Source organism: Eptatretus burgeri, chromosome 9 (genome assembly GCF_056783735.1).
Source record: "Eptatretus burgeri isolate ZD-2024b chromosome 9, Ebu_testis_v1, whole genome shotgun sequence".
Lineage (NCBI taxonomy): Eukaryota > Metazoa > Chordata > Myxini > Myxiniformes > Myxinidae > Eptatretus > Eptatretus burgeri.
The window spans coordinates 104,701,978-104,834,388 of record NC_140969.1 but is presented as its reverse complement, the minus strand read 5'-3'; the positions used below and the strand labels follow the sequence as shown (position 1 = coordinate 104,834,388).

The 132,411-nt window shown below is 41.2% G+C and overlaps 2 protein-coding genes, 1 long non-coding RNA gene and 1 pseudogene across 9 annotated transcripts in view; 3 read left to right on the top strand and 1 right to left on the bottom strand.

The window, feature by feature from the left end:
* The first annotated feature begins 11,031 nt into the window (after positions 1-11,031).
* LOC147020826 (ubiquitin carboxyl-terminal hydrolase 17-like protein 5) lies at positions 11,032-80,516 on the top strand. 7 transcript variants are annotated; one of them, XM_085896465.1, is made up of 11 exons: positions 11,032-11,521; positions 14,249-14,338; positions 29,450-29,492; positions 38,426-38,629; positions 38,737-38,847; positions 42,806-42,887; positions 43,100-43,209; positions 43,446-43,583; positions 46,630-46,842; positions 63,705-63,951; positions 76,755-80,516. In XM_085896465.1, exons 4-9 carry the CDS (start codon positions 38,624-38,626, stop codon positions 46,786-46,788), a joined length of 606 nt encoding a protein of 201 aa, XP_085752591.1. In that variant the 5' UTR covers positions 11,032-11,521; positions 14,249-14,338; positions 29,450-29,492; positions 38,426-38,623; the 3' UTR covers positions 46,789-46,842; positions 63,705-63,951; positions 76,755-80,516. The 7 variants fall into 7 exon arrangements, with proteins under 7 accessions (XP_085752591.1, XP_085752590.1, XP_085752595.1 ...); XM_085896468.1 differs by lacking the exon at positions 11,032-11,521 and adding an exon at positions 11,566-11,692; XM_085896464.1 differs by lacking the exon at positions 29,450-29,492.
* A 15,876-nt stretch (positions 80,517-96,392) lies between these two features.
* LOC147020823 (legumain-like) overlaps positions 96,393-132,411 on the bottom strand; it is a 36,812-nt gene continuing 793 nt past the window's right edge. Inside the window, exons 2-14 of the mRNA XM_085896462.1 lie at positions 127,700-127,860; positions 126,945-127,042; positions 123,901-123,982; positions 121,733-121,818; positions 121,354-121,429; positions 116,403-116,465; positions 116,232-116,298; positions 114,406-114,524; positions 113,110-113,202; positions 105,913-106,119; positions 104,304-104,474; positions 103,334-103,401; positions 96,393-96,702 (exon numbers count right to left, since the gene is read on the bottom strand). Coding sequence (XP_085752588.1) covers positions 96,660-96,702; positions 103,334-103,401; positions 104,304-104,474; positions 105,913-106,119; positions 113,110-113,202; positions 114,406-114,524; positions 116,232-116,298; positions 116,403-116,465; positions 121,354-121,429; positions 121,733-121,818; positions 123,901-123,982; positions 126,945-127,042; positions 127,700-127,834 — 1,308 coding nt within the window. The 5' untranslated portion in view covers positions 127,835-127,860 and the 3' untranslated portion in view covers positions 96,393-96,659. The remainder of the gene's footprint in view (positions 96,703-103,333; positions 103,402-104,303; positions 104,475-105,912; positions 106,120-113,109; positions 113,203-114,405; positions 114,525-116,231; positions 116,299-116,402; positions 116,466-121,353; positions 121,430-121,732; positions 121,819-123,900; positions 123,983-126,944; positions 127,043-127,699; positions 127,861-132,411) is intronic.
* LOC147020825 (uncharacterized) lies at positions 97,518-98,831 on the top strand (annotated as a pseudogene).
* Positions 107,073-108,221, top strand: LOC147020824 (uncharacterized). Its single transcript, XR_015062121.1, has 2 exons — positions 107,073-107,505; positions 107,591-108,221. It is a non-coding gene; the product is annotated as an uncharacterized LOC147020824 (long non-coding RNA).

Genomic DNA, 132,411 nt, shown 5'->3' with positions numbered 1-132,411 from the left:
AACGCGCAAGGCTCCATGATCACCGCAGCATGGAAAGATGGCACAAGCATGACCAGAAACTCGTCTCAGTTTCACGCCATGCTGATCACACCCACATCCAAGGTGGTCGACAGTGACATCCCCCTTGATCCTCCACCCGATGAACTGGTCCCAGCGACGATCCAACCAAATCCCGTCGTAACAACGCCCGTTCCAGTTCCTCATCCACTCGTGGCGCCCTCAACGACAACACCCGAATCTGCAACACGCCCTAAAAGAACCGTTAGAAGGACGCGCCGACTCATTGAAGAACTCCAAGTCGGTTCGGACCCTCCATGGTGTTTTATACCTGTTTATTCCGTGACCGAAGCACGCAGCATTTTCTTGCACAGTTCGAGAGGAAATGTACAATCTATGAAAATGATTTATATGTTTGCATGTTCTGATAATTAGTTCCATTTTATTACCTTACCGTCTTACCGAATAGTTTGCATGGTATTTTGTTCTTATGCAAGTTGGAGAGGGATGCAATATCCAAATAATAACCGGTCCCCGGAACCGGAAGTACCCTCAGATGAGGACGGAATAAAGCTAGTGTTGAAACCAGCATGGCATCCGGCTGACTCATTACTACAAGTATCGACACAACTCTAGTGTTATTAGAATCATGGGCCACTCTGTGATGTCATAGGACAATATGTGATTCTTCTTCTTTACTTTCCCCTTATTTCACAGGCACTGCGCTGTGGAGTGGAAATAAACGAACTCGGGTTTACTTCTGTGTCGAGCTTTGAGTTACAAACATAACAACCTGGTGGAAGAGTGTTCCATCCACCGGTTGGTCGGAGGTTCGAACGCTCCTGCACAGCCTGATCAGCAGGCCTGAGAATGGTTGAGATCTTCTGGGTTCACATCTTGAATGATTGACGATCTGACCACACGGAAGAAGAACAAGAAGAAGAAGAGGTCGTGCCAGGTGGAGTGCACATTGTGAGTGAAGAAGAACCTGTCAATATCACGATGCCGTTGTGACGTTTTCAGGGATTTATTCACATAATTAATTAACACGGACCTTTATCACAATAATCTCTCAAACGCGTCGTCGTCGTCGTCCCATTATTTTATCGATCAAGTTAAAACAAGAAGGGCACTCAGTGAAGCGCATCCCACCGCCACGTAATCCCTGATGCACGAGAACATATCACGCCCAGTCCATGTTTGAAATATCATGTTATACATGTAAATATCACATTATACATGTAATTATAACGTTATACATTTTACATGTAAATATCACGTTATACATGATACATGTAAATATCATTATACATTATACAGGTAAACATCATACATGTAAATATCACGTTATACATGTAAACATCATTGATACATTATACATGTAAATATCACGTTATACATTATACATGTAAACATCATGTTATTCATTATACATGTAAATATCACATTATACATTATACATGTAAACATCATGTTATACATTATACATGTAAATATCACATTATACATGTAAACATCATTTATACATTATACATGTAAATATCACGTTATACATGTAAATATCACATTATACATGTAAATATCACATTATACATGTAAACATCATGTTATACATTATACATGTAAATATCACGTTATACATGTAAATATCACATTATACATGTAAATATCACATTATACATGTAAACATCATGTTATACATTATACATATAAATATCATTTATACATTATGCATGTAAATATCACATACATTATACATGGAAATATCATGTTATACATGGAAATATCATGTTATACATGTAAATATCATATACATTACACATGGAAATATCATGTTATACATTATACATGGAAATATCATGTTGTACATGGAAATATCATGTTATACCTTATACATGTAAATATCATATACATTATACGTGTAAATATCATGTTATACATTATACATGTAAATATGTTATACATGTAAACATGTTATACGTTATACATGTAAATATGATATACATTATACATGTAAATATGTTGTACATTATACATGTAAATATCACGTTATACATGATACATGTAAATATCATTATACATTATACAGGTAAACATCATACATGTAAATATCACGTTATACATGTAAACATCATTGATACATTATACATGTAAATATCACGTTATACATTATACATGTAAACATCATGTTATTCATTATACATGTAAATATCACATTATACATTATACATGTAAACATCATGTTATACATTATACATGTAAATATCACATTATACATGTAAACATCATTTATACATTATACATGTAAATATCACGTTATACATGTAAATATCACATTATACATGTAAATATCACATTATACATGTAAACATCATGTTATACATTATACATGTAAATATCACGTTATACATGTAAATATCACATTATACATGTAAATATCACATTATACATGTAAACATCATGTTATACATTATACATGTAAATATCATTTATACATTATGCATGTAAATATCACATACATTATACATGGAAATATCATGTTATACATGTAAATATCATATACATTACACATGGAAATATCATGTTATACATTATACATGGAAATATCATGTTGTACATGGAAATATCATGTTATACCTTATACATGTAAATATCATATACATTATACGTGTAAATATCATGTTATACATTATACATGTAAATATGTTATACATGTAAACATGTTATACGTTATACATGTAAATATGATATACATTATACATGTAAATATGTTGTACATTATACATGTAAATATCATGTAAAAAATATTTACATGTATAATGTATAACATGTAATTATCATGTTATGTAATTGTCATGTTATGCATGTAAATATCACGTTATACATTATACATGTAAATATCAAGTTATACATTATCTATCTATAATTCCAGCAATATCTGTGTGTCTCTGTCTGTCTGTCTGCGACCGCCGTTTCTCGACAACCACCGGTCCGATCTGATTGAAACTTGCCAGGAATATTGCCGGGGACCCACGGATGTGCCTTTTCAAGGTTTGATATTAATCGGACGAGCGGTTCCCAAGTTACGGCCATTTTATTGCTTTTTTTCAGTGTTGGAAAGGTGTATATATTGCAGCTGAAGTGTCGTTCCACCCTATCATGCCATTTTTTCCCAAATTAAGAATAATAGTAATAATAATAGCACAATAATTGGCAGTAATAAAAAGAATAACGTGATACAATGACCAATGTCTGTCAACCGATAACGACCTATATATTGTCTGTCAACCAATAATGACCAATAACGTCTGTCAACCAATGACAGGACACGGTACTATGACGTCACGAATGACGTCACAATTAATGTTTATTGATTTATTTATTTTTTGTTTCCCAAAGTTTGAATTAATTGTTCAAATTATTAATTCATCCCAAGGAATGAATTTTCCCAAGGGAAACAGTTGTTTCCCAAAGGTTTGAAAGCTGTTTTTTCCCAAGGTTTGAATTAATTGTTGTGCTTGGTAGACATTTGTGAATACATTTACAGAGAGAGGGGCGAGAGAGGAGGGGGGAGAGGGGGGCGAGAGAGGAGAGGGGAGGGAGAGAGGGGGTGAGAGAGAGGGGCGTCACAATTCAAGAGAGGGGGAGAGAGGAGGTGGCGAGAGAGGGGACGGGAGAGGGGGTGAGAGTGGGGGAGAGAGAGAGAGGGGCGAGAGAGAGGAGGGGTGAGACTAGGGGTGAGAGAGGGGGGGGAGAGGAGGCGTCACAATTCTTCTTCTTCTTCGTTTGATATGATGTCACAATTGACGCTGGGGACCTGAGTACGTTTCCCAGGTGTTTCCCAAGTTATGGCCATTTATGATACGGTTGGTCCAATCTAATTGAAATAATGCCCCAATCCAGTCGTCGTTTACGAGAGCGAAGGAACGAAGCTGCACATACTGGCACGCACCTACGGGCCCACACTAGTACATGTAAATATCATGTTATACATGTAAATATCATGTTATACATGTAAATATCATGTTATACATTATACATGTAAATATGTTACACATGTAAATATCATGTTATATAATATACATGTAAATATCATGCACTCGATCGTTTTTGGTCCAAACTCCCAGTGATGAAAAATCACTTCATAAACCATGTTATACATGTAAATATCATGTTATACAATATACATGTAAATATCATGTTATACATTATCTATCTATAATTCCAGCAATCTCTGTGTGTGTGTGTCTGTCTGTCTGCAACCGCCGTTTCTCGACGACCGCCGGTCCGATCTAATTGAAACTTGGCAGGAATATTGCCGGGGACCCGCAGATGTGCCTTTTCAATGTTTGATATTAATCGGACGAGCGGTTCCCAAGTTACGGCCATTTTATTGCTTTTTTCAGTGTTGGAAAGGTGTATATATCTCAGCTGAAGTCTGGTTCCACCTTATGCCATTTTTTTCCCAAATTAATAATAATAATAATAGCACAATAATTGGCAGTAATAAAAAGAATAACGTGATACAATGACCAATGTCTGTCAACCAATAACGATCTATATATTGTCTGTCAACCAATAATGACCAATAACGTCTGTCAACCAATGACAGGACATGGTGCTATGACGTCACAATTAATGTTGTTGTTTTTTTGCACGATTGATGTCACAATTCTTCTTCTTTTAGTTTAGTATGATGTCACAATCGACGCTAGGGACCTGAGTATGTGCCTTTTCAAGGTTTGATATCGTTCTTCATCCGTTTCAGCTGTTTCCCAAGTGTTTCCCAAGGTTTCAAAGCTGTTTTTTTTCCCAAGGTTTGAATTAATTGTTGTGCTTGGTAGACATTTGTGAATACATTTACAGAGAGGGGGGCGAGAGAGGGGGGTGAGAGAGGGGGCGTCATCCTCCGCCACATCCGCCGCCTCCGCCTGTTTACTCCACCCCTGACTTGTATCACTTATTTGCCTGTTACACAAAAACTATTGCATATTTTTTATTTCTGTTTTTTTCCACATTAAACTAGACAAAATTACCTTTTTTCTCACACTAAGATATCTAGATATCTGTGGTTTTTCTGGTCTGTAGTTAAAAAGGAAAGTGGATGTTTTGAAAAACATGTAACAACTCCGCCTTTTTAGAGTGACCAGTTCATGAGCTACGACCACTTCGCTCTATCCTCAACATCTTCCATTAACACTCCAACCACACGCATGTCTGCCCTCACCGCATCCATGAACCTCTTCTTTGGCCTTCCTCTTCTCCTCCTGCCTGGCGGCTCCATCTTCAACATCCTTCTCCCGATATACTCCGTTTCCCTCCTGTGCACATGTCCAAACCATCTCAATCTCGCCTCTCTCACTTTGTCTCCAAACCGACCCACCTGTGCTGTCCCTCTAATATACTCATTCCTTATCCTGTCAATCCTTGTCACTCCCAACGAGAATCGCAGCATCTTTAACTCTGCCACCTCCAGCTCTGCTTCCTGTCTTTTTGTCAGCGCCACCGCCTCCAAACCATACAACATAGCTGGTCTCACTACCATCTTATATACTTTCCCCTTCACTCTTGCAGCCACCCTTCTGTCACAAATCACTCCTGCAACTCTTCTCCACCCACTCCATCCTGCCTGCACTCTCTTTTTCACTTCTCTACCACACTCTCCATTACTTTGGACAGTTGATCCCAAGTATTTAAACCCATCCACCTTCCCCACCTCAACTCCTTGCAACCGCACCACACCACCACCCTCCCTCTCATTTACGCACATGTACTCCGTCTTACTCCTACTGACTATCATTCCCCTTCTCTCCAGTGCGTACCTCCACCTCTCGAGGCTCGCCTCAGCCTGCTCCCTGCTCTCCCTACAGATCATGATGTCATCCGCGAACATCATAGTCCATGAGGACTCCAGTCTGGTTTCGTCCGTCAACCTGTCCATCACCATTGCAAACAGGAAAGGGCTCAGAGTCGATCCTTGGTGCAATCCCACTTTTACCTTAAACAGGTCCATCATTCCTACCGCACACCTCACCGCTGTAACACTGTCCTCATACATATCAGGCACCATCCTCACATACTTCTCTACCACTCCTGACTTCCTCATACAATACCACAACTCCTCTCTTGACACCCTGTCATAACCTTTCTCTAAATCCACAAACACAATGTAACTCCTTCTGGCCTTCCCTATACTTCTCCATCAACATTCTCAAAGCAAACATCGCATCAGTGGTGCTCTTTCCTGGCATAAACCCATATTACTGCTCACAAATCATCACCTCTCCTCTCAACCTAGCTTCCACTACTCTTTCCCACAACTTCATGGTGTGGCTGAACAGCTTTATCCCTCTGTAATTACCACAGCTCTGCACATCACCCTTGTTCTTGAAAATCGGAACCAGTACACTTAATCTCCACTCCTCCGGCATCCTCTCACTTTCCAAGATTTTATTAAACAGTCTGGTTAAAAACCTCACTGCCATCTCTCCTAAACACTTCCATGCCTCCACTGGTATATCATCTGGGCCAACCGTCTTTCCACTCTTCATCCTCTTCATAGCAGTCCTCACTTCATCCTTACTGATCCACCCCACTTCCTGATTCACTATCTCCACCTCCTCCAACCTTCTCTCTCTCTCATTTTCTTCATTCATCAGCTCCTCAAAGTACTCCATCCACCTTCTCAACACACTCTCCTCGCTCGTCAGCACATTCCCATTTACGTCCTTTATCACCCTAACCTGCAGCACATCCTTCCCAGCTCGGTCCCTCTGTCTTGCCAATCGGTATAAATCCTTTTTCCCTTCTTTTGTATCCAACTTCTCATGCAGCTCGCCATATGCCTTTTCCTTGGCCTTTGCCACCTCTCTCTTTGCCTTGCGCCGCCACTCCTTGTACTCCTGCCGACTTTCTTCATCTCTCTGGCTATCCCACTTCTTTTTCGCCAACCCCTTCTTCCTTATACTTTCCTGTACTTCCTCGTTCCACCACCAAGTCTCCTTATCTTCCTTCCTCTGTCCAGATGTCACACCAAGTACCTTCCTAGCTATCTCCCTCACCACTTCTGCTGTCGTTGCCCAATCATCCCACCTTCTTTACCACCATCCAACACCTGTCTCCCCTCCTCCCTAAATTCCACGCAACAGTCTTCCTCCTTCAGCTTCCACCATATGGTCCTTGGTTCAGCCCTCACTCTCTTCCTCAACCTCACCTCCAAAATGATCCTACAGACCACCAATCGATACTGTCGAGCTACACTCTCCCCTGCCACCACCTTACAGTCTCTAATCTCTTTTAGGTTGCATCTCCTGCTTAAGATGTAATCCACCTGTGTGCACTTTCCTCCACTCTTGTACGTCACCCTGTGTTCCTCCTTCTTGAAATACATATTTACCACTGCAATTTCCATTCTTTTTGCAAAATCTACCACCATTTGCCCTTCCACATTCCTCTCGTTGAGACCGTACCTACCCATCACCTCCTCATCCTCTATTCCCTTCCCCAACATTCCCATTGAAATCCGCTCCAATCACCACTCTTTCATCCTTGGATACATTCTCCACCACTTCATCTAACTCACTCCAGAAATCTTCTTTATACTCCATCTCACACCCCATATGCGGGGCATATGCACTGATGACATTCATCATCACCCCTTCAATTTCCAACTTCACACTCATCACTCGGTCAGACACTCTCCTCACCTCCAATACCCTCTTGACATAATCCTCCTTCAGGATTACCCTGACACCATTTCTCCTCCCATCCACACCATGGTAGAACAGTTTGAAACCACCTCCAATGCTCCTGGCCTTACTCCCCATCACTTGGTCTCTTGTACACACAGTATGTCCACCTTTCTTCTCTCCATCATATCAGCCAACTCTCACCCTTTTCCAGTCATAGTCCCAACATTCAGAGTTCCAACTCTCACCTCCACACTTCTACCCTGTAATGTCGTGGTAGAGGTGCAAGCAGGCAGACACGAGCCGGAGGGTAACACAACTCCGCTTTATTGCCTAGAGCGAGAGGGTGGGCGTACGATGCCCGTAACTCCCGCTTTATGTACGTACTCGATGCACTCCACAGGCACACGACCTACAGGACACTGCTAATGACAGCACATGCTGCTCCTGACGCGACTGGTGCTACAAGTCCCTAGTGGGCGAGTCGTGACATATAAAGCCACAACTACGTGACCACCATCAACCGTGACTCGGGCTCCGCCCATACTGTAACGCTCCGCCCATACACGAAATACCCTTCCCCCTCTCCCACTGCCTCTAGAGCCGCCTTCCCCGTCTCCTTCTCCTCTTTTGCCCAGCAGTAGCACAATTTCCACCGGTATCCTGCTGACCAACGGTACCGGTGGCGGTCGTTGGTAACCCGGGCCTCGACCGATCCGGTATGGAAATCCGTTTTATTGTCCGCATCATGATTTGGCATCGGTTTTTACTCCGCATGCCCTTCCTGACGCAACCCTGGTCGCCTCATACGACACACAGGGATATGGTACACCTATTCTAACCGGGGCATACACCGGGCCCAGCATACTGGTACTCATTTCGCCGACCTCGGAAGGATGGCAGGCTGAGTCAACCCCCTGGTGTATATTAATTCAGTGGCCCAACGGGGCTTGAACTCAGGACCTTTTGGGTCCCAAGCCGCTGCCCTAACCACTGCGCCAACACCAGGTCTAATCTCCTGTCTAACTATACTTGAATAATGTGTCAGACCAATGAAAGAAAAGCCAACCGAGAGAGATTGGAAATCACAGCCAACAGATATTTATTTATTTATTAATTTATTTATACACACACACACACACACACACACACACACACACACACACACACACACACACACACACACACACACACACACACACACACACACACACACACACACACACACACACACACACACACACACACACACACACACACACGAAAGCCAGAAAATAGATTTAACTGAAACACATCGTCTTTCTTGTGCAATGTTATTTACATAAAAGACATGGACATCATTCACTCAGGGGAGAAGAAGGAAACAAGAAGAACTTGAGAAGAAAAGCAAAGTACGGAGTGTGGGTCGACCCCTTTCTTCACCTCATACAGCCCAAATCTACTGGGAATTAGAGGGGGGTGGAGGAGGGTGGGGTGGAGCAGGATGGGGAAGATGGGCAGTGGAGTGGCAATATAGTGCCCTGGATGAGCAGCTCCATTTCTGAAGCATCTAGACCCTGTAGGCAAGTCCTCTCCAATGTCCCAGCTCCGTTTCTGCCATGCAAAATTCACAGGAACGACTGCCAAGGCTGTGAGATAAGAGATGAGCAGGAGTGACTGCTGGCGCAGTCTTGGCTTTCTTCTGGGCCCGGCCGAACCGACAACGGCAAGCACCTTATTTCAGCACGTGAACAAATTCGCACCAGCACCACAACGAGAATCGGGCAGCTCTCTTGTTGTGCCCAGAAGAGACTGGAGGGCCGACTGTTCTCTTTCAACCATCCTTCCTCTGGAACCTTCTCCCCATGATGTCACCCCGACCAATCATCATCCTCGGGGGCGTGGCCTGCTGGTTACGTTTCCTGGGAGGAGGGTTTAGTCTGCTGGTTGTTGTTGTTGTTGTTGTTGTTGTTGTTGTTGTTGTTGTTGTAGTTGTATATGATTCTTCATGGCCGGCCTTGTAAATGTAAAAAAAATCGTCGGAAAGGGTCACTGGGAGCAATCACATGCCTGGTGTTGGCTTAATGGTTGGGTGGTGGGCTTGGAATCCCAGGATCCTGAGTTCAAATCCCACTCTGCTGTTGAATTAATACCAGGTGGGGTTGACTCTGCCTGTCAACCTTGTGAGGTCGGCGAAATGATGCCAGCACGCTGGTATCCTGTGTCGAAGTGGCGACCTGCCAAGGAGACTGCTTCGGCACCACCAATGCTCTACACAGAGTATGGTCCCAATGGATGGATGGATGGATGGGGCAATCACATCCTGGGAGAAACTAGCCTAAGACCCTACCTAGTTAGCACAACACCACCCCCCATGTGGTGACATGTAACAATCTTAAGTTCAGTTTTCCCTCCTTAAATTACATCAAGATGTCTACGACCCGTCCACACACCATGCTATACTATACTATAAATCCCATCTTCAAAATGGGATTCCTCCATCTACCTCCACAAACGTAACAATACTCTCTGCACACCTCTCTGTCCCTCACCAGAAAAGCTTTTTGGACCAGGACAAGGACAAGGACAAGCTCTGAGGCGATTTGTCCCACACAAGCTTGTCCTCTTTCCCCCCCCACGATATGGCTCTCTCTGACGAGGATGAGGACCGGCTCCAGCACCTTCCTCCTCACAGGATCTCTTTTCCCATTTCGTCTCGTGCGAGCCTCCTCCTCATTGGTGCGCATCCGATGTGGGCGTGTCCACGACGCAAACTTCCACGTCATTCCGTGGTCACGACCACGAGCGTCCCCAGCCCCTCCCCATCACGTGCAAACTTTCTCTGTGCAGTGCTCCATTGTGTCACGTGAGAGGCGCCGTCGCATGGGCCACGAATATCAATTGTCGTGCTTTGTGCCATGAACACGTGACGTAAGAGAATGCACGGATAGAGTGGCAATGGAGAGGGATGCAGACGGATCGAAGGACGAATGAGGGATTGTTGACTTGAGGTTTGCCGAAGGGGGCTATTGTGGATTGTTGAAATGAGCAGGGGGGGGAGTATGACATCACACCGGGGAAATCCCCTCATGTTTCCGGTCAGTTCCCCACCTCCCCTCCACATCGGGTCTGACACGTGACCTCCATGAAGTACATCACTTGGGGCGGTGTATGGCGATGTTATTGTAAATATTCTAAAGGTGAATTTATTTTAATGTTTAAGTTTCTTCGTTTCTGATGTGATTATGAAACGTGATTTCCAAAAAGCGAGATATTTTCGGAGAATATTTGTCCCTTCCTGTTTGGTTGTGTGGAAAACGGATGTAACAGATCGACCAGGAGAACCATTGATGGGTTGACACGGAAAGTCAAACACCGATTTTGATGAAACAAGAGTCGCCCTTGTCCGGACACTTTCTCCTCAACTCCATCAAGTTGGACCCACTTCATGGCAAATTCACAAACCCTGTCCAACGGCTTTTCATTAAACGAAATCACATTCCCAAGATGATCAAAACGTGCATAACGCACCTAATTTGGATGTGTCGACTCGTCAGTGTGGACCTGGCGGGAAAATCTTCACAATGCCTTCATTTAGCTCGAAACGAAGAAGAAGAAGAAGAAGATGAGGAGGAAGAAGAAGAACCCCATAACCAAGGAGACCGTGATGTTCCGGTTTGAACGGTTCTTAAGGTGCACGTGCTGTATGTACATCGTGCTCTGGTTCTGAACACGAGGTTTTCCTTCGAGGTCAAATCGAGCCCTGAGGTGGAAGACGAGTCACGAAGCCCGCAGGCCTGCGATGGCGGGAAAAGCCACTGAAGGTGTTTCTCGCATTACAAAGTACACCGGTGAAGGTGAGTGTGATTTGTTGTCCTTTCTTGGGTTTGACCGGAGTGCCGTGTGCGCATGCGCGACGCGCCGGACCAGTAATGGCGCCAAGTGTCGTCAACAAAACCTTCGTGAAGCTGAATGCGTCGTGATCGTTCTTATTGTTTGTACATCACGACATCCCAAGTGGTGACGAGGTAAAAAAAAAAACTGTCCTTGTCTCGATCGCGACTCTGCATTCTCCATGAATACTCCGATGGGGAGGATTGGGCGGATTTCGTCGAGAAGCTTGATCAGGATTTCGTGAGAAACAACATGGCGGCTGTTGGTGATGCCGTCCGTCGTCGTCGTCGTCGTGCTGTGTTGTTGACTGTGTGTGGGCAGAAGGTGCACGGACTCGTCAAAAACCTGCCGTCACCATGGTGACCGACCGACGAGTCATCTATCTATAATTCCAGCAATCTCTGTATGTGTGTGTGTGTCTGTCTGTCTGTCTGCGACCACCGTTTCTCGACGATCGCCGGTCCGATCTGATTGAAACTTTCCAGGAATATTGCTGGGGACCCGCGGATGTGCCTTTTCGAGGTTTTATATCAATCGGACGAGCAGTTCCCAAGTTACGGCCATTTATCTGTCGACCAATGATAAGACACGTTGATATGACGTCACGAATAACGTCACAATTAATGGGGTTTTTTTTTTTGCACGATTGCCATCACAATTCTTCTTTGTTTGGTATGACGTCACAATCGACGCTGGGGACCTGAGTATGTGCCTTTTCAAGGTTTGATATTAAGCGGTTCCCAAGTTACGGCCATTTATCTGTCAACCAATGACAAGACACGGTGCTATGACGTCACAATTAATATTTATTTATTTATTTTTTCACGATTGACGTCACAATTCTTCTTCGTTTGATATGACGTCACAATTGATGCTGGGGACAATTTACGCTGAGAAAAATGTGCATTTTGAAGGTTTGATATCGTTCTTCATCTGTTTCAGCTGTTTCCCAGGGTTTGAAAGCTGTTCTTTTCCAAGGTTTGAATTAATTGTTCAAATTATTAATTAATCCCAAGGTTTGGGGGGGCGAGAGAGAAGGGACAAGAGAGGGGGCGTCACAATGCGAGAGAAGGGGGCAGGAGAGGAGGTGTAAGAGTAGGAGCGAGAGAGAGAGGGGCGAGAGCGGAGGGAGGAGAGAGGAGGGGCGAGACTAGGGGGAGTTTATTTGACGTCACAATTAAGGTTTATTTATTTATTTATTTTTTGTGAATACATTTACAGAGAGGGGGGTGAGGGAGAGGGGACGTCACAATTCAAGAGAGGAGGTGGCGGGTGAGAGGGGTGAGAGAGGAGGGGCGAGACTAGGGGGGGCGAGAGAGAGGCGGCGTCACAATTCTTCTTCGTTTGATATGACGTCACAATTGATGCTGGAGACCTGAGTATGTTTCCCAAGTTATGGCCATTTATGATACGGTTGGTCCGATCTAATTGAAAAAATGCCCCAATCCAGTCTTCGTTTACAAGAGCGAAGGAACGAAGCTGCACATACTGGCACGCCTCACCCACGAGAGAGGGTACTGGCACGAGAGAGGGGGGAGGGGGTGTGAAAAAATGCCCCAATCCAGTCGTCGTTTACGCACCTACGGGCCCGCACTAGTATGAAGAACTCTGTGGGCTCGTCAAGCTCCACTTCAAGCCGAAAGGTGGTCCAATCATATCAAGGGATAAGTTTTATTCACATACTCACCAGGAAAATCAGGACATTTCCCGTTTTATCGCTGATCTGCGCCGTTTAGCAGAACCGTGTCTGTTTGGTGCTGTGCTTGATGAGATGCTCCGAGACTTTTTGTGATTGGGGTAAATCATGACGTCATCCTACGAAAACTCCTTGCTCAAGAAGACGACCATGATCTAGGAAAAACTGAAGATTGCACAGGTGTGGATGACGCCTGCAGAAAACCTGAAGGAGATGTCGTTCTAAGAGCCAGAACTCTTCAAGTGCAGATACTGTAAATAAGTTTGCTCAATCTTCGTATTCTTGAGGTTGGACATACGTTACAGTCACGTGACTTCGCTTGGTAATGCGACCGCCATATTGGCAAAGGGGAAAACAAATGCAGCACCGATCACAGACGCCCGTATATCGTGGTTTACTTGCGCGCAAAGCCGAGTGATTTGTTTTCTTCTGTCGATGTATTTCAGATAAATTGTTGATACATTGTGTTCACTCAAGTGTTTGCAATGTCATATCAATATATAGAACATTTGTCAGGCGAGGCTAAACAAAAAAGGAGTTTGTTTCCAGTTTCCTACCGACCCATTGCTTTTATATGCGACCCTACGATTTTTGTTGACAATTAGGACTCAGGCGCCGCCATTTTGAATCCCGCGTGTTACGTCAGTGAGAGTTTCAAAATGGCGGCGCCCGAGTCAAACGCGCGTGAGGACTGCTTTGTGGATCAGTCTTTTCACTGTTAGTTTCACCTATTGTGGTGGTGGTGGTAGCGGTGTGATGGTGATGGTGGTGCAATATCTTTTTTAGTTATATGAAGGAAAATAAACATTTTTAATCGAGTTACATGAATGTATTCATGGCAAAAAAAATTGTTAAAAAAAAATTCCCTACCAACCTACCCAATTTTTTTTTTGGCCATGCAAGAGGAAACAAATGTTTTTTTTTTTGGCCTGATGCATTGGCCAGATATCGAGCCAAAATACAGTTAATTGGGCTTGATTCTTGCCCCTAACAGTACCCCGGTGATTCGTGGATCGACAACCCGAAGGAATGGCCGAACGTGCCATACCCAGACGTATGTCCACATATCTAGTCAAGACACCAGGTATTTGATTCAATTTTAAACCAAGTTTTAACTGTGTATTATCAAATATTACTGTACTGGAGTGTTAATATATTATTTCAATTATTTATGAACTCCTGATCTGACGTGGCTAGTTAGTAATAGTTTTAATTGACCTGCCTTGTCTGTACTGTGACGTTGAGTCATCTGTGCTAATTGTGGGTCACTCGCTGACCCAGCAAGAATGTCAATGAATGATTAAAATATTGCTCACATTCATGTTGTATAAATTCTGTCTTATCCCTGATTTTAATTATGTGTATGGCTATGCCTATGAGCGTTGCCGTATGTGAGTGAGCATGTGTGCCTGTGTGTTTCTACGTTTTGTAATGATGTTGCAGTGCGTGGCTATATTTTGTGGCTGCTGAGTTGAAGCACCTGTGCTGAGGACAAGACTGCGGTGAACTTAAAGGAAAGGCCGACACATTGTCATTGCATTTAGTTTGCAAATTCTAATCCTATTAATGGCAATCAAGGGCCAAGGCATTAATGTTTTTGCGTGATGTACCATTGCTTAATTGCCCTGGTACTATTTTAATAACTAACCACTAAATATATTTTTCTTTTTAATCTCAGGAGTGTTTACACATGAGGCAATGAAAAACTACTGATCACTGGAAGTCCACAAATTTTTTGTCTCATGGCTCTAAGCCACAGGATTCACCTCTCTGGTTCAGTCGCCCGACTTGGTATGAGATAAAAGGAGAGTTCTGAATTTTTAACTTCCTCCATCGAAGATCGGAGGTTACTGTTTTCACCCCTTTCTGTTTGTTTGTTTGTTTGTTTGTTTGCTTGTGAACAGTATTACGGAAAAAGTCCTCGACGAAACTTGGTGGGGGGATTAGGTATGGTCCAAGGATCATGCCATTAGATTTTCGACTTGGTCCAAAATCCAATATGGCCGCTAACCCTTCCGGTTCCGGTTTTGAGCAGCGAGAGGTCTCCTTTGGGGATCCCTGCTGACTTCTCAAAGCTAAGTTTCCGGTTGTTATTTGTCCCGTTTTAACTGTTTAATTTTCTCACCTACATGTTACTGTGTGTTGCTAGTTCGGTTTTGTTTCAAAAATCGTGCTATTTTGTGAGTATTTTTGTCGACGTTCTTACCTGTGCTTGAGGCCTAGGCGTAGGCTTGAGGCCTACCGGTTCCACTCGGTGTTCGATCGTTTTTTTTTGTTGTTTGTTTTTTCTCCCCATTACCTTCATTTTCTATCCTCCCCATTACCTTCAATTTTGATCCTCCCCACTTTCCAAACATCCCCCATTCTCTCAACTAATCTCTTTCTTATCTCAAAAAAAAAAAAAAAAAAAAAAAAAAAAAACCTGCAACAACAACACGCTCACCTTCTCCCGATTCTGCTTCTTCTTCTTCCTCTTAACTTCCTCCTCGTCTTCTTCCTCCGTTTTTTTTTTTTTTTTTTTTTTTTTTATACACTTCCATGACCTAATCTGTTGAACTCTCTCATATATTAATATTAACAACAAAAAAAATATATATATATATATATACACCCAACAACAACAACAACACGGTCACCTTCTCCCCTTCTCCCGATTCTGCTTCTTCTTCTTCTTCCTCTTAACTTCCTCCTCGTCTTCTTCCTCGTTTTTTTTTTTTTTTTTTTTTTTTTTTTTTTTTTTTTTATACACTTCCATGACCTAATCTGTTGAACTCTCTCATACATTATTTTTTAACAACAAAAACGATCTTATAATGCTTCATCTTCCTCTCTCACACATGTGGTACTCTACTGTTTCACAATGCACTACTCTTCTGCTATTTTAACAGACTGCTCTCATTTCGAGCTCTCCTTCATTCCTTGCCTAAAAAATCCAACTATTACAGCGCTTCTTCTCTCCATGCTCTGAATTCGCCTTCATTGCACCCTTCAAGAATTGTGTTAAATCGCATCTCTGACCTAAAACTTTTAAAAACCACAGTTTGCCATGGATGCTCGCTTTCCATCAACCATTCTTTTTTTCCAAATTCAGTGCCAACTCACCCCCCTCACCCCTCACTCTCACTCTCAAAGCAACCATCCCACTCTTCTTCCTCCAAGCCTCCCTCTCACCTCTCTCAAAAATCCCCCCCTCACCTTTCTCCCACCTTTCATCCCCCTCACTCTTCCTTCTCAAAGTTGCCCCCCCTCTCATCCACCAACCTGCCTCCCTCCACTGCCCTCTCACCTCCATCTCTTCACTCCACCTCCTCAAATCCTCAACTGCCTTCTTCCTTGTCTCTTGTCCCCCTCTCCCCCAGCACCACAGAGCCTTTTCTCCTCATTCGGCCCCCTCCCCTCGCTGTTCTGCAATACCCCACACTCCTTCAGCAACCCTCCTTACCTGCCCCCCTCGTCCCTTGTCTTACCCTCCCCCTCCCCCTCCACCTCCTGCACCCAAAGCCTCCTCCCCTTCCTCTTCATTAAAAGTGTGGACCTCAAATATCCGGGGCCTTCGCTCAAACCTTTCAGATCTTTCCATACAGGTTGCCACTGACAAACCAGACATTATCTGCCTAACAGAAACTTTCCTCTCCCAAGACGTGTCTGATTCCCAAGTATCTCTCCCTGGCTACTCCCTCTTACGGTATGACAGACCTGAGCCTCGTCCTGGTGGAGGTGTTGCTCTCTTCATCAAAGACTCTATTCCTCACTCTCCATGCACTGCTCTCACTCCCCACACCCCCAGGAATACCTCTGGCTTCGGCTTCCCCTCCACTCCCACCTCATGTTTATATGTGTACTGTACCGTCCACCGAACAGTGATGACTCCATCTACACCTCACTATCCGAAAACATGGACCATCTTCTATCTTCTCATCCAAACTCTCTTCCTCTTATGTGGTGACTTCAATTGTCATCACGCCAGTTGGCTAGGTGTGGGTACCTCTCTCACCTGCCATGGCACCTCAGCAAAAGCTTTCTGCGACTCATTGGGACTGACTCAATCGGTCAACTTCCCGACCCGGATCTCAACCAATGGTACTCCATCTCTTCTGGATCTGATTTTGACAAATTTCCCTGACAATATCTGCTGCTCTTCCTTCGCTCCAATTGGTTCTTCTGACCACGTCCTTGTTAAAGTGGACATCTCTCTGGCTGTTATCAGAGAACCACCTCACCGCCGTCGAGTCTGGCATTTCACTCAAGCCGACTGGCAGGGTCTCCGAGCAGCCATCAAACTTACAGACTGGTCTCCTATCACTACTTTCTCAAACATCAACTCATCCTGGGAATTCTTTCAAAGAAACTTGCTCTCCCTCATGCACAGATTTATCCCCTCTCGTGTTCAGTTGTCTTACCCTTCCTCCCGCCCTTGGTTTACTGAAGCTTGTGGCGAGGCAGTTGTCCTGAAACAACTTGCCTTTGCCTCACGGAAAGCAAACCCAACTGAGGGCAATCTCAGTTCTTTCCACAAAGCTCGGAACAAGTGTGTATCTACCCTCAGGAGAGCCAGAAAACAACATCTTTCTCATCTCAAGTCTGAACTCTCATACCTCTCTCCCTCCTCAAAATCCTGGTGGCGTTTAATCAAATCTGTTTCTGGTGTATGTTCCCCCTCCATCCCCTCCCTTACCTCAAATGGCCGCACTGCTGATTCCACACGTGATAAAGCTGAATGTCTAAACTCGGTGTTTGCAGCTAAATCTTGTGTCCTAAACCCATCACTATCTCTACTCACTTTACCCAGTCGCACCCAACTGTCCCTGGACTCTGTATCCTTTTCTCCTGACAAGGTGGAGAGCTTGCTTTCAAACCTCGAGTCAGATTCTGCAACCGGTCCAGACGGCATCAGCCCACGTGTCCTCAAAGCCTGCTCTTCTGCTCTTGCTCACCCTCTCTCTGTACTATTCACCCTCTCATTTGCCCAGGGTCATCTGCCATCTGCCATCTGCTTGGAAATCTGCTAACATCACTGCCCTGCATAAAAAAGGTGCAAAAACAGATCCCTATAACTACAGACCAATCAGCCTTCTCCCAATCATCAGCAAGGTGATGGAATCCATCATCGCCTCAGATATGAAATCCTTCCTCTTCTCCAATGGCTTGATTTCCAATCATCAATTTGGTTTCAGACCAGGTCACTCAACCCTGGATATGCTGCTTCTGCTCTCCCATCAATGGATGGAGGTCCTCAATGCCAGACAGGAAATCCGAGCCGTATCCCTGGACATATCACGTGCTTTTGACACAGTCTGGCACCCTGCACTACTCACCAAACTCTCTTCCCATGGTATTCAAGGCCATCTCCACTCATGGCTCGCAGACTTCCTCTCCTGTCGCAGTCAACGTGTGGCCCTAAATGGAGTTCTTTCATCCCCTCTTCCTGTGCAGGCTGGAGTTCCTCAAGGTAGCGTTCTGGGCCCTGTTCTTTTTCTGGTTTTCATCAATGATCTCTCGGACTCTCTGGAAAATCCTCTATTTCTCTTTGCCGACGACTCCACCCTCTGCCGTACCATCTGTCATCCCTCAGACCGGCAAGCAGCAGCTTCTTCACTCACTGCAGATCTGGATAAAATCACAAACTGGTCCAACACGTGGAACATGTCTTTCAATCCAGACAAATCTCACACTCACCATGTCTCTTCGAAAGGACCGTTTACAAACCCCCCCCATCCACTTTCTCAACAATCCTCTGGAAGAAGTCTTTTCTTTCAAGCTTCTAGGTCTCACTATCTGCCATGACCTTTCCTGGGAAAGTCACATTTCCAACCTCGCCTCAAAAGCCAGTCGCCGACTGGGAATCCTCCGTCGTGCTCAGTCCTTCCTCGGCCCTCTTGAGCTCCTGACCACTTACAAAGCTTTTGTCCGTAGCCTGATGGAGTACTGCTCTCCCCTCTGGGCTGGTGCTCCTGCCTCCACCTTTCTCGGCTTCACGCTGTCGAAACCAGGGCATTTAAGATCATCGGCATCTCCCGCAATGAAGCTGAGTCTTTGGGCCTCTCACTCAATCACCGCAGGTTGGTCGGTGGTCTTTCTGTCTTCTACCGACTCCTCTCCAGCCTTGCCCCCCTGCTCTCTCTGCGATTTGTCCCCACCACATTTCCGCAGGGCGCTCAAGGTCCGCCAACAACCCCTTCTGGTAAAACTACCAAAATCACGAATCACTGCTCATCTTCACTCTTTCATTCCTCTTTTTCCCGCCTTTGGAATAAACTTCCTCACTCTATTCTTTCCCATTCTTCCCTCCAGGCTTTCAAAACAGCTGTTCACCACCACCTCTTATCTTCCCCCATCCAAATCCTCGATCTTTTCTACCCCCGATAATCCACCCAAGCCCACTTCCTTCATTTCTCCTACTTTCCTTCCTGAAAGTCCCTGAAATGTCCATCTTCTCTTCGCCATGTTCCCTGTCCCATCCCCATCCCTCTCCCTTCCACAGTTCACCTAATGTGTCTGTTCCCCACTGTTTTGTCCCTTCCACTCCCGCCCCTCTTGTCTCATGCCTCCTTGCTGTGAGTTGTGTGTTAGCTCTCATACGAGCCTCGACCAAGGTATACAAAAAAAAAAAACCCTAACATGGTATGGCAGCCACATTGGATTAAAGGAAACAAAATTGGACATCATTTTCTCTGAAACCGCTTGATGGAAAAAAACAAAAACAAAACTAGAGGCGGAGCACTTGTCTTCTTGTGCAGTCTATAAAAAATTATAATTGCAGCTGATTTTGGAACTTCAGGTGGATATACCAACGTAAAATCAATTTCTGTCTCAAGGAATCTAGTTATGACTAATGAATTGAGTATGTAAAAGGGAAAGTTGCAAACTATAACTCTGTGAGCACTGTTGACGTCAAATTGAATGAATAGGATATCAGGTTCACTTGAGTGACCTAGCAGTATTGGCGGTGGAGGTTTTGCACTCTACCGAGTGCTCCCCCTCTAGTTTGCCTTGTTATTTGTACAACTAAAAATACAGCAACTTTTCGGCATTGTTGCAAATAATAATATCAGGTTCACTTGAGTGACCTAGCAGTATTGGCGGCGGAGGTTTTGCACTCTACCGAGTGCTCCCCCTCAAGTTTGCCTTGTTATTTGTACAACTAAAAATACAGCAACTTTTCGGCATTGTTGCAAATAATAATGTGTAATAAAGGCTACGAAAGAAACAAACTTGTAACAGGTACGAGTCGAGTGCCATGCGATAGCGCTAGCGGCTCATACACCGCTGCAACGCATAGCAGGGCGATCCGAGCGAACGAGGTACTTTGTTTTCCCCTTCGCCAGCGTTGCTATGCGGACATTGCATTATGGGTCGGCAAAGTTCCCGGATGTCTGACCCCGAGAATGAGGCTCCACCGAAACCAGTTGTGTGTTTGAATCCTGCTTCATCGGTAACGAGAGCCCCCAAAAACTTGTGTTGGCGGTGTGGTGCAAATCATATGGCTCACCAATGCTGTTTGAGGCGGTACACACGTAACGGATGTGGCAAGATCGGGCATCTTCAAAAGAGGTGTTCCCAATCCAGCAGTGGTGATAGTATTGGCACCACCCATCATGTGGATGATGGGGCATTCCATGTCAAGTGTACACACCCTCCCAACACTAATACCTCATTTTCTCCCCATATATTGGTCATTTATTCACTTGGGTGAAAAAACTCAAAATACCAACTTTTAGACCTGTGGGCCCATCGGGGTCCATTTTAGGGCCCCCCCAAATTTTGGTGCCCCGGCTGCTCCACAATCTTCCAGAGGCCATATCACAGGTTGTAGTGGTCCGATTTGACTGATCTTGGTATCAAAATGCTCATAAAAGCGAGATCTTTCGAATCGCGTAAAGTAAAATTACTCCGAAGCAGTAATTCAAAAAGTTATAGTTTGGGGCGCCCTTTGACCTTGGGCCCCGCTCCCCAGCCAAACCGATGGTCCCGATTTTTTTTCGTGTGAGAATACCCCTTCATATACTCCAACACCTCAGCATAAATGAAAATGGGATCTCAATGGGTTCAAGTGTGATGATGGTTTTATTGTTCGAGGTCTCGGGTGCTGGACACACAATACGCCACAATACATAGCACACTATTTGAACACAAGATTTCCAATACACTATATCAGTATATTGTACTTAAATTTTCCACATGCACATGCAAGAACTGGAAGCGATACCAGTACAAGTAAGAGTTTTTCCGAGCATATTATAGTCAAGATTTTTTTGCCAACCAATGTTTTATTTGACAGCTGTGTTTCTTTTTTTACTGATTATGTAGATTCTACCTGTAGCAGTTTTTGGTTCTACGGAAAGAAGTATATCAGAAATGTCTAAAATGCAGTGATCTTCAATGTCAGGAAAAAAGAAACTATTTGCGGGCCCGTTTGGATGAAGAAAATTCACTTTCACTTCATGAGTGTCCTGAAAGGCTTCCATGATTCAAGCAAGCCACCATTTTCCCTCATAGTGCACTGTGACATAACCTGAGAGTTTCCCGTTAAAAGTTGGTGTAGATTTTGAAATAGCTGACGCGATACGGTGTTCCTCGCTAAGGTTGAATTTGCATACTTGAAGAGCAGTTTCAGAAATAGGGATGAAAGCATGAAGTTTTTGAGTTCCAGCTATGGTTTTGGCCGTTTTTAATCATTCTTCCAGATTTCGTTCTTCCTCGTCATACGCCTCTTGGATCCCGTAACCCAACTTCATTTCATTCAAACCATTTTCAGCAAAGGCGAAAGGATCTTTTGGAGAAATAATTTGACTGTCGTAAGGTCTACGCAGGCTCTCACGTGTTGCTTCTCGTTTGACTGTACCTCCCACGCCAACTGAAGGGCCCTTGCCATGACTTGTGGCAAAAAAAATGCCATTCTGCGTCAATACCATACTCTGATTTGTGATGACATAGGTTTATGAAGGCTTTGCAATTCTTATATTGGCAATTCTATAACCGTCTGAGAAATAGTAAAGTTTCTTTACATTTCTAAAGCTAGATTTCAAGTGTTGAATGAGCATTCTTTGGCAGAGGTGGACTGAGACAACGTCGTGAGTATTGCATCCTGATATGATCGTGAACGAATCGTGGTTTAATTTGCCATCGTCCGATTTGAAATAGTAAACCCAGGGGTGAATTGTCGCTTGAGAGCAGTTCCAATGGAATCCTTGGGCCGCATCCTGTACGACAAACGAATAGTTCTCTGAGAAGTCTCCAATAATGACAAATTCTCCTTCAGCGATTTCGTCTTTCTTATTTTTCAGATACTGAGATTTGGGCCTTGGCAATGAAGTCATGTCTCACTAATTTCACCGCACGTTCACAGAATTGATTAATGAATTCTTCCAAAGGCAGGACCATGGAGCTCAGTTCAGATCTGTCGGTGGATGTCCACCGTTTAAACTGAATTTCATCAATATCCTCGAGTTCATAAGCACTCAGTAGCTCGGTTTTGAAGTCTTCAATTGATGGGCAATTTTCACAAGTTCTGAAATAACATGCCGGTTGTGCTGGGTTACAGACTATGCGTGCTATCACATGATGATAGCAAGGAAGTTTGGCTGTCTGTGGAATTTTGGAACCAAACATCATGAGTTTCACATTTTGATGTATCGTACATACACATACACTGTGTGTACCGCCTGAACCGGCCAGGACACACTCCGAGGGACAGAGCATGGCGAACTTCGAGAATCCAACTTTCAAGCCAGGGTTCTTTTCTTTGAATTTCTGAAACAGTTCCTTGAGATTGTTTAGTACCAGGTGCTTTTGGATTTTGTCTTTTCCATGTTCATTCCTGACCACCACACAGTACTTTTTTTTCCCGGCATTATTCGGCTGACTTCATCACTTTGGTAAAATTCGGTTACGGTGGATTTCACTTCGTCGGGCAATATTTTACCCTGTTTGGGATTTGGAGACGATAGCATACCATTTTCTTTCTCAATTTTTGGCTTTCACAGCCATTCTTTGGGAGCAACTGAATTCACTCATCATCCCACTGATGCTCATATTCCGAGCAAATATTGTCAGTATACGTATTTGCTCAAAACAACGTATTTTTCTTTCAGGCTTTTGATCACCTCTGGCATGCAGTTTTCATCACATTTTGACGCTGTATTTTGTGTTTTCTCCGCAGTGCTTGGTCCAGCAACTAGTTCTAATTTCATTCGCACAGAATCTTCCACTTTACTTCGCTTTTCAGGAACGTACCCTGAGTTCCTTTCCGCCTTTCGTTTGTCGAATGAGCTTTTGCCTATCATCGATAACGACTGGTTTAATAGGTCAACTTCTGCTTCTCGCTCAAAAACCTCCTCATCCTCATCTGTCGAAATAGATTCTTCAATGCCTTCGATAGTACCTTCTGATGATAATTTCGAACTGGTCGAAGATGATTCTTCAATACGCTCTGGTGACAACTGAGTTTTTTTTCTGCACGAAGTACAAAGTCTGTCATCTTAATTCACGTTTGAAGAAAATTTCATCAACATATCATTTGACACATTGCGAAGATCTTTTAGTTATTTCGTTTTATGGCAGCTGAACGGATCGCAACAGTATTTTCGGAACTCCTTTCGATCTTCAGTCGCCATGCTTACTGCAAAATATGCAAAAACTGAGATTAGCCCATTTATAACTTAATTTGATGATGGTTATACAAAAAATGTACACTTAAAAATCGATAGGCAGAATAATTTTTCGCAAATGATGCAATATATATATTGTTGTAGTTTTCCGCCCGTTCGGCGTGCGGGACGACCGCCTCAGCCCAATCGCCGCACGCGCCCACCGAACGAGCAAACTTATTTGCAGCTTTCGGAACAACGCCGAAATCCAGCTCCGGGTGTGTTTTTAAGCACAGCATAGCCTTGTCAGTACTCTACCAGCACGCTACAGGGTCCGATCGCCGAATTGTCAATTTACCTAATTATTCGTGCAGGAAGTCTACCGCGAGGTTGTACCTCAACGGGAGCTGCTTGGAAACGAGCCACGTACGCGGCTCGCTCCGTTCTGCGGATACCGAGCGGTGTATTTATCGCGCAGCCCCGTTGGACCCGATCACTTTATCGGCTATTAAAAAGCCCACTAATATTCCGTACACAGCGATAGTAACTTAAATGAGGAAAGGGGCGCAACAACCAGGTCAACATTTAGACAGGCACATTTATTAACACATGAAGCAATGCGATGTACAAGCAATGGGGGAAAGGGGAGAAGGAGAGCAAGAGGAAACAAAAAACCTGCAGCCGTTCTCTATAATTACTATTTATGCGCACTTATGCAGTTTTTACTTATGGATGGCACCACAAACACACACACAAAAGCCCAAAAGAAAAGGAAAAGAAAAATGTGACCGTGTGGTGATCTGCGAGCTCATGCCCTCCACGATCCGGCTCCGCACATTATACAGAGTGACTCCGCCACGACCACCGACCCCCTCAAAGTGCCTTCAATCCCGGGAGCCACCTCGCTCACGATCCTGAGGCGAGCTCCTCACCACCAACTATCCTGCCACCTCGATTCTCCTCAGCACCATACCCAGAGACTTTCATTCTCTTCAGCGCTCGCCTCTTTATATCCAAGCCCCGCCCCTTTTCAACTCCTGCCCCTCCTTCCAGCTCGCGCGGGAAACTTCCAGAAGGAAGCGTTTTCCTGCCAAATCAGGGACGCTCGCCGCCGCTGTATTTCATTGCTTTGGGTTTCCTCCTTGTCCCTCGCAAGGTGAAATCCACCGCGTTCGTCAGCGGAGATGCCATTCGTTGGTGGGGAGGGGGGACGGGGATCGCCTGCTTTCCCTCGACGAAGGCCAGGCATCTGGCAACCGTGTGCCTTGGTGGAAACGCAGTGGTGGTTGTGGTTATGGTGGTGTGGTTGAGGTGGCGTAGCTGGCGTTTTGTGGTGGTAGTAATGGTGGTGTGGAGATGCGGTTTTGTAGGAGGTGATTGTGGGGAACGTAGTTGTTGTAATGGTGGCGTGGTTGTTGTAATGGTGGCGTGGTTGGCGTTGTGGTCAAGGTGGTTGTTCCAAAATAAAGACAGCAAAAGAAACGCACTATCTCAAAGATCACAGCCCTGATCACACGAATATCTCCCGCTAGACGACGGTGGGGTAATCTACCTGAACACATACTTACCGGAATAACTGAACTAAGGACCTATATGGTGTTCTGCGAATTTCCACAACCGTAACAGTATTCTTCTTCTTATTCTTTCGGCTGCTCCCGTTGGGGGTCATCACAGCGGATCATCCGTTATGATCCGCATACTGATTTGGCATAGGTTTTACGACGGATGCCCTTCCTGACGCAACCCTGGTCGCCTCTTACGACACAGGGATAAGGATTGGGTTTCGCCATGATTCCGGGCTGCCCTACACTCTCTCATGGCGTGGCCCAGCGCAGAGCTCCCGTCCTCAAGCGATCCTCCATCCCAAGCCTCCGAGTAGCCGGATTACAGGCGCACCCCACTGTGCCCGGTTTCGTAACTATATATATATATATATATAATAGATTGTCAATTTCAGACGTAAAGTCGCCTGCCGGCAGGTGACCTCATTGGAACGATGACTGCAAATGTCGAATCAAGAATTAGTGATATGTGGACCCCAAACATTAAAACCATCATCACACTTGAACCCATTGAGATCCCATTTTCATTTATGCTGAGGTGTTGGAGTATATGAAGGGGTATTCTCACACGAAAAAAATTGGGATCATCGGTTTGGCTGCGGGGCGGGGCCCAAGGTCAAAGGGCACCCCAAACTATAACTTTTTGAATCACTGTATCGGAGTGATTTTACTTTACACGATTCGAAAGTTGTCGCTTTTACGAGCATTTTGAAACCAAGATCATCCAAATCGGACCACTACAACCTGTGATATGGCCACTGGAAGATTGTGGGTCAACCGGGGGCGCCCAAATGTGGAGGGTGGGTATAAAATGGGCCCCGATGCCCCCCCCCCAGGTCTGAAAATTGACACAATGTTTTCCCATGGATACAAACACTTGCACAAAAAAGTGAAATCTGAGACGATGTGTCAAAATTTCGCTGAAAAATGTGTGCACTTGACATAGAACACTTCTGAGGTCGAGTGTTGCTGGAGCTGACGAGTCGTCACTGCATGGTGAGGAGTGTGAGATGTATACAATCCATGGCAGCACTGCACCGATAACTGTTGATGTTCAACTGATTGGCAAGCAGGTGTCAATGGAAGTGGACACAGGGGCGAGTCAGTCAATTATGAGCAAGTAGACATTTGACAAACTGTGTGACTGTGAGGCTGTGGAGCCCAAATTGATTCCAATGAAGGCCAAGCTTTGTACCTATACCAAGGAAATTGTTCTGGTGATTGGCAGCACAGATGTCTGTGTCTTATGATGGTGTGACTTATGAACTACCTATGTGGGTTGTACCAGGCAATGGCCCAACATTACTCGGTTGGAACTGGCTTGAGAGCATAAAGCTGAACTGGCATGAGATCAAAAAGCTGTCTCCAGTGGAGGCTTCCATTTGTGATCAAGTGCTGGATAAGTTTCCATCTCTGTTTGAGCCAGGAATGAAAGTTATGGGAAAGCCAGGAATCTCTTCACGGGGATGAAAGTTAAAATTCATCTGGACTCAAAAGCAAAGCCCATCTACTGTAAACCTAGATCTGTTCCCTAGTTGATGAGGGAAAAGATTGAGTGTGAACTTGAGAGACTCCAGAGTGAGGGGGTCATCTCTCCTGTTGAGTTCAATGAATGGGCTAATCCAATTGTTCCTGTCCTGAAAGGTGATTGAGCAGTGAGAATCTGCGGGGACGACAAGGTGACTATCAATAACCACTCCATGCAGGATCAGTATCCACTGTCCAAAGCGGATGACCTGTTTTTAACATTAGCTGGTGGTGGAAAGTCATCCATCTATAATTCCAGGTGTGTGTGTGTGTGTGTGTGTGTGTGTGTGTGTGTGTGTGTGTGTGTGTGTGTGTGTGTGTGTGTGTGTGTGTGTGTGTGTGTGTGTGTGTGTGTGTGTGTGTGTCCGCGACCGCTGTTTCTCGACAACCGCTGGTCCGAGCTAATTGAAACTTGCCAGATATATTGCTGAGGACCTGAGGATGTGCCTTTTCAAGGTTTGATATTAATCGGACAAGTGCTTCCCAAGTTATGGCCATTTATTTACCAACCAATGATAAGACACGTTGCTGCGTGGGCGTGGCCGATGGGGGAAGGGAACCTCAGCCGCGTTCCCCATTACGGGTTACAACGTGCGGATTTCCGGAGAGTGATGACCGTGTGTTCTAATAATTTCTCGATTTCTTATGCGCATTTATAGATAAACACAATGCCCCAAGTTATGATCGTTTTCATATTAGACGGTGCATAAATTTCGGTAACATCAGAGTGAGCTGGTGTGCTCCGAACCAGGAAGTAAATTTGAAACACGTGATAACTTACGATCGAAAATAAGCAAGTAGGAGACAAAATTTAAACAGGTGGATTTTTTTTGGTACCTTTTAGATGTTTTCGTGTATTCTAATAATTTCTCTATTTTTTTTTATGCGCATTTATAGATAAACACAATGCCCCAAGTTATGATCGTTTTCATATTTGACGGTGCATAAATCTCGGTAACATCAGAGTGAACTGGTATGCTCTGAAGCAGGAAGTAAATTTTTTTTTCCTCTCTTCTCTTTTCTTTGTGTTTTTCCTTGCGACGACATTGCGAAAAGGCAAAATACATTGGCGCTAATTGAATAATTGGCCATTAAAACTAAATTGCAAATAATCGTAACTGCGATATGCGAACTTCCGGGCCACGCACGTATGGGTACGCGAGAACGAAGGAACGGCCTGTGTGGTTGTTTCTGGCACACCGTTTGAAAGTTGTTTTTTTTTGCCCCCACGTACGGGCACGCACATACGGGCCCGCACTAGTCTATATAATTCCAGCAATCTCTATGTGTCTGTGTGTCTGTCTGCGCCCGCTGTTTCTCGACAACCACTGGTCCGATCTCATTGAAACTTGCCATGTATATTGCTGGGGCCCTGTGGAGGTGCCTGTTCAAGGTTTGATATTAATCGGAACAAGTGGTTCCCAAGTTAATGCCATTTATTTACCAAACCAATGACAGGACACGGTGCTATGACGCTACGATCGACATCACAATTCTTCTCCTTTTTTTTTCTTCTTCTTTTTTTTGTATGTACGGCCACGCACGTACAGGCACGTGAGAGCGAAGGAATGGCCTGTGTGGTTGTTTCTGGTAAGCGGTTTGAAAGGTATTTTTTTTTTTTTTTTGCATGTACAAGCACGCACTTACGGGCCTGCACTAGTTCACCAAATTGGATCTGACGTCTGCCGACATGACACAAGATCTGGATGAGGAGTCAAGGAAGCTCACGTGCATCAACACTAACAAGGGGCTGTTCATCTACAATCGTCCTTTTGGAATACGTTCAGCAGCTGCCATCTTTCAGAGAAACATGGAGAGTCTATTGAAATCTGTGCCAAAAACTGTCATTCCATAATGACATCCTGATCATGGGCTGCAACACTGCAGAGCACCTGAGTAACCTGTAGGAAGTCCTGCATTGTTTGGACAAAGTAGGACTGAGATTGAAACTTGAAAAATGTGTGTTTATGGCGCCCGAAGTGCTATTCCTCGGCAGAAGAGTCTTTGCCGCTGGCATCATGCTGTGTGATTCCAAAGTGGAATCGATCAAGAACGCACCCAAACCAGAAAATGTGTCACAATTGCGTTCCTTCCTGGGTTTGCTCAACCATTCTGGCAGCTTCTTGCCATGGGTGAGCACAGTGCGAGAACCCCCACATCAGTTACTTCGAAAAGGGAAAACTTGGGTTTGGGGCAAGGCCCAGGATGATGCCTTCAAGGAAGCGAAAGGTCTATTGTGTTCGAACAAGTTGCTTGTTCATTATGATCCATGTAAGCCAGTATTGTGGTATGATGCCAGTGCCTATGGGGTAGGCTGTGTGTTACAACAAGCCAATGAGTCCGGCAAGTTACAACCTGTTGCATATGCTTCCAGACGCTTGACAAAAGCTGAAAGAGCCTATGGTGTGGTTGATAAAGAAGCATCAGGCTGTGTGTTTGGGGTAACCAAGATGTATCGGTGTTTGTTTGGTCATAAATTTGAGCTTGAAACTGATCACAAACCTTTCACCTTGCTTTCAGAGAACAAGGGAATCGGCACCAATGCGTCATCACGTGTTCAGCGGTAGGCCTTGACGCTGTCCGGTTACAATTATACTGTTACGAATTTGGGAATTTGATTGCACACAACATTTAGGTTCCTTTAGTCAGCTATGTCGATAAGTGCTTGTTCCCTAGATAGCTCACCTTCCATTGTTTAAATGTTCAGAAATCGATTAGATGCGCTGCGGATCGATTTAATAGTTAGGGAACGAAACAATGGAGAAGTCCCTCCCCCCCCACTCTTTTGCGAAGAGGAAGAAGAACCCTGCCGTCCCGTGACTCATGATGTCAACAACTCCCTCCCACCCGTGGTTGAGCGGGGGATGGAGCATGAGTCATGAGTCACGCCGGGAGCGAGGGAAGGGTGGGAGAAGGATAAGAGGAGATCTTTTCTTTGTTCGTGTTTATAAGTTGGATGAGAGCTTTTTGCTTCGGCAGAGAGTGGTCGTTCAGCAGACCTTCGGGTCCTGTTTGGCTTGGGTTAGGGTTGAGGCCTTTGGAAGCTTTTTGCTTCGGCTGGCTCAGTGAGCTTCGGCTGCGGCCTGGCTCGGGAGGATGCTTTCTGGAGACTTTTTGCTTTGGTGGGTCAGTGAGCTTCGGCTTCTGCTTGGCTCGGGAGAGCTTTTTGCTTCGAGCTGCTTTATTTTGGAAGAAGGTCGAGCCGGTTGTTCGGCTCGAGCTGCGAATGGTGGCTTCTTCTTCTTGGTTCGTGGAGCTCTTTGTTCTCCATTTTGGTTCCCGGCTTGGTGTGACTCATCGACCTCTTCTTGGAGGTGGTTCCTTGGGGGAAGCGGCGCATCGACGGGAAGGATCGGTTCCTCGTCTCACCAGCACGTGTTGAGAAGCGCGGGAGGATTTGCGGGAGCTCTGGAAGGACCGCGGCTCACGGCGATTAGATCCAGCTCGCTCTTGCTGGAGCCCGGGTCCTAACAACTTGAAGACCACACGAGGTGGAGAGGTTCGAGATAGGTTCTGGGTTTCAGCTCACCTGTCCTCCGAGCTGGAACCCGTTATTAAAGGCCTCTGCCACCATTTCTTGGGTGTGTGTGTGCGTACGTGTGTCCGTGGGCCCGGCTCATAAGTAGGAAATTGTTAAGTGCTTTGTGTGCTGTAAATGTTTGCATTGCATTTCGTATAGACGGTCGCAGTTCTTTTGTCGTGCTTTTGTTGCTGTATAATTGCATACGTGCTTTATTATAATAAATGTCCTTGTGTGAATGTAAACCTGTTCGTTGCGTCCTCTTCCCTTAATTGAGCTGCCATCTTGCACTCGGAATATAGTTGGTTTTTAAATAGCTGGTAAAGTGATCGGGTCCAACGGGACTGCGCGATAATACCCCACTCGGTTATCCCAAAAGGAAGCGAGCTGCTTCGGCCGCTCGTTTCCAAGCGGTCCCGTTGAGGTACAATCTCTCGGTAACCTACCCACGCGAATAATTAGGTAAATCGAAGATTTGGCGATCGGACCCTGTAGCGCGGGTAGAGTGCGGACAAGGTTGTGGTGTGGTTAAAAACACAGCCGTGGCTGGTTTCCGGCGTTGATCCGGAAAGCCGCGACTGGATTGGCCGTTCGGTGGGCGAAGCAACCGCTATTGGTTAGTTACGGTCGTTCGCACACTGGCGGGCGGAAATGTACAACAATACTATTCGTTCCAGGCCTGTCACTGGGAATTGTGCTGATGCAGTGAGTCGACTGCCGGTACCTATCACTGATTAGTAACAATACCCCTCAACCTGCTGACCTTGTATTAGGCCAAAAAAAAAATGTTGCATTGGCGTAACGGGTCACTGAAAAATAGGGTAGGTCGGTCGGGATCTTTATTTTTTTTTTTTTCCTAATAAATCCCTCCCAAAATCTCCCCTGGCTCGAGTACCACCCTTTTTGTCAGCGGGTTCTGTCCGAAACACTTCCGGGTTTTTGCGATCGCGATCGCAATCAACAAGATACTTGAAAACGATAGCAAAACAACAAAAATAGCAATAAAATAGGGTCGGCAAAATTTTTCGATAGCAAAAAAACAAAAAAAAAACGTAGGGTCGGCGGAATTTTTAGGGTCGGGCGGGTTACGCCAATGCAACATTTTTTTTTTTTTTTGGCCTTAGCTATGATTGTGTTTGAGAGTGACAATTTTCCAGTCACTGCTGCTCAAGTGAGATTGTGGTCCAACAGAGATCCTGTGTTGTCTGTAGTTAAGCGTTGTGTTACGACTGGCGAATGGTCCCATATACCAGACTCAGAAGAGTACAAACCATATTTACGCCATAGAGATTAGTTATCTGTCCAGTTAGAATGTTTGCTTTGGCACCGACGTGTCATCATGCCAAAGCAGGGAAGAGAGAAGTTGGTTTCTGAACTACATAGTATCCACTGGTATTGTTACCATGAAAGCTATCGCAAGGTCTCATGTTTGGTGGCCTGGTATTGATTCTGAACTTGAATCTTGTGTTCGTTGTTGTGATACGTGTATGTAGCTCAGCACATCACCACCGGAATCACCGCTGAGTCTTTGGTCTTGGCTTTCCAAACCTTGGTCCAGGATTCATGTTGACTTTGCAGCTTCGTTCTTGGGGAAAATGTTCCTTGTTGTCATTGATGCATTTTCCAAGTGGATTGAGTGCTCTATCATGTCGACGAGCACTTCTGCCGCCACCATTGAGGATTTACGTGTCATGTTCGTTACTCACGGTCTACCTAGTGTGTTGGTAAGCGACAATGGTTCATGTTTTATGTGTCAATTTCAGGAATTCATGAGGTTGAATGTTATTAGCAAGGAAGGAACTCGTGTTTGTTGTGTCGAGCTGGAAGATAGGCGTACAGTAAGAAACGTGGATCAGATCAAGCTGCTTTATATTGAGTTGGAGGATGATGCAAATTCTGTGATTCATCCAGTTATTGTTCCGTTGTCCGAGAATGCAACTGTTGTTTCTGAGCCTGCATCTGAAGTTGTTAGTAATGCATCTCCGCCCAAAGTTTCTGTACCTGTACCCGCTGCCAGTCCGGTGCATTTGTTCCTGTCACCTAAATCTGTACCTGTAACAACTCCTTTGCCTCGGTCCTCCCGTGTATCTAAACATCCAGACCGGTTGGATTTGTAATTAAAGGGGGATAAATTGTGATGTATCGCCCTTTCTCGGGTTTGACATGAGGTCTGTGTGGCCATGCGTGACGCACAGAACCAGTAATGGAGCTGAGTGTTATGAATAAAACCTTTGTTAAGTTGAGTGCATCATGCTTGATCTGATTGTTTGTACTTCATGACGTCACAGTTTTCTTCAGTCATTGAAACCAAATAATAAATCATATTTAACCCAATAGCGTCCTTTAAGAGATATTTAACGTCCTTAGGTGAATGCTAGCAGGTGGGATAGCTGACTTAATGTGGTATCCAAAGGATGAGGTGTGCTCATTGATTCATCACCCTGTGCTGAACATCACCAGGAAGACAGTTTACAGTCAGACTGGCAGTTTAACCCACACCAAATGGATGAGAGTTAAGTCCGCTACCTCTGGGCTGTCATCCTGTGAACCTCAAAGTGCTGATTAACTGAGTTTTAAAAACTTTTGTTCAGTTTTTAATGTAAATTTATCATCAAATCAAACAAAATAGATTGTGGAAAAAACGTTCCGTTGGTCAGAATAAGAGACCTGGATGTCGTTTATTTTTGTGCTGTTGTTAAGCAACAAAATGTGACGTGACTGCAGTTGTGTTTGGTCCGAGTTGATAACTGTCACGCTCTTTGGAGGTTCAACAGTTTGGACTTTTATCGCTTGTGTTGGACCCTGTTCCTCGTTTACTACGACTTATTGTGCAGGTGGTTGGAGTACAGGTGAGGGAGGGCAGGAGGTTGGAGACCGTTGTTTGAATTTGTTTTATTATTTAATTTACAAAGAAAGAGAGAAATTCTCAACAAGGAGATGAGAGTGATGTTGAGAGGAGGAAAAATCTTCAGGGAATTGTTATCTTCATGAAAGAATGTGGATCAAGATCATAATTGTTTCTGGATCAAGATCGTGATCGTTACTGGATCAACATCGTGATCGTTACTGGATCAAGATCATGATCATTACTGGATACAGATCGTAATTGTTACTGGATCAAGATTATGATCGTTATTGAGATATTTATTATTTATTTGTTTGTTTTCTTGTGTATTGTTGTAGATTTCCGCCCGCCGGCGTGCGAACAGCCGCTTTTAGCCGAATCGCGGCCGTACGCCCACCGGACGAGCAATCCAGTCGCGGTTTTCCGGATCAATGCCGAAAACCAGCCACGGGTGTGTTCTTAACCACACCATAAACTTGTCCGCACTCTACCTGCGCTACAGGGTCCGATCGCCAAATCTTCGATTTACCTAATTATTCACGCGGGTAGATTACCGAGAGATTGTACCTCAACGGGACCGCTTGAAAACGAGCCTCTTATGCAGCTCGCTTCCTTTTGGGATAACCGAGCGGTGTATTATCGCGCAGTCCCGTTGGACCCGATCACTTTACTGGCTATTTAAAACCAACTATATCCCGAGTGCAAGATGGCAGCTCAATTAAGGGAAGAGGACACAACAAGCAGGTTCACATTTAAAGAAGCACATTTATTACACACTTATTCATGCAAGAAAATCACGTATTTGAGCATGTACATATGCAATTATACAGCCAACAAAAACAATGCAAAGGAACTACGACCATTTATTTATTATGTACAGTCACTTATCACAGTTCTACTTAACGGACTTGGCGCCACAACTTTCATACAAAGAAATGCAAGGAAAAACCCCAGTAACAGATAAGGGGTAGACGGGACCTCTTGGGGTCTTTATAACTCGGAGCCGTGTAGACCGCAAAGGCTCCGGGAGACTGTGCTGGCTACCTGGTCCCTCGTGGTGATTCGCTGGGGCGATCCTCGATGTCCCCTTTCCAGCGACCCACGGTTAGGCACGGTCTGACAGGCCGCACGCCTTGGCTCCGTGGCGCCCCAATCTCTCCAGCTCCTTCCCAACTGCAGAGACTCCAGCACACAGCGCAGCTCCACTCAAGTGCCCACAACTCCGACACGACACTTCCCTCACCTCCACCACTCCACAACCCAGAGACAACAACTCTCAATGTGCATCAGTGTGCCATTTTTATCTCCCCTGGCGCCTCGCCCTCCCTTCTTCCAGCACGTGTGGGAAACTTCCAGAAGGAGGATGTTTTCCTCGCTGAATCGGGGCCTTTCTCATTCTTTCCCTTCATAGCTGGTGATATTTTCCAATCCTCGCGCATCGGTGCCTTTCTCATTCTCTCCCTTAATAGCTGGCGATATTTTCCAATCCTCGCGCAGGGTCCGTCGTGGGGGGGGTGGAGCTGTCGTCTGCTTTCCCCCGACGAATGCCAGGCTTTTCGCAACCGTGTGCCGAGGTGGAAACGTGGTGGTGTGGTTGGGCGGTTGTGGTTAAGGTGGTTGTGTGAATTTATTTGTGGAGGCGGTGGTTGTTGTGAAGCAGTTGATGAGAGCGATGTTGTTGGTGGAAGTGGTGTTTGTGAAGCGGTTGGTCCAAATTAAAGATAGTAAAAGAAAAACGGTTAACTCAAAGATCACAGCCCTGTTACACGAATGTTCCCTTTAAACATCGGTGGGGAAATCTATCTGAACACAGACTTATCGACATAACCGATCTAAGGACCTATATGGTGCTCTGCGAATTTCCACAGCCGTAATACTATTTATTTCTTTGTTTGCTTATTATCTTGCCAAAACTAAGTTTTTGCAAGATATGTTAGTCAGCTTGTATGTTTTTTTTTTGTTTGTCTGTAATCATGTATCGATCACTCTGCAGAGCACAGTTATCATTGGAAATTTTTGTAACTTCGCATATCAGAGGCCTATAGAGGTCCCTTTCAGCGCATAAAATTTTGAAGGTCAAGGTCAAAGGTCAAGGTCACTTTGTCGCAAATCAGGGGAGTCGACGAAACCCTTATTTTTTGAGTCATTTTGATCGGATCGTCTTCAAACTTCATGGGAATATAGTTCATGGTCTGGCGCTCAGCTGATTAATTTTTGGTGGCGATTGGCCTTGACCTTCATGGTTAGCGCCTGAGGTCAAACATATTTGACCCCAAGGTCAAATTTTCAAGTTTTAGGAACCATATCGTGTAGAACCTCAAATTGAACTCCTCGATGAGTGCTTTCTAGATATGTCAAGTTTGAGACATTATGACGTCATTTGGTGACGTTATGAGGAAAACGCATATTTTTCATGATTACTCTGTAGAACGATTCTCATCGGAATCTCTCGTAGGCAGATATTCCTCAAGGAGTCGCTCCTGGTGGATAGCAGCTCTGTTCACCTCAGTGTGACCTTAAAGAAGTCACACGTGGTCACCTTTTGGCAAGATACGGGTCACCCTGCGGGTGACATTGTTTTTATTTTTTTTTTTTGGGTTTTTGCGGAACGGTCACTTTTAGCCTATACTCCGCCCATGTGTGCAAGTACATCCAATTTGCTCCAAATTTCCCTCAGGCTCGTATTAAACAATGCTAGCGACCATTACGAATGGGGTTATGCATCAAATAAAGGTCACAATTGGGCCGTAAAGGTGTCAGGGCCAATATTTCACATCACACTTCAAAGCCATGGCTGGGAGAAATCACATATGAAGCCCCAATACATGTTATAAACAATCCATATACAGTATAATCTGATGGCAAGGAAAAAACAAATATATATATATTATTATTTTTATATATATATATATATATATATATATATTATTTTTTTATATATATATATATATATATATATATATATATATATATATATATATATATATATATATATACACACATACATATATATTGGGTGGTCGCTAGATGCCAAATCTAGCGATTGATGCCAAATATATATATATATATATGATACTGATGTGGATTTTTCACCCACCCTTCAAGTTTGTTGAAGAATTCTGTAGGTTGTTGTGGAATCTTGTCCTCCTCGAGGGTTCAGCGTCTAGCCGACTCGGTTTTGTTATGTATTGTGTTGAATAAACCACTCGGACTCCAGTAAATCAAATGTCCACAAGTAGTTCTTTCTTTTGTACAATTTATTTCTAATCTATCCATTAGTTCAGCTTCTCATCCATTGATGCCCCGCGATTTCTCTCTCCAAATGAACCTCTCCTTCATATATATACTGTTGCGAATTCTGGCCCGCCCGACGTGCGATCGGCCACGTAACTCGAATCGCGATCATGTCGCCTACCGGGACGGGCAATTCAGTCGTGACCCTCTCGGAACAACGCTGGGAGCTAGTCACGGGTGGGTCTTTCGACCTCACCACAATGTTGCCAATCGGCCACCCGCGCAGGATTGGGTTGTTCGCCAAACTCCACCTACCTAAGTACCTGCGCGGGTAGTTAACCGGGCGATCGTACCTCGCCGCAGGTCAGCCAAGGACACGAACCGCTTAAGCGGTCCGTTCCGTGCTTCAGTGATAACCGAGCGGTGTTATCGCTGACCTCGACGGACGTGATTATTTACTGGGTATTCAAACCCCTCCACTAATTATTCCATGAGGTAAGGTGGCACTTTCAACGAAGGAAAGGACGCAACGACGGGATACAGTTCAACACGCACATTTATTACACACTCGGACAAGGGGCACGTATTTGCAGTCAAAGCAAGGCAGAGAAACATGCATGTATGTACAGCCAAACAAAGGCAAAGAAGAGTTAATTCCGAATAAAGCAATTATTTACAGCACAGTCACTTGCACAGTTCTACTTGTTGGACTGGCGCCACAAACACACATACAAAAGCCCAAAGAAAAGAAGAACCTCCCTTGTTCGGCCGGTGAACCGTCTCTGGCACTCTCCCTGTCCGCTCTCGCAGGTCCACCTCAGGCTGCCTGCAGCGCCCTCCGTCCGCGTCTCGCACCAATAGGCCTCGCCGGGCCACGAGCGCGGGAACAAACGAGGAGGAAGGGAACGCGAGTTGGTTTGCGGATCAACCGTCACGAGGAGAGAGCATACGGGAGGACCAAAGAGATATCCAAAGAGGAAGGAACGCATTCACCAAGGGGTGAAGAAGAGAGAGAAGAAAAGAGGGCGCACCCCGCCCGTGTCTGTCCTTTATGGAGCGGGGCTCCGCCCTTCGCTCCGCCCCGTTTCGGGCTCCACCCCCCTCCTGGGACCCTCCCAAAAAGGGGCGTTCCTCATGCCTGATCGCGTCACACCGCGCATCCACCAATCGGGAGCGAGCTGCCCCACCCCTCCCCTTCACACCAAGCACGGGGAAAAATGGGAAAAACCCCATAGGCTTCACAAGTGGTTTTGTCCTGCCAATCCTTTTCGGACGGTTTCCGTGGTGCGGAAACCATCTTACCGTGGTCCGTGGAGGATGGCGTTCGTAAGCGGGCGTCGTGGTGAAGATGGTGGTGATTGTTGTGGGGGTGGTGTGAGCGTGGTGGGCATTGTGGCGTGGTTGGTGGCGGTTGTTGTTTGCGTGGAGGTTTGTGGCAATGGTGGCTCAAAATAACGATAGATAAAGAAAAACTGCTTACTAAAGTGTCACAGCCCGAGTGAATCACACATATTCCCTCTAAACAACGCGTGTGGGCTAACTACACATGAACTTATTGATATATCTCACCTGAGGACCCTTTATGGTGTATTGCGAATAACCACAGCCATAACAATACCATTTGAGAGTGGAGAGGGCTTTTTTTTGATACCAAAGAACAGAAAGTACAGCTTATCGGGCCGGTCACCTTGTACTTGCATAAGAACTAACAAATGTCCAAAGTGGCAAAGAAAGACAAGATTATAAGTAGGTTTTAGGCCTCAACAATTAAATAATAGAGCAGTATAGAGTCAAAAAAAACAAACACTTTGACCTAGTCAGACTGAACCAAGGGCCATTTGTCTAAAGAGGAACATTTTTCCCCAACACTACCATATTTGGGTTTTGTTTCCTGCAGATGACTATTACAATGGGAGACATGTTCCCACACCTTACCTTCACACACCGGGTGAGCTCTCCTTGCAGTGGCGAGGAAGTCGAGGCATTGGGGCAGGTTTGAAGAACGGTGGCAACACTTGTTTTCTGAACGCCAAGCTCCAATGCCTGACGTACACAGCACCCTTGGTGAACTACCTGCTGTCGGGGAGTCGTGGTGATGATTGTGTGTACCTCGCCCTGTTCATCTATATCTTCACTTAGTTTCTCTACCCTACAACCATAATCATTCAGTGGCATGATCATTAAGTTTTTGTTTTTTATCACGTGCAGGTGAGCACACTTCATCATGCACATTGTGTACGATGCGCCAACACATCATCAAGGCGATGTCAGACACAAGGGCACTGTTCCTTCCATGGCCCTTCATTTCACGGCTCCAAAGTGAGTACAATGTGCCCCGACGAGAGTGCAACACCATCATTAACGGTGTTTGGTGGAGTTATCATCGTATACTGCAGTACTAGCTCGTGTGCACCGGAAAGAAACGTCACAGGGAGATTCATTGATTCATGAATAATGATCCACACATCCTGATCGACAACAGCTCCATCATAGTCCCCTATACTCATATCACCACCAAGACCCCTCCATCCTGGGAGTTGTTTGACCGTTTTTAGATTGCAGGTTTACAAATGCATCATTCTGAGGGTGTGAAAATGAAAAAACTGAAACCGATCCTTTTCCTGCCTTTTCCCACAAATCCTTGTGGGTGTAAAGTTTGAAATATTTTCATTCCATGTTTTTAATTTACTGGTAAATACCCACTCCCCCAGGAGGGAATTCTGTTGTTCGTGAAAGATCTCGCACAATGTCATGTGTACAGCCCCTCCTTAGTTATAAATATATATTTTTAATATAACCCTCCCCCGTAGACCCCCTTTATGAGCACAGGTTTTTATGCAGTGGATAAGCTTTGGTACATCACGGGTGGTGAAGCTTGTGGTCATGTTGTCGAGTGAGTGGAGCAGGAGACGCCATTAAAAACGGTTGAGTTAAAGGAGTTACGTGTTGGCTGACTTTACTACACGACATAATGACGACGAGGATGGCTCACCTTGCTCTTACACCACCTGCTTCCTTCTTAACAAGTCCAGGTGAGCCTTCGATACCTTTTACCTCATGGATACGCATGTTCGAGAACTTCATGCTGGCGGTAAATGACGATGCACTTTCTGATGCGAGGAAGCGCACATTGCTTATACACTGCTTAGGAACTGAAGGGTAGCGTTTATTCCATACACTCCCAGTTGATGGGGACACGTACTCTGCTGCTGTTGATGTGTTAACAACCTTTTTCATGCCGAAGGTGAACGTTGTTTTTGAGCGATATAAGTTTCATCAACGAGCACAGAGGCCGGGTGAATCGACTACTCAGTTCGTTGCTGCTTTACGTGAGATTGTGGTTAATTGTGAGTTTAGTAAAACCTCTCTGATGAAATGATACGAGATCAGCCCGTGGAAAAACCCTTACAGCTCAAACGTGAATGGTTGCTTCTGGAACCGGAGCTTACACTGCACAAAGCCCTCGTAATGGTGGACAAATGGAATCAGCCATGGCGGAAGCAAAAACGATTCCATGCGGCACGTCGACGTCCTTTCAGAATGTAAATACAAAACCAGCACGTACCAGCGTGGGGCAATAGAGACGCGACCCCATCCACAGGGACACATCAAATGAACCTGCAAACTCAAAATTCTCACAAGCTCGACAGGTACACCAAGAGAGTACTTGTTATCATTGTGGATCTGCAGTGCATTTAGCCAATGACCCCAGATATCCTGCAAAATATGTAAATTGCAGGCAGTGTGGCAAAAGTGGACATTTTGCTGAAGTATGTCGCAGTAAAGACCACAAATACCAAAGATCTACCTACCTGGAGCATTTCAAGAATGCACTTCTTACAGTACCAAAATTGCACTTGGTGACTTACCCAAAAAATACCGATCACTGTAGTTGGTTGTCTTCAAGTATAGGTGCGACACAACCATGTTTCTGTCCCTCCTGATTTCTTAATTATGCCTTCTGGAACACCTGTACTCGGTATGGACCTCTTCATTGCTCCCAAACTGAATATTGTTGATTGATGTGTTACTCGCCTGGTGTTGGCTTAATGGTTAGGGTGGTGGGCTTGGGATCTTTGGATCCTGAGTTCAAATCCCACTCGGCTGTTGAATTGATACCAGGTGGGGTTGACTCAGCCTGTCATCCTTCCAAGGTCGGCAAAATGAGTGCCAGCTTGCTGGTATCTTGTGTCGGAGTGGCGACCCATCCAGTATTGTGTCCAATAGCCAAGGAGATTGCTTAGGCAGCACCAATGCTCTGCACAGAGTATGGTCTCAATGGATGGATCATGGATGGATGTGTTACTCCTACCTCTGTGCATCAAACATCGGTTTGGCAGACATCTAATCCTAACATCACGAACTCTGGGCTATGCAAAAGGATTTGTACACAGAGTGAAGAAAAGGCACAATGTGGTGCCAATCCAGCAGAAGCTTTACCGTTGACCTGTTGTCTGTGATGCTGTCTTGCAAGAAGTGAAAACACTTGAAGAAGCGGGTATCGTTGAGAGAATTGACTCTTCCAACTGGGTTTCACCTATTGTCATTACGCATAAGAAAACAGGAGGTACACGATCGCGCATGGCTCTTCGTGAACCCAATAAGGCAATCGTAATAGACAGTCATCCACTTCCACATATTGAGGAGGTACCCTCCTGGCCGCAGAACTTCGGGGAACGAGAATGTTCTCTACTTTTGATCTTCAGAGTGCACACCATCAAGTGCCCTTGCATGAGGAAATCGGAGACCTTACGGCTTTCATCACTCACGAGGGACTTTTCCGTTTTTGCCGTGTTCCTTATGGTCTTGCTTCTACTCCCAGAGCATTCCAGCGAAGATGTCACAGATCTTAGCTGGCCAGGAGGGCGTCCAGTGTTACCCTGATGACATAATTGTGTTGGCTTCGTCTCCTGAGAAACATGAGGAACATCTTCAAGCTGTTTTGAATCGTATTGATCAAGCAGGCTTAAAACTGCAATATGATAAATATCATTTTAGGAAGGCTGAACTTTCTTTTCTGGGTCACGTGATCTCAGAAAAGGGCATGAACCCAAACACCGAACATGTGGCAGTAGCACAAGCACCACCCCCAAAGGATGCATCTGCTTTGCGTTCATTTCAGGGTTTGACTTCTTGGTACTCCAAATTCATTTCAAATTATGCGACAGTCGTGGAGCCACTTCCTGCCTTACTGTGCAAGGATACTGACTTCTTCTTGACCGAGGCTGCACACACTCGATTTGAAAGGGTAAAAAAAATTGAATGCTAACAGCCCTGCACTTGCTTTGACCCTACTCTAACCGCCATTGTGATCACAGACGCGTCTGATTATGGACTCAGAGCAGTGCTCACTCAACTTCATGAGGACTCGACAGAGGAAACTAGCATCTCCTCACGAACGCTCACACAGTGCGAACGCAAGTACTCGCCTGCGTCTGGGCAACGGAGAAATGGCGTACTTCCTCTGGGGTCAGAATCTATCCTGCGAACAGACCACAATCCATTGACCACACTACTGTCTTTGAAAGGTCTTGGTCGAGCTGGAATGAGAATTGCACGTTGGTCTGCACGCTTACTGTTGTTTAACTAAAGAATTGTGTACAAACCTGGTCATCAAAATGTGACTGCAGACTGTTTATCTTGGTTACCACTCCCTATGACAGAGCCTTACCACAAACCGGATGTAGAAATAGTGGCTTTACTGTATGGTGACTGCGTTGCTGTACCTGTGGAACAATTCAAGGAAACTTGCAATGGATCCTTATTCTACAGAAGGTGCGAGGATATGTCTTCAGAGAATGGTCTTGCAATCCGAAGGGCATTGACCCAAATACACTTCCCTACTTTTGCAGAAGGATTACTTGATTCGGGGCACTCACCGTGTGATCGTGCCGACAGAACTTCAACCTAAGTTAATCCAGCTTGCCCATGATATGCATCAAGGTATTGTAAGGACTAAACAAAGGCTGTGTGACCTCTACTGGTGGCCAGGGATGGACTCCCACGTGGAAGTTGCCATCAAGTCGTGTATTACTTGCCAAATGTATGATAAAACAACTGTCTCTCGGGTTACACCTTTGCAACCAGTTCGGCTCCCTAACGCTGCTTGGGAAAAGCTTGCCATTGATATCGTGGGACCACTTGATAACAATCAAATGGACTGTCGCTGTACATATAAATTAAATACATCTGGAGGTGGGGGGAGGGGTGTACTCTAGCTTCACAATTATTGTGTGCTAATTCCATGACCTTTGACCTCTTCATTGTCCTTCCACAGAATGTTTCAGGTATCGAGGAGTCCATTCGTCATTTTACAAGAACAAACTACCTGTTGGGAGACAATGCCTATTTTTGTGAAGGTGGGTGCACCTTTTAGTTGTTCCAGATGTTGATCCAATCCGATTCATTGTGCAGGGAAGAATCTTAAAAACAATGGAAACATTTCTCAAAGTTACCTATCTTTAAAAAACAAAAAAGTTTTCTGGTGACTGATTACCATGTGACCTGAACCCTCAGTGATGTTTATCATTGTCATGATCATGTTTAATGTGATTGTGGTGATGATTTCCAGGTGTAACTCAGAGACCTGCTACAATGGCTACCACAATTTACGACCCACCAAACGTCCTCACCTTCACACTGAAGATATTTTGCTGTGTCACTGGGGGAAAGATCTCAAAGGTACATTTGTCCTTCTCTGGAACACCTGTACACCAGGGCACTTACACAATCAGATGTGACTTTTGATTCTGATTTAAGACCTCATCAAGCACCATTCCACAAGGTGCTCACTACATCACCAATTTCACCTCTAAAATGCTCGATACACCTGGTTAGAATTCGGCAATGACTTTCCGATTTGGACTGAAATGGTGTTTGAACTTTTGACCTCCAATGACGTGATTATTTATCCACAGAACTTCCCATATGTTGAAAAGCTGAATCTTCGCCCCCACATGTCACAACCAGACGGGCCTTCAATATACCACTTGCTCTATGCTGTCCTTGTCCATCAAGGGAAAAGTTTTAAAGGACATCATTTCAGTTTTTTCAAGGTGAGTGATCCATGGGAGACCATTGTTAGGTCAGCTCGCTGACCTAATATAACTGTTCGATGTCCTCAGATCCGTCCGTCTGTCTCTGTCTTTGTCCCTCCGTCCGTGCGTCCGTCAACAATTTTTATTTTTCTATCTCCTAGACGTCTCGGCCAATCGAGTTCTGACTTGACACGATGATAATACTAGTTGCTCTCTATAGATCGTCTGAGCCCTTTTTCGCATTTTCGCCTCGGGATCAAGGTTACAGGGTCATAAACTACAAGATGACCAATTGGTGGAATGGCCTATAAGGAAGCATCGGACGACTATAATGCATCATGGGTTTCATTGGGATTATTAAGAAGATTTAATTCAACCAACGAGTTTCTCGTTACCTCTGTCGTTTGGCTCCGTTTATTGGGCAACACGAGGTCCGCTGACATCAACATGGCTTCGCGCGGTTATTTTAAGTTCAATTGAAATTCTGTTTTCACTATTCATAGTCGCTAAGGTTGATTAACACTCGGTTGCATCAAGTTTTGTGAAAATTGAATGTTTATGTCCTCGATCTGTGTGGAATGCATTGCAGCAAGGGTTAGCTTCCATGGGCTTCCATCCGTTTCCATGCCATATAACGAGGCTGTCTTAAGTTCTAGTTGATTTGTTTTCACTTTTGGGACCTTCTGATGTAGCTACACGTTTAATGAAGATAATTTTTGTGTAAATCTGCTCAGAAACATTTTTCATGAGGAAAATATATTCAATTCAAATAACAGTGAGACTCTGGAAGGGACACCACATGCTTTCCGTTCACTGCTTCACCTCGTAACCTGTCTTCTTGAGGGACTGCTTATTCGTAGCGTCTGTGAGATTAATATTTATATTTTAGATGGTTTGGGGATGTGCTCTACAAGTATCTGAGAATTCCAGTGAAAAACGGACGTTTTAAGATTTTGTTAGGGAATTTCATCCGACAGCAAACTGGCTGGTCACGTGATGCCACTCAGACGTGCAGGCAGCAAGTGATTGAGCTTCTCGGTGGCCTGAGGGTCCTTTTTAGTTGGGGTCCAGCTCTGTCCTGGATACAGCCATTAAATGCACACACTTGGAGTGTTTATTTCACGGCCATAAACGTGGGTTTGAAAATTGTATAATGATGTTGGGAATGATTCCTAGAATATGGAGTTTTTTGCTTCGAGCGGCCTCACGCGTTGATTTTCAATTCAATTTGAATTCTGTTTTCACTTTCCGTAGTCGCTAAAGTTGATTAACACTTGGTTGCATCAAGTTTTGTATCCGAGCTGACCGTCAAACCAACTCGGGTGTATTATTTTCTCCCCGTCTGTGCGTGCTGATGCTTCCATGTATCAATTTCTTTTTACCCCACAGGGTCGAAGCGCCGCTCGCGTTCTATCTTTTCTTGTGTACAGTTCATTTGAACGTCTATTTCTCCATTATTCGTGAACAGAATTCAATGAAAATTGACAGGCATATACTAGACACATATGTGCAGGTAGTAACTGAACCCAAAGTGCGATTGCGGCCTTTCGGGCCAAGAAACGGCCCATTTTGGCCCATTTTCTTAAAATTGTTATTTCTTGGTTATTGGTGGACGGAACCAAACCAACCTTTACAGATATATTCTGGAGACCATTCCCCAGGCATTAACTGAGCCTAAAGTGCTATTCCGGCCCTTTGGGCCGAGAAACGGCCCTTTCGGCCCATTTTCTTAAAATTGTTATTTAAAAAAATGAATTAAATGAGCTGGGCGATGCCCAACGCAAAATTAAGTCTCAAATGATGATATGAAACTAGCCTCGCTCTTGTGAGGTGTTCTGATTTCTTTTTCTGATGCGATGAAAATCTTACCAAATTTCAAAAGTATCTGTCGTCCGTGCTGTCGCTAACCTGAGAGTTGTACGAATGAACTCCCACGGGTATGTTCGCAATTTGAACTTGTTTTTCTGTAAGCCTGCCTTGTACCATGTGTCTTTCAGCAGCAACAAGCAAACAGACACTCCAGGCATAAAGATGAATATCAAGAGAAAGCATTTGCCAACACTTTCAAGTGTGTGCCAACACCTTGCCAACCCCATGCCAAGGGTACAGAAATATCTGAACGGCACCAGCACTACTTGTAAAACCAAAAGGAAAATAAAGGAGACTCATGATGAGCAGATGCCAAAAGGTTGTGTCATGTTGATGACTGGGATGTGGTGCCATTGCTTGCCAAGAGCTGTGAGTCCTCTTTCTAACTCATCACTTTGTACAATATCTTGATATCGGAGGAAGTGCAAGAACTTAGCCTGGTGTTGGCTTAGTGGTTAGGGTGGCGGCTTGGGATCCCAGGGTCCTGAGTTCAAGCCCCGTTGGCCGCTGAATTAATATACACCAGGAGGTTGACTCAGCCTGTCATCCTTCTGTGGTCGGCAAAATGAGCACCAGTGTACTGGTAAGGGGGACACTGCATCAGCGGTATAGCCGCGTCCCAACCAATGATGCCACAGGCTGCACTCGATAGAGAGTGCAAGAACTACCTTGTTGTATTCGTTAATCCTGGACATATTAGCATCCGAGGATGACAACTTGATGAAGGGTTCATTCATTTAGGATGCATTCATTTAACAAGGCCTGCTGGTTTGCATCATTGCTCAAAGCATGGCTGTGTTGGTTAGAGCAGGAACTTATAAATGGTCCAGTGTACCGGCGAGAGCTCACCAACACTTTGCGAAGGACACCATGGGATCTTTAACATCCACAAACTAATGCTAATGAAGGGGTTGATGAATACCTTCATCAGCGGCTGCAAGTGTTCCATCGATCTGGTTTCTGCTTTCTCTCCACCTCTGCCGTTTATGACTCACTTTATTACTACTCGCCAACAGTACACCACCATCTTGAGGAGTGACACGTGTCCCTCGGAGACACCGAACGTTATCACTTTGTGGAGGGAAGTTGGCCGGACGAGGTTTGACTCGCTCGAAACCTTAAGATATGGGGCGAGGGGTCGTGATTTTATCATAAATGGAAATGACCTTTCACATTCTGTTTCCCTCCTGCCAAGAGCCACAGCAGGGGAAATGCAGCAAAAGGAAGAGAGTATGTGAGGATGAGGACGAGGAGGAATTGTGGTAGCATCAGAGGAAGGAAGAATAGTAAACAAAATGGGATCACACACACACACTGGCTGGTGAATGCAGTCGATCTGAAAAACGAGGAATGAATGGAAGGTTGTGCTGAGTTCCCCTTCACCTGTCGGCACAACTCTTAACACCAGGTGTGCTTCTTCATCAAATATTGTTTGTTGAGCCTCCCCCTAGCTTGGGGAAGGCTTAATACTGTTGGGTTTGTTTCAACAATTAGCGTCCCTTATTTTTAATGCTAGCACAAGTTTCTTCAACCCCTTGGAGTAGTAAACCACCATTTAGAATATTATTATTAGGGTTCCCTGTGAGTACAGGGTACCCTATTGTTTTTCTTCTGTGTATTATTATTACGCATTATTGTTATTATTTTTCCGCCGGCATTTTGCACCCTTTTTCTCTGGGACACCAAGTCCGATCGACAGGAAATTTTTTACCATAGTATGTATCTTTTTTTTGATAGCACAATCACGTTATAATTATGACGTCATTGGTCACGTGGTACGGTCGCCATCTTGAAAAAAGCGATAAACTTTGGACATCTGTATCTCGGAAACCGTGCAATGGAAAAAATTTTCGTTTGATACATTTTACTAAGCTCCGTATGGGGAACACGTGTGATTTTTCGTGACGTCATAGGTGAAGCGATATACCGGTGAAAATTCGTCAAGTAGAACGCTGTATAGGAAAAATCTGAAAAATTTTGAGCATCATCTACGCCTAAAATCACCGACGAAAATGTTTTTCTTGACGTCATCGATGACGTATTTCGGCCGCCATCTTGTTTTTTAGTGTTTTTTTTTTTTTTTTTTAATCTTCTTCTCCAGAACGGCTGTGCAGATTGAGGCGAAACTTTACAGGCACATTCCCCCTGAGGTCCTCTTTCAAGTTTGTTAATTTATTGTTGATACGTCACATGGTTTGGTGGCCATCTTGAAAAAACCCTAAAACCTTCAAACATCTTCTCCAGAAGCGCTGGTCCAATGAAGGCGAGATTTCAGAACTATATTTGTGACATGTATGCGATGCAAGTTTGTTAATTTCGAAGAGATAGGTCACATGGTTTGGCTGCCATGTTGGATTTAAGAAAAATATTAAATAATGTTTTCTCTGGAATTTCATAAGCCATCGAAGCGAAAATTTGCAAGTGCCTTCGGCCCTCAAGTCTGCATACATGGTAAAAAAAATTTACCTCAGAAGTCACATGGTTTGGCGGCCATCTTGGATAGAAAAATAGACCTTATCCGATTTACACGAAACTTCACACACTTGTTCGGGTCGACGATGGAAAGCAGAATTTAAATTTATGATATCATAGGTCACAAGGTTCGGCAGCCATCTTGGATTGAAAATGAATAGCTTTTAAAAATCTTCTTCTCCAGAAGGACAAGACAGATTAAGACAAAACTTCACACATATATTCCCCATGAGGTCCTTTCTCAAGTTTGTTAATTTGTTCTTGATCGGTCACATGGTTTGGCGGCCATCTTGAAAAAACCCGAAAACCTTCAAACATCTTCTCCAGAAGCGCTGGTCCGAGGAAGGGGAAATTTCAGAACTATATTCGGGACAGGTAGGCGATATAAGTTTGTTAATTTCGAATTGATAAGTCACACGGTTTGGCCGCCATGTTGGATTTAAGAAAAATATTAAATAATGTTTTCTCTGGAACCGCTTAACCTAACAAATCGAAAGTTTGCAATTATAATCTACCATCGTGTGTGCACGCGTGGTAAAAATTATGACATCACACGTCACATGGTTTGGCGGCCATCTTGGATAGAAAAACGCACCTTTACCGATTTACACGAAACTTCACAAACGTGTTCCAATACCAAGTTGGATGCAGAATTTAAATTTGTGATGTCATAGGTCACATGGTTCGTCAGCCATCTTGGATTGAAAAATAATATCTTTAAACGTCTTTTTCTCTGAAACCACTGAACAGATCCAGGCGAAACTCCACCACTATGACCGCCTCTCCATGACGAATAAAAAGTTCTCACCCCCTTTTGAGGTACGACGCAACGTTTGGCAGCCATAGTGGATTGAAGGAAAAATATTAATTAATGTTTACTCTGGAACTACTGCATCAATAAAGGTGAAACATCACCTTTATGGTGGAACATTCATACGAAATGAGGGTTTGAAATTTCAACGGGATTGGGCCCAGGGTTTGGCAGCCATGTTGGTTTTAAGAAAAATATTAAATAATGTTTTCTCTGGAACTGCTTAACCAGCGAAGCGAAAATTTGCGCTTATCGTCTACGTTCGTGTTTGCACATGTGGTGAAAATTATGACGTCATAAGTCACATGGTTTGGCCGCCATCTTGGATTGAAGGATAAATATTAATTAATGTTTACTCTGGAACCACTGCTTCTATATATACGAAACTTCACATTTGTAATTTAGCCGACATGCGAAACAAACGTTTAAAATTTCAACCTGATCGGTCATGCGGTTTGGCAGCCAGAATTATTTAATTATTTGAATCTGTTCGCCAGTAATAAGGAAATTGAACGCTTTGTGCTGCCCGGTTCGTAACTCGTCTGTTCCGCGCCGTCTCAAAGCAGGCCTGTGTTTGTATCACCATTAAATAATGTTTTCTCTGGCACCGCTTATCCGATAAATGCGAAACTTTGCGACTATGATTTAAGTCTCATGTTGTATCAGTTGTGTCAAAGGCGGACGGACTGGGTACCCGGTCATTACTGCCAGCAGTTATAAAGTGGCAGTTCTAGTTTTGATTATTTTCTTCCTGCACTCCCAACACAATTTCCGAGCTGTATAATGGAGCCTGCTGGTACTTTTGGAATGAAATTTTGCATCAATAATGTGAATGGAAAGTCTGTGGTGTTGACATCATGTAGTTTGACCTTGACGTAATTTTTAAGGTCATGACCTCATGATAGTAATTAACATTTTTCAACATAACTCGATGATAGTTTCGCCGATCGGAATGAAATTGCCATCCGTAGCTAGCTTCGGGCAATATGCATTTATTCTTATTTTACATCTTACTCTTCTGGGTTAAAGGTCAAGGTCTTACACCTTCTAGGAGTACGAAACCACCATTTAGTTTTTTTTTGTCGATGTCCAAGCGTATCTTGGAGCCTGTTGGGACTTTTGGAATGAAATTTTTCATCAATAATGGGAATTTATAGTATGTGGGATTGTTTTTTTTTGTTGTTGTTTTTGACCTTGACCTAATTTTTAATGTCATGACCCAATTGTATACTTTTTCAGCACAATTTGCTCAAAGTTTGTCCAGTTAGAACGAAATTGCCCTTTCTTGATAGCCTCGAGCAAGTCGCATTTACACTTATTTTACATCAAACCCCTGTGAGATAAAGATCAAGGTCAAACGGCGGTCTGAAAAAAAAAAAAAAAAACGCAGTTTTTGTCATTGCTCATTTTTTTCCAATGGGGAATTTCAAATACCGCCTCGCCTTACAAGGTGTTCTTGCAACATCATAGCATACCTGCACTGAAATTGTGAACCTGATGTTGGATTTGTGTCCTTGACCTCCTTTTCGGAATGTGGCTGAATGAACAAATGATGAGAACTTGAACATTTTTCCTCCAATCTTCTTGACATTGAATTTTATGGATAGATGGCAGATGGGGACACATTTTCTTCATGTGCACTCGAAACCCAAAATGTTGAACACAAGGTCATTTGGTGGTCCGAACAAAATATGGTCATCATTGGATTGCGAGCCAAGGGAAAGTCAGGGGCGATCACCAAGGGTAAGCCCCCGGGGAGGCTTAGCCTTGGTGATTGCTTTGTAATTGTAGATATCTAGTTAGCTCACATGGAACGTAGTTCCGGGGAGCCTATGAGATAGCTTGTCGTCCGTCTGTCCATCCATAAGCACTTGCAGCTACTACTCTGAAACTGCTGATGGGATTGTGTCCAACCTTGGCTAAAATGATATTTGCTAAGTTGCAACTCAAGTTTGTTCATGGCATTAAAAAGATTTGGGTCGAAGGGGGTCTACCGGGGGTCAACGTGGGTCCAGGTTTGACCCTCCCCAAAATAGGTATTTGCTTTTTCCTTCTAATTTCAATGAAAGTTGACCACAAACTTCATCACTTGCGATGCAACAAAGTTTGTTCATGACATAAAAAATCAGGCCCATGACATTGGTTCATTGGTACATTTTGCTGACTGTCCCACATTGACTTCCTCGCCAGTATAATTCTTCTCCCAGGTGAGAACCCTGGGGTATTGCCCTTTTCTTTTTTGTGTTGTTTTTGTTTTTCCTTTTGATGCATATTTTTGTTGTTGAACTTCTTGGTAAGACATTGTGAGACATTTTCATCTAAACCTGGTATTGAGCCAAGCAAAGTTGATTTATATTTTATTTTACTGGAAGAAAGTGTTCAGCTGATGTAGCGTAGCCCAGCGTTCTGGTCATGATGGAAACGAATAGGGAAAGAAGTTTGACAATGTTAACTCCACACATGTCTAATGTTGTGGGAATTGGGAATGGTGTGGGTATGAATCAAATCTAATGGTTATTGTGGGATTCCTCAGGTGTTTTGTATTCTATAGTTTATGGACGATGCTTAATAATACTAAACAGGTCGTAAGTATCGTACTGTAAAACTCTCCAATATGACTGATATATATTTTGGCGAGAACGACCGCTAGGTGGGGGAGGTTACTCCGTCTCCCACCTCTCAGGAAATGTAGGCCGTCGCTCCAGATAATTCTGTGAGCTGGCGGGTCGATGAACCGACCGTGGACGCTAATATCTCAATCGCGTAGCGTAGGATCTGTTTGTCTAAAACCAATTTACCTAAGTAGCTACGCGATTTAAACTACAGGGGAAGCCACGCCCTCGGAATGCCTGGTCGAACCGGATTTACTCTACTGGGAGCGGTAGATTCACACTACCGACTACCGCTTTGCCACCGACCCTTCCGGCTCGTTGCAGTTGAGCGGGGCCTGCCCAGTACGTCCCGGCTATGATAGACCGATTACCGGGGATGAAACCCCGCTTATACTCAGACCCGGAACATGCAAGACCAATGTAAGAAGGGACAGAAACGGACTGGGAACATTTCTAATAAATTTATTAACAGTAAAATAAAGACAAAAGCAAGACTTGGCGCGAATATGCAAGCAGGGAAATATTTATAATAAGCAAAAACACTTACTCAGTTCTACTTAAAGACGGGCCCACACGCAGACACACAAAAAGAAAGGAAACCCCAAAGTCTTTATTTGACCCTCGCAGCTGCAAAAAGAGACAAGCTGGGGGGGGGGTCAGAGTTCGGTGGGTACCTGGTCGTCGGAGGGAAAGCGTGCTCTGTAGTGCGGCACCTGCCAATGGTCGTCGGTTTGGTCCCTTTGGTCCCAGTCGCACGTGTGGGACTCGTGGCTCATGGCAGAGCTCGCGTGGTGAATAGTTGGGGTCCACAGAACTCCTCTCCCCGTAACAATCACCGTGAAGAACTAACCAGATTGCTCACAGACACCGTGAACCAAAAACTGCCTGACCCAACCACCGTGAAAACTCCTTACTCAGAGAGTCTCGGAGATATATCTCCTCCCACCTCGGGGAGGGGCTCTTGGCGAAAAATGCCTCGCTGTCCGCCCCTCATTGGACAGGGTCCTACGGCCCACCTTTCCGGGGCGGGGCTTTGTCCCCTGCTGGGAAACCCCAACCGCTCTTTCCACGCGGGGTCAAACTTGATGAGTAACAGTATAATGCTGCAACAGCCCTCCCGGGAAACCCCAGCCAGTCTTCCACGTGGGCCCACACTCGACGAGTAACAGTATAAACGTTGCAAAGGTACTTGGTAGTGCAGCCGGTTGGCGGTGGATCGTGACTGGCCGAGGGGTCATGCATATGGCTTGTTGGTTGTTAGATGTAAAGATTTAATAACCAAACTAAAAGAAGTCGCAACGTACGTATTTGATTCTCCCACTAGACAAAAACGAAAGGGATCTGACTACACATATACTGAACGGGATAACTGACTTTTGGGACCTGTATGTTGAATGCAAATGGTTTCCAGATCCGTAACAATATATTTTTGAATACATTGTCGAGGTTCGTGTGAGAGCTAACATGCACAAGAGGGGTGGGAGAGGGAAGGACAAAACAGTGGGGAACACAGACATTTGGAGATCTGTGGAAGGGAGAGGGATGGGGGTGGGGAACACGTGGTAAACAAGATGGACACCACAGGGACTTTCAGGACCTCACACAACAGGGAATTTGACGGAGGTGCATTTGGGGTGAATTAACGGGGGTAGAGAAGATCGTGGTTTTGGATGGGGGAAGAGCAGAGGTGGTGGTGAATAGCTGCTTTGAAGACCTGGAAGGAAGAGTGGGATTGAAGAGAGTGTGGGAGTTTATTCCAAAGGTGGGAAAAAGAGGAATGAAAGAGTGAAGGTGAACAGTTGCGATTCGTGGTTTTGGTAGTTTTACCAGAAGGGGATTGCCAGCGGACCTTGAGCGCCCTATGGGGGGGGGGGATATCGCAGACAGCGGGGGTGGGGGGGGCGAGACCGGAGAGGAGACTGTAGAAGACAGAAAGACCACTGGTCTGCCTGTGGTGAGAGCCTGAGAGGCCCAAAGACTCACCCTCACCGTGGGATATACCAATGATCCAAAATGCCTTGGTTTCCAGAGCGTGAAGCCGTGAAAGGTGAGAGGCGGCAGCACCAGCCGAGTGGGGAGAGCAGTACTTCATCAGCCTGCATACAAAAGTTGACCCATGATGCTTTTGGCTCTTTGATCCACAAACAGGAAAGGGGAAGAATTATTGATTTTTCTGTTAAATTTGTGGGACATTTGAGGAAGATTAATTGTTTTTGAATCCAAATTCACTGCATGGATTTTCAGACACCCAAAATGTGTAATTTCTGCGAACTCCAAAATCGATGAAAATACACAGTCGTATCGCATTTGCGTTCTCTTTCAGATAACATAATCGTATCTGAACTTCATTGACATTAAAAAATGTTATGTAAACTTTTTCATAATGTTTTTCTTTAACCCATTTAAGTTTTCCATAAGGTAGAGATTGAGACATAGCCCACCCATACAAATTGTTAGCATCATTATACATCAGGTAAGAGTTGTCCTCGTTCTTATTATAATCAGGAAGATATTTGTTATTTGCTTTAGCATATCTTGGAACATACTTGAGATATTCCTCCTCTTTTAGCCTTCTCTATCATTAAAAGCATATCTATATCACTGATTAATTCAAAATTTTGTTTTGTCATTTTTAACATAGCACTCCAAGCCAAACCCAGGGCTGTGTAATAGTGAGCAGGGTCTAATCCATAAAAATATTTATTACTAGTACATGCCCGTAAAAAAAAAAAAATAATAATAAATAAATAAACCACACAGGCCGTTTCTTCACTCTCGCGTGCCCGTACGTGCGTGACCCGGAAGTTCGATATTATTCGCAGTTACCATTATTCGCAATTTATTTTTAATACCCAATTATTCAATTAGCGCCAACGTATTTTACCTTTTCGCAATGTCGTGGCAAGGAAAAACAAAAAGAGAAGAGAAGAGAGAGAAAAAATTTACTTCCTGGTTCGGAACATACCAGCACTCTGATGTTCCCAAAATTTATACACCGTCTAATATGAAAACGATCATAACTTGGGCCATTGTGTTTATCTATAAATGCGCATAAGAAATCGAGAAATTATTAGAATACACGAAGTCATCACTCTCCGGAAGCCCGTACGTTGTAACCTGTAATGGGGAACGTGGCGGAGCTTCCCTTCACCATCGGCCACGCCCACGCAACAACGTGTCTTGCCATTGGTTTGGTAAATAAATGGCCATAACTTGCGAAGCACTTGTCCGATTAATATCAAACCTTGAAAAGGCACATCCTCAGGTCCCCAGCAATATATCTGGCAAGTTTCAATTAGATCGGACCAGAGGTTGTCGAGAAACAGCGGACACACACACACACACACACACACACACACACACACACACACACACACACACACACACACACACACACACACACACACACACACACACACACACACACACACACACACACACACACACACACACACACACACACACACACACACACACACATTGCTGGAATTATAGATAGATGACAGACTGTTCTAAAAGTTTCAAACACATCACTTAATAACAGTACATCAGTTTTAAGATATAAATCATGATATTCCCCAAGATTATTTATATTAAACTTCTCCCAAACCTTTTTAGCTTGTGTGTAATCTTCATCAGAAATATGAGTATTATTCAACTTACCATAGAAACTTTCCCTTGAAGGAAGTTGTGTTTCTTTAAACCTTTCAAATGCATCCATAGAGTCATATGGATGTATTCCCTTTTGTGATAAGAGATCAATCTCTTCTTGATTTGAGAAATATGATTTAAGACTTGGGAAGTTTTTAATATTTGATGCTAATCCAGATAATGAATCTCTCATAAACTTGTATGTGTCAAGAAATCTGATATGGGTTATGGGGGATGTACAAATCATTTTTGTGAATGAGATGTATTTTTGATCTGTGTTAGGAATGGCAGAAATATATCGAGGTGTTTTTGAAAGTTCATTTATAAATAGATGTGTGTCATAGTGAGCATTGTTGTGAAGAAAGACAGGAATAAAATTTGGAGTCTTGTAATTAAGATTACAACAAGAATGAGTGGGACCTCTATATTTAATAGTAAGATGACAATGATCTAACTTTAAACTCCTCAATTTCCTCCCCACAAATATGACAGGTATTGTTCATTGTAAATTCTTTTTTCTCTCTCTTTGTTAATGACATTGGTTTATAGCAGGGGTCTCCAACCTGCGGCTCGTGGGCCACATGAGGCCCCAATAACGGATTTATGCGGCCCACAGTGCCATATTAAGTTTACATTACAATGTGGCCCGCGATACTGCCAATTTGTCAGGGTCAATGATCAAAGCGTTCTGTAATTGTTATAATGATTTTGATTCATATTAGACATGTGTTTTGAACACGATTATTCCTTTATCATATTCGTTGGCAAGAAAAATATATTCAGCACTAATTTTTGTTTTAATTTCCGCATATTAATTATATATATATATATATATATATATATATATATATATATATATATATATATATATATATTTTCGGAATTTAGCATCCTTTTTTTAGGTGCGGCCCTCCGGCCCTCACCACTTTGGTTTTGTGGCCCTCCGCCCAAAAAGGTTGGAGACCCCTGGCTTATAGGTTTTAACCATTATTTCTCTTAGTCTTATACAGTCTTTTTCCAATCGTCTCACAAACTCCTCTGAGGCACCTTCTCCTCTATAAAGTTCTAACTTGTATTCATCACCAACAGATGATTTGATATAATAAAAGAAACCACAAGGAGTATGTTTTTGGTATATATTTGCGTATGATTTATTTGGATTTGGAGAAACAGTGTCTATCTTTTCAAGGATACTTTCAAAATCAGCATATATCATAAACGGATGTTTTATAGATTTGTTAAAATCTTTGAATGATATGTTTGAACCTGCTTTTGGTAAATTGATTACGGTTGATTTATGATTACTACAATATTTCCAATGTTGATTTAATTGTTCTTTTGTGTGAAAGGAGCTGAGACATCTCTTACAAGGATATGTTTTACATTTTCTCTTATATATTTGTGATTTGGTTAATCTTGAGAAATTTTTGATGAAAGCATAATGTGATTTTTACTCTGAAGTAAAGTGGAGAAGGTCAATGTGTGTTTTGTCATTTTTATCGTTTTTAAATTTTTTAATATCTGAACTTTGTTTGTATCCGTTAATCCATATATATTAACAGATAGATTATTCATTTTTCTCAAATTTAGGAATATCTCTCAATGACATTGGAAACTTTAAATCTTTAACATTTAATGTATTCTCGTATTTCTTTTAATGTTTAACCCTTTCAGGATTCCATTGTGGAGGATGTAAGTGAGCAAGAACAGACCATAGAAAACATTTATTATCTTTGTCTTGAATATTAACAACCGCTTTCTTCAGTTTTTATCTCTTTTGGTAAATCAATACAAGAAGAAGCTTGAAGAGGATCTGATTTTAAGATGTGTATACCTAAAAAGATTATTTTTGTGATAGTAAATCCACTACCTACTGCAGTGTTATCAACATCTTGTTCTTGTCTCTGGAGATCATCGTAAACATCACATCTTGCAAAATCTTGAAATGATGAGATAAAGTGAGGGCTTGTTTTCATATAGGGAATAGTTTCATCGTCTTGTCTTACCATTTTCAATTTTACTCCCATATAAAACTTAAAAGTTTTCATTTCACTTAATGTGTTTTTAATTATAGTTTCAATACTTTGTTTAACCATATCAACAGCTTCCATGATTGAAGATGGTCCAGGGTCTTGAAAATGAAACAATCTTATTTTTATATGCCCTTTAAATGCCCCATCAGTGTTTTCAATGGAGAATTTAACTTCCCTTTTTTCATTGTTCTTGTGTTTGCGTGATTGAAGGTGTTTATTGTAAAAAAAAAAAATTAAGAATATCATTATCACCACTATCACAATGTTTTGTTTCTTGGTCTAGTGGAGATATTTGTCTGAAAAGATTGAATGTGTGTTTGTTGGTTTGAAGGTGTTTTTTTATAAGATTTGTATTCATGATTACAAACATCACAGTACGTTGTATTCACCATATTTATGTAGTAAAACTTTGCTGAAAATAAAATGTTCTTGATGAAAATTTAGTGCAATTTATAGGTGAATCTGTGCTTAAAACAAATTTATCCTCCAACTTTTTTCACTTAATAAATACAATGTTTCAAGACACAAAAGACAAGTTTCAATCAATCACTTCATTTGTAAAACATACTGAGAAATATGTCAAGGATGTAAAATTGAACAAAGATAAATATAACAACTATTGGATAAAAACAATTATGGTAAATAATATGAGTTCTTCAATTTCCTTCAGTGGAAGGGCTTTTAGTATACCTGGAAGAACATCAACTAAAGTATCTCTAACAAAAGTTTCTCCTCTCCTTCTGACAATATATTCAAAAGTAGAAAAAGCAATGAAACAAGAAAAAGTATCAAAAAATAAAAACCTAATGGATGAAGCTTTAGAAAGAAAAGATAAGACCATCTGTAATATGCAAGGAGAAATTTGTATTTTTTTCAACAATCCTAAAGATGTAAATCCTGATGAAATAAAGGTTGTTGATATATCAGGTGAAATTACATTTCGTTCAATATTAGTTGAGGATCATTTTAAAATTACCTCTAATATTAAAAATGTGGTAGTTGAATTTGTTAATGAAAAACGTATATAGATATAGATAGTAATGGTTTTTTTTTCTACTAATTAAATACGAGTCATTATTCAACTGAAGATTTTGAAGATTATGGGAGTGATTATGATACCGAGAATTTGTGTTCAAATGACAGTTATGATACCGAGAGTTTGTGTTCAAACGATAGTTATGAAAGTAGTTTTATAGATGATTGTGAAAGTACCAAAGATGAACTTTAGTTTAAGTAAAGTTTTACTTTATAAATATGTTAGATTTTGAGCCTCTTGAATTCCCTGATTCTCCATATGACAAATTTGAGAATTGTCCTGCATATGATAGTGGGATTAAACACAGTCAAAAGCCTATAAACAATGTTTATTCTGTGATTATCTTCTAATTAATGATAATAAAAAATAATTCTTTTAGATTTACACCAAAAATTAATTACTTTACAAGATTGATTAGAGAAATGAATAAAGTATGAGGGTGATAACACACCTTTCCTTACAAGGGAAGAAACTGAACGCATTCGAGAAATGTTCAAAGGATTGTTGTTATATATTATTCACGATTATCATTTTCAGGGAAATATCAACACAAGATATTGTATAAAGAAAATAATGGATTATCTTGAAATTAAACCTGAACTTAGGATAAAATATAGAGTTTCTAAAAAAGCCAATAATAAATTAAATAACCTGTTTTCCAAATACAGTAGACCGGACCAAATACACCATCGGGACCGACAAAAAAGTGACGACTTTGCCATGTGACGACTTGCGCGTATGCGAACATTCATGATGACTGTGGGGTGAAGGATGAAGTCTCGCGTGGCCTGGACACGTACGTGTGAGAGGGCGCAACAATCTCTAAGCCGGCTATTGCACCAAAAGGGAAACACAATCCTTGGGGCATAGGTGGGGGTTCATTGGTGAGTTGGAAAGTGATCAAGCAAAGATGGAATTCATGAATCACTTTATCAAAAGTAAAGATAATGAACAACTGTAAGACAACTCGTATACCATCGGTGATGGAATGAATGGCTGTTAGAATTCATTAATTGGAATGAATGTAGAATGAGTTTTCATATGGCATGAAAACTCGTATATACCATCGACAAATTACATGACACACAGTCATCGTGATGACGACCACTCAATACCTATGTGAAAGTGAGTGTGGTGATGTACAAAACAAGCCAATATAAAACCATGATCGGACTTCAACACTAAGCTCGATCGATCCTTTACTCCTTCGCCAGAGACTGCATTGCGCAGCCTGTCTACCTCTTCAGATGCATGTGGGACGGCACGCTGACTGAGCTGAATGCAGCGCAGTTATAAATAGCCTATCACTGGCGGTGTACACCAATGAGCGCGCATCACGATTCCATGAAATCTGGCTTCTCACAAGGTAGAAGTTCCGTGTGACGAGTAAGGCGTGGTAATTTACCTGAGTTTCCATTACGCGGGAACGGACAACATCTGATGACTTGGAGATGACGACTTACAGACTTTATTCAAAGGGATTTAACATTAGATAAATTCGGGACTTTTTGACGCTGCCGACTTAGGGGAAGTGACGAGTTACATGCTGCCGACTTACACCTTGTCTACTGTATATAAATGAATGATTTCTTACCCATTTGGGAAAAATAAGATAAAATTTAACAACCATAAAAATCTCCCAAATTCATTAAGATGTCTCATAGTTGGTTCACGTGGATGTGGAAAAACCTGCTTACTTTTGAGGATGCTCCTTACTCCCAACTTTTTAGATTATTATAATTTAATAATTTTCACAAAGTCAATTTTTCAACCAGAGTATCAACTACTCTCACAAGTTAATTTCTGTCTGCGTTTCTTCTTTATGTCTTCCTGTTGTTTTACAACATTTGAAACCAACTCTTTAAACCTTAAATCTTCTTGCTCTTTCTTTCGCATCCATTTATTTATTGGAAAATATCATTTAATGAATTGCAAAGATCAACAGTGAAATTTTCCTTTTCTTCATCATCCAAGTAGATGTGTTCAAATAAATCCTTTTCTTTAAATATTTCATCAAATTCTTCATTAACATTAATACGAGTTGTAATTTCTTCTTCACTAATACTTGCATCTCTGCTTTTCATACGTCTGCGTTGAGTTTCTTCATCAACATCAAAACCGAATGATAAAATCCTAACCACACTCAGATGTTTAATAATTTGTCTTGTTCCTTCTGGATTAGTTTCTAATATCCCAAGACCACCAGATTTTAGTTTCTTTAACTCACTCTTACAATGTGAATATTTTGTTGTACCAAGAGAAACCTCCTCATATATTTGACCTTCATTCCTCAATCGCATATGTTCCTCTACCGAAATATAGTGATAATCTTCACCTTTTACTTCTCCAGGTCTTATTGCTCTCGTTGTTGATACAATGCGTATCACGGGGTGTTTTTAAAGTAAGTTTACAATATTCTCATTGGTACTATACAAGAACCTTGATTTATAAAAGTTTTTTCCAGAAGCAGATTTACCCACAAGATTTATAATAATAGTTGTCATTTATATATGTAATTGTTTATAAAACAAAAAATATATCCCTTAATATCTCATCTTGTTTCACAATAATATATTTATATTTTTCAGTCGTGTGCTTCATATAATCCCCAAATTCTTTTTTACTGCATAATGTAGAACAATTATCTCTCCAAAAATTGTTTATATCTATTGAATTTAACTTGAATAAAATAAAAGTATTAGCATTGTTTCTTATGGAACGACGAGGAAGTTGAAAGTACGATTGACTAAGATAAATACAATTACAATAAGTCTCCCTCTTGTGGAGTAGCTGTCCATTACAGTTTGGTTTCTCTCATTAACACAATCATCAAAGATAACGAGGTTCTTTTTTGATTTATCCAAATCTTGGGGAGAAGGTATATCATCCGTATTATCACTAAGAATACAAGTTATCAGTTTTGATTTATTTTTATATCTCTGTGTATCACAAAATAGTTGTATTATATCTTCATTGTTATAATCATTTAGATTGTTTTGAAGTTTAAATAAACCGATTATATCTTCATTTTGAAGACCAGCATTAAAACCTTGTGAGAGTAGTTGATACTCTGGTTGAAAACTTGACTTTGTGAAAATTATTAAATTATCATAATCTAAAAAGTTGGGAGTAAGAAGCATCTTCAAAAGTAAGCAGGTTTTTCCACATCCGCTTGAACCAACTATGAGACATCTTAATGAATTTGGAATATTTTTATGGTTGTTAAATGTTATCTTATTTTCCCAAATGGGTAAAAAATCGATAAATCAAGATTTAAAGTTTCCAATGTCATTGAGAGATATTCCTAAATTTGAGAAAATGAATAATCTATCTGTTAATGTATATGGATTAACGGATACAAACAAAGTTCAGATATTAAAAATTTCAAACAACTATAAAAATGATAAAACACACATTGACCTTCTCCACTTTACAAGAGGAAAAATCACATAATGCTTTCATCAAAAATTTCTCAAGATTAACCAAATCACAAATATATAAGAGAAAATGTAAAACGTATCCTTGTAAGAGATGTCTCAACTCCTTTCACACAAAAGAACGATTAAATCAACATTGAAAATATTGTAGTAATCATAAATCACCATAATCAATTTAAAAGAAGCAGGTTCAAACATATCATTCAAAGATTTTAACAAACATATAAAACATCCGTTTGTGATGTATGCTGATTTTGAAAGTATCCTTGAAAAGATAGACACTGTTTCTCAAATCTCAAATGTTTTCTCAAATTTGGACAAATCCAAATAAATCGTACACAAATATATACCAAAAACGTACTCCTTGTGGTTTCTGTTATTATATCAAATCATCTGTTGGTGATGAATACAACAAGTAAGAACTTTATAGAGGAGAAGATGCCTCAGAGGAGTTTGTGAGACAATTGGAAAAAGACTGTATAAGACTAAGAGAAATAATGGTTAAAACCTATAAACCAATGTCATGAACAAAGAGAGAGAAAAAATAATTTAGAATGAACAATACCTGTCATATTTGTGGGGAGGAAATTGAGGAGTTTAAAGTTAGAGATCATTGTCATCTTACTGGTAAATATAGATGTCCCGCTCATTCTTGTTGTCATCTTAATTACAAGACTCCAAATTTTATTCCTGTCTTTCTTAACAACAACGCTCACTATGACACACATCTATTTATAAATGAACTTTCAAAGACACCTGGATATATTTCTGCCATTCCTAACACAGATCAAAAAAATACATCTCATTCACAAATATGATTTATATATCCCCCATAACCCATGTCAGATTTCTTGACACATACAAGTTTATGGGAGATTCATTATCTGAGTTAGCATCAAATATTAAAAACTTCCCGAGTCTTAAATCATATTTCTCAAATCAAGAAGAGATTGATCTCCGATCACAAAAGTGAATATATCCGTATGAATATGGATTCATTTGAAAGGTTTAAAGAAACACAACTTCCTTCAAGGGAAAGTTTCTATGGCAAGTTGAATAATACTCATATTTCTGATGCAGATTATACACAAGCTAAAAAGGTTTGGGAGAAGTTTAATATAAAGAATCTTGGGGAATATCATGATTTATATCTTAAAACTGATGTACTGTTTTTAAGTGATGTGTTTCAAAGTTTTAGAACAGTCTGTCAAAATAAAAATTCTAATGGATTAGACCCTGCTCACTATTACACAGCCCTGGGTTTGGCTTGGAGTGCTATGTTAAAAATGACAAAACAAAATTTGGAATTGATCAGTGATATAGATATGCTTTTAATGATAGAGAAGGCTAAAAGAGGAGGAATATCTCAAGTATGTTCCAAGAGATATGCTAAAGCAAATAACAAATATCTTCCTGATTATACTAAGAACGAGGACAACTCTTACCTGATGTATTATGATGCTAACAATTTGTATGGGTGGGCTATGTCTCAATCTTTACCTTATGGAAAACTTAAATGGGTTAAAGAAAAACATTATGAAAAAGTTTTACTTGACATTGTAATCTTCTCTCAAAAAGAATTGGATGAAGCTGAATTTGGATATTATTTTGAGGTTGATTTAAAATATCCAGAAGAACTTCATAACAAACATTTAGACCTATCCTATGCATCTGAGAAAAGAATGGTTAAGTGATTACCAATCGTCATTTAATATAAAAGGTAAATCTTCAGAAAAACTACTTACTACATTAAATGATAAAGAAAGTTATGATTTACATCAAAGGAACTTGAGACAATATTTATCTGCTGGGTTGAGAGTGAGGAAAAGTCATAGGATTTTGAAATTTAAACAAAGTCCATGGTTATTGAAGTATATTGATTTTGATACAAAAAAAAGAAAAAAACGCAGAGACAGATTTTGAGAAGAACTTTTATAAATTAATGAATAATGCTGTATTTGGAAAGACTATGGAAAATGTTAGGAATCAAGAAAACATAAGACTTGCTACATCTTTGAAACAGGCTTCAAAGTTAATTAACAAACCAAGTTTTGAACAGGTGGAGGTATTTTCAGAGAACTTTTGTGCTATTCATTTGAAAAAAGAGAGTATTGAAATGAATAAACCTATTTACATATGAACATCAATTCTTGATTTGTCAAAGTTGTTTATTGATGACTATTACTATGTTGTTCTTCTTTTCGGCTGCTCCTGTTAGGGGTCGCCACAGCGGATCATTGGTTATGATCCGCATGCTGATTTGGCACAGGTTTTACGCCGGATGCCCTTCCTGACGCAACCCTGGTCGCCTCTTACGACAAAGGGATAAGGATTGGGTTTTGCCATGATTCCGAGCTGCCCTACACCCTCTCATAGCGCGGCCCAGCGCAGAGCTACCGTCCTCAAGCGATCCTCCAACCCAAGCCTCCGAGTAGCCGCATTACAGGCGCACACCACTATGCCCGGTATGTCTGACTATTACTATAATAATTTAAAATTAAAGTATAAGGATAATGTGTCATTGTTATATATGGATACAGATAGTTTTATATTTTTAATAAAGACTGGAGATGTATATGAGGATATGATTGATTATATATGTATATATTTATATATATATATATATATATATATATATATATATATATATATATATATATATATATGTATATATGTATATATGTATATATGTATATATGTATATATGTATATATGTATATATGTATATATGTATATGTATATGTATATGTATATGTATATGTATATGTATATATATGTATATATATATATATATATATATATATATATATGTATGTATGTATGTATGTATGTATGTATATATATATATATATATATATATATATATATATATATATATATATATATATATATATATATATATATTGTTGCGAATTCACGCCCGCCGGCGTGCGAGCGGCCACGTAACTCGAATCACGGCACGTCGCCCACCGGACGGACAATTCCGTCGTGACCCTCTCGGACTAACGCCGGGAACTAGTCACGGGTGGGCCTTTCGACCTCACCACGATCGTGCCAATCGGCCCCCCGCGTGGGATAGGGTTGTTCGCCAAATTCGACCTACCTAAGTACCCACACGGAGGGTAGACCGGGCGATCGCACCTCGCCGCAGGTCGACTTCAGACACGGGCCACTTTAAGCGACCCATTCTGTACTATCGGGATAACCGAGCGGTGTTATCGTCAACCTCGACGGTTCCGATTAGTTATTGGGCGTATTTAGCCCACGACCAACCCTTTACGTGAAGTAAGATGGAGATTCAATTAAAGAAAAGACGAAGCGAAACGGGAAAAACAGTTCAACATAAGGCACATTTATTCCGCGGCAAACGGAAAGCACACATATACAATTACAACAATTATGCACCAAAAGCAAATGTAAAAGTAAAACAACAATTATGCAACAAAAGAGACACAATGCAGATCTACCACCGACTACGCGAGCACACGGCAACACTTACACAGTTTTACTTCACAGACGGCGCCGACAACACATATACTCCAAAGCAAAAGAAAAAGGGGCCACCCTCAACTACAAGGGGGCAGACGGGCCTGGGGCCGAGACCGCGTCGAGCCTACCCGTCTGGTGATGAGCCGCAAAATGGCGGCGGCGCCCCGACTCCACTGCGACCTCGACCGCGTTCCCGGCCTCCCCTCTCCGCAGCTCCCCGACAGACTCCGAACCCCGTCTTGGCTGCTGCGCTGCTGCTGCCACGCTTCGCCGCCGCCACAACGCGCCCGAGCCCGATACAGAAACTCTTCTCTCAGTCGCTGCCACACCTCTCCAACTCTGTCTTGGCTGCTGCGCTGCTGCTGCCACACTTCGCCGCCGCCACAACGCGCCCGAGCCCGAAACAGAAACTCTTCTCTCTGTCGCTGCCACACCTCTCCAACTCCGTCTTGGCTGCTGCGCTGCTGCTGCCACGCTTCGCCGCCGCCACAACGCGCCCGAGCCCGAAACAGAAACTCTTCTCTCTGTCGCTGCCACACCTCTCCAACTCGCCCGATTCGCTCCGCGCTCGGCGCTTTATAGTGCGACAGGAGAAACCATATATAGATTCCTGGATCAGGATCGGCTCGGGGGCGGAGCCACGCTCCCCCATTGGACGGAGGAAAAGTGGGCGTGAATCATTCCCGATCCGCCTTCCCCGGAAAGGCCGCTCCTTGCACCCGCCGCTCAGTGCGCGCCCCGCACGAGTCCAGGATCGGTGCCCACAAGCGGCGCGGGAATGGCGGCAGAAGGAGGAGAGGTGAAGGCGGTGGAGGGTCCATTGTGGCGGTCCCTGGCCACGGCGACGCCCAGCATGGCGGTGATGCGATGATTGCGAGAGCGAGTTGTGACGGTAAAGGTCGTGGCTGTTGGCGTTGTTGTTGTTGTGAAGCGGCGTTGCGGTTGGTGGTTGTTGTGTGATGGCGGTTGGGACGTGGTTGGTTCAAAATAAAGATAGAACAGAAAAACGGCTATCTTAAAGGGTCGCAGCCCGAATGAATGACATTTATTCCCTCTAAACAACGGGTTTGGGCTAACTACACATATACTTAGAGATATCTCACCTATGGGACCTGAATGGTGGTTTGCGAATTTCCTCAACCACAACAATACATATATATATATATATATATATATATATATATATATATATATATATATATATATATATATATATATATATATATATATATATATATAATGCAAGTAATTATAAACCTCGTGATGTGTTGTTTTCATCAAAGAACGAAATGGTTATTGGTAAGTTTAAAGACGAATTGGGTGGGAAGGTTATGAGTGATTGAGATCAAAGGCTTATGCTTTTACATATATTGACAATAATATTGAAAGGTGTAAAAATAAGTTAAAGCGAATAAAGAAAAAAATAAGAAATGAAACAATAAACTTTAAACATTATTACAACTGTTTAATCTTAAAGAAGGAAGAGTATCGAAAAATGAATAAAATAAGAAGTTATAAACATCAATTATATACAGAAGAAATAAATAAGAAAGCATTAGGAGCTTTTGATGATAAAAGATATATTTTAGAGAATGGAATTAATAGTCTCCCTTATGGTTATAAGTATAAGTGCTGAGGGACTACTACCGGCTTTTACTGATTTATAAATGATAGAACCAAGCAATAACCAAAACAAAGAGTGGAGATGTAATCAACCTTGGTACTTAAATGGAAAACATAAAGAATGTGAGAAATATAAAATAAGTCTTATTGAAGAAATAACCGGGGTAAAAGTAGATAAAACAAATAAGCGGATAAATTTAATTACAAATAAGTTAGAGGATGTAAAGAAAAAAATAAATATCCTTGAATGGACTGAAAACTTTGATTGTTTTCAATTAAACAATGGAAAAACAATTTACTATAATCTCACAATGATATGTGGCTCAGGAGGTGGTCAAACATGAGCATTAAGAGAAGTTTATCATTTTTTCTCTGTTCAACAAAGATATTTAGAACAAGAACCAAGTTCTAAAATAATATTTGTGAATATACTCAATGGTGATGAATGTAATCGGAAAATTAATTTATTACCTCGAATAGAAAATGGACAAATATTTATTGGATCACTCTTTGAATGGAGTAAGTAATGGGGCAGAGATCAATCTCCTCTTTTGACCTGATGAGCCTTGAGACAGAGTCAGAGGGGGGAGAGAAAATCATTCTCCTGTTTTAACTGAATGAGCCTTGAGATAGAGAGTTCTTCCTATTAATTTGTATGGGAGGAATTAGACTCCAGTTGAGGAGTTTTTTTAAGGGGTTTTCAAAAAGGTTAGCCTATACATTTGTATGAGGTTTTTTGGGCCCTGAGACAGTCTCAAATCAACATGAGCTTGTATGGGAGAAAATCATTCTTCTATTTAAGGGGTTTTCAAAAAGGCTCACCTATACATTTGTATGGGAGGAATTAGACTCCAGTTGAGGGGTTTTTGGGAATCAATTCAAAGAGTTTTCCCCATTTTCCCATTCATTTGCATGGGTGCCTCACAAACCCCATATATCCCCTACTCATTCCACTCAGTCAATTCCCTCGGAGAAGATAGGTTTTTAATCCGACTACCCCCTAAAAATGGCTATTTTTTTGGATGGAGCACGCTCTCATCCAGGACAACACAACTAGACATTGATATCGAACACATAACCAAGTTTCATCACGATTGGATCAAAGTCCATGGAGTTATGCTCTGGACAGACAGACACAGACATAACGAATATAGTGGTCACTGGCTGGCGCTCGTGAACCAAAAATAACCACTTCCTGTCTTAAAAAAATCACTTTGGGAAATATATAAATAAAGAAATAAACGAATAATCATTTCCGGTCATGAAGAAAAATTTTTTTTCTGGAAAAAGTTTTAAAATCACTTTCAGAGATATTTTAAAAATCACTGGGAAATAAATAAATAAATAATCGTTTCCGGCCATTAATAGAAGAAAACCAACTTCTAGCAAAAGTTTTGAAATCACTTCCGGGTATGTAAAAAAAACAAAATAACCACTTCCTGTCACGAAAAAAAAAACACTTTGGGAAATAAAAATATAAATAAACAGATAATCACTTCCTGTCATGAATAAAACAAAAAAAACTTCTGGGAAATTTTTAAATGACTTCCAGAAATGTAAAAAACAAAATAACCACTTCCCCTCATGAAAAAAATCACTTTTCTTCATGAATAAAAGAAAAAAAAAAACTTCCAGCCAAAGTTTTGAAATCACTTCCGGTAATGTAAAAAACAAAACCACTTCCTGTCATGAAAAAAATCACTTTGGGAAGTCTGAAAAAACATCACTTTGGGAAATAAATAAATCAATTAATAATCACTTTCGGTCATGCATATAAGAAAAAAATCACTTCCGGAAAAAGTTTTAAAAATTACTTCTGGGAAAGTAAAAAACAAAATAACCACTTCCCATCATAACAAAAATCATTTTGGGAAATAAATAAATAAATAAATATAATCACTTCCGGTCATGAATAAATAAAAACTTCTGGAAAAAGTTTTAAAATCACTTCCGGAAATGTAAAAAAAACAAAATTACTGCTTCCTGTCATGAAAAAAAAATCACTTTCGGAAATATAAAAAAAATCACTTTGGGAAATAAATCGTAACCACTTTTGGTCGTGAATAAAAGAAAAAAAAATCACTTCCGGAAATGTAAGGAACAAAATAACCACTTCCTGTCATAAAAAAGCACTTTCGGCAGAGTAAGAAAAAATCACTTTGGGAAATAATCAACTCCAGTCATGAAAAAAAGAAAACAAAACTTCCGGAAAAAGTTTTAAAATCACTTCCAGTAATTTGAAAAAAAAACCTTTCAGAAGTATAAGGAAAATCACTTTTGGGAATAAATAAATAATTACTTCCAGTCATGAATAAAATAAAACAAAAACTTCCAGAAAAAGTTTTAAAATCTGTTCCCGTGATGTAAAAAACAAAAGAACCACTTCCTGTCATGAAAAAAATCACTTTGGGAAATAAATCATCACTTCCGGTTATGAAAAAAATCGCTTTCGGAAGTATAAGGAAAATCACTTTGGGGAATAAATAAATAAATAATCACTTCCGGTCATTAATAAAAGAAAAAAAAATCCTGAAAAAGTTTTTAAATCAGTTCCCGTGATGTAAAAAAACAAAATAACCACTTTCTGTCATGCAAAAAATCACTTTGGGAAATAAATAAGTAAATAAATAATAATCACTTCTGGTCATGAATAAAAGAAAACAAAAACTTCTGGAAAAAGTTTTAAAATCACTTCCGGTAATGTAAAAAACAAAATAACCACTTCCTGTCCTGAAAAAAATCACTTTCGGAAGTATAAAAAAACCACTTTGGGAAATAAATAAATAAATCATAACCACTTTTGGTCGTGAATATAAAAAAAAAAATCACTTCCGGAAATGTAAAGAACAAAATATCCACTTCCTGTCATAAAAAAGCACTTTCGGCAGAGTAAGAAAAAATCACTTTGGGAAATAATCAACTCCAGTCATGAAAAAAAGAAAACAAAACTTCCGGAAAAAGTTTTAAAATCACTTCCAGTAATTTGAAAAAAAAAAGAACCACTTCCTGTCATGAAAAAAATCACTGGGAAATAAATCATCACTTCCGGTTATGAAAAAAAATCGCTTTCGGAAGTATAAGGAAAATCACTTTGGGGAATAAATAAATAAATAATCACTTCCGGTCATTAATAAAAGAAAAAAAAATCCTGAAAAAGTTTTTAAATCAGTTCCCGTGATGTAAAAAAACAAAATAACCACTTCCTGTCATGCAAAAAATCACTTTCGGAAGTATAAAAAAACCACTTTGGGAAATAAATAAATAAATCATAACCACTTTTGGTCGTGAATATAAAAAAAAATCACTTCCGGAAATGTAAAAAACAAAATATCCACTTCCTGTCATGAAAAAAACACTTTGGGAAGTAAATAAATAAGTCATCACTTCCAGCCATGAGTAAAAGAAAAAAAAACTTCTGGAAAAAGATTTAAAATCACTCCCGGAAATGTAAAGAACAATATAACCAAAATAAAAAACAAGTTTTAAAATCACTTCCGGTAATTTGAAGGAGAAAAACTTTCGGAAGTATTAGGAAAATCACTTGCGGTCATGAATAAACGAAAAATAAAAACTTCCTGAAAAAGTTTTAAAATCACTCCCGGTAATGTAAAAAAAAAAAAAAACACTTCCTGTCATGAAAAAAATCACTTTGGGAAATAAATAAGTAAGTCAATAAATAATCACTTCCTGTCATGAAAAAAATAACTTTCGTAAGTACAGTCAACCCCCGCTTCATCGCGGTTCACCTATCGCGCCCCCGGTTCATCGCAGGTTTTCCCTTGGAACGGAACTAATTTTTTTCTGCGGATTCCCCCGGTACATTGTGGTAATAATATATAAAATATAAATTATTTAAGCAATAAATTATAACGCGTGGTGCTCGACAAGTCACACAACGCACGAGACAAAGTTTCGCTTGTGAACTTCGAATATTTTCTACGTTTTTTTCTCCAAGCCCCACGATGCCGCCCAAATGCCCTGCACTTTCGAAGGCTTCTGGCAAGGAACCGAAGCGCCAGAGGAAGGTCCTAAGACGCTCCAGGAGAAGGTTAAGGTAAAGGTGCTCGATATATGCTTCGGGAAGGAAAAAGGTTTGCCGCCGTTGGACGAGCACTGCTCAAACCCAGCACCTCAAAACCGACCAGACCAGACGAGTCGATCTCCGGCACCTCAAACCCAATCACTGCCAAACCGACCAGACCAGACGAATCAATTTTTTGGGGAGGCGTCCATTCATCGCGGATTTTCACTGAGCGCGGGGAGGCTTGGAACGTAACCCCCGCGAGAAACGGGGGATTACTGTATAAAAAAAACATCACTTTGGGAAATTAATAATCACTTTCGGTCATGAATATAAGAAAAAAATCGCTTCCGGAAAAAGTTTTAAAATCACTTCTCTTCTTCTTCTTCTTCTTCTTCTTCCTTCGGCTGCTCCCGTTAGGGGTCGCCACAGCGGATCATCCGTATGATCCGCATAGTGATTTGGCACATGTTTTACGCCGGATGCCCTTCCTGACACAACCCTGGTCGCCTCTTACGACACAGGGATATGGTACACCTATTTTGACCGGGGTATACACCGGCCCAGTACACTGGTACTCATTTCGCCAACCTCGGAAGGATGACAGGCTGAGTCAACCCCCTGGTGTATTAATTCAGTAGCCCAACGGGGCTTGAACTCAGGACCATTGGATCCCAAGCCGCTGCCCTAACCACTGCGCCAACACACCAGGCTTTTAAAATCACTTCTGTGAAAGGAAAATACAAAATAACCCCTTCCTGTCATGAAAAAAATCACTTTCAGAGTTATAAAAAAAATCACTTTGGGAAATGAATAAATAAATAATCGCTTCTGGCCATAAATAGAAGAAAAAAAACTTCTAGGAAAAGTTTTGAAATCCCTTTCGGAAATGTAAAAAAAAAAAATAACCACTTCCTGTCTTAAAAAAAATCACTTTCGGAAGTATAAGGAAAATCACTCTGGGGAATAAATAAATAAACAATCACTTCCGATCATGAATAAAAGAAAAAACTTCCGGAAAAAGTTTTAAAATCATTTCCAGTCATGTAAAAAACAAAATTACCACTTCCTGTCACAAAAAAATCACTTGGAAGTATATAAAAAAATCACTCGGAAAGAAATAATCACTTCCGGTCATGTAAAAATAAAAACAAAATAACCAGTTCTTCTCTGTGAAAAAATATCACTTTCGGAAGTATAAAAAATCACTTTGGGAAATAAATAAATAATCACCTCCGGTCATGAATAAAAGAAAACAAAACTTCCGGAAAAAGTTTAAAAATCACTTCTGGTAATGTAAAAAACAAAATAACCACTTCCTGTCACAAATAAAATCACCTTCGGAAATATATTAAAATATCACTTTCGGAAATAAATAATCACTTCCGGTCATGTAAAAAACAAAATAACCAGTTCTTGTCGTGAAAAAAATCACTTTCGGAAGTATAAAAAATCACTTTGGGAAATAAATAATCACCTCCGGTCATGAATAAAAGAAAACAAAACTTCCGGAAAAGGTTGAAAAATCACTTCCGGTAATGTAAAAAACAAAATAACCACTTCCTGTCACAAAAAAAAAATCGCTTTCGGAAATGTATAAAAAAATCACTTTCGGAAGTAAATAATCGCTTCCGGTCATGTAAAAAACAAAATAACCAGTTCTTGTGGTGAAAAAAATCACTTTCGGAAGCATAAAAAATCACTTTGGGAAATAAATAAATAATCACCTCCGGTCATGAATAAAAAAATAAAGCTTCCGGAAAAAGTTTAAAAATCACTCCCGGTAATGTAAAAAACAAAATAACCACTTCCTGTCATAAAAAATTACTTTCGGAAATAAATAAATTAATAATCACTTTCGGAAGTATAAAAAACATCACTTTGGGAAATAAATAAATCAATTGATAATCACTTCCGGTCATGAATATAAGAAAAAATTCACTTCCTGAAAAAGTTTTTTTTAATCACTTCTGGGAAAGTAAAAAAACAAAAGAACCACTTCCTGTCATAAAAATCACTTTGAGAAATAAATACATACAAAAATGAATAAACAAATAATCACTTCCAGTCATGAATAAAATTAAAAAAAACTTCTGGAAAAAGTTTAAAAATCACTTCCGGAAATGTAAAAAACAAAATAACCGCTTCCTGTCATGAAAAAAATCACTTATGGAGTAAGAAAAAAAATCACTTTGGGAAATAAATAAATAATCACTTCCGGCCATAAATAGAAGAAAAAAACTTCTCGGAAAAGTTTTGAATCCCTTCCGGAAATGTAAAAAACAAAATAACCACTTCCTGTCATGAAAAAAATCACTTTGGGAAATAAATAAACTAATCACTTCCAGTCATGATTAATAAAAAAAAAAAAACTTCCGAAAAAAGTTTTAAAATGACGTCCTCAAATGTAAAAAAACAAAATTACCACTTCCTGTCGTGAAAAAAATCACTTTCGGAAGTAGAAAAAAAATCACTTTGGGAAATAATCACTTCCGGTCAAGTAAAAAACATAATCACTTCCGGTCATGTAAAAAAAAAAAAAACAACCACTTCCGGAAAAAGTTTTAAAATCACTCCTGGTAATTTGAAGAAAAAACTTTCGGAAGTCAAAGGAAAATCACTTGCGGTCATGAATAAAAGAAAAAAAAAACTTCCAGAAAATTTTTAAATCACTTCCGGAAATGTAAAAAACAAAATAACCACTTCCTGTCATGAAAAAAATCACTTTGGGAAATAAATAAACTAATCACTTCCAGTCATGATTAATTAAAAAAAAAAGCTTCCGAAAAAAGTTTTAAAATGACGTCCTCAAATGTAAAAAACAAAATTACCACTTCCTGTCGTGAAAAAAAATCACTTTCAGAAGTAGAAAAAAATCACTTTGGGAAATAATCACTTCCGGTCAAGTAAAAAAACATAATACTCACTTCCGGTCATGTAAACAAAACAACCACTTCCGGAAAAAGTTTTAAAATCACTCCTGGTAATTTGAAGAAAAAAACTTTCGGAAGTCAAAGGAAAATCACTTGCGGTCATGAATAAAAGAAAAAAAAAACTTCCAGAAAATTTTAAAATCACTTCCGGTAATCTAAAAAACAAAACCATTTCCTGTCATGAAAAAAATCACTTTCGGAAGTATAAAAAAACATCACTTTGGGAAATAAATAATTCAATGAATAATCACTTTCGGGCATGAATATAAAAAAATCACTTCTGGAAAGTAAAACACAAAATAACCACTTCCTCTCATAACAAAAATCACTTTGGGAAATAAATACATAAATAAATAAATAAACAAATAATTACTTCTGGTCATGAATAAAACAAAAAATTCTGGAAAAAGTTTTGAAATCACTTCCGGGAATGTAAAAAACAAAATAACCACTTCCTGTAATGAAAAAAAATAACTTTCGGAAAACTTTCCAGAAGTTTTATTTTCATTTTTTCATGGCTGGAAGTGATGATTTATTTATTTACTTCCCAAAGTGCTTTTTTTCATGACAGGAAGTGGTTATTTTGTTTTTTTACATTTCCGGAACTGATTTTTTTTCTTTTATTCACGACCAAAAGTGGTTATGATATTTTTTTTTTTTTCATAACAGCAAGTTGTTATTTTGTTTTTTACATTACTGGAAGTGATTTTAAAACTTTTTCTGTTCGTGAATAAAATAAATAAAACCACTTTTGGTCGTGAATAAAAGAAAAAAAATCACTTCCGGAAATGTAAGGAACAAAACAACCACTTCCTGTCATGAAAAAGCGCTTTTGGCAGAAGAAAAAATCACTTTGGGAAATAATCACCTCCAGCCATGAAAAAAAGAAAACAAAACTTCCGGAAAAAGTTTTAAAATCACTTCCGGTAATTTGAAAAAAAAAACTTTCGGAAGTATAAGGAAAATCACTTTGGGAAATAAATAAATAAATAATCACTTCCGGTCATGAATGAAAGAAAAAAAAAACTTCCAGAAAATTATAAAATCACTTCCCGTAATGTAAAAAACAAAACAACCACTTCCTGTCATGAAAAAAAACACTTTCGGAAGTATAAAAATCACTTTGGGAAATAAATCAATAATCACTTTCGGTCATGAATATAAGAAAAAAATCACTTCTGGAAAAAGTTTTTAAAATCACTTCTGGGAAAGTAAAAAACAAAATAACCACTTCCTGTCGTTAAAAAAATCACTTTCGGAAGTATAGAAAACATAACTTTGGGAAATAAATCAATTATCACTTTCGGTCATAAATATAAGAAAAAAAATCACTTCCGGAAAAAGTTTTTTAAATCACTTCTGTGAAAGGAAAAAACAAAAAACCCCTTCCTGTCATGAAAAAAAATCACTTTCGGAGTTATAAAAAAATCACTTTGGGAAATAAATAAATAATCACTTCTGGCCATAAATAGAAGAAAAAAAACTTCCAGGAAAAGTTTTGAAATCCCTTCCGGAAATGTAAAAAACTTCCGGAAAATTTTTAAAATGACTTCCTGAAATGTAAAAAACAAAATAACCCCTTCCTTTCATAACAAAAATCACTTTGGGAAATAAATACATAAATGAATAAATAATCACTTCATGTCATGAATAAAAAAACTTCTGGAAAAGTTTTAAAATAACTTCTGGAAATGGAAAAAAGAAAATAACTACTTCCTGAAATGAAAAAAAATCACTTTTGGAAATAGAAAAAAAATCATTTCCAGTTATGTAAAAACCAAAATAACCACTTCCTGTCATGAAAAAAAAATCACTTTCGGAAGTATAAGGAAAATCGCTCTGGGGAATAAATAAATAAACAATCACTTCCGATCATGAATAAAAGAAAATAAAACTTCCGGAAAAAGTTTTAAAATCATTTCCCGTAATGTAAAAAACAATTACCACTTCCTGTCACAAAAAAATCACTTGGAAAGATATAAAAAAAATCACTCGGAAATAAATAATCACTTCCGGTCATGTCAAAAACAAAATAACCAGTTCTTCTAGTGAAAAAAAATCACTTTCGGAAGTATAAAAAATCACTTTGGGAAATTAATAAATAATCACCTCCGGTCATGAATAAAAGAAAACAGAACTTCCGGAAAAAGTTGAAAAATCACTTCCGGTAATGTAAAAAACAAAATAACCACTTCCTGTCACAAAAAAATGACCTTCGGAAATATATAAAAAAATCACTTTCGGAAATAAATAATCACTTCCGGTCATGTAAAAAACAAAATAACCAGTTCTTGTCGTGAAAAAAAATCACTTTTGGAAGCATAAAAAATCACTTTGGGAAATACATAAATAATCACCTCCGGTCATGAATAAAGGAAAACAAAACTTCCGGAAAAGGTTTAAAAAATCCCTTCCGGTAATGTATAAAATAAAATAACCACTTCCTGTCACAAAAAAAATCACTTTCGGAAATATATAAAAAAAATCACTTTCGGAAATAAATAATCACTTCCGGTCATGTATAAAACAAAATAACCAGTTCTTGTCGTGAAAAAAATCACTTTCGGAAGCATAAAAAATCACTTTGGGAAATACATAAATAATCACCTCCGGTCATGAATAAAAGAAAACAAAACTTCCGGAAAAAGTTTAAAAATCACTTCCGGTAATGTAAAAAACAAAATAACCACTTGCTGTCATAAAAAATTACTTTCGGAAATAAATAAATCAATTAATAATCACTTCCGGTCATGAATATAAGAAAAAAATCACTTCCGCAAAAAGTTTTTAAAATCACTTCTGGGAAAGTAAAAAACAAAAGAACCACTTCATGTCATGAAAAAAATCACTTTCGGAAGCATAAAAAAATAGGGTGGCCCTTCGTTCAGGGTTAAATTTTCCAATTCATTTATTTTAAGCTCCAAACCCCGGATTTCGTTGGAATAGTCGAGAAAACTCTTCTGGTGTTTTTATTTCAAATTCCAACAATATTTACCTCTCCCTCATCGACCTTGAAGTTTAGCCTCCGTTTCTCGGGGCGGCTGACATTAGAACGACGACCTATCGACCTGTGCTGAACTTTAAAACGCTCCTGTAATGTCCAATCGTTTCTTTTGATGTGATACGTCGATCTGTGTGTTTGTGTAATGTGTAATGTGTATTACTCGGTCTTCTCACCGCCCCCCTAACAATTTATTTTCAGGTTGAGTCATCAATCTATCAAGCATGGCAGCAGTGAACCGTCGCTATTTGATTGCTCCATTTGAAATCATTGCCGGGTCTCAACTTCCCTCGGAAGAAGAAGTGCTGGTACTGTTGATATACCGAATCGAGGTCGACAGGAAGTCTGTGCGGGAGGCGGCCAATGATGTCATGAAAATTGTCATTGAGCTCTGGTTGAAAGCCAGGATCCCACTAGAGCTACAGGACACCATCCTGGCAAAGATTAAAAACTCTATAAGGAGTTTGGAAATGTCAAGCGGAACAAGGGGCGAGCTGGCTCTAAAGCGGTTCGTGAGGAAGCTTTCAGGAAGCGGACAAAGAATCTCTTCGATGTCACCGCCGCCAATGCCCTGGACTTCCTCGCGAATGAGGAGGATAAGGTATTTCTGCGAGCTCAAGGTGCAGTCACACCTTGACGTTTTAGCCAGCTTATGCCGATTTTTGGAAAATTTGTCTAAAACGCTGGTACACGTCAAATACGTTGTGGGTAAGTTTTGATAACATTGAGAGCACGCTGAAAAACACTGCTATACGTCGTCGTACGCTGGTTTTAAACGTTTTACTTTTCGGTTGTCCTCAAATTTTCCATGCTTGAAATTTTAAGACTTATGCCAGCGTATGACTCACACGTTCCGCAGAACGCTGGGCATTAGTTCTAGGCACGTCACGCGATCGTTGCCACATGTCGACACACGTTACTTGTGAGTTACTCATAAGTCGAAACACGTCGAGGTAATGTTTAGCGTACCCGGAACTTATTTCTAACCGATGAGTAACGTGTTGTACTCACGTTACGCGATCGGTGACACACATCGACACACGTAACTTGTAAGGTGCTCATAAGTCGAAACACATCGAGGTAATGGTTAGCGTCAGTGTTCCAGACTCCGTTTTTTTTTTTTTTCTTCCTTCCTTCGGTATGATGGTGATTTTGACACTTCGATTTCTAGTGCGGTTATAATATAATGTAATTAATAGGCTGCCGCTCAACGATTTAAATCATAACCGCAATGTACACTGAACACCGTCATACCGAAGAAAAAAAAAAAACCGGGAGTCTGGAACACTGACGCTAACCATTACCTTGACGTGTTTCGACTTATGAGCAACTTATAAGTAACGTGTGTCGATGTGTGTCAACGATCGAATATCGTGCGTTCAACTTATTCCCATCGCATGCGGAGCGTGTGTCATACGGCAAGTACGTCGTAAAATTTTCAACATGTTCAAAATTACAAGACGTACTCCACTTACTACGACGTATGATAGCGTACTTTAGCGTTCTATTCACGCATGCCAAACTTACCCATACCGTATTCGACGTGCGCCAGCATTTTAGACGCATTTTTCAGAGGTCGGCATACGCTGGCAAGATCGCCAAGGTGTGAATGCGATGTTGACACTTCCATTTCTGCGGCGGTTATGATTTGAATCGTTGTGCGGCAGCCTTTTCATAACTTACGCCACGTCATCGTCGGCGATGCGTGCAGCGCTATGCATAAGTTAGACTATCGTTGGGCATAGGTTGTGAAAGCCGACAACAGGTTCAGCATTCGTTGGTATAAGTTATCTATAACACAACGAAATGTTCTGTGTCCGTTACTAATATGTTATGCATAAGACCAAGTCGTTATGAATAGGTCCGAATCTTTAAAAAAAAACATAAAAAGTTCAACGTAAGCCAGCGTTTTACATACATTTTAATACGTTGCCATTGCTGGCTAAAATGTCAAGGTGTGACTGGGCCTTCAGCGCGAACCTAGTCGCCATGGAAAGCTGGGATCTGTCGACACACGGTTAGCTGCCGTGGAGGCCCGTGCCACTCAACGCCACGAGGAGCAGGAGTGACAGAGGCAGCGCGCGGAGGATGAAGCCAGCACGTCCATGATCCAAGTGGAATTGGAATCGTCATCCACCTCTGCAGATGAGACCATTCAGGAGGGGAGCGGAGATGGAGAAGCGAGACCTCCAAAGTGCCCCAGGAGGGCTATGACAAAAGTGATCATGCCAAGTGTGGCAGAGGCTCTGGACAGGACCAAGATTACCGACCGGGGAGCAGTCTATGTCCTGTCGGCGGCAGCCCACTCGTTCTGCCATGATGTCGCCGAGATAAACATCAACCGCAGCTTAATCCGGCAGCATCGGCGGAAACACTGGACGGATGCTCGTGTGGCACTCGAGGAGTAGCTACACGTGGGAGGGGGGGGGGGCTGCACGCTCATTGTTCATTGGCATGGGAAATTGATGCAAGACCTTACGACCAAGGAGACCGGCAATCGATTTCCCATTCTGGTCTCGGGCAATGGAACTGTGCAGCTCCTCAACGTCCCCAAGCTGCCAAACAGAACGGGCTCTGAGATGGCTAAAGCAGTTGTCGGGGCACTCGAAGACTGGAACTTTACTGAGCGCATCGGTGGGATGTCATTTTGCACGACATCCTCCAACACTGGCCTGAAGAACGGGGCTCGTGTCCTGATCGAACAGCAGCTCAAGAAAGATCTCCTGTACTTCGCGTGCGACCATCATGTCCTTGAGCTGCTCCTCGCTGCGGCTTTCACGATGGTCATCGGCCCCACGTCAGGTCCAACAGTGATCATGTTCAAGCGCTTCCAAGGTCACTGGAAGTTCATCGACTGGAGTCAGTTTGAGTCCGGTGATTTCCACCCCCATGTGCGTCCTCTACTGGACCATGTGGACAAGGACTGGTTCCAGAGCACCCTCATCAACCACAAGGGCCTTCGGGACATCTACCAGGAGCTGCTGGAATTGACTGTGATTTTCCTCGGCCAGGTCCCCCCACGAGGAGTAAGGTTCCTAGCCCCCGGACCCATGCACCACGCAAGGTGGATGTCCAAAGCCATCTACGCACTGAAGGTGTGGATGTTCCGGAGCCAATTCAAGCTCACAGCGAGGGAGGAGAAGGGCCTGCGGGAAATCACCATCTTCGTCAGTTGCCTATACGCGAAAGCCTGGACACTGGCTCTTGAGGCCGCAGTTGCCCCTCGACAGGACCTGCAACTGCTGAAGGATTTGACGACCTACATGGACGTCAACCGGGACGTGGGCAAGGCAGCTCTGACCAAGCTGCAAGGGCACCTGTAGTACCTCTCGGAGGAGCTTGTCGCTCTGGCACTCTTTGACCCCCCTGGTCATGGTGGAGGAGAAGAGGCAAATACTCACCTCACTTCACACCACGGTGGGAGATGAATCTCCAGCGAAGCGCCAAAAGCTGACCAACCAAGACGTCTCAGGACTCCAACTGCAAGACATGGCATCAACCAACACGTGACGGTTCTTCCAGAAGCTACGCCTGGAAGACGGCTTCCTCGACACCGATCCCGCGACCTGGCTGCAGCGGGAAGACTTCCGGACAGCGACGGCCTTCATGCAGGGGATAGCGGCCATCAACGACAATGCAGAATGAGGAGTTGCCCTCATCCAGGAATACAACCGAATGCTAACTCAGGATGATGAGCGCAACTTCTCCTCCAAGTTGGCTCTCGTCATCACGCGGAGTTCCCAGACTCCAGAAGGAAGACCGTGGCTGCTGGTGTGGTGGCCCAAAAGGAGCAGGAGCACGAAGTCAGATGGGCCGAGGAGCCTTGTGGGACGTTTTGCTTAAGATTCTTGTTATAGTTTAATACATTTAACTGTGTAATGAGGTAACCATTTATAAAATACTGTATGTTGTGTGTTATAAGCTAACATTTTGGGAATAAATGTAACAAATTTTTTTTTTCAAGGATTGTTGTTTTTATTCCTCAGGGTGAAACTTCAAGATCGATGAGGGAGGGGTAAATGTTACTGTAATGGAAAAAAATTACTTTCGGAAGTAGAAAAAAAAATCACTTCCGGTTATTAAAAATCAAAATAACCGCTTCCTTTCAAGAAAAAAAAATCACTTTCGGAAGTATAAGGAAAATCACTTTGGGGAATAAATAAATAAATAATCACTTCCGGTCATGAATCAAAGAAAAGAAAATTCCTGAAAAAGTTTTAAAATCGCTTCTGGTTGTGTAAAATACAAAATAACCACTTCCTGTCATAACAAAAATCACTTTGGGAAATAAATACATAAATAAACAAATAATTACTTCCAGCCATGAATAAAACAAAAAAACTTCTGGAAAAAGTTTTAAAATCACTTCCAGAAATGTAAAAAAAAAAAAAAAAATTAACCACTTCCTGTCATGAAAAAAAATCACTGAGGAGATGTAGAAAAATCACTTTGGGAAATAAATAAATAATCACTTCCTGCCATAAATAGAAGAAAAAAAAAAACGTCTAGTAAAAGTTTTAAAATCACTTCCGGAAATGTAAAAAAAAAAATTAACCACTTCCTGTCATGAAAAAAAATCACTGAGGAGATGTAGAAAAATCACTTTGGGAAATAAATAAATAATCACTTCCTGCCATAAATAGAAGAAAAAAAAAACGTCTAGTAAAAGTTTTAAAATCACTTCCGGAAATGTAAAAAAATAATTAACCACTTCCTGTCATGAAAAAAAAATCACTTTCGGAGATTTAGAAGAATCACTTTGGGAAATAAATAAATAATCACTTCCTGCCATAAATAGAAGAAAATAAAACGTCGAGGAAAAGTTTTGAAATCACTTCCGGGAATGTAAAAAACAAAATAACCACTTCCTGTCATGAAAAAATCACTTGGAAGTATATAAAAAAATCACTCGGAAAGAAATAATCACTTCCGGAGATATAAAAAAAATCACTTTGGGAAATAAATAAACAAATAATCACTTCTGGTCATGAATAAAACAAAAAAAACTTCTGGAAAAAGTTTTAAAATGACTTGTGGAAATGTAAAAAACAAAATAACCAGTTCCTCATGAAAAAAATAACTTTCGGAAGTATATAAAAAATCACTGGGAAATAAATAATCACTTCCGGTCATGTAAAAAAAAATAAAACAACCACTTCCTGTCATCACTTTTAGAAGTATAAAAAAATCACTTTGGGAAATAAATCATAACCACTTTTAGTCGTGAATAAAAGAAAAAAAATCACTTCCGGAAATGTAACGAAAATAACCACTTCCTGTCATGAAAAAAAGAAAACAAACTTCTGGAAAAAGTTTTAAAATCACTTCCGGGAATGTAAAAAACAAAACCACTTCCTGCCATGAAAAAAAATCACTTTGGGAAATAAATAAATAAGTAAGTAAATATATAAATAATCACTTCTGGTCATGAATAAAAGAAAACAAAAACTTCCAGAAAAAGTTTTAAAATTACTTCCGGTTATGTAAAAAACAAAATAACCACTTCCTGTCATGAAAAAAAAGCATTTTGGGAAATAAGTAAATAAATAATCACTTCCGGTCATGAAAAAAATCACTTTCAGAAGTATAAAAAACATCACTTTGGGAAATAAATAAATCAATTAATAATAATCACTTTCGGTCATGAATATAAGAAAAAATCACTTCCGGAAAAAAGTTTTTAAAATTACATCTGGGAAAGTAAAACACAAAATAACCACTTCCTGTCATAAGAAAAATCACTTTGGGAAATAAATACATAAATAAACAAATAATTACTTCCGATCATTAATAAAACAAAAAAACTTCTGGAAAAAGTTTTAAAATCACTTCCGGAAATGTAAAAAAAAAAATTAACCACTTCCTGTCGTGAAAAAAAATCACTTTCGGAGTTATAGAAAAATCACTTTGGGAAATAAATAAATCATCACTTTCTGCCATAAATAGAAGAAAAAAAATTTCTCGGAAAAGTTTTGAAATCACTTCCAGGAATGTAAAAAACAAAATAACCGCTTCCTGTCATGAAAAAAATCACTTTCGGAGATATAAAAAATCACTTTGGGAAATAAATAATCACTTCTGGTCATGATTAAAACAAAAAAAAACTTCTGGAAAAAGTTTTAAAATGACTTCCGGAAATGTAAAAAACAAAATAACCAGTTCCTCTCATGAAAAAAATCATTTTCGGAAGTATGAAAAAAATCACATTGGGAAATAAACACACTCATGGTCATTGAATAAAAGAAAAAAAACTTCCGGAAATTTTTTTAAAATTACTTCCTGAAATGCAAAAAACAATTACCACTTCCTGTCATGAAAAAAATCACTTTTGGAAGTGGAAAGAAAAAATCACTTCGGGAAATATATAATCACGTCCGGTCAAGTAAAAAACAAAAAATAACCACTTCCTGTCATGAAAAAAATCACTTTGGGAAATAAATAATCACTTCCGGTCATGTAAAAAGCAAAACAACCACTTCCTGTCACGAAAAAAAATCACTTTCGGAAGTATAAAAAAACATCACATTGGGAAATAAATCAATAATCACTTTTGGTCATGAATATAAGAAAAAAAATCACTTCTGGAAAAAGCTTTTAAAATCACTTCTGTGAAAGTAAAAAACAAAATAACCCCTTCCTGCAATAACAAAAATCACTTTGGGAAATAAATACATAAATGAATAAATTAACAAATAATCACTTCATGTCATGAATAAAAGAAAAAAAACTTCTGGAAAAGTTTTAAAATGACTTCTGGAAATGGAAAAAACAAAATAACTACTTCCTGTAATGAAAAAAAAAATCACTTTTGGAAGTAGAAAAAAATCACTTCCGGTTATGTAAAAAACAAAATAACCACTTCCTGTCATGAAAAAACATCACTTTCGGAAGTATAAAAAAATCACTTTGGGAAATAAATATATAAATCATAACCACTTTTGGTCGTAAAAAAAAAAAAAAAAACTTCCGCAAATGTAAAGACCAAAATAACCACTTCCTCTCATGAAAAGAAATCACTTTTGGAAGTATAAAAAAATCACTTTGGGAAATAAACACAGTCATGAATAAAAGAAAAAAAAACTTCCTGAAAAAGTTTTAAAATGACTTCCTGAAATGTAAAGAACAAAATTACCACTTCCTGTCATGAAAAAAATCACTTTCGGAAGTAGAAAGAAAAAATCACTTTGGGAAATAAATAATCACTTCCGGTCATGGAAAAAGCAAAACAACCACTTCCTGTCATGAAAAAAATCACTTTTGGAAGTATAAAAAACATCACTTTGGGAAATATATAAAAAATATAATCACTTCCGGTCATGAATATAAGAAAAAAATAACTTCTGGAAAAAGTTTTTTAAATCACTTCTGTGAAAGTAAAAAACAAAATAGCCCCTTCCTGTCATAACAAAAATCACTTTGGGAAATAAATACATAAATGAATAAATAAACAAATAATCACTTCATGTCATGAATAAAAGAAAAAAAACTTCTGGAAAAGTTTTAAAATGACTTCCAGAAATGTAAAAAACAAAATAACCACTTCCTGTCATGAAAAAAATATCACTTTTCAGAAGTGTAAAAAAATCACTTTGGGAAATAAATCAATTAATAATCACTTTCGGTCATGAATATAAGAAAAAAATCACTTCTGGGAAAGTAAAAAACAAAATATCCACTTCCTGTCATGAAAAAAATCACTTTCGGAAGTATAAAAAAACATCACTTTGGGAAATAAATCAATTCATAATCACTTTCGGTCACGAATATAAGAAAAAAATAACTTCTGGAAAAAGTTTTTTAAATCACTTCTGTGAAAGTAAAAAACAAAATAGCCCCTTCCTGTCATAACAAAAATCACTTTGGGAAATAAATACATAAATGAATAAATAAACAAATAATCACTTCATGTCATGAATAAAAGAAAAAAAACTTCTGGAAAAGTTTTAAAATGACTTCCAGAAATGTAAAAAACAAAATAACCACTTCCTGTCATGAAAAAAATATCACTTTTCAGAAGTGTAAAAAAATCACTTTGGGAAATAAATCAATTAATAATCACTTTCGGTCATGAATATAAGAAAAAAATCACTTCTGGGAAAGTAAAAAACAAAATATCCACTTCCTGTCATGAAAAAAATCACTTTCGGAAGTATAAAAAAACATCACTTTGGGAAATAAATCAATTCATAATCACTTTCGGTCACGAATATAAGAAAAAAATCACTTCCGGAAAAAGTTTTTAAAATCACTTCTGTGAAAGGAAAAAACAAAATAACCCCTTCCTGTCATGAAAAAAATCACTTTCGGAAGTTTGAAAAAATCTCTGGGAAATAAACAAACACTTACGGTCATGAATAAAAGAAAAAAAAACTTCTGGAAAAAGTTTTAAAATTACTTCCAGAAATGTAAAAAACAAAATTACCACTTCCTGTCATGAAAAAAATCACTTTTGGAAGTGGAAAGAAAAAATCACTTCGGGAAATAAATAACCACTTCCTGTCATGAAAAGAATATCACTTTTCGGAAGTATAAAAAAATCACTTTGGGAAATGAATCAATTCATACTCACTTTCGGTCACGAATATAACAAAAAAATCACTTCCAGAAAAAGTTTTTAAAACCACTTCTGTGAAAGTAGAAAACAAAACAACCACTTCCTGTCATGAAAAAAATCACTTTGGGAAGTATAAAAAAATCGCTTTGGGAAATAAATCAAAACCACTTTTGGTCGTAAATAAAAGAAAAAAAATAACTTCCGCAAATGGAAAGAACAAAATAACCACTTCCTCTCATGAAAAAAATCACTTTTGGAAGTATAAAAAATCACTTTGGGAAATAAACAAACACAGTCATGAATAAAAGAAAAAAAAACTTCCGGAAAGAGTTTTAAAATGACTTCCTGAAATGTAAAGAACAAAATTACCACTTCCTGTCATGAAAAAATCACTTTCGGAAGGATGAAAAAATCACTTTGGGAAATAGACAAACACGGTCATGAATAAAAGAAAAGAAAATTTCCAGAAAGTTTTAAAATCACTTCCCGTAATGTAAAAAACAAAACCACTTCCTGTCATGAAAAAATCACTTTAGGAAATAAATAAAAAAGTAAGTAAATATATTAAGAATCACTTCTGGTCATGAATAAAAGAAAACAAAAACTTCCAGAAGAAAGTTTTAAAATCACTTCGGAAATGTAAAAAACAAAATAACCACTTCCTGTCATGAAAAAAATCATTTTGGGAAATAAATAAATAAGTAAATAAATAATCACTTCCAGTCATGAAAAAAATCACTTTCGGAAGTAAACAAAACATCACTTTGTGAAATAAATAAATCAATTAATAATCACTTTCGGTCATGAATATAAGGAAAAAATCACTTCCGGAAAATTTTTCAAAAATTACTTCTGGGAAAGTAAAACACAAAATAACCACTTCCTGTCATAACAAAAATCACTTTGGGAAATAAATACATAAATAAATAAATAATCACTTTCGGTCATGAATAAAACAAAAAAAACTTCTGGAAAAAGTTTTAAAATGACTTCTGGAAATGTAAAAAACAAAATAACCACTTCCTCTCATGAAAAAAATCACTTTCGGAAGTATATAAAAAATCACTTTGGGAAATAAATCATCACTTGCGTCCGGTCATGTAAAAAACAAAATAACCACTTCTTTCCATGAAAAAAATCACTTTCGGAAGTATATAACATAACCACTTTTGGTCGTGAATAAAAGGAATAAAACTTCCAAATTTTAAAAATCACTTCCTGTAATGCAAAAAACAAAATAACCACTTCCTGTCGTAAAAAAACACTTTCGGAAGGAAAAAAAAAATCACTTTGGGAAATAAGTAAGTAAATGAATATATAATCACTTCCGGTCATGAATAAAAGAAAAAAAAACTTCCAGAAAAGTTTTAAAATCACTTCCGGTACTGTGAAAAACAAAACCACTTCCTGTCATGAAAAAATCACTTTAGGAAATAAATAAAAAAGTAAGTAAATATAAAAAGAATCACTTCTGGTCATGAATAAAATAAAACAAAAACTTCCGGAAGAAAGTTTTAAAACCACTTCCGGTCATGTAAAAAACAAAATAACCACTTCCTCTCATGAAAAAAATCATTTTGGGAAATGAATAAATAAGTAAATAAATAATCACTTCCAGTCATGAAAAAAATCACTTTCGGAAGTATAACAAAACATCACTTTGTGAAATAAATAAATCAATTAATAATCACTTTCGGTCATGAATATAAGGAAAAAATCACTTCCGGAAAAATTTTTAAAAATTACTTCTGGGAAAGTAAAACACAAAATAACCATTTCCTGTCATAACAAAAATCACTTTGGGAAATAAATACATAAATAAACAAATAATCACTTTCGGTCATGAATAAAACAGAAAAAACTTCTGGAAAAAGTTTTAAAATGACTTCTGGAAATGTAAAAAACAAAATAACCACTTCCTCTCATGAAAAAAAATCACTTTCGGAAGTATATAAAAATTCACTTTGGGAAATAAATCATCACTTGCGTCCGGTCATGTAAAAAACAAAATAACCACTTCTTGCCATGAAAAAAAATCACTTTTGGAAGTATAAAACATAACCACTTTTGGTCGTGAATAAAAGGAATAAAACTTCCAAATTTTAAAAATCACTTCCCGTAATGCAAAAAACAAAATAACCACTTCCTGTCGTAAAAAAAACACTTTCGGAAGGAAAAAAAATCGCTTAGGGAAATAAATAAGTAAATGAATATATAATCACTTCCGGTCATGAATAAAAGAAAAAAAAACTTCCAGAAAAGTTTTAAAATCACTTCCGGTAATGTGAAAAACAAAACCACTTCCTGTCAAAAAAATCACTTTGGGAAATAAATAAGTAAATGAATATATAATCACTTCTGGTCATGAATAAAAGAAAACAAAAACTTCCAGGGAAGAAAGTTTTAAAATCACTTCCGGTAATGTAAAAAACAAAATAACCACTTCCTGTCATGAAAAAAAAATCATTTTGGGAAATAAATAAATAAGTAAATAAATAATCACTTCCAGTCATGAAAAAAATCACTTTCGGAAGTATAACAAAACATCACTTTGTGAAATAAATAAATCAATTGATAATCACTTTCGGTAATGAATATAAGGAAAAAATCACTTCCGGAAAATTTTTAAAAAATTACTTCTTGGAAAGTAAAACACAAAATAACCACTTCCTGTCATAACAAAAATCACTTTGGGAAATAAATACATAAATAAACAAATAATCAATTTCGGTCATGAATAAAACAAAAAAAACTGGAAAAAGTTTTAAAATGACTTCTGAAAATGTAAAAAACAAAATAACCACTTCCTCTCATGAAATAAATCACTTTCGGAAGTATAAAAAAATCACTTTGGGAAATAAACAAGCACTTACGGTCATGAATAAAAGAAAAAAAAAACTTCCGGAAAAAGTTTTAAAATGACTTCCGGAAATGTAAAAAAACAAAATTACCACTTCCTGTCATGAAAAAAATCACTTTCGGAAGTATAAAAAAATCACTTTGGGAAATAAATCAATTAATAATCACTTTCGGTCATGAGTATAAGAAAAAAATCACTTCCGCAAAAAGTTTTTAAAATCACTTCTGGGAAAGTAAAAAACAAAATAACCCCTTCCTGTCATAACAAAAATCACTTTGGGAAATAAATACATAAATGACTAAATAAACAAATAATCACTTCATGTCATGAATAAAAGAAAAAAAACTTCTGGAAAAGTTTTAAAATGACTTCTGGAAATGTAAAAAACAAAATAACTACTTCCTGTCATGAAAAAAAATCACTTTCGGAAGTAGAAAAAATCACTTCCGGTTATGTAAAAAACAAAATAACCACTTCCTGTCATGAAAAAAAAATACTTTTGGAAGTATAAGGAAAATCGCTCTGGGGAATAAATAAATATACAATCACTTCCGATCATGAATAAAATAAAAAAACTCCCAGAAAAAGTTTTAAAATCACTTCACGTAATGTAAAAAACAAAATAACCACTTCCTGTCACAAAAAATCACTTTGGGAGATAAATAATCACTTCGGTCATGTAAAAAACAAAACAACCACATCCTGTCACGAAAGAAAATCACTTTCGGAAGTATAAAAAAACATCACTTTGGGAAATAAATCAATTAATAATCACTTTCGGTCATGAGTATAAGAAAAAAATCACTTCCGCAAAAAGTTTTTAAAATCACTTCTGGGAAAGTAAAAAACAAAATAACCCCTTCCTGTCATAACAAAAATCACTTTGGGAAATAAATACATAAATGACTAAATAAACAAATAATCACTTCATGTCATGAATAAAAGAAAAAAAACTTCTGGAAAAGTTTTAAAATGACTTCTGGAAATGTAAAAAACAAAATAACTACTTCCTGTCATGAAAAAAAATCACTTTCGGAAGTAGAAAAAATCACTTCCGGTTATGTAAAAAACAAAATAACCACTTCCTGTCATGAAAAAAAAATACTTTCAGAAGTATAAGGAAAATCGCTCTGGGGAATAAATAAATATACAATCACTTCCGATCATGAATAAAATAAAAAAACTCCCAGAAAAAGTTTTAAAATCACTTCACGTAATGTAAAAAACAAAATAACCACTTCCTGTCACAAAAAATCACTTTCGGAAGTATATTTAAAAAATCACTTTGGGAAAGAAATAATCAGTTCCGGTCATGTAAAAAACAAAATAACCACTTCTTTTAGTGAAAAAAAAATCACTTTCGGAAGTATAAAAAAATCACTTTGGGAAATAAATAAATAATCGCCTCCGGTCATGAATAAAAGAAAACAAAACTTCCTTAAAAATGTTTAAAAAATCATTTCCGGGAATGTAAAAAAAAATAACCACTTCCTGTCATGACAAAAAATCACTTTGGGAAGTACAAAAAACATCACTTTGGGAAATAAATCAATTAATCATCACTTTCGGTCATGAATATAAGAAAAAATAATCACTTCCGGAAAAAGTTTTCAAAATCACTTCTGTGATAGGAAAAAAACAAAATATCCACTTCCTGTCATGAAAAAATATCACTTTCGGAAGTATAAGGAAAATCACTTTGGGAAATAAATCATAACCACTTTTGGTCATGAATAAAAGAAAAAAATCCCTTCCGGAAATGGAAGGAACAAAATAACCACTTCCTGTCATGAAAAAAATCACTTTCGGAAGTTTTTTTAAATCACTTTGGGACATATTTTTTAAAAATTACTTCCAGTGATGAAAAATATAAATAAATCACTGCCAGTCATGTTAGGGTTCGGTTTAATGTGGGGGTTCGGCGTCCATCTATGCCATCCATTGGGACCATACTCTTCAGGGCATTGGTGCTGCCGAAGCAGTCTCCTTGGCTATTAGATGCAATACTGGACGGGTCGCCACTCCGACACAGGATGCCAGCAAGGCACTCATTTTGCCGACCTCGGAAGGATGACAGTCAACCCCACCTGGTATTAATTCAACTACTGACTGGGATTTGTACTCAGGATCGTCAGATCCCAAGCCCACCACCCTAACCATTTAGCCAACACCAGGCTTTTGGGTTCGGAATGAAAGCACGAAAATGATCAATGCCAGACATGAAATCCGAGCCGTATCCCTGGACATATCACGTGCTTTTGACACCGTCTGGCACCCTGCCCTGCTCACCAAACTCTCTTCCTTTCGTATCCAAGGCCATCTCCCACTCATGGCTCACAGACTTCCTCTCCTGTTGCAGTCAACATGTGGCCCTAAATGGAGTTCTTTCATCCCCTCCTCTTGTCCAGGATGGAGTTCCTCGAGAAATCACGAATCACTGCTCACCTTCACTCTTTCATTCCTCTTTTTTCCCGCCTTTGGAATAAACTCCCTCACTCTATTCAATCCCATTCTTCCCTCCAGGCCTTCAAAACAGCTGTTCACCACGACCTATCATCCCCCATCCAAATCCTCGATCTTTTCTACTCCCGATAATCCACTCAAGCCCACCTCTTTCAAATTCCCTGTTTTCCTTCCTGAAAGTCCCTGTAATGTCCATCTTGTATTCTCTATGTTCCCCACCCCATCCCTCTCCCTTCCACAGATCTCCTAATGTCTCTGTTCCCCAATGTCTTGTCCTTCGCACTCCCGCCCCTCTTGTCTCAATGCCCCCCTTGCTGTGAGTTGTGTATTAGTTCTCACACGAGCCTCGACAAGGTATAGAAATTTTTTTTTTAAAGGGAGCCACGAGGTCAAAATGCTTCTGAAAATGCGTCTTTTTGTCGAGTCTTGTAACCTTTTGCTCGAAAAAGGAGCCGAAAGCACCCCTAAATGCCACATCATATCAGATTTTACATTGTGGAAATGCGGCATCAAAATGGCTGCCAAATGGCATCGTCCTGAATATTTTCTAAGTATGAAAATGAATTGTGAACTTGTCCCACTTTTTGTGGCCCTGCCGCAATTCCATTTCCATTCCATTGGGACCATACTCTGTGTAGAGCGTTGGTGCTCCCTCATCAGTCTCATTGGCTATTGGACACAATCCTCGACGTGTCGCTGCAGAACAAACTAGTGTGTTGTTAAAAAGGCTTGTTTTAGGCAAATTCGTCCGTTTTTGCATGAATTAGGTTTCTTGTATAAAATGTGTTTTTTGCTTCGTACAAGGTAAAATGAAATCAATCGTTTTGCTTACTGCAAGGTAAAACACACCCTATTTACCTCATCTTATGAGCCTTTTGTTGTTTCTCCCGCACAGTTCATTGTCGTCATCAGACCAGCATACGTGAATGAAGCTAAATATTATAATGAATCGTCATCGAACAGGAAATGACATATAGAAATCCTGTAATAGTAGATCGACAAGATGTAGTTGACACACAACAATTAACAATGGTTCCCAAACATAAAATGATGGACAAAATTAATCGTGCAAAAGGCAAATGGTTATGACATTGTGCAAAGAAATGTGCGGCTTCTGTCGGTCACCGCCATGACCGCATTAATGAATCGACTGTGTGTAGATGCGAGGAAAATATCCGTTCAAGTGTTCCCACTCCGCAAAGTGCAAAAAGCTCATTTGAAGCCTGTGATCATCATATTGAAAGGATAGAAAATGCAATTGATGTTCGGATCGAGGACCAAACAGAAGAAAATGCCTTTGAGTAGACCGGTGCTTGGAAAAAATAATTGTGGAACAACTCGGAATTTGAGTGGACCGGTGTACGGGAGAAACCGTTGCGGATTGACCAACATTTCTACGAGGCACCTGGGGCCGAAGGATCCAGTTCAACCATGGCTCATGGAATTAATCGAGGGGAAGGGATTTATGCTGGAGCAGGTTTTGAACACCAGAGATGGGATTATTTTGGAAGGGGATGCCATCTCGTACCTTCCTGGCCAAGCAGGGAAAATCTACTCTGGATAATGGTGGCGAAGGATCGTTTTACCCTTCTTCGATGTGGCAACGAATCGTGCTCCCAATGATCTAACAGCCATCACAAGTTCCACATCCACATCTTTCTCATGTCACCACCCTCCCCCCACCAACAGAATCATCATCTCCGAGCTAAGTTTTGGGTTTTCTATTTATGGCAGAGTGCAGAACGAATGATTATGTAATACGTTTACTTTAACCCACCTTGCTGTTTTGGAATAAATTAAAAAGGTAAAAGTCTTGTGTTTTTGTTTCATTTATACTGTATTTATGGTATTTCCATGTTTATTTCAATGTTAGCATGCTTTATATTTATGTGTTTTCCCATTAGCCCTTGATTTCCACAATCTCGGTTTCAACTGTCACAGCATTTTCCAGGAACCTAACTCCCATACTATTGGAGGGTTTCCTGTACATATGCTGCCTCTTCAGCATCACGTGTAACAAAACACTTACTCTAACAGGTACCTGTTTACAAGAGTAAATCCATGCTATGCAAATCACACAGTCCATACAATGGTCTTATTACATTGTAACTATGGATCCCCCTCTCCCACTTTCCACGTAACACAGCCCCCTCCCTGGAACCTTAAGCTCTTGCCAAGGTTCTCTGTTGGGACTCAAAGATTCCAGCCAAAGCACTTAGTGTGTCACACACATAATTAACTTATCCATGAAATTACAGAGGGCTGTGGGAGGTCCATTCTCCCTTAACCTAACTCCTTACTGTTCTATCCCCCTTCCTTTCAATAATCAGTTCTTAGATACACAAGAAGTATTACAATTTTCATTTGCCGCCCTCTGCTCAAGATGGTATCCTCAGGGTGGGGAGAGAAGAAGGCAAAAACAAAAGCAAAACAAACAGGCCTACCTTATCAACAATTTCATTTATCCAATCAAACTCATTTAAATGATCACATTCCCCATTGGATATCATCTGCTCCAGCTGTCAGCTGGGCACATTCGCCAGGGGTCCTCCGCTCCATGGCCCAACCTATCCAACCCTCTTCCTGATGGGTTTCGCATACCCACTCAATTGCTGGGCTACCAGGGGTGGGGTATGACAAAGCTCCACATTCCTCACTCTCCTTGTGAGCCTGATCCAACTGTGGAGATGAACCACTTCCCCACCAAGAAACCTTATACGCAATGATCCTTCCCCAGCTGCAATTCATTTTCTACCTCCACCTGCAGTACATGCTAAAAGTGGTGTTCCCATCTGCAGTGGCCTGCAGACATGCAAATCATCACCAATAACCCAAACAAAACACAATCCTTTATTCATATATATCACACTGAATCACTGGCCCATCCCCATCTCCTTGAGATGCCAATCAACCTGCATCAGCCACGAGGCTCATGGCTGGTCCATTGGCCGCCTCCACTCATGAGGCTCCCTCGCTGAGAAAATCTGATGAGCAGGATTAGCATCAGGAAAACGAGCCACGTGTCCATACAGCCGCAGCTGATGCTCACGGACTATGCAGGTGAAAAAAAAATCATTTGAGTTTCTCAGCAACTGCTCGTTGGACACAAAGTCTGACCAGCGATAGCCAAGGATTCTGCAAGAGACCTAGTACCAAAGGAATTAAGTCTCCATCTCAAATCGCTGGTCAGGGTCCAAGTCTCACATCCGTAGAGCAAGACTGGAAGCACCAAGGACCTGAAGATTCTGACTTTCACCTTCCTGCACAGGTACTGATAGCACCACACCCCATGATCCAGTGAATCCATGACTCTCCTGCCTGACCCAGATATCTCTTGACCTCTGGCTCACAGCCAGCAAAGACTTGAATATCACTCCCAAGGAAAGTGAATCTCTCCGTAACCTCAATATCCTCCCCACAAACAGGTGCAGACAAGATCGCAGCATCCAAGATGTCATTGAAAGCCTGGATCTTATTTTTGACCCAGGAAACCCGAAATTCCAGTGGCTCCGACTCCTCCGAAAAAAATTCCCCAACTCTCCTGCATACCCCCAAAAGCAAAGTATGGCGAGTTGTGCCAATGGGGAAAGGTAAATTGAACAAACCCAATTACCACTGAGGAGCCTGTTCAAGACCAGCAGTGCCTTGTACAGCCAATATTCCCATGTAACCCATACCAATTAAACCCAGACTCTCTTCCCACACTATGAACCCATCAATATTAATCATAGCATACTATCTGTGGAAGGTTATATGGGCCTTTCCAGGCCTTTCCCAAACGCTCCATAACTTTCCACAGATGCTCCATTGGTTGTTCGGTTGGCTGTACTGTTACCCAATCCATGCAGATCAACCCACGTCCACAGACCAGCCCCTCATGCTGTCTGTCCCAACAACTGCAGGGAGAAGATGCTCGGCAATGGTGTGGCTTGGAAACAGTGTCCACATTTCAGAGGGCTGTTCTCCATGAGCAATAATAGAACACAGCCAGCCAAAGACGGGGAGCAATCAAAACCTGGAGTGAACTTCTTTTTCACTCTTTCTACATGGCGGGAGTTCTGGTGTGCCCTCTCTCCTTTCAAGGCACTTCTTATTGGTCTCGATCCTCCTTGCTTCTTCTTCACACTCCATCCTCCTCATCCTTCCGAGCAGGGTCATCCACTGGGCTGTTGTGCCCACGGGGTGGCCCCAATAAAAATAAGTCTTTCCCTGCTTCCGGGTCAGACAGTGCATTCCGCCACCATGGCTTGAGCACATCAGCCTTTTTGCCTTTTTTGTAATGTGTGACACCTTTTGTGATGGGAAGTCCTCACCTGGCCCCACTTACAAACAACATGTGTTTACACATACAATAATACACTGACTATCCTGTCGATAAATTATATATGCTGCCTCCTCAGCATCATGTGCAACAATTAAAACGACTTACTCTAACAGGTCCCTGTTTACAAGAGTAAATCTACGTTACATGAATCACACGGTCCGTACCATGATCTTTTGACATTCTCACTGTGGATTCCACCCCCCCCCCCCACACCAACCTTCCACATTAAAAATATTAATAAATAATCGAGTCAAAATATCAAAGGGCAAAGTTTTAACATGGAAGGAAAAGATGTCCAAGGCGTTTGAAATCCGAGCCAATGTTTAATTCCAACTGCGACCGACCAACCCGCTAATCTAACTTCCGATTGCACCCGGTACTGGTAAACCCACGATCAACCCAAGCTCAAGCATATTTACAAATTACACCATGAATAGCAAAATGATCCCACGACAAAGTCACAGTGAGTAGAGATAGACCTTATCAGCCTGTCCACAACACAGCATGAGACTGTGAGGGCTGAAAGAGATTTTATCTTTTCTTTCATTTAAAACTTACTTTTAAATATCTTCTTTTGATTAAAAGTTGTTTATTGCTTGCATTTAGTTAAACTTTGATGATTTAAGATATAACCATGAATTGTATTTGGAGACATGGGCCAAGTAAAAAACTGCGCAAAGGATATTTCCTCATTTCCACGGCACGACTGCTGTCGAAAACGCTACCCATTCTGCTGGCCTGAAGGGAGGGAGGGAAAAGCCTCTCTCTCTGGTGCTTGGAAATAAAGTGAAGATGCTGTGTTTGAAATGCTGATGTCTTGTAAAAGTTCCAATATAGGGACCCTGCTGATTGCTGAAACCAGAGAAGGACTCCCATATACGGTGCTTCTCTGGACCCACATCCTTATCGGCTTAACCATGAGATGTGCTTCACTCAGGAATAAGTTGGTTGAGCCACTAACCATGAGATGTGCTTCACTCAGGAATAAGTTGGTTGAGCCACTTACCACAAGATGTGTCTTGCTCAAGAGTACTTCTCTAAAAATGATTATAAAACCAGGGGTGACTGAAGATAGACAGAGCAGTTTATTATTATTATTATTATTATTATTATTATTATTATTATTATTATTATTATTATTATTCGTAATAGCATTCTGTTCGACTTGTGCACAGGTTAATGGGGTGTTTGGTTGATTGTTTGTTTAATTGATTGATTAATGATTAAAAATAAATTATAGACCTGTTCTTAACTTCTTGTGTTGTGTGTGAAGCTACACTATATTTGTTGTGATTAAGCCATTATATTTGTTGATGATTGTGTCTCTTAATTACAGCATTGAAATTCAAAGACCGGGGTTCGAGCCCCAACAAGACAACTGTGTTTTGTAATCGCTTCCATGTTTCCTTATTTGCCATTTGAGCTTTTGTCATCAAATTGTCAACATTTATTACTGGAATATGGAGAACACCAAGTACTGTAATATAATATCTATATTTTTTCCTTAGCTGTTCTTTTCATTAGTTAACTTCGCATACAAATCGGATGAAAGGAAAAGGCTTTGCATTTTGAGATGCTTTCTCGTTGGAATTTTTTTTTCATCATATAAAAGTGTTTAAAACAGGTCAGAGTGGAAACTTCAGATTCATCATCCATTTATTAGTTGCAAAATGTAAACAAAAACAGTGATTGCAATAGTGTCATTAATCGAGCGGAATCATTTAATCAATCTGAGAAAGCAGCAAAAGATGGAGCAACTAAAAGGATAGCACTCTTTCTGACATAAATTCATAACTATATAAAAGTGGTAATCGAGGAATAACTGGTTGATAAAAGTATTAACTCGAATCAAAATGATCGTTGAACAGTTGGTTGTCAGAAGTGGTGTCGGTACAACATGTCGTATTAATTTAGTCCTTGGCAGACCTTCAACATGACTTGCTGCATCCTGGAACAAAAACAAAAACAAAAACTTTTGTCTATTAAAACATGGAGGTGTACCTCTTTCATTAACTATGACAGATGATTTATAATCAGAACAATTTTGCAAGATATTACGTCTTGCAGGACATGAAACTCCATTTATATTTGAGCAATTTTACTTCAACCTCTCATGACCATTGTGTCGTGTCATGATAACTGTCTTGACAACAGAAATCAAGTTGAACAAGTTACAAAAACAAAAACAACATTATCACAAAGTTCTTTCTTGTTCAACATTTACATGATTAATCCTTACTAGCAGATACCCGTCTGTGACGGGTATGGGGGACAGGACCGATCACAATACTCAGTTACGGTAGTTTCTTTGGATGTTTTGTGCCACATTCAACAGCTCAGTTCATATTGGTGGCGTGTCTGGGTGCCCATGGTATAGTTTATGTTATGTAGCAATTCATACAATGATCAACTTTTCATATAGAATCTGGAAACTTGTGTTTTTTTCACTTCCTAAGATCACATAGGACTACAAATCAGCTGTTTCCAATTTTTCCAAACATTGCTAATGACAAAATCCAAGATGGCGGCCAGCGAGTGACAAAAATGGATAAAAAATTTTGATGACAAATTTCGTTTCGTATTTTCAGACACAGTGTATGCAGTAGAAGATCGATAATAGGCATCATAATAATAATCCCTAACACATCAATATGACCACTCTGATATCTTTGCCTGATCCTGCATATTTAGACAATATACATGTAGTGTCTTTTACATAAAAAATTATCAATTATGTGTTTTTTCTCTATTTGCAGATAAGTCATGGCACAGAGCGAAGAACCCCCGGAGAAAAGGGCGCGCACAGAAATAAACTATAAACTATGCATAAAGTGTCAGAGCTCCAAACAAGAGCAATTGAAAGAACCACCACAATCTGAGGAACATTCAACGTACGACAAATTCTTGACAGCGGTTCGTTTGAGAGCGAGTTTTGGGAACTGAGTTCATTACACTCAGTCAAAAAAATCGGGGACTTGACAGCAGGTGATCTAAGTGACAAGCATGTTGTGTGGCACAGAACATGCAACGTGGCAAGCACCAATAAAGAACATATAAAACGTGATGAAAAGCGATATAAACGAGCCTGTGCAACATCCGATGTTAGTCTTCTTCAACGAACCATAGGGAAACCAGCTACCTCATCGCACCATGGAGAACCTGAAGAACTGTCAGTATCAGGAAGGCACACTCGTTCAAAATCCATGAACTACGATAAAAGTAAGTGCTTTTTTCTGCCAAGGTAAAGTTCAAGATGTTTTGCACAAATGCCGGTCAGGAAATATTGGAACTCTGATACATGATATAGTGCAACACTCCAACAACCCAGAGTGGAAAGTGAACTATGCTAATGTCATATCTGACAATGATGCACTGTCACAGGACGTTGTGCATCACAAGCAGTGTATAACTGAACAGTGGCAACTTCTGAAGCATGAGCTTGAGTGTGCTGGAGACAGTCTACCCTCCTCAAATACCCCTACCGGTGGCAATACCGATGATAGTGAAACAACTGTTCACTATATAGCATCCGAAATCGAGTTCTTTGCTGAAATACAGGAGCATATCGAATGAGGTGAAATCATACCCATCGATGAAGCAAAAAAGGACTATGTATCGAAGATGAAACAACACGATATTGAATATTGGTCAAGGTTTTCAAATGCCCAAACAGCACGGAGATGGTTGCGACAGAAAATCGAGAAGAATGTCAAACTCGTTCAGTTCACACTATTACCAAATAAGCCTACGCTGATACATTCCAAAGCCAAACAAAACGCAGCAGTTGGAGAAGCAGTACACAGACCTGACCCACATGATAACATGAAGAAGATCTTCGAAGCTTCCATGGTGCTACGTAAATCGATTGAGCAGGTAAAAAAGGACCCTTGGGTTTTCAATGGAACGCTGGAAAACTCAGCAGAAGATGTAGTTCCGCATGAACTACACAGCATGATTCTATGGATCTTGAAAGGCATGTCCACAGTAAAAACTGAAGCCCGAACACATGATTTGAATCAGTCAGTAACGGTCATCTCTCAGCCAATACTGCAAGCACATAGAGCTCTGCAAGTGTGAAGTAAGTGCTTTTTACTTAAAAGTAAGTGCTTACACAGAGCTCTGCAAGTGTGAAGGAGCTGAGGACACATGCAACAATGTCGCAATTGATGAGAATTCAAGCGATGACGAGGAAAACGAGGACTTGGATGACTAAATAATTATATAAGCCTAAGCATCTTTGTGTTTTGTATTCGCACATCCATTCAAATTGTATGTTCTCAGTACTGCAGAACGTCCTTTTTGTGCATAGTTGGCTGTCATCTTTTGGGGGGGTTCGTAAATAATGCCTAACTGGGTTAAATTTAGCTGAACAGATATTTTTTATTTTCTCTGAATGTGCTTCTTCTTCCTCTTTCGGCTTGCTCCCGCTAGGGGTCGCCACAGCGGACCAACTGTCTCCATTTTGCTCTATCCTCCACATCTTCCATTGACACTCCAACCACCCGCATGTCCGCCCTCACCGCATCCATGAACCTCTTCTTTGGCCTTCCTCTTCTCCTCCTGCCTGGCGGCTCCATCTTCAACATCCTTCTCCCGATATACTCCGTTTCCCTCCTGTGCACATGTCCAAACCATCGCAATCTCGCCTCTCTCACTTTGTCTCCAAACCGTCCTACCTGCGCTGTCCCTCTAATACACTCATTTCTTATCCTATCCATCCTCGTCACTCCCAACGAGAATCGCAGCATCTTTAACTCTGCCACCTCCAGCTCTGCTTCCTGTCTTTTTGTTAGCGCCACCGCCTCCAAACCATACAACATAGCTGGTCTCACTACCGTCTTGTATACTTTCCCCTTCACTCTTGCAGCTACCCTTCTGTCACAAATCACTCCTGCAACTCTTCTCCACCCACTCCATCCTGCCTGCACTCTCTTTTTCACTTCTCTCCCACACTCTCCGTTACTTTGGACAGTTGATCCCAAGTATTTAAACCAATCCACCTTCCCCACCTCAACTCCTTGCAACCGCACCATACCACCACCCTCCCTCTCATTTACGCACATGTACTCCGTCTTTCTCCTACTGACCAACATTCCCCTTCTCTCCAGTGCGTACCTCCACCTCTCAAGGCTCGATTCAGCCTGCTCCCTACTCTCCCTACAGATCATGATGTCATCCGCGAACATCATGGTCCATGGAGACTCCAGTCTGATCTCGTCCGTCAACCTGTCCATCACCATTGCAAACAGGAAAGGGCTCAGAGTCGATCCTTGGTGCAATCCCACTTTAACCTTAAACCGGTCCGTCATTCCTACCGCACACCTCACCGCTGTCACACTGTCCTCATACATATCCTGCACGATCCTCACATACTTCTCCACCACTCCCGACTTCCTCATACAATACCACAACTCCTCTCTTGGCACCCTATCATAAGCTTTCTCTAAATCCACAAACACACAATGTAACTCTTTCTGGCCTTCCCTATACTTCTCCATCAACATTCTCAAAGCAAACATCGCATCAGTGGTGCTCTTTCCTGGCATAAACCCATATTGCTGCTCACAGATCGTCACCTCTCCTCTCAACCGAGCTTCCACTACTCTTACCCACAACTTCATGGTGTGGCTTAACAACTTTATCCCTCTGTAATTTCCACAGCTCTGCACATCACCCTTATTCTTGAAAATCGGAATCAGTACACTTAATCTCCACTCCTCCGGCATCCTCTCACTTTCCAAGACTTTATTAAACAATCTGGTTAACAACCCCACTGCCATCTCTCCTAAGCACTTCCATGCCTCCACTGGTATTCCATCTGGGCCAACCGCCTTTCCACTTTTCATCTTCTTCATAGCAGTCCTCACTTCATCCTTACTGATCCACCCCACTTCCAGATTCACTATCTCCACCTCTTCCAACCTTCTCTCTCTCTCATTTTCTTCATTCATCAGCTCCTCAAAGTACTCCATCCACCTTCTCAACACACTCTCCTCGCTCGTCAGCACATTCCCATTTGCGTCCTTTATCACCCGAACCTGCAGCACATCCTTCCCAGCTCGGTCCCTCTGTCTTGCCAATCGGTATAAATCCTTTTCCCCTTCTTTTGTATCCAACTTCTCATACAGCTCATCATATGCCTTTTCCTTGGCCTTTGCCACCTCTCTTTTTGCTTTTCGACGCCACTCCTTGTACTCCTGCCGACTTTCTTCATCTCTCTGACTATCCCACTTCTTTTTAGCCAACCCCTTCTTCCTTATACTTTCCTGTACTTCCTCATTCCACCACCAAGTCTCCTTATCTTCCTTCCTCTGTCCAGATGTCACACCAAGTACCTTCCTAGCTATCTCCCTCACAACTTCTGCTGTCGTTGCCCAATCATCCCACCCATCTTTACCACCATCCAACGCCTGTCTCACCTCCTCCCTAAATTTCACGCAACAGTCTTCCTCCTTCAGCTTCCACCATCTGGTCCTTGGTTCAGCCCTCACTCTCTTCCTCAACCTCACCTCTAAAGTCATCCTACAGACCACCAATCGATGCTGTCGAGCTACACTCTCCCCTGCCACAACCTTACAGTCACTAATCTCTTTCAGGTTGCATCTCCTACTTAAGATGTAATCCACCTGTGTGCACTTTCCTCCACTCTTGTATGTCACCCTGTGTTCCTCCTTCTTCTTGAAATACGTGTTTACCACTGCCATTTCCATTCTTTTTGCAAACTCTACCACCATTTGCCCTTCCACATTTCTCTTGTTGAGACCGTACCTCCCCATCACCTCCTCATCCTCTTTATTCCCTTCCCCAACATGTCCATTGAAATCTGCTCCAATCACCACTCTTTCATCCTTGGATACACTCTCCACCACTTCATCTAACTCACTCCAGAAATCTTCTTTATATTCCATCTCACACCCCATATGTGGGGCATATGCACTGATGACATTCATCATCACCCCTTCAATTTCCAACTTCACACTCATCACTCGGTCAGACACCCTCCTCACCTCCAATACCCTCTTGACATGATCTTCCTTCAGGATTATCCCGACACCATTTCTCCTCCCATCCACACCATGGTAGAACAGTTTGAAACCACCTCCAATGCTCCTCGCCTTACTCCCCATCCACTTGGTCTCTTGTACACACAGTATGTCCACCTTTCTTCTCTCCATCATATCAGCCAACTCTCGCCCTTTGCCAGTCATCGTCCCAACATTCAGAGTTCCAACTCTCACCTCCACACTTCTACCCTTCCCCCTCTCCCACTGCCTCCGGACTCGCCTTCCCCGTCTCCTTCTCCTCCTTCGCCCAGCAGTAGCACAATTTCCACTGGTACCCTGCTGACCACCGGTACCGGTGGCGGTCGTTGGTAACCCGGGCCTCGACCGATCCGGTATGGAAATTCGTTTTGTTGTCCGCATAATGATTTGGCATAGGTTTTTACGCCGGATGCCCTTCCTGACGCAACCCTGGTCGCCTCTTACGACACACAGGGATATGGTACACCTATTCTAACCGGGGCATACACCGGGCCCAGTACAACTGGTGCTCATTTCGCCGACCTCGGAAGGATGGCAGGCTGAGTCAACCCCCTGGTGTTTTCTACTTGGTTTATATATATTTATATATATATATATATAGATACATATATATATATATATATATATATATATATATATATATACACATTATATATATACACATTATATATATACACATTATATATATATATATATACATATACATACATATATTAATTCAGTGTCCCAACGGGGCTTGAACTCAGGACCTCTTGGGTCCCAAGCCACTGCCCTTACCACTGCGCCAACACCAGGCTTTTTCTCTGAATGTGCTATAATGGGTAAAATATGGCGATTTCTCAAATTTTGGATTTTGGTGAATGCTTATGAATAAAAAAATTGGAAACAGCTGTTTTTGTGTTCACTGTAAACATAGGAAGTGAAAAATTACAAGTTTCCAGATTCTATATGAAAAGTTGACCAAATTACACAATGACATACACTAACTAGTAGCGTTTGAGACCGGTCGCTTTAGATTGTTGGCATTGACACATAATGCCGGATGAGTAACATGAACGATTTGACATATTCATCGTTTCTACATTACCTCCGTCAACAGATTAACAACATGGCAGGATAAAAGTCGTAAATGCTGAGTTTAACAAACGTCCTGAACTCATGGACTGAGTTAAGTGAAGCACGTCGTCTAGGACCCGGCCGTCGGTTTGCCGCCGAACGCTGCTGATTGTGACGTCATCGGTTCCCTCTTTAAAAGTTCTATCTATATTTGATTTTTTAAATCCGCTTTCACCTGCGTAAATACATGGAACACATAATGTGAAGATTTCAGACGTATGAACAGAATATGTTCGGAGAAAAGTGTGTTAGAAGTTCCAGGCTTACGCCCATTATATTATGATTTTACTGTCATCTTTCAGCTAACCTTTATGTTTCCTCTATGAGAACAAGAAACAAATTTAAAAATCATGCTGGGTGGATTGGAGAGAGAACTCGAGGTTGATCATTTTAAAAGGTTCCAGCATTAAATGACATTACCTTTCAGGGTGAATATTTTCTTCACACATGTTCTGGAAGACGAAGAGGTGACGAAGAGCAAATTCGAACTGGAATAAAAACAAAACATTCATAATCTATTAAAAGGTGATTCTTAATGATGAATATATCTTATTGCATTTGGCAGCTTTGCTGCTGGTTAGCCATCATTTTGTTTGGGTCTGACGATGCCGCTGATGCTGTGCCCCAGTACATTGATACTCATTTTGCCGACCTCAGAAGGATGACGGGCTGAGTCAACCCCACCTGGTGTTAATTAAGCGGAAAATGGGGTCCAAGAAACAGAAGATAGATTCAAACTTGAATTAGACAGGCACCTCGAAGCATTGGGGGGTACATGGATATCGGTAGGACAAGCACGTCACCTAGGCATGGATGGGTGATTGTATACATGTAAAGTGATTGTGATGTCTGTGTGAGGATCTCATCAAAAAGTGAATGCGCTGGTTATGTTCATCCGTTCCTTACTCCATAACCCCCATAACCCCCCCCCCCACAAAAAAGGTAAAACCCTGGTAATATCCCTTTTGCATGCCTCCACTATTCTCCTCTCCACTATTCTCCATATCTCTATCTCTATCTCTATCTCTATCTCTATCTCTATCTCTATCTCTATCTCTATCTCTATCTCTATCTCTATCTCTATCTCTATCTCTATCTCTATCTCTATCTCTCTCTCTCTCTCTCTCTCTCTCTCTCTCTCTCTCTCTCTCTCTCTCTCTCTCTCTCTCTCTCTCTCTCTCACCACCAGCACCACCACCACTACTCTCAACCACCTCCAACCCAGTGAAATCAACTTTTTGTTCAATATTTGTATTTGTATCATGGACGATTAAGAAAATGATAGATTAAATGAATGGGATCTGGTGAAAGCACGTGCATGATCGGCCATATCTCATCCTCCTGTGACCAAGGTCCTTATATTACATAGGAGAGGAGAGGATCACAATACCTTTGGCAGGTTCCAGTTAAAGCAGTGATTTTTAAAAGCCACCACCGCAGCCTCATAGCAGGCGTGTTGGCTGAGCAGGCTCTGCCCATTCAGAATTCTTGTCTTCTGTTCTTCTGAGTAAGTTGCTATCTCTGCGATCTTCTTTACCACCTGCTGCATCGACTGCCGGATCTAGAAAAACAAAAGAGGGATTTCCGAGAACCGAAAGTAGTTGTGCGTGCTCACATGGGTTGTACTTTGGATTTAATTTTTTTTTCTTTTTTAACATACGAGCACTGTACAGTATTATGTTAAGAAATTTCCCAGATGCCACAATAGCTTCAAATATCTGTTCCAGATTTTCAGGATTCCAGTTGTAGATTATCCAACACTTCTGAGATCTGGATTAAAGTGTTCTGTTCGGTTGTGTTTAAGTATTCCTGCAGCACAAATTACATGCAATAACTAGAAGGGCACTCGGTTGAGCGCATACCTCTGCCACGTTATGCCTGATCCACGAGAACATATCGGGCCCAATACATTTTTGAGATATCATGCTATACAGTATTATATCGTTTTTGGCCCGATCTCTCAATGTGAACAATCACTTTAAAAAGTAAATAATTCTCGTATCCAGATCCAGATTCGGATCTTCACCAAAATCGAACCAATTCTTCCTTGTGACACACCCAACCTGTCCACCAAGTTCGATCCGAATCTTTTCACAACTTTTTGAGATATTGTGCACACAAACAGATGGACAGAAAGGGGTGAAAACATAACCTCCTTCACCTTCGGTGGTGGAGGAAATAAAAAAGCAAGTATTTTCCTTTTGGTTTCCAGACAGAACACACACGTAATGACCGTTGGGATGTTGTACTGAAGACATGACTCTCAAAACCTTTCATTCGATTCATTCATCCGATCATGTGCAGGACTTGATTGTGAATTTGGATAATTCCTGGGAGCATGGCCATGCTGCTGATGCAGTGTCCCCTGCATTGCAGTCCAAGAATTTGGAATTCCTTCAGGGTGCTGGAGAAAATTTCCAACTCTGCGAATCAAACCACAAGCCTTTATCATCCAGAAACTGTTTTTTTTTTTTAAATGAGACACCCAGATTAATGTTCATCCGAAGGACAATGCACTTTGTGAAGAACACCTTGCTTGTGAAGCACCAATCCGATGGTTTATAGTCCAGCCGGGAATCAAACCCAGACGAGACAACTCAAAGGTAAGAGCGTTAATTCTGCAATTGTGTTTGTGTGATCGTCAATGGCAGACAACTTGAGGCAAGACCTGCCTAGAATGTGGTTTGAAACAAAAACTTTATGACGACGATGACGACATTGATGGACAGTACATTTCTACACACCAGAGAAATTTATTGTGGAGTCAAAACCCAAGATTTGCAGATTACGTTTAATATGTTCATATGATCTGCGTTTGCTCATCAGAGTAGTGCTTCATCGGGTGACACCTCACAACTGCAGCCCCATTGAGACTTCCCTCACTGTTGGATTCTAACACATTATCTCAATGCATTATCAAATATAGTCATTATTATCAAGAGGTAAATTAAAATATTACTAGATTTCTGTAAAAAAAAAAAAACTTTATGAGGGATTACCTCGACAAGTTCATGTAGTTTTTGTCGAATTGTATTGGCCAGGTTCTCATTTTCTTCCTTCTGCAGTTGTCGTTGAAGAATAGCCAAGGGGACATCAGGTGAAGGAATTGCATCTTCAAATGGCTTGGTGGATACAGTTGAAGCTGCTGCTGCTGCTGGGACCTTATTGTTTCCTTGAAATTCAATGACCTTCATCTCACCAATGCTCTAGAAAACAAAGCATAATGTACGAGTCACAATAAATTATAAACTGCTGGGAATTGCATATCCACTTTACGTGGTGAGTACATCGTAGGAATAAATTACACTGTAATCCAACAGCAAAATGTAAGATCATACGAGTTAAAAGACAAACATTTAGCACAAGGAAAAAAACCTATATATATATATATATATATATATATATATATATATATATATATATATATATATACATACCGGGAACTTTGGGAACGAAGGGTTGCCAGTTTTTAGGATATCCCGGTTTTCAGGATAAAAGACCAAGAATCGAAGGATTTCGGACGGTTTTTAACAATAAAACAAATACGTATACACTTTGTTAATTTATAGTTCTACATACACCACGATACTAATTGGTCCGGCACTGCAAACATAGAATATTGAGGGGAAATACAGTCAGCCAACGAGAGGGATGGCACAACAATCACTCTCCGTCACATCACTTCGCAACAGCACCTGAAGGCTCACCCGGCCGTCACTCCACGATGACTGACATAGTCCGAGACGGGCCACAGGATGCTGGGCAGTGTGTTGGTGCATCAAAACCTCCGCTAAACCTAGCACATAATATCTTGTTTATCCCTCACCAGTCATGGTGTCAAAGGATGCACAAGAGAAACTAGTGCTTCTGTGCCGAAGAAACAAAGGAAGGCTATCAAAATGAAGGTGAAATTAGAAGTGCTCGAGTGATCGGAGTAATTAATATTTGCCATCTAAGTGCTTGTACTTCTGCTCTCCCCATGTATATGTATTTAGGTCTTTCTAACCAATGACTGGCCACTCATACATATTGTTGTGGTTACCAAATTCGCAAACCACCATTCAGGTCCCTTAGGTGAGGTATCTCGGTAAGTACATGTGTAGTTAAGCCCAAACCCGTTGTCTAGTGGGAATACATGTCATTTATGCGAGCTGCGACTCTTCAGGATAGCCGTTTTTCTTTTACTATCTTTATTTTGGACCAACCGCCATGATTACAACCACAACCACCGCTTCACCACAACCGCCACGACCTTCACGTCACACCTCGCAACCGTAGCATCGCCACCGTTCTTGCCCCGCTGTGGGTACCGGTGTTGGACTCGTGCAGAGCGCGCGTCGAACAGCGTGTACAAAATCACGGATTTTGTGCTTCAAAAACGGATCAAAAACGACACACGCCCACTTTTTGCCGTCCAATCGGTGAGCGAGGGACGATTTGGCCCCGCCTCCAGAACGATCGATATATGCAAATTTGTGGATCAAAAAGCCTTCACGCCCACTTTTTCTCGGGCCAATGGGGAGCGAGGTGAAAGGTCAAAGGGAGGGGGTCAAAGGCGAAGCTACGGGGGGATAAAAGGACCGTGTTCGTCAGTCAGAGTGTGTGGAAGTCTGGAGCCCGAAGCCTGCAGTAGCTGGAGAAGCTGGAGAGAGTCCAAAGAAGAGTCCAACGGGAGAGTCCAAAGAAGAGTGGAGAAGGGGAGAGTCCAACGAGGAGAGTCCAACGAGGAGAGTCCAAAGAAGAGTCCAGAGTCGGAGAGTCCAGAGGCGGAGAGGCGGCAGCGGCGAAGGCAGACGAGGGGGTGCTCGCGTCGGTGCCGGGAGCTGCACGCCCGAGGGAGGCCGGCAGCGCGACCTGGCCGAGGTGGAGACGCACACCAGGGATAATAAAGATCCTCTATACCCCGAGCATCAGCAACCCCCTCCTGTTTCCCCCCGCGCTGAGATAGTGCGACCAAGGGGGCCCCTTTCCCACCCCCTGCCAGACACTGTCCGCGGAGTTGGGGCGCCATCGCCGCTCCGCGTCTCATCACCAGACGGGTAGGCGCGACCCGGTCTCGGCCTCAGGCCCGCCTCATCCTTGAGGGTATTTCTTTTCCTTGGTTTTGGGTATGTGTTGTCGGCGCCGTCTGTGAAGTAGAATTGTATAAGTGTTGCCGTGTGCTCGGTAGTCGGTATTAGCTCTGCATTGTCTTCGCTTTTATATTTGCTTTTTGTGTAAATGGAATTGTGTTTTTTTTGTGTGCTTTTGGTGGAATTGAATATGTGTGCTTCCCGTGTGCCGCGAATAAATGTGCTTTTGTGTTGAACTGTTTCCCGCTTCGCTTCGTCTTTTTCTCCCATTGAATCCTCATCTTGCTTCACGTAAAGGGTTGGTAGTGGGCTGAATACGCCCGATAATTAATCGAACCGTCGAGGTCGACGATAACACCGCTCGGTTATTCTGATAGTACGGAACGGGTCGCTTAAGTGGCCCGTGTCCGAAGTCGACCTGCGGCGAGGTGCGATCGCCCGGTCTACCCTCCGCGTGGGTACTTAGGTAGGTCGAATTTGGCGAGCAACCCTATCCCACGCGGGGGCTGATTGGCTCGATCGCGGTGAGACCGAAAGGTCCACCCGTGACTGGTTCCCGGCGTTAGTCCGAGAGGGTCACGACTGGATTGTCCGTCCGGTGGGCGACGTGCCGCGATTCGAGTTACGTGGCCGTCAGCACGCCGGCGGGCGCGAAATCCACAACAATATGTTTAGTACTTTCTAGAAGTGTGCATACTGATGTAACTCGAAGCCAAGATTTCCAAAAAAAAATAAAAAAAATCACAAAACCGTCTGTCAATGAAAATCAGGTCAGGTATGGGAGCATGTGCCAGAAAAGCGCGTCGCTGCGTCCACTTTCCGCCGGTACTCCAGGGGCCTCCGTCTGGCCATCCCCCAGGCAGATGCCAGGCCCATCCCCATCTCCTTGAGATGATGGTCAACCTGTTGCAACCATGAGGCACGTGGTCGACCCACTGGCCTCCTCCACTCATGAGACTCCCTCGCTGAGAGAATCTGGTGAGCAGGATCAGAGTCAGGAAAACGAGCCACATGTCCATATAGCCGCAACTGACGCTCACGGACTATGCAGGTAACAAATCTCATCCGAGTCTCTCTCAGCAACCGCTCGTTGGACACAAAATCCGACCAGCGATAGCCAAGGATTCTCCGAAGAGACCTAGTACCAAAGGAATTAAGTCTCCGTCTCAGATCCTTGGTCAGAGTCCAAGTCTCGCACCCATAGAGCAAGACTGGAAGTACCAAGGACCTGAAGACTCGGACTTTCGTCCTCCCGCACAGGTACCGGCAGCGCCACACCCCATGATCCAGTGAATCCATGACTCCCCAGGCCCGACCCAGACGTCTATTGACCTCTGACTCGCAGCCAGCAGAGACATGAATATCACTGCCAAGGTAAGTGAATCTCTCACGACCTCAACATCCTCACCACAAACAGACACAGACAGGACAGCAGCATCCAAGATGTCACCGAAAGCCTGGATCTTAGTTTTGACCCAAGAAACCCGTAATCCCAACGCAGCTCCGACTCCTCATTCAGCACCTCGAGGGCCCCCAAGAGGATGTCACAAAGTCTCCGCAAAGATGACTGCATCATCTGCAAAGTCAAGGTCCGAGATCTTGACATTCCCAAACGATGCACCGCAACTTGATCTCTCCGACATCCTCCCTAGAATCCAGTCCATACAAGTGCTGAAAAGTGTGGGGGCAAGTACACATCCCTGACGAACTCCAGTAACAACTGGAAATAAGTCAGAGATGGTACCACCACACTTCACAGCACTCTCAGTACCAGAGTAGAGTTCAGACATCAGATCGATCAGTTTTGGTGGCACCCCACGAAGACCAAGAATCCTCCAGAGGACATCCTGATTCACTGAATCGAACGCTTTACAGAGATCAACATAGGCTGCAAGCAGACCCTGCCGAAACTCTCGTCTGCGTTCGGTGAGGACACGAAGTGCAAGGATACGGTCAATCGTTGACCTCTTTGGTGTAAAGCCTGACTGCTCTGGACGCTGGTGCTCAAGCAGATGGTGGCGAACCCTATCGAGAATTATCCGAGCAAAGACCTTGCCCGGCACTGAGAGCAGCGTCACCCCTCGGTAGTTGTTGCAGTCTTGGCGATCACCCTTCCCTTTCCAGAGAGGGACAACAAGGCCCCTCTTCCAGTCAGTTGGGATGATGCCTGTGTTCCAGGCAGAGCACAAAACTGCATGCAACGACACGAGTGCAGCATTTCCACCAGCCTTGAGAAGTTCGGCATGGATGCCACAGATCCCTGGAGCTTTGCCCCGTTTCAACTGGTTCACCGCAGCCCGTGTTTCCACAAGCGTAGGTGGACCACAGTTGACGGTCGAGGGTCAGCGACAGGGATTGTAACACCCTTGACGTCCAACTCGACAGTTGGGGGATCAGCCTGGTACAACCGCTCAAAGTAACCGGCCCAGCGGGCCTTCACTTCAGACTCCTCTGTCAAGAGCCTACCACTCTCTGCTCTAACTGCAGTGCTCCGAGGGATGGGCTTGGATGAACGTAATGCGCGAATTCCCCTGTAAGCGGGACGAGAATCACCTGTCCACAGGTGATGCTCTACCCCTCACAGATTCCTCGCACATAGGCCTCCTTGTCCACCCTCAGTGCACGTACAGTTTTACGCCTCAGCTCCCTGAACAGCTCAGCTCTGCCATTCAGCCTGGCCCTGCGACTCTGGTCAATGGTATCCAGTGTCCCTTGAGAGACAAAATTCTTCTTTGCCCTGCGGTGAGCTCCAAGGCATCCACCGGCAACATCAAGGACGGTGGTCTTGAAGGCGCTCCACAACTCTTCAGGACCCCCCAAAGCACCCAGACCCCAAGTGTCCACTCAGCCTGTTCGCAAACTCCTCAGCTACTCTCTCATCCCTGAGCTTGGCAACATCCAGCCTCGGCTGGGATGGTACCATTCTCCAGGATTTAAGGTGCAGCTTTAGAGTTGCTAGAACAAGCCTGTGGTCAGTATTGAGGAACTGAGCACTCCGGTAGACCCTGCAGTTCTGGATCATCCTCCAACGACCGTCAATGAGGACATGGTCAATCTCCTTTGCCACACCGCCAGCGTTGGAATACCAAGTCCAGCGATGAGCTTGTGGGCGCTGAAACCATGAACCAGCCACCCTAAGTCCATGACTTCTTGCAAAGTCAAGGAACTTAGTGCTATTCTGGTTCATAGTTCCTGACCCATGGGGACCAACACACACCTCATAACCGTCCCTATCAGTTCCAGTCGATGCATTGAAATCCCCCAAGACTAGAAGTGTATCTCATCTGGGGCACTGATCAACCACAGACTCGAGAGTGGCGTAGAATGCATCCTTCACGGTGAGATCACTCGCCTCAGTCGGAGCATAAACAGAGACCAGGGAAATGACACCTAAGGAGTGACAAATCCTTAATCTCATAATACGCTCGTTGACCGGTGTTACCTCAATTATCATTGGGGTCAGCTTATTGGACACAGCTACAGCAACTCCTTGGGTATGGTAACCATCAGAGCGACCAGACCAATAGTAGGTGTAACCACCCACCATTAGCTCGCCGCAATCCGGTCTCCGAACCTCAGAGAGAGCTGCAATCCCGATGTCCAAACGCTTGAGCTCAGATGATAACAGAGACAGGTGATCATCCTCTCTTAGGGATAGGACATTCCAGGCACCCACCCGAAGGGACCGCCTCAGGTTAACCCAAGGAGACCGCCGTCTGGTGGAGCGACACCTCAGCACCACTCCGACACACTCTCCCGCAATCTGACCCAGGGATGTTACCCGTGGTTTCCCTCCTATCAAAGATTGGGGGTCCTGAAGGCTTTGCCCCAATCCCGTCATCCGGTGAGCTGCCCTGCGAAGGGAAGCTGCACAGGAGGTACTCCCACGGAGTGGGTTTTCAGATTTTTTTGCGTTTTTGCGTTTTGCGGAATGAAGGGTTTTACGGTGGCCGGAGTGCAAATCCTGCCACCAACCTCCTAATAAGAAGTAACCCAACTGCAGGAGGACGTCCGCAGACACAGTTGGGCACTAGATATGGATGGCCGTTGGCTCACAAGGAGCTCCTCCGCCCTTTGACAGGTTTTGTTTTTAATCCTGCTGGGTGTCCATATCCAAACACCCTCCTCACCAGAAAACCTGGTGGGGGAGACGGTTTAGTCGCCGACAACCCGACCATGGAACAGGTTAGTACAGGTTTACATGGTACCTGTAGCAGGTCACAGATCGAACCTGACCTGACACAAAGATGAAAATGAAATGAAAATATCCAAAAGCAAAAGTCAGGCCGTGGAGTCATGAACACAGAGGGTCGTGAAAGACAATGCCATGTCACGTGATATTGCATGGGCATGATCACTCCCCAAGGGAGTGGGGTTTTCTCAGTTTTATGGTCGTATGATTGGAGAAGTGTCTGTGGGTTTCCGTTGTTTAGGGACGGTGTACAATGGTAAGAAATCATAAACACTTATGGTTCACAGATGGTGTTCAGTGCGAAGTGTTACAGTGCATATTTCAAGTATTGCAAGTTTACCTATGCAGTTGAACCTCTATATGAGGCACCCTGGTTGTAACGAACATTCAGAACAGATTTTAGTCAATGCGTATTCTCTCGACATTCACGATGCACATTGCTGGAAAGCCATGACATAAAGAGTGCTTTGTCCCAGTAAGTTGAACGCAAACACAAGGTTCTACATGTTAGAAAATCATCAGAGCACAGATGTGAATGCTGTTGAAATGAATTCTGAAAAATAGGACCACTGGAGCTGGAGCTTATCTGGGCCCTAGACTAATGTTCTAACTCAAATTTGGTGGCATTCTGACTGGTGGGTGTGGAGAAGAAGATTTTTGAAGGCATTTGCACAATTTTCCCAAAAATTTACAAAGTCCGCCATTTTGACACACTTCCGGTCACGTGATCAGCACGGTCTCCACAATTTAGCATCAGGACCCTGTCCTAATGTTGTAACCCAAATTTGGTTACATTCTAATTGGTGGGTCTGGAGAAGAAGATTTTTGAAGAAATTTACTAAATCGGCCATTTTGACCTACTTAAAGTAAAGTGAGCGGACAAAGGGTGCAGGGAAAAGGGAAGGAAGAGTGGTGGGGAGAGTGAGGTTTACCAGATCTCCAAATTGCATCACGTGACTCGAACCGCTGGTCTTCTCTTTGACAATTGTAAACTGCTGCTGTAGAGTCTCAGATGAAAGATCTTTCTGTAAGGAATATGGCAGCCATGGCGGTGGCCTTTCAAAAACCAAATGTTTAAAAAAAATAAAAATAATTCAGGATGAATAAACTTGATGTATAAATTCATTATTTAAATGTAAATAATTCTTAAAAGGATACAATACAAGGATCATTTTTTTTCAATTATTTTGATGAACTTTTTACATTTCAATAACAAAAGTCACCAAAGATTTTTCAAATCACGGGATCAAGAATGTCCCTGCGGTGGAGATGAACATTAGCAGTTTGGTACCCCAATGTTCACAACTCAAACATCCAAATGGAATTGCATGGAGGACTTGGTAATTGTCCATTTATCCACTGCAAGAATTTTTCTCTTTTTAGCTTTTCCAAGTCCAATTATATTCTCCATAAATGGGGTCGAGTTCTTCTTACAGAGCTGTCATACTTTCTTCACCGAAAAGCTGCCTCGATTATAATACGTGCAGAACATTTCTCCAGTGTCAAATAGGAACCTAATCATCGTCTTTTTCTTCTTCTTTCAAATGCAACACAAATTTGTGGGGTAGCATCATTGGCTGAGGGTGCAGTTTTCCAACTGATGCAGTGCCCTCTACACTGTAGGTCAGGGCAGGGATTTGCAATTTGTTCAGGGTGTGGGCATTAGCTTGTCGACTCCTCGTGAAGGACATCATGGGATATTTAACGTCTACCAACTAATGCTAGCAGACGGGATGCCTGTTTTACATCCATCAGAGGAATGGTGCACACATTGATGAATCACCCTACCTGTGCATCACTGGGATGACAGTTTATAACTTGGTCGGGATTCAGTTCAGAGTCTAGTCCTGCCCGGTGATTCTTTAAATCCTCCATTGTGTTCTTAACATGATGGCTCCAGAGGAGAGTTAAATGACATCTTCTGGGCACTAAGGGTCATCTTTCAGATTGAAACATGTCGTGTTGAAGTGTATTGACATACTCATCATGCTTGTCAATATGGATTGCCAAGGGAACTCTCTTAGTCGAGCATCTACGCCTTTAGCTTCATTGTGTGGAAGGCTCTGCCGGTAATGGCATGAAGTGACAATACCACTGGAATAGGTCTCATAAGAGTTATTGAAGCAATAAAACTACAGTACCAGGATAAGGTGGAGACTCATTACTGTGGATTTGTAAAAGTGTGTTACTTCTTTTCTTGCAGGAAGTCTAAATGATAAAAACCATACCTGGTCACTGTCCTCCATCCAGTTCACACTGTACAAATCTCCAAGGTATGTTCCACGGTCGTAATCGTAGTAACATGCATAGCTCGATTCATATGCATTTGATGCAGTTGTGGAAAATACTGCAAGCAGAGTGGGGAACACACATCTATGGTTTAATGTAACAATGACAAGTGGTTGAAATTCCATCATCTATATATAACTCCATTTAATGCCATTTCAGCATCATCGATGTAGTTGTTTCAGCAATAAAATTACAGCAACACGGTATTAAAAAAAAAAAAAACACATCAATGATTTGGACAGTGGGGTTGTGAGTCAGCTTTCCATTTTTATAGATGATGTGAAGCTCTGAGATACCAGAGAGACAGCTGATCAAATTCAGGAAAGTCCTGATACTTTCGCAGATTGGGAAAAAGATTGATTGAATTAAGGTGGTGTATAAGGATTGTGGACCACGTCCCCCCCTCCCTTTCATCGCACTGTGCTCTACTTTTGGTGTTTCCCCACTTTCCATTTTAGTCCATTCTATTCAACTCCAGCTCTTCCATGAGTCTCGTCCGTGTAAAAAAAAAAAAAAAAATTGGCCAAATGGCCTCCTCCTGCATCCAAGTTCCTTGTGCATCCTTGTATAATGGAAAAACAAGAATACTGGGTAGTACATGGTAGCTCTGTCTTCACAAGTCACGTGTATTCAATTATCATCCTGACGTTTTTTGAAAGAAATGGAGGATAATGTAATCGGGTCCATCTGTCCGTCTGTCCGTCATGATATCTCCTCCTCAATGGTTGGGCAGAAATTCACCAACATTGGTAGTTATGATCACTGCATGACATGAAGGTTTAAGAGCAGTGTGATTGTTGGCTCGGCCTGTGGCGGGGTCAAAAGGTCAAATATCGAAAAATACAATTACGGGCTGATTAAAAAAAAAAAAAACATTTGTTATATGAAACTTTCTATACGCAATCAGCATTTGGGGACGCATGAAATATGCAACGATTTTTTGGGATTTGACCTCCGGTTCATGTCCCAGGGGGTGGGGTCATGGGGGTCTAAATGCAGGAAAAAAATTTAACTCAAAAAAACTTTTTTTATACATGGCCTAGGCTCATGGACGAGCGAGGACACAGAACAGACCAGGACAACATAGCAAAAGGAACGATAGGTGAAAGGGGAAATGCCAAAAGCAGGACAGAAGGAGAAGGGAAACGGAAACGGACAAATAAGGGATGCAGGTAACGATGAGGATGAGGGGAGAATGCACAAGGGGTGGACAAAATGGATACATAAGCAAAATTTTGGGAGGGGTGGGGGGTGGCTTAAGCTTAACGGGTGCAGAAAAGATAGGTCATGGCTTTGGATGGGGTGAACAGTTGTCTTGATGACCAGGAGGGAAGAATGAGATTGAAGAGAGCAGAGGGTGCAACATCAAGAGAGAGAAAGACCACCGACCTGTTGGCGATGGCTAAGTGATAGGCACACAGACTGAGCTTCATTGCAAGAGATTCCAATGATATTGAAAATGTATTGGATCATTCCTGGTGGAACTTTTTGCCATTTTCCACTTTGCTTTGGTGTGAAGTGTGGGGATTTGCGACGGCGCGGCATAGACTTCACTCCAGTTTTTTTCATATTTTGGTTCTTGGAAGTTCCTTCCCTTGTCACTTTTATCTTGTGCCACTCTACAGGGCTTGTAACTATATATTCTCCAAGTGTGTGTGTGTGTGTGTGTGTGTGTGTGTGTGTGTGTGTGTGTGTGTGTGTGTGTGTGTGTGTTAGTTGCTGTGAAAAATGTGAAGTATGCCTTTCAATAGGCAGTTGCACATACCATTGACGTTAGGTGGTAAATTGACCATCATAGACCCCGATTCACATGCTTCAATGTAAATGACCATCTGAATCATCGAGAGCAAGTTTAAAACGATCACTTCCCAAAGAACAAAAATTAAATAAATAAAAATATATAGCTTTTGTTGATCAAAGAAAGACGAGCATTTACCTTTTTGTACTGGTTTTGTTGATACATTTGTGTAATCGTTTTATCGAGGTCCTGGACATATAACTGAAAGAGAGAAGTAGTTGAAAAAAAAACCCACACTTTTTAGTAACATTAAATTCTAAAATAAATGCGATACTTTGTTAATGTTGAGAGTTGTCTTCCTGCTGCTATAGAGCATCAGGCCTGAAGCAGAGCTCTCCACCCTTTCCTACCTTCGGCTAGATCATGTGCGTATTACATGTTAAGTCAGCCTTTCATTAGAACCTTCCCCACCATTTGCTTCCAACTTGCGCTTGGTCTACCCACTGGCCTTCTACTGTTCATCCGGCTGTGGTTCCCTTCCTCACCCATTATTTTACTCCTTCAAAACCATGTCAATCTGTATTTTCCTCACTGGAATTTGTTTACGTCTTTCCCTGTTATCTTCATGTCACACACAAAAAACAAACATCCCGTTTTATGTTTAGCATGTTTCTCAACAAGTACATTTCAAAAGGAATCTAAATTTTTCTCCTTTGTATTTTTTAAGGGTCCTTGTGGATATATATATATATATATATATATATATATATATATATATATATATATATATATATATATATATATATGCATGTTAGAGTTTGTTATTCCATGGCAACAATGAAATGAACAACACGTGGGTTCAGGGAGAAGTGGAAAGGTGCAAAATGTGACGAATAACAACATAAAGCAACAATTTGAATCGAGATCGGCATCATTATCATCCATGTTTCAGAACATGTTAGAAATACTGTTGATAATATTTACCTTTTTTCATTTTACTTGGCTAGTTTTAATCATATCGATCAATTATATATCAGTTGTTCACGATTATTTCAAAATTGATTATAACGTCCCACTGAAAAAAAAAAAAAACTTGTTGTCATGGTGGGAGGAACACTGCCAGAGAGACGTGCGGCTGTTTGGATGTGAGTATGGCGAAACAATGCTGAACCATCAGGTTTTGAATGTGGAATCTGGCTCACTGACTCGGGGAGGATTCACATGTGCGTGTTCTTCGTTTATATTAATGATTTAAGGCTAATGGTGGATCTTGTGGATAAATCACAAATACTTATTTCATCGACTCTGATCTTGCCTCGGCTGAATTATTGTGAACTTGCTTTGGAAAATTCCTTAAATTTGCAGAGATAACATTTTATTGATTGAAAAAAAAGAGATGAGATTTATTTGTGATGGAGGTTATCGATTTCAAACAAACTCTATTTCACGAAAACAATATTTTAAAGATAAATTAATTATACTTATTTAATTTGGGAACCCTTATATTCTAGCAAAATAGAAAAGAATTACTCACTAGCTTTGTGCAATTATTTACTAATAATTATGAAGTCCATGGTTAGTCGACAAGACATACCAGTGTGTTCCACCAAACACGAGTAAGAACAAATTCTGCAAAGAAAACTAGAAAGTATCCCAAAATGAAAGCCCGTAAGCATCTGCATCTGTTTTGTACTGAAACTAAACTTGACAAAAATGACAGTTATAATAAAAATTGTACATATTATTCATTTGTGTTCTCCATATTCTCATAATAAAGCTTTGCTGAAGATTTGATGACAAAAGGTCAATTGGTAAAAATGTTATGGCCTGGACAAACACACTGAAGCTAAATGGTAAATAAAGAAACACGGAAGAGATTAAAAAAAAAAAACGGGGTGTCTTGTGCTGGAAACATTGCATTGGGGTTAATAAGGCATATTTATATTTACTATAGCTTTGCCCTTTTACATTTCGACCCAATTTGGAATGCTTTTCTCCATATTCTCAAAATAAGTTCTATTCTCCATATTCTCCATATCCATATTCTCATAACAGAAAAAGTTATGGCCTGGACGGACGCGCGCACGCACGCACGCACGCACGCACGCACGCACGCACGCACACACACACACACACACACACACACACACACACACACACACACACACACACACACACACACACACACACACACACACACACAGTATGGGGGGATGGACTAACTATAATATTTACAGGACCCCAATTTTGGAATTCATTCGATTTGAATCTTTAGTCAAATTCCGGCTTCCATAAATTTTAACATAAGTCGAAATTATTATTACTGAATAGGTAGAGAATGGACTCATAAATATTTTATTCTGTTTATGAACGTTTGAACCTTGTTAAATTCAAGATAATGATGTAATTTGTCAGTATTTTCTGGACTAGATCCTCTCCCACTCCTCACCCTCAACCACCAATTTCTCCTCTTCTTCTCTTTTCTATATTCTCCCTTACTCTACATTCCAACGCTATCTTTACAGTTATGTATATTATGCAAATAAAGGGGTCTAAATACGTCCAGCCAAGCTTTTTATAAAGACTACTCCACACTCATTCATATTATTGCATACATTACTCATTTGTCATTGTACCAATTCGTTTACCTTGGGATTTTTGTGAACTGTTTGGTTCTCCTTGAGAATGGTTGCAATAAGTTTTTTTTGAATGGTGGAAGAAATAAACTTGAACTTGAGTCTCGTCACAATGAATAAACATTTTTCATGGACGGGTCATTGACTGGGACTGCAGATTTTCAACCCTCCAAATAAATTAACAAAACAAGAATAAGAGCAATCGGAGATTGCAGACCCTCGCCAGGACTTGTTCTGTGTGGTGTATTTTGTGTGGCATTTGTGTACTGGAGTGTTGTGTAATTAAGAGACATAACTAGAACTGTCACTTTATAACTGCTGGCAGTGATAACTGGGTACCAAGACGTCCCGCTTTGATGCAACCCCACTTTGATTGGACACCTGACCCTTACCTATGACGTTTTTAATTATTATTGAATTGAATTTAGAATGGGATTAAAATAAATTAAATTCAAATCAAATGGAAGACCAAATAAGTACAGTCCTGCATTGGAGTAATCAGAAGGAACCCAAACAATCAAAGAACAAAGATGAAGTCATCAGGAGGAACCTGGAGAGGATTCACATTTCAGCAGCTCTGCCCTCAAAACCCATCCAGGCACAGCCAATTGAGCCTTATTCAAAATAAAAATAAAAACCCATATCAAAAAATTTAATAATTCTGGCTGCCAGATCACGTGCCCGATCAGGTTGAAATTTAAAACGTGTATTCCCCATCACTCCCAAATCAAAATAGTGAGGTTTCACCTTGATTGATTAAGCGGTTCAAGAGAAAACATTATTGAATATTTTTCTTAAATCCAATATGGCTGCCAAACCATGTGACATATCAATTATTCCTGAACAACGTTGTACATGTTTACCTTGGGGAACATTCATGTGAAATTTCCCCTCGATCTGTCCAGCTGTTCTGGAGAAGAACATTTTTATATGCTTTGGGGTAAATCCAATATGGCTGCCAAACCATGTGATGTATGACATCATGTGTGTGAACCTTTCGTTCCTCATGGATAGACTGTCATATGTGTAAAGTTTTGCCTCAATCTGTTCAGCTATTTCAGAGAAGATTTTTGAAGGTTAAAAAAACCAAAAACAATATGGCTGCCGAATAACATGACTGATGATGTCATTAAAAAAATTGTTGACCATTTTATCCCTTGATGACACTCAATTTTCATACTGACCACATGTAGTGTTCTACATATGCAATTATGATGTCATAATGAAGGCACCTATGATGTCATTAAAAAAGAGACATTCCCAAGAGTACTTGCCGTGTACCAAGTATCAATTTTTTCTTTGGTGCGGTTTCAGAGATGGAGGTCCAAAGTTTTTTTTTCTGTTTTTCCAGCATGGCTGCCAATATGACATTATAATTATCATTTGAACATTCTACATGAGTAGCTTTACCAATGGGGAAAATGTAATCGCAATCTGACAAACGGTTGCGGAGAAAAACAGGAAAGTTCTGTGCGGACGAACAAACGGACTCAAATGCAATACCCTCTCCTTCGGCGGGGGTAATAAAGGGGCTTCCCATTGCTTACTGGGTACATGCGAGTCTTAAGAGAATATATATATATATAAATATATATATATATATATATACATATTTTGTAAATTTCATGTTGTAAAGTTCAACAGCAGTCGACGCATTTCGCCATTTAAAGCAAGTTTGATAAACTCGAAGTAAGAGAGTTTTACTTTATTTCTCCAAGTGCGCTGAACAGATTATTATTTTTTTTTTTTTACAATTTTTCTTCTTTAAAGATTGTTCTATATTAGCGGTGTTTTTATTTTTTTATTTTTTTAACAAAGAGTGTTGGTTCGTTAAAATGGGATTGTCCAAACATCCCATTCATTACAATGGAATCTGTGATAACCAGTGTTCCTCAAGATGGGCCGAGTGTACGCTATTTGAACCTTAGATGCTGATATCATAAAGTAGGTGTGCAGATGGGAATGCAATCTATATATTTATATTATGCTGTTGAACCATATACTGGTTTAAACCAACCTGTTCGTGCAGTTTGGAAAACCAACTCATTACATGACACTTACATCTTCGACTACTACTACTATATATATATATATATATATATATATATATATATATATATATATATATATATATATATATATATATATATATATATATATATATATATATATATATATATATATTTTTTTTTTTTTAATCATCTTTTGTGTTTTTTAATCCTTCATTGTAAATACCTTTTTGTAAATGTATTTGTAAACAGTTCAAAAACAATTTGTGTTTTTAGTGTTGCTCCCTCCTTATCTGTCGTGGTCGTGCTTTTCTCTTTAAAATCCAACCATGGACTTGCAGAGATGAGAAAGCCAAGTGACGTGAAAACAGGAAACTTGTGTCTGCATAAGCTTTCCTGTACCCTGAGCACAAGCCTCTAAACTCGAAATCCTTTCCAACAGAAGGACCACTATTACAACTACTACTACTACATGATGTTTATCTGGAAGTCTGAGAGAATTACCTCACTATTCGGAAAGGCCAGCAAACCAGGAGCACCGTGGTCAGTGAAATATACAAACACGTGGTCATCTGGGCCACTGGAGGGAAAAGGCAGAACATAAATATTGGATCAATTAATTTCAGGGATCCATCTTTACTACAACACTAAAAATGGGACAACTATTTAAAAAAAAAATTTAACTTTCTTTACAAATAACAAGTTACATATCGAGAGTTCAAATCATATTATAATTGGATATTGATTTTAAGTTTCACAGCCATGAGCGTGAAGACAGTCTAAAATAATGTTTTTTTTTAATTAACTTGAGTTATCTCCTTCCTCCTCATGCTGAACGAAGAGGAGAACCAAATATTATATTTCAGAAACATCAGAACTCTACCTGTGAATAACTTTTCCATTTCCTTTTCCACGAACTGCCTCTGCATCTCCACGCAACACAGCAAGGAAGTTTTCTGGAGTCACGTCCTACAACACATGATTAATAACTCATTATTTCTGAATGACATTATCCATTGACAAACGAGTGGGCCATAAATCATGCACAATCCAAGGTGTGCACACATGGTTCCTTACACAGACACAGGTGTACATGCACGATATAGTCCTCTGAGATAGAATTGTGAGGAGGCATAGATCTGGGGAAGGGTATAAAACAATTTCTAGAGTGTTGAAAGTTCCCAATGGCACAGTAATTCCCATCATTAGGAAATGGAGAGAATATGGAACTACGCAGACTCTTCCTGCAGCTGACCGTCCAACCAAACTGTGCAACTGGGCAAGAAAGACCTCGGTCAGGGAGGTGACCAAGAGCCCAAGTCACCCAAGAGGTGACCAAGACCAAGTTTGAAAAAAAACTCCAGAGTTCCTTGGCTGAGATGGGAGAACCTGCCGGAAGGACAACAATCTCTGCAGCACTTCACACATCTAGGCTTTATGGGAGAGTTGCCAGACGGACGCCACTCCTGAGAAAAAGGCACATGACAGCACGCCTGGAGTTTGCAAAAATGCACGTGAAAGACTCTGAGAGCACGAGGCAAAAGATTCTGTGGTCTGATGAGACAAAAATTGAAATCTTTGGCCTGAATGTAAAGCACGACATCTGGCAGAAACCAAGCACGGCTCATTACCAAATCTAACACCATCCTGACCATGAAGCATGGTGGTGACAGCATCATGCTACACGGATGCTTTTCAGCAACAGGGATTGGGAGACTTGTCAGGATAGAAGGGAAAATGGATGGAGCAAAATATACAAAAATCCTAGAGGAAAACCTGCTGCCCTCTGCAAGAAAGCTGGAATTGGGACGGAAGTTCAGCTTTCAGTACGACAACGATCCGAAGCACACAGCCAAAGCTACGTTGGAGTGGTTAAGGAACAGAAAGATAAATGTCCTTGAGTGGCCCAATCAGAGCCCCAACTTAAATACAATCAAAAATCAGTGGCATCGCTTGACGATTGCTGTCCATCAGCACTCCCCACGCAACTTGACTGATCTTGAACAGTTTTGTTCAGAAGAATGAGCAAATATTGTCTGATCAAGTTGTTATGTGCAAAGTTGGTAGAGAGACCTGTCCCAACAGACTCACAGCTGTAATTGCTGTCAAAGGTGCTTCCACCAAGTATTAACTCGGGGGGGGGGGGGGAGGGGGGTGGACACTGATCCAACAAAGATATGATAGTTTTTTATTTTAAAATTAATTTTCTGAAATGTGCAGAATTTGTTTTTCACTTGGATGTTGTGTAAATAAAGGTGGAAAAAGTCTGATTTGCAATTAAGTTCCAAGCTATAAGGCAACAGAAGGTAAAAATTTTGAAAAGGGGGTGTAGACTTTCTGTAGGTACTGTTTGTCCAAAGAGAAGGCCCTGATCACACATCAGAGATTCAGAATCCCCATCCATTGATGGAGAGGAGAAACAGCATATTCAGGATGGAGTTACCGGGTCTAATATCAGGACGTTTGAGAAAAGGAATTATTTGATGTGAACTGCGATGATGGATTTCATGACTTTGCTTCTAATTGTAATTGAATGAAAACATGTGAAGTTAAGAGGACATGTTTTAGTGCCATTCTGTGTAATGGAGTGATTCTGCCTGAGTTTAAAAGCAGACGGAGCATGGCATATGTCAAATGATCAAGTGAGTGAAGCAGAAAGAGGTTGAACAAGAGCAGCACCTGAACAGGTTAATTGGACTCGTGTGCCAATGCCATCAAGGTCTGTTGCAGAATCGGAGTCAAGGGTTGCCAGAAACTTCTCCACCTCACCAGGTGAGAAAGACAGTGCTCAGGGGCAGTTGGGTATAAGAATGTAATTCAGGTACAGGGAGCGAGGGGTTGGGTATGTGAAATTTGGGAGAGGCATTGGGCTTTCTCGCGAGCAGAGTTGACTGTGATGCCATTTGAAGTGAAGGAAGGGATGGGGCACATGATAGACAGACCTGATTTTCCAAGGCACCGCCCCAAGTCGTAGAGGAACAAGACAAGTTCAAGAGTTCACTTAATTCTTAAACAGCAGAATTATTTGCTCACAATCACAGTTTTACTTACATTACCCACGTAGTCTTTCAGGACACCATTGTACACGTCGGGACCATTTGGTTTGTTGATTAAAATTCCAGGTGTTGGGTTACTGCGCATCAGGAACAAAGACACAACAAGAGGTGTTATTCTGCTGGGCCACATCCGTCCTTTGTGACACTTGTTTTTCATAGTTCGACAAAATCCTGTAAAATTAGCAAATTTACTGTTCCGGGTCTGTCTCATCTAATGGTTGTCATTTGTTACTTTTACGGCTTGTATTGTGAATCGGTTCCCGTGTAATCTTGCCCACAGTTACTTTGTCATGCTTTATTAATTTCTCGTGTGTGCTTGAGAGGCCTCGGCACATTTGTAAGTTTTTAGTCAAACACATTCTCAGTCCTCTGTTTTTTTTTTTTTCTCCATCTTTGCTTTATCCCCAAAAGCTCATCTTTATCATCAATCAGCCTATTTCAACTCAAAAGTTGGAGAAACATAATATTTTAAACAAAAAAACAAACAAACTAAAATTTAACAAAAATGCCCTACAAGTTCCCCATTCAGTCATCCTTCCCTCAGTCTTCATCATCCTTCTCCCTTTTAATACTTTAAAAAAAAAAAACTTTTCTTCCAACTTTTTCCAAATGACATCATAAAGTTGCATCTCACTTTACAGTTGTCACTGTTTGTTTTTTAAACCATCTGTTGTCTGGATTGGCTCCCTCTGATCCCTTTCTCAACCCACTGTATCTACCCAACAACTCCGGGATGTACACGTTCTTCCAGTAACCTCCTCCTAGTTAAACTTCCAAAATTCAGGCCGACTGCACACCTCAACTCTGTTCCTCACTTCTTCCGCATGTGGAAATGCCATCCAAGGGTTCTGCTGTCCTATTCTCTCCTCCAGAGTTTCAAGGAGGCAACACATCTCCATCTCATGTCATCCCCCATCCTTATTCCCAATCTTCATTACCCCACTAACCCTTTCCAACGCAACCCTTTTATTTGTAAGTTGCAGCATTTCCTCACTTAACATCGCCCTACTCACATTCTTTTCTACGACCATTTAACCATACCTAACCCAACGCTCTTTCTTACATGGTCCTGTATATCTTTTCCTCGTCTGTAAAATTTTTCCAGTCCTTCATTCCCTTACTTAAGGGTGTGATTTGAGGGGGGGGGATTAGGCGGTGGGGAGAGGGAGGGTGGGGGTGATTTCCCTGGCTCTTTTTTCTTTTTTAATCCCTGGCAATGCACTTGAAATTGCCATTCCCAAGAGAGGGTGAGGGGGGGAGGGGTATAAATTTACACTCCCCCCTCATCAAAATATTTTGTATTTCTGGTGATTTAATGAGTCAAATTTTAAAGTCTGAAATTAAAAAAATGATAAATGTATGCTGCATCCTTTTTGAACACAAACTGATTTTTAAAATCTTCTTGTAACCACATACATAGCATAAGATGAGCAAGGCATCACGTTAATCAGCAAAACATACACGATAACAACAACAACAAAATGCAATGGAGTTTTGATTCACTGGATCTGGATCATGTAGAGCATAAATATTTCCAAGATTATTTTTTCATTCCTTTTTTTTCAGTACGAGACATGTATTAGCAATATATTTAGGTTATCTCTCCGAAATATGCTCACAGAGTCGGTCCTAGTGTTCGGCTGTTCGTCTGTCCGGACGTATATACATCCGTTAACATTTGACTAAAATGTCTACGACCTGATCGATATGGACCAAATTTGGTACAATGCATCGGGACAGTAAGGTCTCAAAGGGTTTTGCTCCCCATCCCGATCCGCCCATTTAAAGGGGGGGTTTGCCCAAATATTGATATTTCATTCAAAAATCTACTCAGAAACTGACAACCGGATCCAGATCAAATTGAGAAACTGACAACCGGATCCAGATCAAACTCAGAAACTGACAACCGGATCCAGATCAAACTGGCCATGTGACATCATGACCATGCCCTAACCTGAAGTTATGCTCCCCATGGCCGGATCTCCCCTGGAAAAAGGGGCCACGGCCTTCCTCCCCCAATCCCTCATATTCACTAAACAAATTTTCTTCATAAACTACATGACCAATATGGACCAAATTTGGTACGATACATCAGAACAATGATGTTGCACACAAAATAAAAATTTTTATACAAACTCCCATGAGCTGGGATTTTGTATGGAACAAAAAACAAAAAGTTAGCTGCTAATGGACAAAAGGATATTGTATAATTATAACCCTGCTCGTGCGAAGCATAAAGCAGGGTTAAGCAATTGGTTCACTTTTGTCTGTCTGTCCTGTCTAACAAGTTTATGATTGAGGAACAACTTAATTTTAATTGAATGTTTGATTTTGAACATGAATCAGAAAATTTATGATTCAGAAAACAAATCTGCAGTTTAGCAGGACTTTGGCTCTGAATTTGGCAAGTTGTATGGAATCTCCTCCCGATCATGCATGCACAGAGAGAAGCAAGATACTTTTTTTCTTTTAAACTCTCAATGCCTGTCTGGCAGTCAAACAGAATTGAAAATCATTCCAAACAGAAAACTTAGTTTTTCGTGCCTGTTGTTTGTGTCCTTTATGACATCCTTAAAAAAAACTAAGGTGACGTGTTAAACACGTTAAATATGGTGGTGTAAAAGACTCTGCATCAAGGGTGGTAATATAAACTTCCGAAAAAAACAATTCATACAACCCTTAAAAATCATTATATTATTTAAATTTAATTATTTACTTGAACACTGTAGAACACAAATCCTTTTTGGCACTTTCATACCCCTTCTGTTTGGCAGCACTTGGACAAATATTACGGCATTTTAGGTAATTTCGACCAATCAAATTTGCCGCTCGCAGACCCCGTCTCCCTGCCATGTCCTTTTTTCTCTCAACACAGTGCGGGGTAAGGTGTGAACTGTCTGGTTTTGATAAAGACTTTCCAGATTAGGAAACGTGATGCAGTACACATCAACGTAGGCTTAATGATTTTAGCAAATCTTCTAAGTTTCCGAATTGGAAGGAGATTGTAAAGAAGCATAAACTTGATCAAGGGTGACTTACTTTGAGTCGTAGGCCAGATCATCATACATCATGACAACGATCTGTTCATCTGGAATTCCATGGCTGTGTACTATCTGGTACGCGTGGCAAGCATCCGCCTGCACAACACATGACAACAAAGAATTTATAAACGAAAATTTTTGTCTCAAACTGAAATCTCCAGGAAGGTGAAATAAATCTGAATAACAAAATAAATGGAATTGATCATCATCACCTCTTCCCAAAGGATACAGTGGGATTTTTAACATCCACCAACTCGTGCTAGCAGACGGGACACCGAGTTACACGTCCATCCGAGGGACGGCGCACACAATGATGTTTCGCCATGTGTGTGAACGAAGTTTATAACGAAGTTGAGATTCGAAACAAGGCTGGACATCTCAAAGGCCGATATGCATAGCTCTCGGCTATTGTGCCAGCCCACCAATTACAATGATACAATAACGGTTAAAAGGTATGATGTAGATTAACAATTTGTGCACCAGACAAATATCTAACCACCGATCCCTTCCACCCACTTACACAGAGTAGATAAACTGAAAGATTGAATTAACATGGCATTGATAAAGAACAGGAAACGATGGCCTAAATGACCTCCTGATGTGTCCCAGCTCTTTGTATGTCATACTCTTCCAATGTGTCAGGACAATTCTGCACTTTCTAGCTCTTCCATGAGTCTCGACGATGTATACAAATAAAAAAAAAATACTGATTATGGTGTAAATGTTTGTGCTGTGAGAAGAGAGAAAGCACACCTGGTGTCGATAATTATACCAGCCATTGGAGCCAGCCACGATCACAACCCAGTTCTTTTCTTGTGCGGCATGTGCCTCATTCAGCAGCAGAAGTGAGCACACTACCACAGCAACGAACAGAAGAACCCGAGCCATGAGCCTCAGCGGACCAAGATGTACGTCTGCAAGCCAGTGAACCCACAAGGCAACAGGTGTAATCATGAAGGCAGAACCAATCGGAATTCAAGTTTTGATATCAAGTTCTTCCACGCAATTTCTGATCTCCTTGTGATACAAATTCTTCATCATATTGCTACGGTTGTGGGGGTAGATTGAAGAATTTAATAGGGAATATAGCATTGTGTAGAGTTGCTTGGTCCGTGGATGTGTAGGAAGCATCTCGATGCAATTAAGTAGGGAACCTGTGAGCTTAAGTGTTACGCGGCACCACACGAGGGGGTGGTGTCGTGATAATTAGCTAGGGTTTAAGAATAAGGTTCCCCAGTACGTAATAACCCCTCTGTGATTTTTCCCGATGTTTTTGCATTTCAAAGAGGCAATAAAGGTGGGGAACACATCCCTAAAACAAGCAAACGTGCCGAGCAGGCAGAAGCCCTGACTCCAAGGGTGCCGGTGGGTGAAGTCACGCCCCCGAGGCTGATTGATGGGCGTGACGTCAGAAGCTAACCGAGCAGGCAGAAGCACAGGCTTTTCGGGTTTCGTGCGAGCAGGCCACACCCGAGAGGCAGAGGATAGATTGGCGTGTTCGAGAGGAAGGTTGGTTGGCGCATTGTTGGAGAACCGTGATCGAAGAGGAAGAGGGTTGCGGATTTTGGAGAGGCGAGAGCAGAGGGTGAGCACACGCCGAGGACGACCACACGACCCTTGTATTCGTGTTGAGGAAATTTGGCTCGTTTGAGCCAAATTTGGCAATTTAAAGCGAGATGCTAGCCTTTGGCTCTTGGTTGGGTCGGTGAGGACGATTGGCGCATGAAGCCACTGCACTGGGTCTCTGAGCTTTGATGTGGAGTGCCGCTCGCAGATTGCCTGGCGTGCGCTTGTCCCGTTACGAAAGAAGCGCCATTTTGTTGTGCATGTCTGCACGTGCCAATATCAGCGCCTCGATTCCAAGTTCCACAAGGACCAGCTCTGGGCCAAGCTAAGTACAAGAATAGCTGAAAGGAAGGGTATTTCTTTTTATTTTGTTTCCCCGTTGTCTGTATTTGAGTCTCTGTGAAGAGGCACCTCGACTTTAGCATATATATCTATTTCATTATTATCATTACCCTTTTGAACTATTGTCCTTTGTAAATATTTGTTTATTTTCATGGAATGTATTCCTTTTAAGAAGCGGTGTCCGTGTATTTGTGGTGAGGTTCGAGTATAAAACCCTTGGGCTGTCCTGGTGCAGCACCCCCCTGGGCTGTGCTCCTCCACCCCTCTACCATTGCCCCATGTCCTTCCAGCACACGTGATAATCTCCGGGGATCAACATCTCCGCCTCCTATTAATAAGGAACCGCTCAGCCATCCAGGGGCTGGCGGTGTTGATCTCCCATCACCACAATTTGGGTCGGGGGGGGGGGTTAACCTGAGCTGCTTCCCCCACGACAATATGTAATATGAAATTGCTTGAGGGCAAAAAAGAAAATACTACTCTTGTTTCTCCTTGGAAGACCAAAGTAAACAGTTTAGGTGTAGTGCTTCATTGATAGGGACAGGATATATATATATATATATATATATATATATATATATATATATATATATATATATATATATATATATATATATATATATATATATATATATATATATTGTTACGAATTTGGAATTCGATTGCACACAACATACAGGTTCCTTTGTCGATATGTCGATAGTCAGCTATGTCGATAAGTGCTTGTTCCCGAGATAGCTCACCTTCCATTGTTTAAATGTTCAGAAATCGATTAGATGCGCTGCGGATCGATTTAATAGTTAGGGAATGAACATAGAGACATCACTCCCCCTCTTCTGCGAAGAGGAAGAAGAATCCTGCCGTCCCCGTGACTCATGACTCAACAACTCCCTCCCACCCGTGGTTGAGCAGGGGGGGGGGTAGAGCACGAGGGTATGAGTCACGCCGGGATCAGGGGAAGGGCGGAGAAGGATAAGAGGAGATCTTTCTCTTTTGTTCAGGGCAGAGTTGGAGAAGGGAGTTGAGGGGAGTCGTTCAGGAGACCGTCGGGTCCTGCTTGGCTTGCGTTAGGGTTGAGGCCTTCGGAAGCTTTTTGCTTTGGCTGGTTCAGTGAGCTTCGGCTGAGGCCTGGCTCGGGAGGAGGCTTTTTTGAGGCTCTTTACTTTGATGGTTCCGTGAGCTTCGGCTTCTGTTTGGCTCGGGAGAGCTTTTTGCTTCAAGCTGCCCTGTTTGGAAGGAAGTTAAGCCGGTCGCTCGGCTCGAGCTGCGAGTGGTGGCTTCTTCTTCTTGGTTCGTGGAGCTCTTTGTTCTCCATTTTGGTTCCCGGCTTGGTGCGACTCATCGACCTCTTCGTGGAGGTGGTTCCTTGGGGAAGCGATGCATCGACGGGAAGGATCGGCGCCTCGTCTCACCAGCTCGTGTTGAGAAGCGCGGGAAGATTCGCGGGAGCCCAGGTCCAAACAACTTGAAGACCACACAAGGTGGAGAGGTTCGAGATAGGTTCTGGGTTTCAGCTCACCTGTCCTCCGAGCTGGAGCTCGTTATTAAAGGCCTCTGCCACCATTTCTTGGGTGTGTGTGTGTGTGTGTTCGTGTGTCCGTGGGCCCGTCTAATAAGTAGGAACTGCTGTCAAGTGCAAGTGACTGTACCTAATAAGTAGACGGTTGTAGTTCTTTTGTCGTGCTTTTGTTGCTTGTATCGGTGCATACGTGTTTTGCATTGTTTAATTGCATACGTGCTTTATTATAATAAATGTCCTTGTGTGAATGTAAACCTGTTCGTTGCGTCCATTCCCTTGCATGTAAACCTGCGCGAGTACTTAGGTATATCGATATTCGGCAATTGACCCTATTTCGCGCGGGTAGAATACGGACTGGGCCGTGGTGGGATTAAAAACCCACCCGTGAGTGGTTTCTGGCGTTGTTCCAGAAAGTCACGACTGGATTGTCCGTTCGGTGGTCGAAGCGACCGCTATTGGTTAGACGCGGTCGTTCGTACGCCGATGGGCGGGAATCCTACAACAATATATATATATATATATATATATATATATATATATATATATATATATATATATATATATATATACACATACATACATATACTTCAATCCTTTTAAATCCATCTGAAGATCGAATGTAAACGAAAAAAAGACGTGTGATCATTCCAACACGTTATGTGATTTTCGAGTATCCCTCCATTGAAAACTAGAACGGTACTCTGTAGAATGCATCGCTCCACCAAGCTGAACAGTTTACGTTTTGTATCCCACTGATTGGCCGGATTTGGATTCAGACGTGAACCAAAATCTAATCGGCTTGTTCTCGTCACCTACTGAACTCATCCACCAGGTTTCGGCCAAATCCATCCGTAACTTTATGAGATATCCTTCTCCCAGACAGACAGGGGTGAAAACATAACCTTTGTCCCCCTTTGATGGAGGGGGTAAAAAAAAAAATAAAAGAAGTTTAACCCTTCATTTGAAGTTCATGTTAGAACTACCGTTGTGCAAATAATTCCACAGAGAGATAATCTCATCGAGAGACTTTTCTTTTTTATTTTAACCACAATGTATTCATGCTTTTCAGTAGAGAAGACAATCATACCAATTCAGACCAACAACTATGATTCGAAGTTATTGTCCAACCTCTCCTGTTCCTCTACTCCATTTGACTCATCTAATTGTGCTCTTCTGAAATTCAAAATCTTTTGAGCCATTGTTGGAGAGATACCAGAGTGTCGCAGACTCCGGATATTCACTCGGAATGGTTCACCCAACCCTCTTGCTTGCAGTCATTTCCTCCCCTCCTCTCTTTTCCCATTCGTCCATTCCCTTACTTATTGTGTCCAAGATCTGTCCCGCTGCCTGAGTCAGTTTGTACCCTCCTTCACCTTGTTTTTCAATGAGCCTCAAACTGGTGGAGGAAAAGAAAAAGAAAAACTCCATTTCTAACCCCATGAACTCACCTGCTGTCCACAAAAACAACCTTTTTACTTGCAGCTACTAAATTTCCTTCCCTCTCCTGTCTCCTCTTCCTGTACTTGTTCATCCATTCCTTTGCTTGTTGCTTCTGCATGTTGTGACTGGTCCACACTCAGTGCGCACACCTCGCTCTTCCATGAGCTGAGTACGCACACGCACGCACACACGTGCACTTGTTTATATTGGTCAGCGTTCAAATCCAAATGTAACACGGAAGGGCTACCCCTGAAAATTCTGAAAAATGAAGACGTTTCAACTGAACTGACTTGTGCAAGAGCATCAGGATCATTTCAATGTTGTTCAGGTGGAACAACAGTTGTTGCTTTTCAGGGCGATGGGCGCACGCTGTTCGTTTCGGTGTCCTGAACGAAACCAACAACACGAGCAAACACAACCATGATGATTCTGAGAGGTCTTTCTCACCAACATGGGGCTGGAGTCAAGGTTCAACCAGTTTGCATTATGGAGATCACCAAGTATAGTACTGACAATGTGATCACGTTTTTGGGAAATTTACCGGAGATGATGTTATCAGAGCGTAAAGGAAGAAAAACAAAAAACAAAGTAAACGTAA

Excerpts from the sequence above, each read along its gene's own strand:
- LOC147020826 (XM_085896463.1), top strand. The coding sequence starts at position 79,019 with ATGCAAGACCTTACGACCAAGGAGACCGGCAATCGATTTCCCATTCTG.